Here is a 144,179-nt window from a genome sequence, read left to right on the forward strand (position 1 = left end):
AAACAGACTATGCCTGTGCTCCACATGAGCCTCGTCCCACTCCTCTTCATCTAACCTTATCAGCATATCCTTCTATTCATTTCTCCCTCATGTGCTTATCTAGCTTCCCCTTAAATGCATTTATGCTATTCGTTTCAACTACTCCTTGTGGTAGCAAGTTCTGCTTTCAAACCACAATTTTGAATTGAGAAAAACTTCATACTTGAATTGTGAAAATGGGAATTGGTTTACTGTTATTTAAACAATTTAGGCACCGTGACTACAAGTAACAATTCAGCCACATTTTATTACTGCCAGCAGTGTCCAGGTTACACATTTGATTTTTAAAAAATGACTGTGCAATATAAAATCTTTAAGCCTCCGATACATTCTTGATGATTATGCCATACAAATGATTTCCAGCATGATCGTGTTGTCCTCCAATGTGCAACAAGCCATGGCCCCTTCACATTTATACATTGAATAAAGAAACATGATGAGTGGGTGCAAAAAGTGTGACAAGAACATCGTAGAAACTAAAAGCTGCGCACAGAAAGTCGAGTTGGCACCAGACTGCAGGTTCTTTATCTTAACCAGGCTTCCTCAAATAGCAATTTCTGGAGTCTGTGATGTGAGGCCTGAGGATACATGGGGACTCGGAGTCTGAGTATATGAAGGTATATATTCAGGCCCCACATTACTTTCTTGAGGTACATGGATACCTGGTTTGATGCCTGTAATAATAAATTCTCCATATACAAGAGCATTGCCACACTGGCCTTCCCCCCTGAGACAGTGGGACTGTTGTGTTAAGTTTCCAATTGACATGGCAAGTGAGATTGGTTTATAAAAACCGAAGCTTGACGTGATTTAATTCGACCATCTCTTTCCCTCTTGGCTGGCTCTGGGCCTTTCAACTGTTATATTCAAATTTTAAAAGGTTTGACTTTGGCGCTGGTTATTGATGAGTCAAAACCAAACTGATTGTGGGATTTTCTGACGTCTGGAGGAAACCAGAAGCTTGATGACTAATTCTTGCCATAAACACAATCTGACAAATTTACATCAGCTAGCTCTCAGTACCCTGAAAAAAAATCTGGCCTGTTTTGTAAATTTTTTTTTAACTTTATCAATTAGTTTTAAGAATTTGTAAGCAAATTAAACCAATTCTCTACCATAGCCCAATCCAGTCAACTGGTTCAAACACCAAACATGCTAAGTCATCCATTCAATGACTTCATGTGACTAGAAGCTAAAGGCCTGCTGCCCCATCTGTCGCTGCTCTCACTTCCCCCAGCCACTTATTTTCTTACTTTCAGTAGCTGCAGTTTAGCAGATGCTGTGACTTTCACTCTTGGGCCGCCCTCAAAATGTTCTATTTGCTCTTGTGCATGTACAGCAGGTGCATTACTGTCCCCCCAAAGGAAAGGCAGTATCACTCTTCCAAAATGGGCAATGTCCTCAGTCTCCATTGTACTACCTACCCCCCTGCCACTGCACAAAGCAAGGGGTCGTAAGCAGGAGGTTGTCAGATTGATTGGCAACCATCTTATTCTCGAGGCAGACTCCGGTGTACTGGAAGGTGGCGTGGCACTTGGAATGTGGAATGTTCTTCAGCTGAATGTCTAATTATATTTGGAATTGTTTTAATGTGATATTTTCACCAATCTGACTTCCCATCACGGGTGTGTGGTCACAAGAGATTCTCCTAAAAAAAAATACATCAAACAACCGATTAAAGACACAGACCACAAGAAATTCCAGTCAAATTTTCTAGCTAAATCTTGGATAGTCCCATATCTGTTTCTATTCTGTTCCTCCCATGACAAACAGGATTCAGCCCCATTTCCCTCTAATTGTGGAGTAGGAATTAAGTTTAACTTGCGTGCTCAGTCAGCTATGATGGTGCAACCTGCACTTCACAGGGTGTAACTTGGCCTTATCAAGGGTTGGAAATTCTATTTACTGCTAATCAGAGACGAGCCGCATGCCACTTTAGGATCGGCAGAAAGCAGAACAATTCTCCAGCACTCCACCATGTTTCAGCCTCTGTGTCTCCAAAACTTACCCTTCACCCTCCCAGGTGTTCTCAGGCCATTCCATCTCCAATTTCACCATCTCCCGAGGTGGGTTTCAGCCCCTCCATCTCTAACCCTTCATTGCATTATTCCAGATACAATCCCTAGTGCAGTCACGATGCCTGGCTCGAATTTGCTGTTCTCTGCTTATTTTGCAGAATCTACAGGACTCCAGATACTTGGAAAATCATGGACATTTACAGCAGAGCAGAGCAATCACAAACTAATCCCACTGCCCTGCTCGCTCCCCATAGCCCAGTATCAACCTAAAACTAATCCCAGTCCCGCTCGCTCCCCATAGCCCAGTATCAACCTAAAACTAATCCCAGTATCAACCTAAAACTAATCCCAGTCCCGCTCGCTCCCCATAGCCCAGTATCAACCTAAAACTAATCCCACTGCCCTGCTCGCTCCCCATAGCCCAGTATCAACCTAAAACTAATCCCAGTCCTGCTCTCTCCCCATAGCCCAGTATCAACCTAAAACTAATCCCAGTCCCGCTCGCTCCCCATAGCCCAGTATCAACCTAAAACTAATCCCAGTCCCGCTCTCTCCCCATAGCCCAGTATCAACCTAAAACTAATCCCAGTCCCGCTCTCTCCCCATAGCCCAGTATCAACCTAAAACTAATCACAGTCCTGCTCTCTCCCCATAGCCCAGTATCAACCTAAAACTAATCCCAGCCCCGCTCGCTCCCCATAGCCCAGTATCAACCTAAAACTAATCCCACTGCCCTGCTCGCTCCCCATAGCCCAGTATCAACCTAAAACTAATCCCAGTCCCGCTCTCTCCCCATAGCCCAGTATCAACCTAAAACTAATCCCAGTCCTGCTCTCTCCCCATAGCCCAGTATCAACCTAAAACTGATCCCAGTCCTGCTCGCTCCCCATAGCCCAGTATCAACCTAAAACTAATCCCAGTCCTGCTCTCTCCCCATAGCCCAGTATCAACCTAAAACTGATCCCAGTCCTGCTCGCTCCCCATAGCCCAGTATCAACCTAAAACTAATCCCAGTCCCGCTCTCTCCCCATAGCCCAGTATCAACCTAAAACTAATCCCAGTCCCACTCTCTCCCCATAGCCCAGTATCAACCTAAAACTAATCCCAGCCCCGCTCTCTCCCCATAGCCCAGTATCAACCTAAAACTGATCCCAGTCCTGCTCGCTCCCCATAGCCCAGTATCAACCTAAAACTAATCCCAGCCCCGCTCTCTCCCCATAGCCCAGTATCAACCTAAAACTAATCCCAGTCCCGCTCTCTCCCCATAGCCCAGTATCAACCTAAAACTAATCCCAGCCCCGCTCTCTCCCCATAGCCCAGTATCAATCTAAAACTAATCCCAGTCCCGCTCTCCCCATAGCCCAGTATCAACCGAAAACTAATCCCAGCCCCGCTCGCTCCCCATAGCCCAGTATCAACCTAAAACTAATCCCAGTCCCGCTCGCTCCCCATAGCCCAGTATCAATCTAATAACTAATCCCATTGCCCTGCTGTCTCCCCATAGCATTCTTGTCCAATCAGTTGGTCGAGTGAGTTCGAGAATGACTGACCCTTGGATTTCAGTGCCAATCCCTGATGCTTTTCTCCTCTAGTTCTACTCCCTCTTTCTAAAGTCACTGCCTCTTGCTGGGGTGCACTCTATAGCTGCTGGATATCTTCAGATACCTCATCCAAGCAACCATTCTTACTGTGTGAGGCCAAACACTGAGCGTCGACAGGCTAGTCAACCATGGGGCCATCACAGCTGAGCCGATCTTGTCTGCTATCCACTCACCCACTCCTGGAATGAAATCAGGAGTGAGCACCTTGTCTGACTTTTTTTCTCCCTCTGCCCTAGCCCAGGGACATTGAAGCCAATTGTAGCATCTTTTATTGCCATCTGAGTTTACCTAATGCAGCATAGACTGGGACCGCCTCGTTTATATGGCTGTTGTTACAAGCTGCCTATACTAACCAATGCATTAGTAGAACTTGTCCCCGTTTAAAAGCAGCTACACGTTAACTGGTTCTGTAACTGATGGCAGCTGTACCTTCGATTCCACCCAATAAGTCAGGACCTAGGACAACCTCAGGACGTCCCAAAGCACTTCACAGCCAATTACTTACTTTGAAGTGCAGTCACTGTTGTAGGGAAATGCAGCAGCCAATTTGCGCACAGCAAGATCACACAAACATGACTAGTTGATCTGTTTTAGTGATGTTGGCTGAGCGTTAAACATTGGTCAGGACAGCAGGAGAACTCCCCTGCTTTTATTCGAATAGTGCCATAGGATCTTTTAACGTCTTATCTGAAAGACGGCACCTCTGACAGTGCAGCGCTACCTCAGTACTGCACTGAAGTGTCGGCCTAGATTATGATTATGTGCTCAAGGCTCTGGAGCGGTACTTGAACCACTCAGCCAAAGCTGATACCCAAGTAGGTTTCTGATAAGCTAAAAGGGTCAGGCACAAAAGGAGGAAACACTTTTGTGTTTAAATTGCTTTCCTACAAAAATCCTCCCTTTAAAAAGTAACCCCCACACCAGCCTCATTGTATTGGGTTGGACACTGTACTTACCCATCCTCCTGAACGTTGAACCCAGCTCAGCAGTCTTGTATTGATGAAGTCTGCCATGGTAACCTTGACCGTAGGAAGCAGACTAGGCACTTCCTTAGCAATCTGTATTCCCAGAACGACAGCAATTCTCAGGAGGTTCATCTCGGGACCCAGCTGTTGCATGTGTGTCTGCAGTTCAGGATTGCTGCTCAATTGAGTCACCATGCCAGAAAATACTTCCAAACCCTTGAGAGAACATTAGAAATTGCTTTTAAAGAGTTATCAAAACAAACAGTGGAACTCCGCACAGCTAAATCCATCCTGGATATGACGAGATATCTATAGAGTAATTTCTTGATCATCTTTAATCAGCTATTCTATTTCTGAAAGGTAAACTCGCTTTTATCCTAACTTTTATAGTTATTTTGCCCTTTTTTTTCCTATTGCGCTGACTTGTGTTTTTGTTTTGCTTTCCCATCAAAATAAAACGTAAATTTGGAGTAAATACTCTACTAAATCATCCTTCCTGGGCAATGAGAACAGAATGGATGCACGGAAGACCATTTATACAGAGGGAGGAAATGGGGAAAGTTTCAGAAAAGAGCTCGAGAGAGAGAGAGAGAGAGAGAGAGACAGACAGGGGCCGAGGCAGCGTGCATTCTGGGAATGGGGCATGAGTAGCGTGTGTGCAAGTAAGCATCATTAGGCTGTAGAAGACTTGGGTTTTACTTGTATTGCCTGAACTGAATTTTGTTAACTTAAAATGTTCTTGTAATGTTAAATACAACATTCTTTGACAACACTGTGGTAAGCAGAGATGGAGTCCAGACTTGTTGCCATAGTAACTTGAAATGTTAATGGAGAAACAAAAGGAAGATCATTGTGTACATTCTCAAGCATTTCACACCATGATGATAGAATGGTTTCTGGGCGTGGCCGGCAGCAGACAACTCATTTATGTAAATTTCTGGTCATTCTGAAACACTGGAAAGACTCCAGCCTTTTCAGCTTTATTCAGCAATGAAGGATATGTCATTTCCCACAGTTCTAAGGGTGAATCAAATTTGGAACAGATTAACAGACCAACCCCTAAACCCACCCCCACCAACCACACACGCACTTAAGAATGGGTTCAGAGGAGTCAGTCATAACAGCACAGAAGGAGGCCATTCGGCCCATTGAGTCCGTGCCGGCTCTCTGCAGAGTAATCCAGTCAGTCCCATTCCCCTGCTCTGTCCCCGTAGCCCTGCAAGTTTCTTTCCCTCAAATGCCTATCCAGTCTCCGCTTCCACCACTTCAGTCGGCAGCGAGTTCCAGGTCCTCACCACTCGCTGCGTAAAAATGTTTTTCCTCACATCCCCCGTATCTCTTGCCCACAACCTTAAATCTGTGTCCCCTAGTCCTCTATTTATGAAGCCCAAGATCCCGTATGCTTTGCTAACCACTCTCTCAATATGTCCTGCCACCTTCAGGGACCTAGGCACATTAACTCCCAGGTCCCTCTGACCCTGCACACAGTCTTTAAAACTGTGCTATTAAGTGTATATTGCCTCTCCCTGTTCCTTCTGCCAAAATGCATCACCTCACACTTCTGTGTTAAATTCCTTCTGCCACTTGTCTGCCCATTCTGCTAGCCTTTCGATGTCCACTCTCTCACAGACACCAGCTGGAGTGAATCCAGGGAGTGTCAGTTACCTTTGAAATAGCTAGCTTTTAGCTAGACTATCAGTAGAGTTACAGCGTTGTTATTTTTTCATGAAAGAAGGAGTATCAGAAAGTGCTGGATCTCACAGAAAACTGTACTCTGTTCATTCATGTATTTTATGTAAAATAAACCAGTCTGTTGGTATGCAGTTGTGTCTCGTCTGTGCGACGAGCAACAAATTTGTGGTACAGCGTCTCTGGGAAAATCCAAATGGTACTGTTTTTCAGTCCGCCTTTTATAAAGACCAGAGAATGCACATGGTAGGACGTGCAAGATTACATTAGCCAGCATATGCGGCACGGGTTCTCTGTTAAAATCCCTGGGTCATGCTAACGTTTGACTAGATACTGGGCAGTAAAAGTGCACTCCGGACCACTGAAGCGACCAAATATGAGAGAATATCTGACTCGAAGACCTGAACATCTGTAACAATGAGGGAGGTTAATGTTCCACAGTCTACTGCACAGTGTTACAACAGACTGATCCCCTTCCTCTCGCCCACTGTACAGTGTTACAACAGACTGATCCCCTTCCTCTCGCCCACTGTACAGTGTTACAACAGACTGATCCCCTTCCTCTCGCCCACTGTACAGTGTTACAACAGACTGATCCCCTTCCTCTCGCCCACTGTACAGGGTTACAACAGACTGATCCCCTCCCCTCTCGCCCACTGTAGTGTTACAACAGACTGATCCCCTTCCTCTCGCCCACTGTACAGTGTTACAACAGACTGATCCCCTTCCTCTCGCCCACTGTACAGTGTTACAACAGACTGATCCTCTCCCCTCGCCCCCTGTACAGTGTTACAACAGACTGATCCCCTCCCCTCGCCCCCTGTAGTGTTACAACAGACTGATCCCCTCCCCTCGCCCCCTGTACAGTGTTACAACAGACTGATCCTCTCCCCTCTCGCCCACTGTACAGTGTTACAACAGACTGATCCCCTTCCTCTCGCCCACTATAGTGTTACAACAGACTGATCCTCTCCCCTCGCCCCCTGTACAATGTTACAACACTGATCCCCTTCCTCTCGCCAACTGTACAGTGTTACAACAGACTGATCCCCTTCCTCTCGCCCACTGTACAGTGTTACAACAGACTGATCCCCTTCCTCTCGCCCACTGTACAATGTTACAACAGACTGATCCCCTTCCTCTCGCCCACTGTACAATGTTACAACAGACTGATCCCCTTCCTCTCGCCCACTGTAGTGTTACAACAGACTGATCCCCTTCCTCTCGCCCACTGTACAATGTTACAACAGACTGATCCCCTTCCTCTCGCCAACTGTACAGTGTTACAACAGACTGATCCCCTTCCTCTCGCCCACTGTACAGTGTTACAACAGACTGATCCCCTTCCTCTCGCCCACTGTACAGTGTTACAACAGACTGATCCCCTTCCTCTCGCCCACTGTACAATGTTACAACAGACTGATCCCCTTCCTCTCGCCCACTGTAGTGTTACAACAGACTGATCCCCTTCCTCTCGTCCCCACTGTACAGTGTTACAACAGACTGATCCCCTTCCTCTCGCCCACTGTACAGTGTTACAACACTGATCCCCTTCCTCTCGCCCACTATACAGTGTTACAACAGACTGAACCCCTTCCTCTCGTCCCCTGTACAGTGTTACAACAGACTGATCCCCTTCCTCTCGTCCCCACTGTACAGTGTTACAACAGACTGATCCCCTTCCTCTCACCCACTGTACAGTGTTACAACAGACTGATCCCCTTCCTATCGTCCCCAGTACAGTGTTACAACAGACTGATCCTCTTGCCCGCCCCCCCCTTTCCCGGGATGGAATGAAGTAGTTAAACCCTATTATATGTAGCACAGTTTGAAAACTCAGCTCCATAATATTGAGTAAGTCCTGAAGATGATGAAATGCCACTCTCTGAGCAATAACAAATCACTTGCCCTAAGTATGGGATGAAGGAGTGATGGGGTCGTACCTCCTATAACTGCCTTACCCAGTAACAATTACACAGCATTTGTGGTACACTGTCTCTGGGAAATTCTAAATGGTCCTGTTTTTTAAAATTAAAATCTTTTAATTGCAAAGAATGAAAATACTTAAAGTAAACCATAATGTGTCAATTTTAAATGTACAAATGTAATTTCTTTTGACGGAGCATGTCCCTGGACACCACCCGCCCCCCCCCCGGAAATGCACCACCAATTTTGTGTATTCAACATCTGGATTTCCCCTTTAGGTTTTCACGTTCTTATGTTGCTTTTTCCTCCAATAAGTGAAGCAATGTCGACTACTTAATTAGTTACACAAGCTTTGCAATCTGCTTACACACATGGCAGGTTTATAATTGGGCCCATCTTGAGGTGTCAGTTTTATTAAAACTATTAGTTAGCTTTTGCGAGTTGGCCTGTATGATTTATTCATGTAGAAAGGAAGGGGAAGCAACACCAAGTTAACACTGATGAGCTGGCAGGCAGATGACCTACCAGCCCAGCAACCAAGATACTGTTGAGCTGTGATCAAACTGCAGTAATAGCTGCTTGTTCCTGTGTGTGCAAAACACATCAAAACTTGCTGCATCTACCAAGGCTCCACATGTAGCTCTAAAGATGCCCTACATACCTGATCCTTTACCAGCTCATGTAACTTTGGCTTAAGTTCCTTCATGTGTGGCTGAATCAATTCATTGTACTCATCCCCCAGCTTCCGCAGACAGCGAGCTACATTGAGGATTGCCTCATCCTCTGGAATGCAAAAACACAAAATGTGTTATAAATGAACCAGGAACACAATGAAATCCTCTCCTCACTTCTGTCCCAATAGGATGGATTTCTGGCCCAATAGAAACAACTCTGGTAATGGAATATTGGGTTTTATGGTCAGAACATTGTGTTGTTCGCTAGGGCAGGTCCTATCTTAAGTCTCACACTTGAGAGTCTTGAGCCACTTACTACAGAAGAGTAGCTGAGGTGGTTTCTTCTTGTCTTCCTCACAGTGTTTATCTTTGGAGTACCTTTGCCTGGAAGGGTTGCAACCAAGGCCAAAGAGCCCCATCTACCCTTACAATGGGATTGTGCTGGGCGGAGGGGGACACACCCGCACCCATCGGATTAAGTACCCCCACTGAACATCAATTAAATATTGAGAGCCGGTCTCCGTTTACTGGGGCCCGAACCCAACCCACTGAGCCAGTGGTCACTCCGTCCAGACACGAGCATCCCATGGGATGTCAACCCAGTATTTAGAGACCATATTCTAGTCTCCACTCGCTGGGGCTCAAACCTTTCACCACAGACCATGTCAACATTTAAGAATAGGTTAGATAGGTGGATGAAGGAAAGGGGGGGATAAAGGGATCTGGGAGCAGGTTGACACATGGGGTTCATACAATTGTCTGCCGTAAGTTCTGGGAAAACCCTGGAGAAACGTCATAAACGGTCTGTACACCAGGGATCAGTCTTGTCTCTCTCGCCTGTACCTCATCGAGCACAAGTCTGTCTTTTTGTGGCATGCTGACCAAAAGTGAAGACCATGTTCTTTAATAAAAACAGAAAAAGCTGGAGAAATTCAGCAGGTTGTGAGGCTCTTCTCTTTTTGTACTATGTTCTTTAAGGTGGGAATAGTGAGAATAAGTCATTCATCTAGTTTAACTATGTGCGGGGGGAAGAGAGTGATACGTGCTCAATATAAATTTTTTAAAAACCATTCCACCCAAGGAAAACAGATACCTGCCTCAGTGAAGCACTCCCAACTGATGTCAGCTGCTGCCCCAACTCAGCACAGTGGGGATTTAGATCGTGTACACGGGTAAACACAGTAATTGTATTAATGGGGAGCATTAGACACGGGTACACGCAGTAATTGTGTTAATGGGGAGCATGAGACACGGACACACGCAGTAATTGTATTAATGGGGAGCATTAGACACGGGTAAACACAGTAATTGTATTAATGGGGAGCATTAGACATGGGTACACACAGTAATTGTATTAATGGGGAGCATTAGACACGGGTACACGCAGTAATTGTATTAATGGGGAGCATTAGACACGGGTACACGCAGTAATTGTATTAATGGGGAGCATTAGACACGGGTACACACAGTAATTGTATTAATGGGGAGCATTAGACACGGGTACACGCAGTAATTGTATTAATGGGGAGCATTAGACACGGGTACACGCAGTAATTGTGTTAATGGGGAGCATTAGACACGGGTACACGCAGTAATTGTATTAATGGGGAGCATTAGACACGGGTACACACAGTAATTGTATTGATGGGGAGCATTAGACACGGGTACACGCAGTAATTGTATTAATGGGGAGCATTAGACACGGGTACACGCAGTAATTGTATTAATGGGGAGCATTAGACACGGGTACACGCAGTAATTGTATTAATGGGGAGCATTAGACACGGGTACACGCAGTAATTGTATTAATGGGGAGCATTAGACACGGGTACACACAGTAATTGTATTAATTAATGGGGAGCATTAGACACGGGTACATGCAGTAATTGTATTAATGGGGAGCATTAGACACAGGTACACGCAGTAATTGTATTGATGGGGAGCATTAGACACGGGTACACGCAGTAATTGTATTAATTAATGGGGAGCATTAGACACGGGTACACGCAGTAATTGTGTTAATGGGGAGCATTAGACACGGGTACACGCAGTAATTGTGTTAATGGGGAGCATTAGACACGGGTACACGCAGTAATTGTATTGATGGGGAGCATTAGACACAGGTACACGCAGTAACTGTATTAATTAATGGGGAGCATTAGACACGGGTACACGCAGTAATTGTATTAATGGGGAGCATTAGACACGGGTACACGCAGTAATTGTATTAATGGGGAGCATTAGACACGGGTACACGCAGTAATTGTATTAATGGGGAGCATTAGACACGGGTACACGCAGTAATTGTATTAATTAATGGGGAGCATTAGACACGGGTACACGCAGTAATTGTATTGATGGGGAGCATTAGACACGGGTACACGCAGTAATTGTATTGATGGGGAGCATTAGACACGGGTACACGCAGTAATTGTATTAATTAATGGGGAGCATTAGACACGGGTACACGCAGTAATTGTATTGATGGGGAGCATTAGACACAGGTACACGCAGTAATTGTATTAATGGGGAGCATTAGACACGGGTACACGCAGTAATTGTATTAATGGGGAGCATTAGACACGGGTACACGCAGTAATTGTATTGATGGGGAGAATTAGACACAGGTACACGCAGTAATTGTATTAATGGGGAGCATTAGACACGGGTACACGCAGTAATTGTATTGATGGGGAGCATTAGACACGGGTACACGCAGTAATTGTATTAATTAATGGGGAGCATTAGACACGGGTACACACAGTAATTGTATTAATGGGGAGCATTAGACACGGGTACACGCAGTAATTGTATTGATGGGGAGCATTAGACACGGGTACACGCAGTAATTGTATTAATGGGGAGCATTAGACACGGGTACACGCAGTAATTGTATTAATGGGGAGCATTAGACACGGGTACACACAGTAATTGTATTAATGGGGAGCATTAGACACGGGTACACGCAGTAATTGTATTGATGGGGAGCATTAGACACGGGTACACGCAGTAATTGTATTAATGGGGAGCATTAGACACGGGTACACGCAGTAATTGTATTAATGGGGAGCATTAGACACGGGTACACGCAGTAATTGTATTAATGGGGAGCATTAGACACGGGTACACGCAGTAATTGTATTGATGGGGAGCATTAGACACGGGTACACGCAGTAATTGTATTAATGGGGAGCATTAGACACGGGTACACGCAGTAATTGTATTAATGGGGAGCATTAGATACGGGTACACGCAGTAATTGTATTAATGGGGAGCATTAGACACGGGTACACGCAGTAATTGTATTGATGGGGAGCATTAGACACGGGTACACGCAGTAATTGTATACATGGGGAGCATTAGACACGGGTACACGCAGTAATTGTATTAATGGGGAGCATTAGACACGGGTACACGCAGTAATTGTATTAATGGGGAGCATTAGACACGGGTACACGCAGTAATTGTATTAATGGGGAGCATTAGACACGGGTACACGCAGTAATTGTATTAATGGGGAGCATTAGACACGGGTACACGCAGTAATTGTATTAATGGGGAGAATTAGACACGGGTACACGCAGTAATTGTATTAATGGGGAGCATTAGACACGGGTACACGCAGTAATTGTATTAATGGGGAGAATTAGACACGGGTACACGCAGTAATTGTATTAATGGGGAGCATTAGACACGGGTACACGCAGTAATTGTATTAATGGGGAGCATTAGACACGGGTACACACAGTAATTGTATTAATGGGGAGCATTAGACACGGGTACATGCAGTAATTGTATTAATGGGGAGCATTAGACACGGGTACACGCAGTAATTGTATTAATGGGGAGCATTAGACACGGGTACACACAGTAATTGTATTAATGGGGAGCATTAGACACGGGTACACACAGTAATTGTATTAATGGGGAGCATTAGACACGGGTACATGCAGTAATTGTATTAATGGGGAGCATTAGACACGGGTACACACAGTAATTGTATTGATGGGGAGCATTAGACACGGGTACACACAGTAATTGCGTTAATGGGGAGCATTAGACACGGGTACACGCAGTAATTGTGTTAATGGGGAGCATTAGACACGGGTACACGCAGTAATTGTATTAATGGGGAGCATTAGACACGGGTACACACAGTAATTGTGTTAATGGGGAGCATTAGACACGGGTACACACAGTAATTGTGTTAATGGGGAGCATTAGACACGGGTACACGCAGTAATTGTATTAATGGGGAGCATTAGACACGGGTACACACAGTAATTGTGTTAATGGGGAGCATTAGACACGGGTACACGCAGTAATTGTATTAATGGGGAGCATTAGACACGGGTACACACAGTAATTGTATTAATGGGGAGCATTAGACACGGGTACACGCAGTAATTGTATTAATTAATGGGGAGCATTAGACACGGGTACACACAGTAATTGTATTAATGGGGAGCATTAGACACAGGTACACGCAGTAATTGTATTAATTAATGGGGAGCATTAGACACGGGTACACGCAGTAATTGTATTAATTAATGGGGAGCATTAGACACGGGTACACGCAGTAATTGTATTAATTAATGGGGAGCATTAGACACGGGTACACGCAGTAATTGTATTAATGGGGAGCATTAGACACGGGTACACACAGTAATTGTATTAATGGGGAGCATTAGACACGGGTACACACAGTAATTGTATTAATGGGGAGCATTAGACACGGGTACACACAGTAATTGTATTAATGGGGAGCATTAGACACGGGTACACACAGTAATTGTATTAATTAATGGGGAGCATTAGACACGGGTACACGCAGTAATTGTATTAATTAATGGGGAGCATTAGACACGGGTACACGCAGTAATTGTATTAATGGGGAGCATTAGACACGGGTACACAGTAATTGTATTAATGGGGAGCATTAGACACAGGTACACACAGTAATTGTATTAATGGGGAGCATTAGACACAGGTACACACAGTAATTGTATTAATGGGGAGCATTAGACACGGGTACACACAGTAATTGTATTAATGGGGAGCATTAGACACGGGTACACGCAGTAATTGTATTAATTAATGGGGAGCATTAGACACGGGTACACGCAGTAATTGTATTAATGGGGAGCATTAGACACGGGTACACAGTAATTGTATTAATTAATGGGGAGCATTAGACACGGGTACACGCAGTAATTGTATTAATGGGGAGCATTAGACACGGGTACACGCAGTAATTGTATTAATTAATGGGGAGCATTAGACACGGGTACACGCAGTAATTGTATTAATGGGGAGCATTAGACACGGGTACACGCAGTAATTGTATTAATGGGGAGCATTAGACACAGGTACACGCAGTAATTGTATTAATTAATGGGGAGCATTAGACACAGGTACACGCAGTAATTGTATTAATGGGGAGCATTAGACACAGGTACACGCAGTAATTGTATACATGGGGAGCATTAGACACGGGTACACGCAGTAATTGTATTAATGGGGAGCATTAGACACGGGTACACGCAGTAATTGTATTAATTAATGGGGAGCATTAGACACGGGTACATGCAGTAATTGTATTAATGGGGAGCATTAGACACGGGTACACACAGTAATTGTATTAATGGGGAGCATTAGACACGGGTACACGCAGTAATTGTATTAATGGGGAGCATTAGACACGGGTACACGCAGTAATTGTATTAATGGGGAGCATTAGACACGGGTACACGCAGTAATTGTATTAATGGGGAGCATTAGACACAGGTACACGCAGTAATTGTATTAATTAATGGGGAGCATTAGACACGGGTACACGCAGTAATTGTATTAATGGGGAGCATTAGACACGGGTACACGCAGTAATTGTATTAATGGGGAGCATTAGACACGGGTACACGCAGTAATTGTATTAATGGGGAGCATTAGACACGGGTACACGCAGTAATTGTATTAATGGGGAGCATTAGACACGGGTACATGCAGTAATTGTATTAATTAATGGGGAGCATTAGACACAGGTACACACAGTAATTGTATTAATGGGGAGCATTAGACACAGGTACACACAGTAATTGTATTAATGGGGAGCATTAGACACGGGTACACAGTAATTGTATACATGGGGAGCATTAGACACAGGTACACGCAGTAATTGTATACATGGGGAGCATTAGACACGGGTACACGCAGTAATTGTATACATGGGGAGCATTAGACACGGGTACACACAGTAATTATATTAATGGGGAGCATTAGACACGGGTACACGCAGTAATTGTATTAATTAATGGGGAGCATTAGACACGGGTACACGCAGTAATTGTATTAATGGGGAGCATTAGACACAGGTACACGCAGTAATTGTATACATGGGGAGCATTAGACACGGGTACACACAGTAATTGTATTAATGGGGAGCATTAGACACGGGTACACAGTAATTGTATACATGGGGAGCATTAGACACGGGTACACACAGTAATTGTATTAATGGGGAGCATTAGACACAGGTACACACAGTAATTGTATACATGGGGAGCATTAGACACAGGTACACACAGTAATTGTATTAATGGGGAGCATTAGACACGGGTACATGCAGTAATTGTATTAATGGGGAGCATTAGACACGGGTACACGCAGTAATTGTATTGATGGGGAGCATTAGACACGGGTACATGCAGTAATTGTATTAATGGGGAGCATTAGACACGGGTACACGCAGTAATTGTATTAATGGGGAGCATTAGACACGGGTACACACAGTAATTGTATACATGGGGAGCATTAGACACAGGTACACACAGTAATTGTATTAATGGGGAGCATTAGACACGGGTACATGCAGTAATTGTATTAATGGGGAGCATTAGACACGGGTACACGCAGTAATTGTATTGATGGGGAGCATTAGACACGGGTACATGCAGTAATTGTATTAATGGGGAGCATTAGACACGGGTACACACAGTAATTGTATACATGGGGAGCATTAGACACAGGTACACACAGTAATTGTATTAATGGGGAGCATTAGACACGGGTACACGCAGTAATTGTATTAATGGGGAGCATTAGACACGGGTACACGCAGTAATTGTATTAATGGGGAGCATTAGACACGGGTACACGCAGTAATTGTATTAATGGGGAGCATTAGACACGGGTACACAGTAATTGTATTAATGGGGAGCATTAGACACGGGTACATGCAGTAATTGTATTAATGGGGAGCATTAGACACGGGTACACGCAGTAATTGTATTAATTAATGGGGAGCATTAGACACGGGTACACACAGTAATTGTATTAATTAATGGGGAGCATTAGACACGGGTACACACAGTAATTGTATTAATGGGGAGCATTAGACACGGGTACACGCAGTAATTGTATTAATGGGGAGCATTAGACACGGGTACACGCAGTAATTGTATTGATGGGGAGCATTAGACACGGGTACACGCAGTAATTGTATTAATTAATGGGGAGCATTAGACACAGGTACACGCAGTAATTGTATTAATGGGGAGCATTAGACACGGGTACATGCAGTAATTGTATTAATGGGGAGCATTAGACACGGGTACATGCAGTAATTGTATTAATGGGGAGCATTAGACACGGGTACACACAGTAATTGTATTAATGGGGAGCATTAGACACGGGTACACGCAGTAATTGTATTAATGGGGAGCATTAGACACGGGTACACGCAGTAATTGTATTAATGGGGAGCATTAGACACGGGTACATGCAGTAATTGTATTAATGGGGAGCATTAGACACGGGTACACGCAGTAATTGTATTGATGGGGAGCATTAGACACGGGTACACGCAGTAATTGTATTAATGGGGAGCATTAGACACGGGTACACGCAGTAATTGTATTAATGGGGAGCATTAGACACGGGTACACGCAGTAATTGTATTGATGGGGAGCATTAGACACGGGTACACGCAGTAATTGTATTGATGGGGAGCATTAGACACGGGTACACGCAGTAATTGTATTAATTAATGGGGAGCATTAGACACGGGTACATGCAGTAATTGTATTAATGGGGAGCATTAGACACAGGTACACGCAGTAATTGTATTAATGGGGAGCATTAGACACGGGTACATGCAGTAATTGTATTGATGGGGAGCATTAGACACGGGTACACGCAGTAATTGTATTAATGGGGAGGATTAGACACGGGTACACGCAGTAATTGTATTAATGGGGAGCATTAGACACGGGTACACGCAGTAATTGTATTAATGGGGAGCATTAGACACGGGTACACGCAGTAATTGTATTAATTAATGGGGAGCATTAGACACGGGTACACGCAGTAATTGTATTAATGGGGAGCATTAGACACGGGTACACGCAGTAATTGTATTAATGGGGAGCATTAGACACGGGTACACAGTAATTGTATTAATGGGGAGCATTAGACACGGGTACACGCAGTAATTGTATTAATGGGGAGCATTAGACACGGGTACACAGTAATTGTATTAATGGGGAGCATTAGACACGGGTACACGCAGTAATTGTATTAATGGGGAGCATTAGACACGGGTACACGCAGTAATTGTATTAATGGGGAGCATTAGACACGGGTACACAGTAATTGTATTAATGGGGAGCATTAGACACGGGTACACGCAGTAATTGTATTAATGGGGAGCATTAGACACGGGTACACGCAGTAATTGTATTAATGGGGAGCATTAGACACGGGTACACGCAGTAATTGTATTAATGGGGAGCATTAGACACGGGTACACGCAGTAATTGTATTAATGGGGAGCATTAGACACGGGTACACGCAGTAATTGTATTAATGGGGAGAATTAGACACGGGTACACGCAGTAATTGTATTAATGGGGAGCATTAGACACGGGTACACGCAGTAATTGTATTAATGGGGAGCATTAGACACGGGTACACACAGTAATTGTATTAATGGGGAGCATTAGACACGGGTACACGCAGTAATTGTATTAATGGGGAGCATTAGACACGGGTACACGCAGTAATTGTATTAATGGGGAGCATTAGACACGGGTACACGCAGTAATTGTATTAATGGGGAGCATTAGACACGGGTACACGCAGTAATTGTATTAATGGGGAGCATTAGACACGGGTACACGCAGTAATTGTATTAATGGGGAGCATTAGACACAGGTACACGCAGTAATTGTATACATGGGGAGCATTAGACACGGGTACACGCAGTAATTGTATTAATGGGGAGCATTAGACACGGGTACACGCAGTAATTGTATTAATGGGGAGCATTAGACACGGGTACACGCAGTAATTGTATTAATGGGGAGCATTAGACACGGGTACACGCAGTAATTGTATTAATGGGGAGCATTAGACACGGGTACACGCAGTAATTGTATTAATGGGGAGCATTAGACACGGGTACACACAGTAATTGTATTAATGGGGAGCATTAGACACGGGTACACAGTAATTGTATTAATGGGGAGCATTAGACACGGGTACACGCAGTAATTATATTAATGGGGAGCATTAGACACGGGTACACAGTAATTGTATTAATGGGGAGCATTAGACACGGGTACACGCAGTAATTGTATTAATGGGGAGCATTAGACACGGGTACACGCAGTAATTGTATTAATGGGGAGCATTAGACACGGGTACACGCAGTAATTGTATTAATGGGGAGCATTAGACACGGGTACACGCAGTAATTGTATTAATGGGGAGCATTAGACACGGGTACACGCAGTAATTGTATTGATGGGGAGCATTAGACACGGGTACACACAGTAATTGTATTAATGGGGAGCATTAGACACGGGTACACGCAGTAATTGTATTAATGGGGAGCATTAGACACGGGTACACACAGTAATTGTATTAATGGGGAGCATTAGACACGGGTACACGCAGTAATTGTATTAATGGGGAGCATTAGACACGGGTACACGCAGTAATTGTATTAATGGGGAGCATTAGACACGGGTACACGCAGTAATTGTATTGATGGGGAGCATTAGACACGGGTACACACAGTAATTGTATTAATGGGGAGCATTAGACACAGGTACACGCAGTAATTGTATTAATGGGGAGCATTAGACACGGGTACACGCAGTAATTGTATTAATGGGGAGCATTAGACACGGGTACACGCAGTAATTGTATTAATGGGGAGCATTAGACACAGGTACACGCAGTAATTGTATTAATGGGGAGCATTAGACACGGGTACACACAGTAATTGTATTAATGGGGAGCATTAGACACGGGTACACACAGTAATTGTATTAATGGGGAGCATTAGACACGGGTACACGCAGTAATTGTATTAATGGGGAGCATTAGACACAGGTACACACAGTAATTGTATTAATGGGGAGCATTAGACACGGGTACACACAGTAATTGTATTAATGGGGAGCATTAGACACGGGTACACGCAGTAATTGTATTAATGGGGAGCATTAGACACGGGTACACGCAGTAATTGTATTAATGGGGAGCATTAGACACGGGTACACGCAGTAATTGTATTAATGGGGAGCATTAGACACGGGTACACGCAGTAATTGTATTAATGGGGAGCATTAGACACGGGTACACGCAGTAATTGTATTAATGGGGAGCATTAGACACGGGTACACGCAGTAATTGTATTAATGGGGAGCATTAGACACGGGTACACACAGTAATTGTATTAATGGGGAGCATTAGACACGGGTACACGCAGTAATTGTATTAATGGGGAGCATTAGACACGGGTACACGCAGTAATTGTATTAATGGGGAGCATTAGACACGGGTACACGCAGTAATTGTATTAATGGGGAGCATTAGACACAGGTACACACAGTAATTGTATTAATGGGGAGCATTAGACACGGGTACACGCAGTAATTGTATTAATGGGGAGCATTAGACACGGGTACACGCAGTAATTGTATTAATGGGGAGCATTAGACACGGGTACACGCAGTAATTGTATTAATGGGGAGCATTAGACACGGGTACACGCAGTAATTGTATTGATGGGGAGCATTAGACACGGGTACACGCAGTAATTGTATTGATGGGGAGCATTAGACACGGGTACACGCAGTAATTGTATTGATGGGGAGCATTAGACACGGGTACACGCAGTAATTGTATTAATGGGGAGCATTAGACACGGGTACACGCAGTAATTGTATTAATGGGGAGCATTAGACACGGGTACACACAGTAATTGTATTAATGGGGAGCATTAGACACGGGTACACACAGTAATTGTATTAATGGGGAGCATTAGACACGGGTACACGCAGTAATTGTATTAATGGGGAGCATTAGACACGGGTACACGCAGTAATTGTATTAATGGGGAGCATTAGACACGGGTACACGCAGTAATTGTATTAATGGGGAGCATTAGACACGGGTACATGCAGTAATTGTATTAATGGGGAGCATTAGACACGGGTACACGCAGTAATTGTATTAATGGGGAGCATTAGACACGGGTACACGCAGTAATTGTATTAATGGGGAGCATTAGACACGGGTACACGCAGTAATTGTATTAATGGGGAGCATTAGACACGGGTACACGCAGTAATTGTATTAATGGGGAGCATTAGACACGGGTACACGCAGTAATTGTATTAATGGGGAGCATTAGACACGGGTACACGCAGTAATTGTATTAATGGGGAGCATTAGACACGGGTACACGCAGTAATTGTATTAATGGGGAGCATTAGACACGGGTACACGCAGTAATTGTATTAATGGGGAGCAGTAGACACGGGTACACGCAGTAATTGTATTAATGGGGAGCATTAGACACAGGTACACACAGTAATTGTATTAATGGGGAGCATTAGACACGGGTACACGCAGTAATTGTATTAATGGGGAGCATTAGACACGGGTACACGCAGTAATTGTATTAATGGGGAGCATTAGACACAGGTACACGCAGTAATTGTATTAATGGGGAGCATTAGACACGGGTACACACAGTAATTGTATTAATGGGGAGCATTAGACACGGGTACACGCAGTAATTGTATTAATGGGGAGCATTAGACACAGGTACACACAGTAATTGTATTAATGGGGAGCATTAGACACGGGTACACGCAGTAATTGTATTGATGGGGAGCATTAGACACGGGTACACGCAGTAATTGTATTAATGGGAGCATTAGACACGGGTACACGCAGTAATTGTATTAATTAATGGGGAGCATTAGACACGGGTACACGCAGTAATTGTATTAATGGGGAGCATTAGACACAGGTACACACAGTAATTGTATTAATGGGGAGCATTAGACACGGGTACACGCAGTAATTGTATTAATGGGGAGCATTAGACACGGGTACATGCAGTAATTGTATTAATGGGGAGCATTAGACACAGGTACACACAGTAATTGTATTAATGGGGAGCATTAGACATGGGTACACGCAGTAATTGTATTAATGGGGAGCATTAGACACGGGTACATGCAGTAATTGTATTAATGGGGAGCATTAGACACAGGTACACACAGTAATTGTATTAATGGGGAGCATTAGACATGGGTACACGCAGTAATTGTATTAATGGGGAGCATTAGACACGGGTACACACAGTAATTGTATTAATGGGGAGCATTAGACACGGGTACACGCAGTAATTGTATTAATGGGGAGCATTAGACACGGGTACACGCAGTAATTGTATTAATGGGGAGCATTAGACACGGGTACACGCAGTAATTATATTAATGGGGAGCATTAGACACAGGTACACGCAGTAATTGTATTAATGGGGAGCATTAGACACGGGTACACGCAGTAATTATATTAATGGGGAGCATTAGACACGGGTACACGCAGTAATTATATTAATGGGGAGCATTAGACACGGGTACACGCAGTAATTGTATACATGGGCGCCTGTGCACTGTACCATGTGCATACTGTCCCCATGTTCCTTGTGTAGTCAATCATGAATTATATTAAGTGCACCTTTTGATCATTTTGTCCTAACAAGATGATTTTTTTAATACTTTTTTTTTAACTATTTCAAAATTAATTCTGAGTAGTGATATCACATTATATTCGAATGCCTTAAAAAGTAATTTCTGTCTGTTTCCAACAATCTCTGTAAAAGGCCCTGGTGCCCAAATCAAGCTCTTTCTCATAAAATGCTGCCTTGTAAATCTTGTGTCTTTCCCACAAAGTGGTGTTACCCAAGATGATCTTTCCACTGCTATGCATGACCACCTCAGTCACTCCTCATCTCTCACTCTTGTATCTTATATTCTTATTAGATTTTTGGACTCTTAAGGGCAAATAAGGATATTGGGATCGGGCGGGAAAGTGGAGTTCAAGTCGAAGATCAGCCTTGATCTTACAGAATGGCGGAGCAGGCTCGTGGGGCCGTATGGCCTACTCCTATTTCTTATGTATCCTTTCCATTCCACCTCAAATCCCTTGTAATTTCCGGCTCCAGATTGATATACAATGTATTTCTGGTTTGTGTGTGAATGGATGAAGAGGAAAGCCAGACACTGGATGCCCAGACTTCGATCTCCAAAATAATTGCCAGGCAACCAAGCCCAAAACCAGACTGCCCATTTTGAAAGCAGGTGGGTCGGCACTTGACGGGGGATTTCATCCATTCAGCTGATTCACCAAAAGGGGTCCTGGAGATTTTAAGATCTCAACTAGGCTCGTCCCATGCAGAAATAGAATCCATAGAAGCAGATAGATTGAAGGAAAATGGCAGGGTGAGTAAGAAGAATATAGACTCTCGCAGGGCTGTCAGCGTCACCGAGACACAGGAATTTGAGTCCTTTAATCCGATATCTAAATGCGCGAAGCATTCGCAACAAAATAGATGAATTAATAGCGCAGATAAAAATCAACATGTTAGATCTAATAACCATAACGGAGACGAGGTTGCAAAGTGGCCAAGGTTGGGAACTAAATATTTCAGGATACTTAACTTTTAGAAGAGATAGGCAAAATGGAAAAGGAGGAGGGGTAGCCCTGATAATAAAGGATGGGATAAAGACAGTCGAGAGAAAGGATCTTAGCTCCGAAAATCAAGAAGTAGAATCAGTTTGCGTGGAGCTAAAAAACAGCAAGGGGCAGAAAACATTGGTGGGAGTTGTTTATAGGCCACCAAACAGTAATTGTAATGTAGGGCAGAGTATAAATCAGGAAATTAGAAGCGCATGTAACAATGGTAGTACAGTAATCATGGGGGACTTTAATCTACATATAGACTGGGCAAACCAAATTTGCATTCATAGACGCTCCCCGAGCGGGAGGTTTGGAGACGCTCCCTATTATGGGGAGGTTTGGAGACCCCGAGCGAGCGAGCGAGCGGCGGGGGTGGGCGGTTTGGAGACGCTCCTCAGGCCCAGACTCACCCAAAGGGAAAAGCAGCGAGAGGGCGCCGGCCGGGAACCTCCAGCAGGAGGTTCACCAGCGATGCGACCCGACCCCGGGGCCCCGTCGCTCCCCGCCTCGGCCCTCAGGCCGCCAGTACCTGAGGTGGTGCCGTCGGTCTCCAGCGAGTTTTGCGAATCATCCTCCTCGTCCTCGAACAGCCACTCCACAATAGCCACGGTCTTCTCCTTCAGGTTCCGCATGGTGTAGGCTGAAGCTGGAGCCTCACTTGCCGAGAGCCGCTCTCTGCACCGCGCCCTCCCAGCACAACTGAAACCTCCACCGCCTTCCCGGAACTCGACGTCAGGCCGCACCCCGGCTGAGCCTTTAGGCACCGGTCAAAGCCCGCCCACTAACAGGGCCCCGGGTCTCCACACTGCCCGGGGTCAGGGGGGTCTCCACACTGCCCGGGGTCAGGGGTCTCCACACTGCCCGGGGTCTCCACACTGTCCGGGGTCAGGGGTCTCTGCATTACTTGGGGTCAGGGGTCTCTGCATTACCTGGGGTCAGGGGTCTCCACACTGCCCGGGGTCAGGGGACTCCACACTGCCTGGGGTCAGGGGTCTCCACATCACCCGGGGTCAGGGGTCTCCACATCACCTGGGGTCAGGGGTCTCCACATCTCCCGGGGTCAGGGGTCTCCACATCTCCCGGGGTCAGGGGTCTCCACATCGTCAGGGGTCTCCACATCTCCCGAGGTCAGGGGTCTCCACATCACCCGGGGTCAGTGGTCTCCACATCTCCCGGGGTCAGGAGTCTCCACATCTCCCGGGGTCAGGGGTCTCCGCATCTCCTGGGGTCAGGGGTCTCCACATCTCCCGGGGTCAGGAGTCTCCACATCTCCTGGGGCCTCCACATTACCTGGGGTCAGGGGTCTCCGCATCTCCCGGGGTCAGGGGTCTCCACATCGCCTGGGGTCTCTGCACTTCCTGGGGTCTTGGATCTCCACACCCCCAACACATTATCTGGGGTCTGCATAGACTCTCAGCCCAGGGTCTGGGGTCGGCACACCTACTGTATACCAACTGAGGAGTCACATTCAGGACTATCAAGCTGGGAGGGTGAATTTCTCTGGCTCCAATATGTAATCATACATCAAATGTGTTTAGATACGAGACCTTAAGCAACAAATCTAGAATTGCCACACTCCTTCCAAATGCTGCCCTTCTCCCTCCCAGCACCCCCACGTTAAAAAAAATCGATATAAATGCAAGTTTTTGTTGTTCCCACCAGGCAACATTGATCCCGATTCAAGGAAGCCACATTGTCAGGTACAAACTGCATCTGGGGTGAGCAGTAAGGAGAACATCAGTGACTGGAGCACAGTGAGTTCCTGGTCAGAGCCTTTGGGGCAGCATAACAAACAGCTGGTTGAAGACACAGAATAGGCAGCTTCTCGTCAGGGTGACTGCACATGCCCGTCAGTTTAACATCAGTGGTGGGTAAAGTTTTAGAAACAATAGTCAAGGAAAAAATTAACGGGCACTTGGAGAGGTTTAAGCTAATTAAGGAGAGCCAACACTGATTTGTAAAAGACAGATCATGTTTGACGAATCTAATTGAATTTTTTGATGAAGTAACAGAGAGGATTGATGAAGGGAATGCAATGGATGTTTTCTACATGGATTTTCGGAAGGCATTTGACAAAGTACCACATAGAAGGCTGGTTAATAAAATTGAGGCTCATGGAATAGGTGGGTCAGTGGCAGCTTGAATAAGGAATTGGCTTAAGGACAGAAAACAGCGAGTTGTGGTAAATGGCTGCTTTTCAGACTGGAGGATGGTAGACAATGGTGTTCCTCAAGGGTCAGTGCTGGGGCCACTGCTTTTTTTGATATATATAAATGACCTGGATATTAGAATACAGAATAGAATTTCTAAATTTGCCGATGACACCAAACTTGGAGCTGTGGCAAACAGTGAGGATGATACCAATTGACTACAACAGGACATAGAAAGGCTAGCAGAATGGGCAGACAAGTGGCAGATGGAATTTAATACAGAGAAGTGTGAGGTGATGCATTTTGGCAGAAGGAACAGGGAGAGGCAATATACACTTAATGGCACTGTTTTAAAGAGTGTGCAGGGACAGAGGGACCTGGGAGTTAATGTGTATAGGTCCCTGAAGGTGGCAGGACATATTGAGAGAGTGGTTAGCAAAGCATATGGGATCTTGGGCTTCATAAATAGAGGTATTGAGTACAAAAGTAGAGAAGTTATGCTGAACCTTTATAAAGCGCTGGTTAGTACACAAGTGGAGTATCAAACCCAGCACTAAGCTCATGGTCTACAGAGCAGCAGTGATACCCGCCCTGCTGTATGCCTCAGAGACATGGACCATGTACAGCAGGCACCTCAAAGCACTGGAGAGGTACCACCAACGCTGCCTCCGCAAGATCCTGCAAATCCATTGGCAGGATAGGCGCACCAACGTCAGTGTTCTTGCTCAGGCCAACATCCCCAGCATCGAAGCTTTGACCACGCTCAATCAGCTCTGATGGACGGGTCACATTGTCCGCATGCCCGATACGAGGCTCCCAAAACAAGCGCTCTACTCGGAGCTCTGGCACGGCAAGAGAGCCCCAGGTGGGCAGAGGAAACGCTTCAAGGACACCCTCGAAGCCTCCTTGAAAAAGTGTAACATTCTCATCGATACCTGGGAATCCCTGGCCCAAGACCGCACAAAGTGGAGGAGAAGCATCTGGGAAGGCGCCGAACACCTCGAGTCTCTTTGCCGGGTGTGGTAAACCACTGTTATCGTTTTCATTGTTGTTCACTACTGTTATCGTTATTACACATTGTTACCTCTTGCTACTCACTGTGTACCAATGCATGCCTCAGCTGGCTCCACCCATGGCTCCGCCTACATGACCTGGTATAAAGGTGGCTGCTCGGCAACCCACTTCCTTCCTGGAACCAGTCATCCACGAGAGGCATGCTCTGTTCTTTAGTTAATAAAAACCTTTTCATTACCATCCTAATTCATCGCTTTTTATGGATTAATTGATAAGCGTATCAATTTTATTAACTAAATTAAAATGTCGGGACCTGAGCAGCAGCAACAGCAACAACAGCAGGTGTTGCTGCGAGCCCTTAGACCAGCATGCCTGGACCTCGACCCTCAAGCGGCGGGTTCAGCTACCAATTTCGAACACTGGCTGAGCTGTTTTGAATCCTTCCTAGAAGCCTCCGCCGTGATATCGGAGGAGAACAAATTAAAAGTTCTGACCGCCCAGGTGAGCCCTCAAGTATATACACTCATCCGGGACGCTACTACGTACATGGCGGCTCTCGACCTGCTAAAAGGGCAATACACGCGCCCAGTGAATACGATTTACGCCAGACACCTCCTGGGATCCCGCAGGCAGCAACCGGGGGAATCGGTAGAGGCATTTTTACGGGCGTTACAGACACTCTGCAGGGACTGCGACTGTAAGGCGGTATTGGCTGCGGCGCACGCTGAGGGACTTATCTGTGATGCCTTCGTTAAAGGCCTCCAGTCCGACTACTCCCGGCAGAGACTGCTCGAAAGCAAGGAGCTCGACCTGAAGACGGCCGTAGCCCTCGCACTCTCATTAGATGCGGCCCACCGAAACCTCGAAGCATACTCACGTAACGGCGCCGCGCCATGGTCATCGCGACCTTGGGACATGGGACCGCCGCCCCCGGTACCAACTACTGCAGCGATGTCCCGAAATCAACTGGGACTGCCGCCCCCGGTACCAACTACTGCAGCGATGTCCCGTAACTAGGCCCAAAAATGCTATTTCTGTGGCCAGTTAAAACACCCTAGAGCGCGCTGCCCGGCGAAGACCGCTACCTGCTCTGGCTGCGGGAAGAAAGGCCATTACGCCAACGCCTGCAGAGGGAAACCCGCGAACGCCAGCAGCGCCGCGTGTGAACCGTGGGGGCAGCCATCTTATCCGCCATTTTGTGCACCTCCGGCCGCGTGGGGATCGGAATCATGGCCGCCGCCATTTTGCCCGCCGCACTCAACCGCCATTTTGTCTCCGGACTCGACCACCGTCTCGTCTGACGACCACATCGGCTCACTCAGCCATACACTGGCCTCCGTTACGCTGGATCAAGCTCTCCCTCATCATCTGTCCAGGTCCATGATGGACATTACGGTAAACGGCCGCGCCACTACTTGCCTGTTTGACAGCGGGAGCACGGAGAGTTTTATTCACCCCGACACGGTGCGTAGCCACTCCCTCACGGTCCTGCCAACGCGCCATCGGATTTCTATGGCGTCCAAGTCCCATTCAACGGACGTCGGCGGCTACTGTGTGGTGACCCTTTCGGTTAGGGGCACGGAATATAAAATTTTTAAACTTCTTGTCTTGCCCCGTCTTTGCGCTGCCGTTCTGCTAGGGTTGGATTTTCAGTGCCACCTTAAAAGTGTCACATTGGCATACGGTGGACCCCTCCCCCCACTCACAGTCTGCAACCAACAGCTTTTAAATCGCCCGCCGCGCACCATTTGCAGTCTTTCCACACTCAAAGTCTCCCCCCCCCCTTGCTCGCTAACCTCACCCGCGACTGTAAACCCATCGCTACCAAGAGCAGGCGGTACAGCGCCGGGGACAGAGCTTTTATTAGCTCTGAGGTGGAGCGGCTCCTGAAGGAGGGCATTATCGAAGGGAGCACCAGCCCCTGGCGAGCCCAGGTTGTAGTCGTTAAGACCGGCAATAAAAACCGCCTGGTCATTGACTACAGCCAAACCATAAACCGGTACACTCAGCTGGATGCGTACCCCCTTCCCCGCATATCTGATATGGTCAATCAGATTGTGCAATACAGGGTATTCTCCACCATTGACCTTAAGTCAGCATACCACCAACTCCCTATCCGCCCTGAGGACCGCCAGTATACTGCCTTTGAGGCAAACGGCCGCCTCTACCACTTCCTTAGGGTTCCCTTCGGCGTCACCAACGGGGTTTCGGTCTTCCAAAGGGAGATGGACCGGATGGTTGACCAGAACGCGCTGCAGGCCACCTTTCCCTATCTGGATAACGTCACCATCTGCGGCCACGACCAGCAGGACCATGACGTTAATCTAGAGAAATTCCTCCGTATGGCCCAGCGGCTGAATTTAACTTACAATAAGGAGAAATGTATGTTTCGCACCACGCGCCTTGCCATTCTCGGCTGCGTAGTGGAGAACGGAGTCATCGGCCCCGACCCCGACAGAATGCGCCCCCTTATGGAGCTCCCCCTCCCCCACTGCCAAAAAGCACTGAAGAGATGCCTGGGGTTTTTCTCTTACTATGCTCAGTGGGTGCCCAACTATGCGGACAAAGCCAGACCCCTCATCAAGTCCACCTCCTTCCCCCTGACATCTGAGGCGTGTGCAGCCTTCACTCTTATTAAGAGTGATATTGCGAAGGCCACAATGCACGCAGTGGATGAGTCCATCCCTTTCCAAGTGGAGAGCGACGCATCCGACTTCGCCCTAGCTGCAACCCTTAACCAGGCGGGGAGACCCGTGGCCTTTTTCTTAAGGACCCTCCAGGGCCCTGAGATTCGACACTCCTCTGTCGAAAAGGAGGCCCAGGCTATTGTGGAAGCGGTGCGACACTGGAGGCATTACCTGGCCGGAAAACGATTTACCCTTCTCACTGACCAGCGTTCAGTTGCTTTTATGTTCAATAATAAGCAGAGGGGCAAAATCAAGAACGACAAGATCTTGAGGTGGAGAATTGAACTCTCCACCTACAAGTACGATATCTTGTACCGGCCCGGGAAACTCAATGAACCCCCAGATGCTCTATCACGAGGTACATGCGCCAACGCGCAAGTTGATAGACTGCAGACCCTCCACAATGACCTCTGCCACCCCGGGGTCACCAGATTCTGCCATTTCATTAAGGCCCGCAACCTGCCCTACTCCATCGAGGAGGTCAGGACTATGACCAGGAACTGCCAAATCTGTGCCGAATGCAAACCGCATTTTTATAGGCCAGACAGAGCATGCCTGATCAAGGCCCACTCGCCCTTTTGAGCGCTTGAGCATCGACTTTAAGGGGCCTCTCCCTTCCTCTGACCGCAACGTGTACTTCCTCAACATAGTTGATGAGTACTCCCGTTTCCCTTTTGCCATCCCTTGCCCAGACATGACCAGTACCACGGTCATCAAATGTCTGAATGACTTCTTCGCCTTGTTCGGGTTCCCTAGCTATATACATAGCGACCGGGGCTCATCTTTCATGAGCGACGAACTTCGTCAGTACCTGCTCGCGAGAGGTATTGCTACAAGCAGGACCACCAGCTACAACCCCCGGGGGAACGGCCAGGTGGAAAGAGAGAATGCGACGGTTTGGAAGGCCGTCCTCTTAGCCTTAAAATCTAAGGGCCTTCCGACCTCTCGCTGGCAGGAGGTCCTCCCTGCGGCGCTCCACTCCATCCGGTCACTGCTTTGTACTGCCACTAATGCCACCCCTCATGAGCAAATGTTCGTTTTCCCCAGGAAGTCCACATCGGGAACCTTGCTACCGACATGGCTGACTTCTCCTGGGCCCGTCCTACTGTGGAGGCACGTGAGGACCCATAAAACGGACCCCCTGGTCGAGAGGGTGAACCTCCTACATGCCAACCCCCAGTATGCCTACGTGGCATACCCAGACGGGCGGGAGGACACGGTCTCCATACGAGACCTCGCACCCTCGGGCGGCCCTGAATCTCCACCGTTATTCTCCACCACTACTCCCAACCCAACCCCTGTAGATGGCATGCCGGAGCCCCAGGACCCTTCGTTGACCACTCAGGCACCAGATTCGACGTTGGATACTGCACCACCGCCGCCGCTGCTACGACGATCAGGACGGCATACAAGGCCTCCTGATAGACTTACCTACACGAACTTTTAGTACACTTCACCCCGCCAGACTCAATTTTAAACAAGGGGTGAATGTGGTAAACCACTGTTATCGTTTTCATTGTTGTTCACTGTTGTTCACTACTGTTATCGTTATTACACATTGTTACCTCTTGCTACTCACTGTGTACCAATGCATGCCTCAGCTGGCTCCACCCATGGCTCCGCCTACATGACCTGGTATAAAGGTGGCTGCTCGGCAACCCACTTCCTTCCTGGAACCAGTCATCCACGAGAGGCATGCTCTGGTCTTTAGTTAATAAAAACCTTTTCATTACCATCCTAATTCATCGCTTTTTATGGATTAATTGATAAGCGTATCACCGGGCGCAAGCGGAAGCCAAGCGCAGACAGCGCAAGGAGCGCACGTCAACCCAAGCACCCCACCCACCCGCCCCTTCAACCACCGTCTGCCCCACCTGTGACAGAGACTGTAGGTCCCGCATTGGACTCATCAGTCACCTGCGAACTCATTTTTAATGTGGAGCAAGTCATCCTCGGTTCCGAGGGACTGCCTAAGATTATATCCAGTTCTGATCACCACACTTTAGGAAGGATGTGAAGGCACTTGAGAGGGTGCAGAGCAGATTTACCAGAATGGTTCCGGGGATGGGGGATCTTAGCTACAAGGACAGGTTGGAGAAGCTGGATTTGTTTTCATTAGAGCAAAGGAGGTTGAGGGGTGATTTGATAGACGTGTAGCGGTTCGTGTAGATCGCCACTAAATAAGAGAGTTTGACTTCGACGAACTATTAACAAGTTGTTTATTTACAGGAACAGACTAATTACATCAGGTAAGATGGCTGACTGTAGGAGCACCGTGGTGTAGGTCTTGTCCCAGCGGGGACTCCACGAGGACTGAGTTTGCAGTCCTGTGGGGAGCGTGATGATGTCATCGCGTTTGTGTTGTGACGTCATCACGTTCGCGTTTCCCGCGCTTAGGGCGTCACGTGATGCGCGTCGTTGCGTCGCTGGCAGTTGAGGCCGAGGTCGCGAGGCCGGGCTGTGCCGGTGCTTGCCGCGGGAGCGGAAGATCGCGTCGCTCCCGTCAGCTGGTCGTTGAGGCCGAAGACGCTGGGCCGGGCTGTGCCGGCGCACGCACATCACGTCGTACGTGACGTGACGTCAGCACGCTAGGGCGCGTCTTAAAGGGGCAATGGCCCCAACAGGTAAGTTAAAAGGGCAACGGCCCCAAAAGGTAAGTTAAAGGGAATTATGTGTCTTTATGTAAGGTACAACTGGTGGTACCGCCACATGGGCCCCCCCCAGAATTTGCTTTAACGAAAGTCCAAGGATGAGATGGTCTGATGAGCTGGTGGTCACGGCGGTCGTGCTGTCTCGACTTGGTAGGCGAGGTATGAAGATGCTGCTCGTGAGCGGATCCTTACGCACGTCGTGGCGAATAAAACGTATCGGACAGGCGAAGGACCGTGGAGACGTGCGAAACAGCAGGCCTTGTCAGAGTGACGGGCAGGTTGGGCGGACGCGGGCGATGTCTCCGTTGATGTTGAAACAAGTCCTTGTTCCGACGAACTCTGCAGGAACGCCAAGCGAGCGATCCAGAAGGACTTGACAGGCGAGGTCGGTGAACTCGCCGACAGGTGAGCGAAACCTTCGGGAGGCTGGAACGCACGGAACGGTGTGTGCCATAGTGCTACGATGATAACACAACGGAGGGTGAAGAGTTGCTGCGTTGATCAGTGATCGGTGAGGCCAGCAACTTTCACGTGGCTGATCGCGGCCGCAGGATGCCCTTTGGACCCGTCCTCGATGTGTGCAGCTTCAGTAGACGTTTGCGTTTGCTAAAGGGAAAACTGGATAAAGGGCAGCAACGGTCCAGGTTGTTGTTGCTTTCGGGCGGGGTAAACTCTGCCTGGAGGGCGGCAACAATTGAAACTCTTGTAGATTTAGGAGAAAACAGCCGGGAGGGCGGCACGCTTTTGTTCACGCCGAATCGTGTAGTAGGTAACACAACCAGCAGGCTGAAGGGCTGGTGCGTCATCGGCGGAGAAGGAGTCGTCGTATTTCATGAGGGATGGGTCCTCGTGGTTCGCGAGGGATGGGTCCTCGTGTTTCACGGGGGTGAGTCCTCGTGGTATCCCCGCGGGGCGCGCTCTGATCTTGTGGGCCCGAACATGCTGTACCCCGCGCTTGGAGAGATGTATACTTGCTGTTGCTTTGGACGTAGAGGCGGACGATCCGTGTGGCGGTAGAAGAGTCGAATACGGAGACCGTGAGCACGTGCATGGTCTGTGCCGCATCGATATTCTCGGCGAACAGGGCTTCTACCTTCATAAAGCATGAGGGAGACCATGGCTCCCTGGATTGCGGTAGCGACAGCGGAACGGCTGATGTTTCCATAGCGTGCTTCATTTGTGAAAGACGTTCACAAACCCACCAATTGTAGCGCTGGTGGACGACAGTTGCCGTTGGTCGTGCTCTACCTCTGTGAGATCGTTCGTGAAAAACGGGCTCACCTCCAAGCTGCGCTTCCGTTGCGAATACGTACGCAAAGACGGGGTCGCTTTTGGTGGAATCGATGTTAGGCGGTTGCTGTTCCGTGGTTGTTCGTCGGTTGTGCGTTGGTCGTCTTGAGGGAAGACGAGGTTCAGGCGCGCGTTGCTACCGTGAAAATCATTCACGGATACGGGTTCACCAATTGTAGCGTTGGAATTGATGAGCTCCCGTACTCACGTCGTTGGGTCACCAATGTAGCAGTTCGTGTAGATCGCCACTAAATAAGAGAGTTTGACTTCGACGAACTATTAACAAGTTGTTTATTTACAGGAACAGACTAATTACATCAGGTAAGATGGCAGGTAAGATGGCTGACTGTAGGAGCACCGTGGTATAGGTCTTGTCCCAGTGGGGACTCCACGAGGACTGAGTTCGCAGTCCTGTGGGGAGCGTGATGACGTCATCGCGTTTGTGTTGTGACGTCATCACGTTCGCGTTTCCCGCGCTTAGGGCGTCACGTGATGCGCGTCGTTGCGTCGCTGGCCGTTGAGGCCGAGGTTGCGAGGCCGGGCTGTGCCAGTGCTTGCCGCGGGAGCGGAAGAACGCGTCGCTCCCGTCGGCTGGCCGTTGAGGCCGAAGACGCTGGGCCGGGCTGTGCCGGCGCACGCACATCACGTCATACGCGACGTGACGTCAGCGCACTAGGGCGCATTTTAAAGGGGCAATGGCCCCAACAGGTAAGTTAAAAGGGCAACGGCCCCAAAAGGTAAGTTAAAGGGAATTATGTGTCTTTATGTAAGGTACAACCGGTGGTACCGCCACAGACGTGTACAAGATTATGACGGGTTTGGATAGGCTAGACGGGGAAAGGCTGTTCCCACTAGTTGATGGTACAAGGACTAGGGGACACAGATCTAAGTTTTTGGGCAAGAGATACGGAGGGATGTGAGGGAAAGCTTTTTTATGCAGCGAGTGGTGATGACCTGGAACTCGCTGCCGACGTAAGTGGTGGAAGCGCAGACACTCAATGTTTTCAAGGGGAGACTAGATAGGCACTTGAGGGAAATAAACTTGCAGTGCTACGGGGATAGAGTGGGAGAATGGGACTGACTGGATTGCCGGCATGGACTTGATGGGCTGAATGGCCTACTTCTGTGCCGTTATGACTGTATGACATCTGCCCAACCCAGCCCACACCCTGAAAGGAGCGGAGTGCCAGTTAGTGGGCAGGCACTGGCAGCCACTGTCTTCTCAGATGTGGTTCCAGCTGTGAACAGGGTCACCTCAATGGCCCTGCACCCAGAGGTACTTGGCCAACTCAACAGCCGCAGCCTGGCACCACTTTGGTTCCTCCCACTCAGCGAGCACTTGGATGTTGTAGGCCAGGCTATAGATGATGCACACTCGATAGGGTCAGCAAGAGAAAGCAGACTGGGAGGCAATGGAATCACACCATTATGTAAACATCACCAAACAAATCCACAGCACTTTATTTCTCCTTGGAGTGGATTGCTTTTGTTGGGGAGGCTCCAATTGATTGGCAGTTAAATAAATGTTATTTCTGGGGACGCTGGTGTTTCAATCACCTGCAATAGTTGTGCAGGGGCCGGATCTGGGAATAACTGGAAGTAGTCATCATTGAGAGGCACTGAATTTCTTGGTTGCACCTCTGCATCCTCTAGTTCCCCCTCTGTTAATGCTAAACCATGGGCTTCCTCTTTGTGTTGCTTCATTGACACTTTCAGTTGCCATGCAGCAGATGCGATTACTTCGAATACCTTTGCTGTCAATAGAACGGCACCCAGGCAATCGAAAATGGACAATCTTCATAGGATTCCAGTGGTGTGCTCTATAGGAGTTGTGGTTCAGGCCTCAATATTTTTATTCTGCTGCAATTCAGAGGTTTTTTCTGATGGTCATCAACTGGAGCTGTGGACCATTGTTCTCAAACTTTCTTAGTTGAGGGACCCTTTTCAAATCGATTAGTAATCACAGACCCCCAAAGGACCCCTTTTCAAATCGATTAGTAATCACAGACCCTCGAAGGACCCCTTTTCAAATCGATTGTTAATCACAGACCCCCAAAGGACCCCTTTTCAAATCAATTATTAATCACAGACCCCCGAAGGACCCCTTTTCAAATCGATTAGTAATCACAGACCCCCGAAGGACCCCTTTTCAAATCGATTAGTAATCACAGACCCCTGAAGGACCCCTTTTCAAATCGATTAGTAATCACGGACCCCCCCAATCTAAACTATACTATGGTATAATATTCATAATTTGAAAGTGCTGCATGTAAAGGGTGTTTTAACAATGCTTTTAATAAAACAGGTATTTACTTCCAGATATCAGGTGTGTCTGCTTCTCACACCAATTCTGGGCACTCCGCAGGAACAGATGGCCACTATTAGCCACTTAGTGCTAGACAGTTTTTAAAGCCGTCAGCAGGCTGGCCAAGGTGAGCGAGGGCACGAGCACCCGTGCACATGCTGGGACGATGCTGTAAGCGTGACTCACCGCCGCACTGCCCCACTGGCGTGTTTGTGTGAACACGTTCAGGCATGTGATTGAAGGGCCCCGCAGGCGCTCTGATAACATGTGGAGATCAGACGGGAAAGTGGAGTTGAGGTCGAGGATCAGCCATGATCTTATTGAATGGCGGAGCAAGCTCGAGGGGCCATATGGTGGAGCAGGCTCGAGGGGCCGTATGGCAGAGCAGGCTCGAGGGGCCATGTGGCGGAGCAGGCTCGAGGGGCCATGTGGCGGAGCAGGCTCGAGGGGCCATGTGGCGGAGCAGGCTCGAGGGGCCATGTGGCGGAGCAGGCTCGAGGGGCCGTATGGCAGAGCAGGCTCGAGGGGCCATGTGGCGGAGCAGGCTCGAGGGGCCGTATGGCAGAGCAGGCTCGAGGGGCCATGTGGCGGAGCAGGCTCGAGGGGCCATGTGGCGGAGCAGGCTTGAGGGGCTGTATGGCCTACTCCTGCTCCTATTTCTTATGTCCTTATATCCTCTATTCCTTTCTCCCTCGTGTGCTTATCTAGCTTCTCCGTAAATGCATCTACACTGTTCGCCTCAACCACTCCATGTAGTAGCGAGTTCCACATTCTAACCACCCTCTGGGTAAAGAAGTTTCTCCTGAATTCGCTATTGGATTTATTAGTGACTATCTTATATTTATGGCCCCTAGTTCTGGTCTCCCCCACAAGTTGGAACATCTCTTAAAGACCTCTATCAGGTCACCCCTCAGACTTCTCTTTGCTAGAGAAAAGAGCCCCAGTCTATTCAATCTTTCCAGATTGGTATAACCTCTCAGTTTTGGTAACATCCTAGTAAATATTTTTTCCACCTTCACCAGTGCCTCTATATCCTTCTTGTAATGTGGAGACCAGAACTGTGCACAGTACTACAATAATTACTTCAGTAGCCGTCGAGGGCGTTATGATTGTTTTCCCTTGTCTGCTTCCAAATAAGCTGCATCACAAATGGGAGGAGTCACCACTGAAAGGGGCTTCCATCACCAAGTGTTGAATACTGACAGCATTCCGCAGCAAGTGCTGAAGCAGCAAAATCATTCTTTATTCAAAGACAAAGAGCTGTATTGACAGTGCCAGTCTGTCCCTCGAGACTAATAGCGGCTACACGGCAGCTGAGGAATGCATTAGGTTTTTATTGGCACAGCTTGCCCCGATCTCCACCTATGGTGATTCGAGGGAATGTGCGTGCAGACATTGATTTGCATGAAATTTACGATGCTACACAGTCAGGTACAGACACCAGTAAAAAACAGAGGAAGTTAGTGTGCAGTGCTATTCAGGTGCAGAATGGGAGCAAAGGATCAGCCCATTCTTTCTCTTAAGTATTATTTTGATGCAGGGCAGAGGAAAATCAGCCCTTTTATATTTTTCACACTTTTCATTTTCATGTTTTTCCAATTGTCAACCACCCATGGCTTCTCCTCACTGCCTCTCACCACCTCAAACTCCTCCTCCTTATCTTCATGAGCCAACTGCTCTTCTTTTGCCTCTGACCAGCTTTAGGCCCCAATGCTTGTTCTTCACCCGCTGTTACTTTTCTCGCCTGCTTCCTCACTGCCTACTCACCCTGACTGCCTGTGCTCCCCACTGTCCCTGCTGCCCGTTCTTTCCGCTACCGATTCTCCCACTGCCCGTCCTCTCCACTGCTGATTCTGGCTGACTGCATTTGGTCCCTTTGTTTTTAGTGTCTCACCTGATTTATCTTTGATAATATCATAGCCTGTGATGTCTGGTAACAGCTCAGGATGAAACAGAGTCCCCTGCTTTGAGCCGGACATCATAGAGCTGCTGCTGCAGGAAGTCCAGCAGATGGCTGTGCTCTTTCCTTACCATGGTTTTATGGTGCCCAAGACTGTAGGTAAAAGGGTCTGGCAAGAGATGGTGGACAGAATAGATTCCGTCAGCACTGCCTAGGTCATGGTCGCAGTGCCAAAATCTTTTTAAATGACCTCACCAGGACGGGCAAAGTAGCAGCTTTCCAGACCACTCTTCTATACCCAGTGACAGTCATAGAATCCTCACAGTACAGATAGAGGCCATTTCGGCCCATCGAGCCTGCACCAACACATATCCCACCCGATCCCCGTAACCCCTACACCAACACATATCCCACCCTATCCCCACGTATTTAATCCCCCTAACACTAAGGGTCAATTTTTATCATAGCCAATCAACCTAGAATGACAAAATTGCAAAAATTGTTTATACCAATCTGGCATAAAAGGAAATCTAAAAAGGTGACTCAACCGTGGATAACAGGGGAAATTAGAGACAGCATAAAATCCAAAGATAGGGCGTATAAAATAGCCAAAAAAAGCGCCAGAGCGGAAGATTGGGAACAGTTTAAGATAGAGCAAAGGAGGGCAAAGGGCATAATCAAGAGGGGCAAAATAGCTTACGAAAACAAGCTGGCGGAAAATATAAAAACTAACTCCAAAAGCTTTTATAAGTATATCAAAAGGAAAAGACTGGTGAAAACCAAAGTTGGTCCATTGCAGTCAGATACGGGGGAATATATAATGGGAAATAAGGAAATGGCAGATCAACTAAATGCATACTTTGGGTCAGTCTTTACGAAGGAAGACACAAAAAACCTCCCTGGGATATCGGGAAAAATAGGGACATTGGCAAAGGAGGAACTGACGCAAATCAATATCTCTAAGGATATGGTGTTAAGGAAGCTAAAGGGATTGAAGGTGGACAAATCCCCAGGGCCTGATAACATGCATCCTAGGGTACTGAAGGAGGTGGCCCTAGAGATAGCGGATGCACTAAGGATGATTTTTCAGAATTCATTAGACTCGGGAACAGTGCCGATGGATTGGAGGGTAGCTAACGTTACCCCACTATTCAAAAAGGGGGGTAGGGAAAAAGCAGGTAATTACAGACCTGTAAGCCTTACATCAGTTGTGGGCAAAATGCTGGAGTCCATCATTAAGGATGAAATAGCGGAGCACTTAGCAAATGGGGACAGGATAGGACAGAGTCAACATGGATTTACAAAGGGTAAATCGTGCTTGACTAATCTATTGGAATTTTTTGAGGGAGTAACTGGTAGAATAGATGGGGGAGAGCCAGTAGATGTGGTGTACCTGGACTTCCAAAAGGCCTTCGATAAGGTCCCACATAAAAGATTAGCATGGAAAATTGAGGCTCATGGGATAAAGGGGAAAGTTTTGGCGTGGATAGGGAACTGGCTGTCAGATAGAAAACAGAGAGTTGGAATAAACGGCTCATTTTCTGAATGGCAGGCAGTAACAAGTGGGGTACCACAGGGATCTGTCCTGGGCCCCCAGCTGTTCACAATTTACATTAATGACCTGGATCAGGGAGTCGGATGCAGCATTTCCAAATTTGCAGACGACACTAAACTAGGAGGGGGGGTGGGCTCAGAGGAAGAGACCAGGAAGCTCCAGAGCGATTTGGACAGACTGGGCGATTGGGCGGATAAATGGCAGATGCACTATAATGTGGACAAGTGCGAAGTTATCCACCTTGGGTGCAGGAACGGGAGGGCAAATTATTATTTAAATGGCAATAGATTGGGAGAGGGGGAAGTACAGAGAGACCTGGGTGTTCTTGTACACCAGTCACTGAAGGCGAGCATGCAGGTGCAACAGGCGGTCAAGAAGGCAAACGGTATGCTGGCCTTCATAGCAAAAGGGTTAGAATACAGGAACAGGGATACCTTGCTGCAGCTGTACAGGGCACTGGTGAGACCACACCTCGAGTACTGTGTACAGTTTTGGTCGCCTCATCTGAGGAAGGATGTTCTTGCCATGGAGGGGGTGCAGCGGCGATTCACCAGGCTGATACCAGGAATGGCGGGAATGACCTATGAGGAGAGACTATGTAGTTTAGGGATGTACACACTGGAGTTTAGAAGATTGAGAGGGGACCTCATAGAAGTGTATAAAATTCTGACAGGTCTAGACAGACTGGATGCAGAAGGAATGTTTCCCTTGGCGGGTGAGAACAGAACTAGAGGACATAATTTAAGGATAAGGGCTAAACCATTTAGGACAGAGATGAGGGGGAATTTCTTCACTCAGAGAGTGGTGAACCTGTGGAACTCATTGCCACAGAGGGCAGTGTACGCCAGCTCATTAAATATATTTAAGAGGGAATTAGATATATTTCTACGGGCAAAAGGGGTTAAGGGTTACGGAGAGAAGGCGGGGACGGGATACTGAATTAAAAGATCAGCCATGATCTCATCGAATGGCGGAGCAGGCACGAAGGGCCGAATGGCCTACTCCTGCTCCTATCTTCTATGTATCTATGTATCTATGTAACCCGCACATCTTTGGACTGTGGGAGGAAACCGGAGCACCCGGAGAAAACCCACGCAAACACGGGGAGAATGTGCAAACTCCACACAGACAGTCACCCGAGGCCGGATTCGAACCCGGGTCCCTGGCGCTGTGAGGCAACAGTGCTTCATACCTAAGCATTCCTGCACATCTGTCCTTCCCATTGTCCAGGAATCTGACGCACTGTTGTGCACTTTGCATCACTTCCCCTGCCCATCACTTCTATTTTCAGCACAAGCATGGACAGGTGAGGCCTCTGACATACCTTTCCTGGCCACCGCCAACATACTGCACATTCACACCTAGGGCAGGTAAATTCCTTGCACACTTCAAACTTCCCGATCCCTGTTTCTTCTTTTGTATCAGAAGGCAGCATGAAACAGAAGGGACCACAATTGGAGGGGATCAAGCTTCCATCCACGAATTGGCCCATTTGAGGAGTGGGCGCTGCAAATTCAGGCCCGGGACTTGCTGGAGATAGGGAAGCAGGAGGCCAGGCCCCAGCTTAGGGTTTGACTGACACCAATGCTCCCACAAGCTCTGCAGCAGCACATCGGATGCTTCCTGAGTACAGCACCATTGCCACTCGTCTGCTGCCTTCTAATGGTTTCCTCTTTCAGTCTCAAAAACAATGGCAGAAGCAGCAGTGGGCCCTTTCTAAGAGAGGTCACCCAGCCCCTCACCCCCTCCACCCATCACCCCCTCATTCCCTCACCCCATCATTCCATCGCAGTTTGGCAAGAACCAGCACAAAGCCATCCAACCCCCAGGAGATTTTAGACAATCAGTTGGAAGGGAGCACAGTTGGTAATGCAGACAGATGGAAGCAGAGGCAGATGGATGTAAAGGAAGGGAAGCAGGAAGCGTTTCCCTTGAGGGTGAAAGAAATGGCATTGGTACGCTTCTTCAGATAAGACCCCTGCCAGTCATAGTGAATGAAAACTCTATCATCAGGATACAAACAGTCACAAATGACATCCTTTGTGACTGTGACAAAGGTAAACTATTCCTCCTCGTCCTTCTTGACTTGTCTGCAGCCTTTGACATGGTTGACCACTCCATCCTTCTCCAACGTCTCTCCACCATCGTCCAGCTGAGAGGGACTGCACTCGCCTGGTTCTATTCTTATCTCTCTAATTGTAGCCAAAGAATCGCCTGCAATGGCTTCTCTTCCCGCTCCCGCATCGTTACCTCTGGTGTCCCCCAAGGATCTATCCTTGGCCCCCTCCTATTTCTCATCTACATGTTGCCCCTTGGCGACATCATCCAAAAATACAGCGTCAGTTTCCACATGTATGCCGACGACACCCAGCTTTACCTCATGACCACTTCTCTCGACCCTTCCAGGGTGTCTAAATTGTCAGACTGCTTGTCCGACATCCAATTCTGGATGGGCAGAAATTTTCTCCAATTAAACATTGGGAAGACTGCCACAAACTCCGTTACCGAGCCACTGACTCTATCCCTCTCCCTAACATCTGTCTGAGGCTGAACCACACTGTTCACAACCCTGGTGTCATATTTGACCCTGAAATGAGCTTCCAGCCACAGATCCGCAGCATAACTAAGACTGCCTATTTCCACCTCCGTAACATCGCCCGTCTCCGCCCTTGCCTCAGCTCATCCGCTGCTGAAACTCTCATCCATGTCTTTGTTACCTCTAGACTTGACTATTCCAACACACTCCTGGCTGGCCTCCCACATGCTACCCTACGTAAACTTGAGGTGATCCAAAACTCGACTGCCCGTGTCCTAGCTCGCACCAAGTCCCGTTCACCCATCATCCCTGTGCTTGCTGACCTTCATTGGCTCCCGGTTAAGCAACACCTCAATTTCAAAATTCTCATCCTTGTTTTTGAAATCCCTCCATGGTCTCGCCTGTCCCTATCTGCGCTCCTCTAATTCTGCCCTCTTGAGCATCCCTGATTATAATCGCTCAACCTTTGGTGGCAGTGCCTTCTGTTACCTAGGCCTTAAGCTCTGGAATTCCCTGCCTAAACATCTCCGCCTCGCTACCTCTCTTTCCTCCTATAAGACACTCCTTAAAACCTACCTCTTTGACCAAGGTTTTGGTCGTCTGCCCTAATTTCTCATTATGTGGCTCGGTGTCAACATTTTTGTGTTTTAATACTCCTGTGAAGTGCCTTGGGACGTTTTACTACATTAAAAGCGCTATATAAATACAAGTTATTGTTGTTGATCTGGGATATGTTCAATGCTGACACACTATGCAAAAGTACACAATTTAATGGCTACCTCATTTCCCCTCGGGACAACTGATTAACATTTCCAACCATCCATTGTACAGTGACTACAGACTTTTAAATGTTAGGTCAAAAAAGAACACTGCAACTCTGGGAATTAACCCCTTATAAGCTGAAACTAACTTCATATCAACAAACATAATATAAATTAACATCCCTTGCAGGGCAAATGGGTAAAAGTCTCAATGTTACAGTGGGAGAAGTGTTAATCTGCACATGTACAGTGCTTACACAAGGCATCAAAGGTATGCAGTCTTGGAATTCCTGGGTTATCTGCAGTGCAGCCCCACATGGCAGTGGCTGTTACCAAGTTGTTGTCTCTCTTCTGAATGTTCAGACTGCTGCCATACAGACCTTGGGCTGCAATCTTACCTCCTCCTTGGACAGGATGTCTGCCTGGCTTGGCTGAATGAGAGTTATAGAAAAGGGCTTCAACAATGTTACTACTGCGGGTCTGTTCATCTACAGATCAGAAGGCAGTAACATGGAGCTTTCAACAGGGGCCAGCTGGAACTGCCTAGGAATTATGTTGTCTCTCCTGATGACAACACTCCCCACCCACCCAAACCACCACCCCCCCCCCCCGTGCTCCTGCTGCGACCCCCTCTGAGAACCTTGTGGGAGCCAGAAGGCAGGCTCACCCTACGCCAGAGTAAGTGCAGCATCGCAAAACAGGTCTCTAGGAAATACATGCTGACGAGAGCAAGGACCTCCTCGAACCTAGATACACAGCTGCCAGCCACCACACTGGCTCCTGCCACTAAGAAACACAAGAATAGGTAGGTAAGCACGGTATTCACCAAGTGTTAGAAAGGGAAAGCACCATGGTAGCAGTCACTAGCCACCACAGAGGCACCTTGGAGATCTGGGTAATAAGTGACTTTCTGCAGCAGTTGTGTAATGTAGGCTGCAACATCTGGTGGCAAGAAGTCCTCTTGAGAAAATGGAAGGTGTTTCTGTGAGCAAAATTGAGGCTGGTGTTTGATATTTACGACAGGGTAAAGAAAAGTTGTTTTGGAGTGGGGAGTCAAGGGTTGTGTTTTATCTCAAACAAAGGTTTCTCTCGTCAGGCACTCCCCCGAATTTCTCTGGCAACAGCCAAGATACCTACGGGGCTATGTCCTCTACCTTCTGATCAGTGTCCTCCTACATCTCTTCCTTGGTCTCTAGCTGCTGCTGATCCCTTTTCCAGGCCAATGTTGTACAAGAAGTAGCAAACCACTAGAATCTGGAAGGCTGACACTGGAGGACACCCCCAGCCAGTCCAGGCGCCATAAGCACCGCTTGAGATTGTCTATGGTGCTCTCTGCAATTTGTGGCATGGGAACCGTTATATCTGCTTTCTGCTGGTGTGCTAGGATGGCACAGAGCAGTCACCAGCTAATGCCAGTATTGGGCAGTCATGATTCCCAAGAAGCCAGCCCATCACTCACTGCCAATCTGCAAAATGTGGTGAAATCAATGACTGTTGCAGAATTAACTAATCACGATTGCTGCCTGGGTATTTGGCAGCAATGCTCCCTCTAAAATGTTGTTGTACGCGGCCAGTTTTTTCCAGGCGCGGTACCTTTAAGTTTTAGCAGCCGCGCACACGCGGTATTTGGGAGCTTGTGAGTGGCCTGCGCAGTACCTTCAAGATGCGTGCAGATTAAAGGGAACATTGCTTGGCAGTCGCTTGCATGATGTGGTAACAATTGGCACAGTCAAGCTGCACATGCAGTCATAGAGTCATAACGACACAGAAGGAGGCCATTCGGCCCATCGAGTTCATGCTGGCTCTGTAGAGAATCCAGTCAGTCCCAATCCCCCGCTCTATCCCCGTAGCCCTGCAAGTTTATTTCCTTCAAGTGCCTATCCAGTCTCCCCTTGAAAACATTGAGTGTCTCCGCTTCCACCACTTCCGTCGGCAGCGACTTCCAGGTCCTCACCACTCGCTACATAAAGAAGTTTTTCCTCACATCCTCCCTGTATCTCTTGCCCAAAACCTTAAATCTGTGTCCTCTAGTCCTTGTACCATCAACTAGTGGGAACAGCCTTTCCCCGTCTAGTTTATCCAAACCAGTCATAATCTTGTACACTTCTATCAAATCACCCCACAACCTCCTTTGCTCTAATGAAAACAAATCCCAAAAATGAGGGAGTAATAGCCCTTACTATTCATATATGAGGCAGTCCTGCCAGGAGGGGCTCATGGACATACCATCTATTACCCCATGCATTTTAGAAATCTGACAATAGGAAAAAGCCCAGTATTCAGGCCTGTCCCTCCCTGGGCTCCATGGGGAACGTTATATAGCTAATAGCTCGAGCATACACGGATCCATCACTTGCTCTATGTACCTTTGCACTGCTGACTGACTAATATGACAAATATCTCCAGTGCCACCCTGGAATGATTCGGAACAAAGTCATTCAATGCACTGGTCAGCTTAGCAGCTATAAAGAGCGGCATGCCTTCCTAGAGTGCGATCGAAGGGCTACCAACAATTGCAAAGCTTCAATACCACCCCCTTGGTGAACCATGGCCATCAAAGACACAGCTCTACTGAAAAGGTTGGGAATATTCTTCATGGCTGACCTAGTCTAATGGCTGCTACGTTGCTTCCTATTTCTGTGATGCCAGATCTCCCTGGCATCCAAAATAACTGCCTGTACATCCTCTTTTTTAAAAAGATCTATTCTCAGGATGTGGGCGATGCAGACAAGGGCACATTTATTTCCTTTCTCCTTGCCCTGAGAAGGTGGCAGTGCACCATCTCCTTCAACTGTTGCGGTTCTTATGCTGAATGGTGCACCCACAATGGCGTTATGTATGGAGTTCCAGGATATTGACTCAAGATTGATGAAAGAACAGTGATATATATCCAAGTCAGGATGGTGTGTGACTTGGAGGTGAACTTGGAATTGATGGTGCTCCTAGGACATTGCTGGCTGTTGTCCTTCTCAGCGGTAGAGGTCGCAGGGGAGGGAGATGCTGTCGAAGTAACATTGGTGAGTTTCTGCACTGCATCCTATAAATCGTACATACTGCAGCCACAGTGCACCATGATGGAGAGGGGCAGCAATGGACAAAACTGCTCTGTCCTAGGAAACGTTGAACTTCGGGTGTTGTTGCGGTTGCACTCATCCAGGCGAGTGCTGAGTGTTTCATCAAACTCCTTACTTTGAGCCTTGCAGATTGTGGAGTAGTCAGGAGCAGAACCACTCATCACAGCCTCTGCCCTGCTCTTGTAACCTCGGTGTGGATAATGGCTAGTCTAGTTCAGCTTTTGGTCAATGGTGACCTCAAAGATGTTGATGCTGGGTGATGATAGTGCTGATGAAAGTCAAGGGGAGATGGCTGCACTTTCTCTTGTTCGAGATGGTCATTACCTGGAATTTATATGGTGCGAATGTTACCTACCACTTGTCAGCCCAGGCCTGGATGTTATCCAGATCCTGCTGTAGGATGGCATGGACTGCTTCATTATTGGAGGAGTTCTGAATGGAGCTGAATACTGTGAAATGGTCAGCAAACAGCCTGACTTTATGACAGAGGGAAGGCCACTGATTAATAAGCAGAAGATGTTTAGGCCAAGGACATTTACCTGAGGAACAGATGCTCTGATGTCATGGGACTGTGATGACTGGCCTTCGAATAGAAAAGGATACCAAATAGATTCTTATTGTAGGAATACATAGAAGTTACAAGAAGGAAATAGGCCAGGACACCGGGAGAACCCCCTGCTGTTCTTCAAATAATGCAACAGGCAAGCAGGGCTTCGGTTTAACACCCAAGAGACACTACAGCACCCTGCCAGTACGTCCCAATGCATTAGTTGCTCCTGTACAATCCCAGCAGAGAATGAGTGGCCCCAAAAAGCGGAGCCTGAATTCAGGCAGGGTCAGGGAGGAAAGTCTAGCCTATAGTCTTTCTACAGGAAAAGAGGCGAACTAGGAGTGCTGGTGACTGGGATGATGAAGGAGGTCCCTACCCTCCAGTGATGGTGGTGAATGTAGCCACAGTGAATGAAGTAACTACTAACACTACTAACAATAACCAGCCCCAGGACAGTGACAGCGTAACACAAAGAATTCGACCCAACACAATCGTCGCTAAGCAAAAGGAAAAATATCTGTCATATTGGGCAGAAACAACAAAAACCCAAAACAAACTCAATTGCTACTTGGCCCTAAACAGACAATACAACATGGCTGATTACCTGACCATGGTAAAGGACAGCAAACTGAGAAAAACCTTGACAATGTACAGACTTAGTGAACATAGCCTGGCGATCGAAAAAGGTAGACACAGGCAGACCCGGCTACCAAGATAGGACAGGATATGCTCTCACTGCAGTCAGGGAGTGGTGGAGACAGAGGTGCACTTCCTCACAGCTTGTAGAAAATACCAGGGCATAAGGGAGAACTTCTACCCAAAATTCACAAAAATATGCCCGGAATTCAGAAATTTGAAGGACGACCAAAAACTCCCATACCTACTAGGAGAAGAGAGAAATTGTGTAACACTAGTGGCACACTATGTTACAGCTTGCCATAAACAGAGGGACAACCACTAAATATAAGAAAAGAGTATATATAAATTATATGAAAGTATACTTATACACTCAGGGATATATCTGTTTATACACTGTATGGATAGATCTGTATTTTTGTGTACAAACATGAATGTTTTTCGATGCTTTGGCAACATAAGATGTAACTTGTCATGCCAATAAAGCGATTTGAATTGAATTGAATTGAATTGAATTGAATGGAGGAACTAGTGTCTCTCACACTTTAATAGTGGGACCTGCTGAAAAACATGAACGAGAATGTAAACAGGATTTTGTAAAACACCAGACGCCAACAAAATAAAGTAGATCTCCTGTAGGTTTGCCAAAGAACTTGTTAAACATAAAAACAATGAAAAGTCACAGCAACATTACACAAAAATTAAAGTTCACAGACGACCACATCCACCGACAACACCGTTACAGCAATTACAAACCCTTTCCTAATGGGCTGGTCTGTGAGAAGAGCATGACATGATCATAGAGCCGCAAGAGCGCAGGTCTGCTGAGAATTGGGACATTCTATTCGGACCCTTCTAAACTCAAATATGATGCTTTCCTCAATCCAACTTAATCCTTCTACAAATTTGATTTAATTACAGTATGAATAGTTCGAATTGCAAATCCTATTAGTGTAAATGACATACAATAGCTGTTATCCTGTGTGGTTTTGACCCTGCATATACCTACATCTCACTCACCCACACCTACCCACCCCCACAACCACCCACTCATACCCACACAAGCATATCCATTAACTCAGAACCATCCATTCACACCTAACCATACATCACAACTCACACCCAGCCACCCATTCAAACTCACAGACCGTCCCAAAAATCCATACTGACAGATACCAACTCACACATGCTCGGACACACAGACTCACACCCACCCGCACACACACACACTCACACACACCCACACCCACACTCACACACACCCACACACACTCACAGCCACCCGCACACAGACTCATGCCCACCCGCACACACTCACACCCGCACACACACACTCAAACCCATCCGCTCACACAGACTCACACACACTCACACACACTCTCACACCCACCCACACACAGACTCACATCCACACTCACACCTGCACACACACACTCACACCCACCCGCACACACTCACACCCTCAAACCCATCTGCTCACACACACTCACACCCACCCACACACACACACTCACACACACACACACTCAAACCCATCTGCTCACACAGACTCACACCCACCCGCACACACACACTCACACACACACACACTCAAACCCATCTGCTCACACAGACTCACACCCACCCGCACACACACACTCACACCCACCCAGCAATGTTCGCTGTAATTAATAACCAATGTTATCCCCGGTGTCCTGGCCAATATTTATCCCTCAATCAACATCATTAAAACAGATTATCTGGTCATTTTCACATTGCTGTTTGTGGGAGCTTGCTGTGGGCATATTTTGGCTGCCGCGTTCCCCACATTACAACAGTAACTACACTTCAGAAAGGTACTTCATTGGCTGTAAAGCACTTTGGGACATCCGGTGGTCGTGGAAGGCGCTATATAAATGCAAGCCTTCTTTCTTTCTTTCACCCATTCACACATACATACCCTCACACCAACCTCCTCACACCAACCCCCTCACACCAACCCCTCACACACACACCCCCTCACACACACACACCCTCACACACACATACCCTCACACCAACCCCCTCACACCAACCCCCTCACACCAACCCCCTCACACACACACCCCCTCACACACACACACTCTCACACCAACCCCTCACACACACACACCCTCACACCAACCCCCTCACACCAACCCCCTCACACACACACACACACACACCAACCCTCACACACCAACCCCTCACACACACACACTCTCACACCAACCCCTCACACACACACACCCACACACCAACCCCCTCACACCAACCCCCTCACACCAACCCCTCACACACACACCCCCTCACACACACACACTCTCACACCAACCCCTCACACACACACACACACACACCAACCCCCTCACACCAACCCCTCACACACACACACCCACACACCAACCCCCTCACACACACACACCCACACACCAACCCCCTCACACCAACCCCCTCACACACCCCCTCACACACACACACCCTCACACCAACCCCTCACACACACACACCCACACACCAACCCCCTCACACCAACCCCCTCACACACACCCACACACCAACCCCCTCACACACACACACCCACACACCAACCCCCTCACACCAACCCCCTCACACACCCCCTCACACACACACACCCTCACACCAACCTCCTCACACCAACCCCCTCACACACACCCACACACCAACCCCCTCACACACACACACCCTCACACCAACCCCCTCACACCAACCCCTCACACACACACACCCACACACCAACCCCCTCACACACACACACCCACACACCAACCCCCTCACACACACACACCCACACACCAACCCCCTCACACACACACACCCACACACCAACCCCCTCACACACACACACCCACACACCAACCCCCTCACACACACACACCCACACACCAACCCCCTCACACCAACCCCCTCACACACACACACCCACACACCAACCCCCTCACACACACACACCCACACACCAACCCCCTCACACCAACCCCCTCACACACACACACCCTCACACCAACCCCCTCACACACACACACCCTCACACCCTCACACACACACACCCTCACACACACACACCCACACACCAACCCCCTCACACCAACCCCCTCACACACACACACCCTCACACCCTCACACACACACACCCTCACACCAACCCCCTCACACCAACCCCCTCACACACACACACCCTCACACCAACCCCCTCACACCAACCCCCTCACACACACACACCCTCACACACACCCTCACACCAACCCCCTCACACACACACACCCTCACACCACCCCCTCACAGACCAACCCCTTCACACACACACACCTTCACACCAACCCCTCGCAGACCAACCCCTTCACACACACACACCCTCACACCAACCCCTCACACACGCACACCCTAACACCAACCCCTCACACGCCCACCCCCTCACACACACATACCCTCACACTAACACGTTTACCCTTACATCCACCCACTTAAATCCATTCACCCACTCACCTACATTGCTGCACACACACACATACCCATCAACACAGCCACTCAACCACCCAAGTCTCACTTAGAGTGTATAATGTTCAGAGTGCAGAGATTATGAGGCATTTACAACCCATGCTATGGGATTTAACAACTTGGAGGTGTCCCTGGTTACGAGTGAATACAGTGGCTGGGGATGTGTGTATGACCACACACTGGCCAGTATCTACAGAAACAGTCAGTCCAATGTGAAAAAGCAGAGAGTTGTGATCAAAAGGCAGCTCGACGGAGGTAACACTCCACTTTGCCTGAATATTCTCCACGTTCCTAGGCACGGCACCTACTCATGCTCACATACAAGCTGTGACTTCACATCATTTCTGTGTAACAACCTTTCATTTTTGCTGGCCATGTTCTCAGCACTGGTAGAAAGCTGCTGAGTGAGTGCAGTACAGGAATGTATCGAAGCGTCTCAATCAATATCAATGTTTGCCTAAAGAAAAGGAAACAAGGTTAATCTGAAGAGACATTGGGGGAGAAATTCGGTGGGCTGCACCACCAGTTAGCGCCTAAAGAGGGCACTCAGTGGCTTTAGCGCCGCTAGCCACGCCTCCCGCGATATTTAGCTGGGGCACTAATGGCGGCGTTAGCCTATTGCGCTGCGCCGCCACCGATGACGTCATCGGTGTGTGCAACGCCCCCCTACCGCCCCGATCGCGATATTTGGCTGCGACCACCTCTGTAGCGCCGCTCGCTACTCGCGCCTGGTTCACGGGGCCTACCTGTGGTGGCAGTGGCGCAAATTAAGGTGGAATTGCGGGGCGGCCGTTTTTTTCGGCGGCCGCCTGCCAGCAACTCCGTCCCCGGCCTCCTGTTCTCCCCCCGCGGCATTGCCGGCTGTTTTCCGAGAGCCCAGCACTTCTCCTCGGTGCCGGGCTCTTTTGCCGGCACTCGCGATCGCTCATCGCGCTGGTACAGGCCCCTCCCCCTGCAGTACCGCAGCGCGCCGTGCCGCAGCGTGTGGTGCTGCGGCACGTTGCGCTGCGATATTCAGTTTCAGGGCCCTAAGAGGGACGCGGAGCGCCTTGAGCCTCGCCCCGTGTCCCTCTTGGGGCGCTCAAGCTGAATTTCCGGCGATCGCTGCTGCTCCAATCACAGCGCTAAATCTGGCGCCCAGGCGAGCTTGGCGCCCGGTTTGCGGCTCCACCCAATTTCTCCCCCATTGACTGCAGCCGCCTTTCCATGTACACTCCTCATGTACACTCCTCATGTACACTCCTCATGTACACTCCTCATGTACACTCCTCATGTACACTCCTCATGTACACTCCTCATGTACACTCCTCATGTACACCCCTCATGTACACTCCTCATGTACACTCCTCATGTACACTCCTCATGTACACTCCTCATGTACACCCCTCATGTACACTCCTCATGTACACCCCTCATGTACACCCCTCATGTACACTCCTCATGTACACCCCTCATGTACACTCCTCATGTACACCCCTCATGTACACACCTCATGTACACCCCTCATGTACACCCCTCATGTGCACTCCTCATGTACACCCCTCATGTACACTCCTCATGTACACCCCTCATGTACACTCCTCATGTACACCCCTCATGTACACTCCTCATGTACACCCCTCATGTACACTCCTCATGTACACCCCTCATGTACACCCCTCATGTACACTCCTCATGTACACCCCTCATGTACACTCCTCATGTACACCCCTCATGTACACACCTCATGTACACCCCTCATGTACACCCCTCATGTGCACTCCTCATGTACACCCCTCATGTACACTCCTCATGTACACCCCTCATGTACACTCCTCATGTACACCCCTCATGTACACTCCTCATGTACACTCCTCATGTACACTCCTCATGTACACTCCTCATGTACACTCCTCATGTACACCCCTCATGTACACTCCCTCCCATGTACACTCCTCATGTACACCCCTCATGTACACTCCTCATGTACACCCCTCATGTACACTCCTCATGTACACTCCTCATGTACACCCCTCATGTACACTCCTCATGTACACCCCTCATGTACACTCCTCATGTACACTCCTCATGTACACCCCTCATGTACACTCCTCATGTACACCCCTCATGTACACTCCTCATGTACACCCCTCATGTACACTCCTCATGTACACTCCTCATGTACACCCCTCATGTACACTCCTCATGTACACTCCTCATGTACACCCCTCATGTACACTCCTCATGTACACTCCTCATGTACACTCCTCATGTACACCCCTCATGTACACTCCTCATGTACACTCCTCATGTACACTCCTCATGTACACTCCTCATGTACACTCCTCATGTACACCCCTCATGTACACCCCTCATGTACACCCCTCATGTACACTCCTCATGTACACTCCTCATGTACACTCCTCATGTACACTCCTCATGTACACCCCTCATGTACACTCCTCATGTACACCCCTCATGTACACTCCTCATGTACACCCCTCATGTACACTCCTCATGTACACTCCTCATGTACACTCCTCATGTACACTCCTCATGTACACTCCCTCCCATGTACACTCCTCATGTACACTCCCTCCTCATGTACACTCCTCATGTACACTCCTCATGTACACTCCCTCCCATGTACATGCCTCATGTACACTCCTCATGTACACTCCCTCCCAGGTACACTCCTCATGTACACTCCTCATGTACACTCCTCATGTACACTCCCTCCCATGTACATGCCTCATGTACACTCCTCATGTACACTCCTCATGTACACTCCCTCCCAGGTACACTCCTCATGTACACTCCTCATGTACACTCCATCCCAGGTGCACTCCTCATGTACACTCCTCATGTACACTCCTCATGTACACTCCTTCCCAGGTACACTCCTCATGTACACTCCTTCCCAGGTACACTCCTCATGTACACCCCTCATGTACACTCCATCCCAGGTGCACTCCTCATGTACACTCCTCATGTACACTCCTCATGTACACTCCCTCCCAGGTACACTCCTTGATGCGCTATCAATTACTCATAAAAGACTGAGAGTTAGAAGAGTAACCAAAGGCTTTTATTAACAAAAGAATGGAGGTCTGCCTCGAGTGGTCGACCGGTCCAGGATACAAAGGGCTGGGGAGCAGTCACCTTTATACTAGGACCTGTGGGAGGAGTCAGCCGAGGCATGTCCAGGCATGGACACAGTGGAATACAAACAGGACAAACAGGAATACAAACAGTGGTTTACCACACTCCTCATGTACACTCCCTCCCAGGTACACTCCTTCCCATGACTACCTAATTAGACTCCTACCCATTTAGACTCCTACTCATGCACACTCCTCCTCATGTACACACCTACTCATGTATCTAAGAAATTAAGAACATAAGAAGTAAGAGCAGGAGTTGGCCATATGGCCATTCGAACCTGCTCCGCCATTCAATGAGATCATGGCTGATCATCGCTCAACTCCACTTTCCCGCCCAATCACCAATCTCTTGATTCCGCTAGAGACCAAAAATCTATCTCAGCCTTGAATATACTCAAAGACTCAGCATTCACATCCCTCTGGGGCACAGAATTCCAAAGATTCACAACCCACTGAGTGAAGAAATTCTTCCTCATCTCAGTCTTCAATGGCCAACCCCTTATCCTGAGACTATGTACACTCCTACTCATGTACACTCCTTCCCAAATATACTCCATCCCATGTACACTCCTTCCCATGCACACTCCTTCCCATGTACACTCCTCCCCAAGTACACTCCTTCCCATGTACACTTCTTCTCATGTACACTCCTTCCCAGGTACCCTCATGTACACTCCTTCCCATGTTCACTCCTCCCCATGTCCACTCCTCCCCATGTACACTCCTTCCCATGTATACTACTTCCCATGTACACACCTTCCCATGTCCACTCATGTACACTCCTTCCCATGTTCACTCCTCCCCATGTCCACTCCTCCCCATGTCCACTCCTTCCCATGTATACTACTTCCCATGTACACACCTTCCCATGTACACTCATGTACACTCCTTCCCATGTTCAATCCTCCCCATGTATAATCCTCCCCATGTACATTCCTACTCCTGTACACTCCTTCCCATGTACACTCCTTCCCATGTAAACTCCTTCCCATGTACACTCCTCCCCATGTATACTCATGTTCACTCTTTCCCATGTACACTCCTTCCCATGTAAACTCCTTCCCATGTACACTCCTCCCCATGTATACTCATGTTCACTCCTTCCCATGTACACTCCTTCCCATGTACACTTCTCCCCATGTATACTCATGTACTCTCCTTCCCATGTACACGCCTTCCCATGTACTCTCTTTCCCATGTACACTCATGCTTTTGTACACTCCGTCCTATGTACACCCCTCACCGTGTACACTTATGTACAGTCCTTCCCATGTACACTCCTACTCATGTAAACTCCTTCCCATGTACACTCTTTTCCATTTACACTCCTTCCCATGTACACTCCTTCCCATTTACACTCCCTCCCAGGTACACGCCTTCACATGTACACTCCTATTCACGTACACTCCTTCCCACGTACACTCCTATTCATGTACACTCCTTCTCTTGTACATTCCATTTTATGTACACCCCTCCCCATGTACAGCACTTCCGATGTACACTCCTTTCCATGTATGCTCCTTCCCATGTACGCCCCTCCCCATGTATAGAAACATAGAAACATAGAAGATAAGAGCAGGAGTTGGCCATTCAGCCCCTCGAGCCTGCTCCGCCATTCAATGAGATCATGGCTGATCATCCAAATTCAGTACCCTGTCCCTGCCTTCTCCCCATATCCCTTGATCCCTTTAGCCTTAAGAATATATTTAATGAATTGGCCTCTACTGCCTTCTGTGGTAGAGAATTCCACAGGTTCACCACTCTCTGGGTGAAGAAATTCCTCCTCATCTCTGTCCTAAATGGCTTACCCCTTATTTTTAGACTGTGACCCCTGGTTCTGGACTCCCCGCCATCAGGAACATCCTTCCTGCATCTAGTCTGTCCAGTCCTGTTAGAATTTTATAAGTTTCAATGAGATCCCCTCTCATTCTTCTAAACTCCAGCGAGTACAAGCCCAATTGACCCAATCTCTCCTCATACGTCATTCCTGCCATCCCAGGTATCAGTCTGGTGAATCTTCGCTGCACTCCCTCCATGACAAGAACATCCTTCCTCAGATAAGGTGACCAAAACTGCACACAATACTCAAGGTGTGGTCTCACCAAGGCCCTGTACAACTGCAGCAAGACATCCTTGTTCCTGTACTCGAACCCTCTCGCTACAAAGGCCAACATACCATTTGCCTTCTTAACCGCCTGCTGCACCTGCATGCTTACCTTCAGCGACTGGTGCACAAGGACACCCAGGTCTCGTTGCACTTCCCCTTCTCCCAATCTATTGCCATTCAGACAATAATCTGCCTTCTTGTTTTTGGCACCAAAGTGGATAACCTCGCATTTATCCACATTATACTGCATCTGCCATGCTTCTGCCCAATCACCCAACCTGTCCAAATCATACTGGAGTTTCTCAGCATCCTCCTCACAGCACACACTCCCACCCAGTTTTGTGTCGACTGCAAACTTGGAGATATTACATCTAGTTCCCTCGTCTAGATCATTTATATATATTGTGAATAGCTGGGGTCCTAGGACCGATTCCTGCGGTACCCCACTAGTCACTGCCTGCCACTCGGAAAAAGAGCCGTTTATTCCAACACTTTGCTTCCTGTCTGCCAACTAGTTCTTTATCCAAGTCAGTACCTTGCCCCCAATCCCATGTGCCTTAACTTTACATGCTAATCTCTTATGTGGGACCTTATCGAAAGCCTTCTGAAAGTCCAAATACACCACATCCACTGGTTCTCCCTTATCTATTCTACCAGTTACATCCTCAAAAAATTCCAGTAGTTTAGTCAAGCACGATTTACCTTTTGTAAATCCATGTTGACTTTGTCTGATCCTGTCACTGTTTTCCAAGTGCCCTGCTATTACATCTTTTATAATGGACTCTAGCATTTTCCCCACTACCAATGTCAGGCTTACCAGTCTAAAATTCGCCATTTTCTCTCTACCACCTTTTTTGAACATTAGCTACCCTCCAATCCATGGGAACTGTTCCAGAGTCTATCAAATTTTGGAAGATGACCAGCAATGCATCTACTATTTCTAGGGCCACTTCCTTAAGTACCCTAGGATGTAGATTATCAGGCCCTATGGATTTATCGGCCTTCAATCCCGTCAATTTCCCTAACACCATTTCCCTACAAATACTGATTTCTTTCAGTTCCTCCCTCTCATTAGACCTTATGTTCCCCGACATCTCTGGGAGGTTATTTGTGTCCTCCTTTGTGAAGACAGAACCAAAGTATGTATTTAATTGGTCAGTCATTTCTTTGTTCTCCATTATAAATTCCCCTGATTCTGACTGCAAGGGACCTATGCTTGACTTCACCAATCTTTTTCTCTTCACATATCTATAAAAGCTTTTACAGTCAGTTTTTATGTTTCCTGCAAGCTTACTCTCATACTCTATTTTCTGCCTCTTAATTAATCCCTTTGTCCTCCTTTGTTGAATCCTAAACTACTCCCAATCCTCAGGTTTACTGCTTTTTCTGGCCAATTTATATGTCCTCTCCTTGGATCTTATGCTATCCCTAATTTCCCTTGTTAGCCACAGTTGAGTCACCTTTTTTGTTTTATTTTTATGCCAAACAGGGATGAACAAATTCTGTAGTTCATCCATGCGATCTTTGAATGTTTGCCATTGCCTATCCACCATCAACCCTTTGAGTAACATTCCCCAATCAATCCTACCCAACTCGCGCCTCATACCATCGTAGTTTCCTTTATTTAAATTCAGGACCCTAGTCTCTGAGTCAACTACTTCACTCTCCATCTTAATGAAGAATTCTATCATATTATGATCGCTCTGACCCAAGGGGCCTCGCACAACATGATTGCTAATTAATCCTTTCTCATTACATAATACCCAGTCTGAGATGGCCTGATCTCTGGTTGGTTCCTCGACATATTGGTCCAGGAAACCATCCTGTATACACTCCAGGAATTCCTCCTCCACAGTATTGTTACTAATTTGGTTAGCCCAATCTATATGTAGATTAAAGTCACCCATGATAATTGCTGTACCCTTATTGCACGCGTCTCTAATTTCCAATTTAGTGCCATCCCCAACCTCCGCATTACTGTTTGGAGGTCTGTAGACCACTCCCACTAGCGTTTTCTGCCCCTTGGTATTTCTCAGTTCTACCCATACAGATTCCACATCATCAGAGCTAATATCCTTCCTTTGAATTGTGTTAATCCCCTCTTTAACCAGCAATGCTACCCACCTCTACTTTTCCTTTTTGCCTATCTTTCCTGAATATTGAATACCCCTGGATGTTGAGTTCCCAGCCTTGGTCACCCTGGAGCCATGTTTCCATCATCCCAGTCATATCATATCCGTTTACCTATATTTCATCCACCTTATTACGAATGCTCCTCACATTAAGACGCAAGGGCCTAGAAATTCGGTGGGCTGCGCCACCAGTTAGCGCCTAAAGAGGGCACTCAGTGGCTTTAGTGCCACTGGCCATGCCTCCTGCGATATTTAGCGGGGCACTAATGGCGGCATTAGCCTGTAGCGCTGCGCCGCCACCGATGACGTCATCGGCGTGCGCAGCGCCCGGTTCACAGGGCCTACCTGTGGCGGTAGTGGCGCAAATTAAGGTGGAGGTGCGGGGCAGCCATTTTTTTTGGTGGGCGACTGTCAGCACCTCCGTCCCCGGCCTCCTGATCTCCCCCCCCCGGGCAGTGCCGGCTGTGTCCCGAGAGCCCGGCACTTCTCCTCGGTGCCGGGCTCTTTTGCCAGCACTCGCGATCGGTCATCGCGCTGGTGCAGGCCCCTCCCCCTTAAGACGGGGAGGAAGGCCTGCAGTACCGCAGCGCGCTGTGCCGCAGCGTGTGGCGCTGCGGCATGTTGTGCTGCGATATTCAGTTTCAGCGCCCCAAGAGGGATGCGGGGCGCCTTGAGCAGCGCCCCGCGTCCCTCTTGGGGCGCTCAAGCTGAATTTCCGGCGGGCGCAACTGCCCCGTTCGCAGTGGTAATTCCAGCGCCCAGGCAAGCTTGGCGCCCCGTTTGGGCCTCCACCGAATTTCTAGGCCAAGGACATCAGGCTTGTTTTTGTAACACTCTTACACCTTTTAGAATTATTATTTACTGTGGCCATATTTGATTTAAACCCTTGATTTCTCTGACTGCCACCTTTGTTTTTCTCCTTCCTGTCTTTTGCTTCTATCCTTGTTTCCCTTTCCTCTGTCTCCCCGCTCAGGTTCCCAACCCCCTGCCATTTTAGTTTAATCCCTCCCCCAGAGCAGTTGCAAACACTTCCCCTAGGACATCAGTCCCAGTCCTGCCCAGGTGCAAACCGTCCAGTTTGTACTGGTCCCACCTCCCCCAGAACCGGTTCCAATATCCCAGGAATTTGAATACCTCCCCCTTGCACCATTCCTCTAGCCACGTATTCATCTGAAATATCCTTCTATTTCTACTCTACAATCCTTCCCAGGTACACTACTTCCCATGTACATTCCTTCCCATATACACTCATGTGCACTCCTACACAGGTACACACCCTCCCTTGTACACTCCTTCCCACGTACACCACTTCCCATGTGCACTCCTTCCCATAGACACTCCTTCCCTGTACACTCCTTCCCATGTACACTTATGTACACTCCTTCCCATGTACACTCCTTCCCATGTACATTCCTCCCCATGTACACTCCTCCCCATGTACATTCCTCCCCATGCACACTCCTTCCCATGTACACTCATGTACACTCCTCCCCATGTACACTCATGTATTCTCCTTCCAATGTACACCCCTCCCCATGTACATTCCTCCCCATGTACACTCCTCCCCATGTACACTCCTTCCCATGTATACTCATGCACACTCCTTCCCATGTATACTCCTTCCCATGTACACTCATGTACACTCCTCTCCATGTACACGCCTTCCCATGTACACTCATGTACACTCATTTCCATGGATACTCATGCACACTCCTCTACATGTACACTCCTCCCCATGTACACTCCTCCCCATGTACACTCATATACACTCCTTCCCATGTACACTCCTCCCCATGTACACTCCTCCCCATGTACACTCATGTACACTCCTTCCCATGTACACTCCTTCCCATGTACACTCCTCCCCATGTACACTCCTACCCATGTACACTCCTTCCCATGTATACACATGCAAAATCCTTCCCATGTACACTCCTCCCCATGTACACTCCTCTGCATGTACACTCCTCTCCATGTACACTCCTTCCCATGTATAATCATGCACACTCCACTCCATGTACACTACTCATGTAATCGCCCCCCCGTTTGCCCCCTCCCATGCACTCCACCTCCTGTACACTCCCCCTCCCGTACACTCCCGCCCGTACACTGCCCCTCCCGTACACTCCCCCTCCCGTACACTCCCCCTCCCGTACACACCCCCTCCCATACACTCTCCCTCCAGTACACTCTCCCTCCCGTACACTCCCCCTCCCATACACTCCCCCTCCTGTACACTCCCCCTCCCGTACACTCCCCCTCCGGTACACTCCCCCTCCCGTACACTCCCTCCTGTACACTCCCCCTCCTGTACACTCCCCCACCTGTACATTTCCCCTCCCGTACACTCCCCCTCCCGTACAGTCCCCCTCCCGTACACTCCCCCTCCAGTACACTCCCCCTCCCGTACACTCCCCCTCCTGTACACTCCCCCCCCGTACACTCCCCCTCCCGTACACTCCCCCTCCCGTACACTCCCCCTCCTGTACACTCCCGCTCCCGTACACTCCCTCCTGTACACTCCCCCTTCCATACACTCCCCCTCCTGTACACTCCCCCTCCTGTACACTCCCCCTCCCATACACTCCCCCTCCAGTACACTCCCCCTCCCATACACTCCCCCTCCCGTACACTCCCCTCCCGTACACTCCCCCTCCCGTACACTCCCCTTCCTGTACACTTCCCCTCCCGTACACTCCCTCCTGTACACTCCCCCTCCCGTACACTCCCCCTCCTGTACACTCCCCCTCCTGTACACTCCCCCTCCCATACACTCCCCCTCCAGTACACTCCCCCTCCCATACACTCCCCCTCACGTACACTCCCCCTCCTGTACACTCCCCCTCCCGTACACTCCCCCGCCTGTACACTCCCCCTCCTGTACACTCCCCCTCCAGTACACTCCCCCTCCCGTACACTCCCCCTCCCGTACACTCCCCCTCCTGTACACTCCCCCTCCCGTACACTCCCTCCTGTACACTCCCCCTCCTGTACACTCCCCCGCCTGTACACTCCCCCTCCTGTACACTCCCCCTCCAGTACACTCCCCCTCCCATACACTCCCCCTCCAGTACACTCCCCCTCCCGTACACTCCCCCTCACGTACACTCCCCTCCCGTACACTCCCCCTCCCGTACACTCCCTCCCGTACACTCCGCCTCCCGTAAACTCCCCCTCCAGTACACTCCCCCTCCCGTACACTCCCCCTCCTGTACACTCCCCCTCCCATACACTCCCCCTCCAGTACACTCCCCCTCCCGTACACTCCCCCTCCTGTACACTCCCCCTCCCTTACGCTCCCCCTCCTGTACACTTCCCCTCCTGTACACGCCAACCCCCGTACACTCCCTCCTGTACACTCCCCCTCCTGTACACTCCCCCTCCCGTACACTCGCCCTCCCGTACACTCGCCCTCCCGTACACTCCCCCGCCCGTACACTCCCCCTCCCGTACACTCCCCCTCCCGTACACTCCCTCCTGTACACTCCCCCTCCCGTACACTCCCCCTCCCGTACACTCCCCCTCCCGTACACCCCCCTCCCGTACACTCCACCTCCTGTACACTCCCCCTCCCGTACACTCCCCCTCCCGTACACTCCCTCCTGTACACTCCCCCTCCTATACACTCCCCCTCCTGTACACTCCCCCTCCCGTACGCTCCCCCTCCCGTACACTCGCCCTCCTGTACACTCCCCCTCCCGTACACTCCCCCTCCCGTACACTCCCCCTCCTGTACACTACCCCTCCCATACACTCCCCCTCCCGCACACTCCCCCTCCTGTACACTCCCCCCCTGTACACTCCCCCTCCCATACACTCCCCTTCCAGTACACTCCCCCTCCCGTACACTCCCCCTCACGTATACTCCCCCTCCTGTACACTCCCCCTCCCGTACACTCCCCCTCCCATACACTCCGCCTCCTGTACACTCCCCCTCCCGTACACTCCCTCCTGTACACTCCCCCTCCTGTACACTCCCCCACCTGTACATTTCCCCTCCCGTACACTCCCCCTCCCGTACAGTCCCCCTCCCGTACACTCCCCCTCCTGTACACGCTCCCTCCCGTACACTCCCCCTCCTGTACACTCCCCTTCCCGTACACTCCCCCTCCCATACACTCCCCCTCCCGTACACTCCCCCTCCTGTACACTCCCCCTCCCGTACACTCCCTCCTGTACACTCCCCCTCCCATACACTCCCCCTCCTGTACACTCCCCCTCCTGTACACTCCCCCTCCCATACACTCCCCCTCCAGTACACTCCCCCTCCCGTACACTCCCCCTCACGTACACTCCCCTCCCGTACACTCCCCCTCCCGTACACTCCCCCTCCTGTACACTTCCCCTCCCGTACACTCCCCCTCCCATGCACTCCCCCTCCAGTACACTCCCCCTCCCGTACACTCCCCCTCACGTACAATCCCCCTCCTGTACACTCCCCCTCCCGTACACTCCCCCGCCTGTACACTCCCCCTCCTGTACACTCCCCCTCCAGTACACTCCCCCTCCCGTACACGCCCCCTCCCGTACACTCCCCCTCCCGTACACTCCCCCTCCTGTACACTCCGCCTCCCGTACACTCCCCCTCCTGTACACTCCCCCTCCTGTACACTCCCACTCCCGTACACTCCCCCTCCTCTACATTCCCCCTCCCGTACACTCCCCCTCCCGTACGCTCCCCCTCCCGTACACTCCCCCTCCCATACACTCCCCCTCCTGTACACTCCCCCTCCTGTACACTCCCCCTCCCGTACACTCCCCCTCCCGTACACTCCCTCCCGTACACTCCGCCTCCCGTACACTCCCCCTCCAGTACACTCCCCCTCCCGTACACTCCCCCTCCTGTACACTCCCCCTCCCATACACTCCCCCTCCTGTACACTCCCCCTCTCGTACACTCCCCCTCCTGTACACTTCCGCTCCTGTACACTCCCCCTCCCTTACACTCCCCCTCCTGTACACTTCCCCTCCTGTACACTCCAACCCCCGTACACTCCCTCCTGTACACTCCCCCTCCTGTACACTCCCCCTCCCGTACACTCCCCCTCCCGTACACTTGCCCTCCCCGTACACTCCCCCGCCCGTACACTCCCCCTCCCGTACACTCCCCCTCCCGTACACTCCCCCTCCCGTACACTCCCCCTCCCGTACGCTCCCTCCTGTACACTCCCCCTCCCGTACACTCCCCCTCCCGTACACTCCCCCTCCTGTACACTCCCCCTCCCGTACACTCCCCCTCCCGTACACTCCCTCCTGTACACTCCCGCTCCTATACACTCCCCCTCCTGTACACTCCCCCTCCCGTAAGCTCCCCCTCCCGTACACTCGCCCTCCCCGTACACTCGCCCTCCCGTACACTCCCCCTCCTGTACACTCCCCCTCCTGTACACTCCCCCTCCCATACACTCCCCCTCCCGTACACTCCCTCCTGTACACTCCCCCTCCCATACACTCCCCCTCCCGTACACTCCCTCCTGTACACTCCCCCTCCTATACACTCCCCCTGCCGTACACTCCCCCTCCCGTACACTCCCCCTCCTGTACACTCCCCCTCCCGTACACTCCCCCTCCTGTACACTCCCCCTCCTGTACACTCCCCCTCCCGTACACTCGCCCTCCCGTACACTCCCCCTCCCGTACACTCCCCCTCCTCTATGCTCCCTCTCATGCTCTCTCATCAAGTATTTGAAGCAGAGAGAACAGTAGAGTTTGCTGAATTTTTCCCAAGGTCAGTGGACTAAGTGAGCACTTACCATCAGGAGGTTCAACGCACAACTTCAACTGGTGTACTAATGTATTGGAGACTAATGACTAAAGGTAGCCAGTGTCCACCTGGTGGCTGTCAATGAACTGGGAAAGCCCAGTGCATCCAATAACAAAAGAGGAGGGCCCACTCTCTGAACTCTTCCTGCTTTCATCACTTACCCATCCCCCAGAGCCAGTCAGCCAGCTTTTCAGTCTGGTATCGATGAAGCTTTTCATGACTCTCCCAATCTCTTCAGCTAGATTTGGCATCTCCTTAGCAACTTGCATTCCCAATGAAACGCTGATCTTCAGCAGATTCTGCTCAACTTTGAGCTCCTTCCCAATGGTCCACTCTTTGAAGATATTGTGCACCGTATCGGAAAAACATTTACACGCCTTAACAGAGAGAGAGAAAAAAAGTTATTTGAACAGTGCTCCCAGTGCTCTTATTCTCCTTTTTCAGCTCCATTCACCTCTACGCCCCCTCCACCCTCAGCCAGCTCTGTTCACTAGAACGCACGCAGCCTTCCTGTGTAAGAGAGCCCACCTTGAATTTTTCCTCAATGAAATTCTGCTTCCCTGCCCTAGATCCCCTGCCCCCTCGTGGGACCCACCACTGCCCAGCTGGAGGCCAACCCAGCTCACCTCACACAGTGTGCTGGCCTCCAGTCCTACGCCGGGTCCCGATTGGAGCGGGGAAGCGGCGATGGCCAGGTTAGGAAGACCCGGTCCCTAGCTCCTCTCCCCTTGGTGCCAGTGCCTCTTGTGAGAGGTGAGTGGAGGTTTCGCCTTGGAACATCCTGGAAACGTTGGAGCCCCGACACAGCTGGGTTTCCGCCCTTTCATGGTGGGTTCTCCAAACTACCTCCTGCGTTACGGCACCACTGCGGTGGAGTTTTGGGGCCATGCTGTCTTGCAAGCAGAGCAGGTCTGTGTTAAACCAAAACGTTCCCCTTAATAGCGCCTCGAGGAGGAGCTGGCGAAGTCGGCATAAGGTGTGAACATATTCTAACAGTAAAGGGTTAATTCACATTTCCCTGTAACATGAGATGTATTATAATATAAATAGGGGGGATGGGTTTCTGCAGAGTACTGCACAGTTCCATACAGTTCCCTGCCTCGTTGTCTCCGAGTTGATTACATGAGATAATTAAATAAATTTGTTTAAAATGAGTTTGAATTTGCACAATAAGAACCACGAATGTTAAAAAGAGTTCAAGGATAGTTTGGGTACATTCACTCTGGATATGGTCGTGTAGTGGTTACACTGCTGAACTAACAATCAGAAGAACATCAGATCAAATCCCACCATAGCAGTTTAAAAAACAACTGGTTCACTAATGTCCTTTAGTGGAAGGAAACTTGTCACCCTTACCTGATCTCACTACCACCATCTCGGGGCGACTATGGATGGGCAATAAATGCTGCCCGTGCCAATGTCACCCACATCCTGAGAATGAATAAAAAACTTATCTATATATATAAAAGGATATGTCTCTCTGTCTGTCTCTGTCTGTCTCTCTGTCTGTCTCTCTGTCTGTCTCTCTGTCTGTCTCTCTGTCCGGCTATACAATCAAAAGTTATAGAGCGTACCTACACATATGTTATATCAAAAGAAAGCTCATCATTAGGGGACTCTTGTAGGTGTATTTACTTTTTGCTTGGACAAAAATTGTGCCGACGGTCGGACAAAAATTGTGCCGACGGTATCCAAAAAATGTTCAAAATTCCGGCTCATTTGCATCGAGTGGGGGCGGGTTCATTGTGTGTGCGGGCGGGCCATCCTACAGTTGAGTGATGTGATGATTGACCAATCCTACAGTTCAGTGACCTGACGATTGACCAATCGTGCGTGTGTGGGCGGCCTTATCATTCTGAACCGAGGTGAGTGGCCGCCATCTTGATTCCAAACTGTTCATTTCTTTTTCCCACTTTCTGCGTGTTTCTTTTCAAATCTACATTTCCAGCAAAAAAAAAGTTGCTTTTAAAACACAAATTGTTTTTAAAAAAAGTTAATTAATTTGTAAATCTTTTCTCTAACATCTAGAATTTTCCTACCTTTCACCGTTTTTCCAGGCCTGTAAGCCTGGGCCCTCTGTTGCCCAGCCACGCCCGAGCTAGGCACCTTCCCGTCGCGCTGAAGAAGCGGCTCGCGATCGCCGCCATCTTTGTGAAGGCTGGAGGGGGCGGGCCTGAGTCGAGCGTCGCCACCCAGCCACCATCTTAGTAAAGGCAGGTGGGGCAGGAGTCAGCGCGCGCGACTTGAGTCCGGCCGGCCTCACGCGGTAGGTTGCACGGCGGCATCTCTCTCTCTGATCTTGAAGCCGGCTCGTGCGGGGGGCTGGGCTCGGGAGATCGGGGTTCGGCAGATCGGGGCTCGGGGGGGGGGCGGTGGGGCTCGGGAGATCAGGCCTTGGGAGATGGGGGGGCGGGGCTCGAGAGATCGGGGGGGCGGGGCTCGGAAGATCGGGGGAGGGGCTCGGGAGGGGCGGGGAGTGGGGCTCTGGAGATCGGGGCTCGGTTGATCGGGGGGTGGGAGATCGGGCCTCGGGAGGGCGGGGGGGCGGGGCTCGGGAGATCGGGGGCGGGGCTCGGGGAGGTGGGGGGCGGGGCTCGGGGGGCGGGGCGCTCCCCTCCCCCCCTCATTCCCCCCTCCCCCCTTCTTCCCCCTCCCCCTCCTTCCCCCCTCCCCCTTCTTCACCCCTCCCCCTTCTTCCCCCCCTCCTCCCCCTCCCCCCTCCTCCCCCTTCTTCCCCCTTCTTCCCCCCCTCCTCCCCCTTCTTCCCCCCTCCTCCCCATTCTTCTCCCCCTTCTTCCCCCCTTCTTCGCCCCCTCCCCTTCTTCCCCCCTCCCCCTCCCCCTCCCCCCCTTCTTCCCCCTCCCCCTCCCCCTTCTTCCCCCCTCCCCCCTCCCCCTTTCCTCCCCTCCCCCTTTCCTCCCCTCCCCCTTTCCTCCCCCTCCCCCTTTCCTCTCCCCCTCCTCCTTTCCTCCCCTGCCTCCCCCTTCCCCCTTCCCACCGTCGCTCTCTCTCTTCCCCCCAGTCGCTCTCTTCTCTTCCCCCAGTCGCTCTCTCTCTTCCCCCCAGTCGCTCTCTCTCTTCCCCCCCAGTCTCTCGCTCTCTCTCTTCCCCCCAGTCACTCTCTCTCTTCCCCCCAGTCACTCTCTCTCTTCCCCCCAGTCGCTCCCTCTCTTCCCCCAGTCGCTCTCTCTCTTCCCCCCCAGTCGCTCTCTCTCTTCCCCCCAGTCGCTCTCTCTCTTCCCCCCAGTCGCTCTCTCTCTTCCCCCCAGTCGCTCTCTCTCTTCCCCCCCAGTCTCTCGCTCTCTCTCTTCCCCCAGTCACTCTCTCTCTTCCCCCAGTCACTCTCTCTCTTCCCCTAGTCGCTCCCTCTCTTCCCCCCAGTCACTCTCTCTCTTCCCCCAGTCACTCTCTCTCTTCCCCCCAGTCACTCTCTCTCTTCCCCCCAGTCGCTCCCTCTCTTCCCCCAGTCGCTCTCTCTCTTCCCCCCAGTCGCACTCTCTCTTCCCCCCAGTCGCTCTCTCTCTTCCCCCCAGTCGCTCTCTCTCTTCCCCCAGTCGCTCTCTCTCTTCCCCCCCGGTCTCTCGCTCTCTCTCTTCCCCCCAGTCACTCTCTCTCTTCCCCCCAGTCACTCTCTCTCTTCCCCTAGTCGCTCCCTCTCTTCCCCCAGTCACTCTCTCTCTTCCCCCCAGTCACTCTCTCTCTTCCCCCAGTCACTCTCTCTCTCCTTCCCCCCAGTCGCTCCCTCTCTTCCCCCCAGTCGCTCTCTCTCTTCCCCCCAGTCGCTCTCTCTCTTCCCCAGTCGCTCTCTCTCTCTCTTACAACCACAACATGCCCTCAAAAGACCCTCGGCACCGCCGGGCCACTTCAGCTAGCCTCTTTATAAAAGAGAATAAAGAGCTATTTGTTAATATTAAAGCTGTGTTATTTCATTGTGTTAGGGACCGATCCACGACACGAACAAGTGGGTTATTACATTCTCAGAGGCTCCTTGTTTAACTATACAAACATGCTGAATAATTAACTGACTACGATAAAACAGCGCATAACAGGCCTGGCCTCAGAGCCTGCTGTAATTCAGCGACTGCATTGCCCTGAAATGTCACAACAAGTGGTTTTCAAAAGTAAAAAAAAAAAATTCAGATGAAATGCTGAGCATTTAAAAAAATAATTAGAAATTGTTAACGAAGCGGAAGAGCTCATGTATGTGAGAAAAGGAAAAACCAAGGCTCCAAACATAGGAATATAGGAGCTGGAGGAGGCCATTCAGCCCCTCGAGCCTGCTCCGCCATTCAATGGGGTCATGGCTGATCTGTATCCTAACTCCATCCACCCACCTTGGCTCCATATCCTTTAATACCTTGTCTAGCAATAATCTATCAATCTCAGAGTTAAAATTATTAATTGAGCTGGCTAGCATCTACTGCTTTTTGTGGGACAGAGTTCCACACTTCTACCATCCTTTATGTGTAGACGTTTCCTAACTTCTCTCCTGGACATGGCCTGGCTCTGATTTTAAGGTCATGTCCCCTTGTCCGAGACTCCCCCACCAGCAGAAACTGTTTCTCTCCATCTACCCTATCAATTCCTTTCAAAACCCTAAAAAATTAAATCACCCTATTGTAGGAATGGCTAGATTCCTAACTAAAGGACTGAGGTCGAGTCAGTCTATCAAACAAACAATGTTTAATACTAATCAACAGAGTTTAAAACGAAAACACAGGAGAACTACATTACAGGTCTGTACTCTTTGCTGGCTCCACGAGGACTGGCTAGGGCGGCTCCCCAGCCTGACGTCATGACGTCATCACGTTTTCCCGCCTCTGGAGGATCACGTGATCAACGTGATGACGTCATCGCGTTTGGTCTCATTCTTAAAGGGACCGCGCTATGTACATGCAATGATATGAACAAAGATACAGATTCATTCTGTAGCTAATAATTTGTTAAAGATAATTATGTACATTAGATCAGAATCCCCCTGGTGGCTCCGCCACATGCGCCCCCCCAGAATTGTCTTTAACAGTAAAAGTCAATCGACTAGGAGGTCTGACAAGTCTGTCAGAGCGACTCCTGTATTCTTGGAGTGGACGTTGTTGAACAGCAGGCGGGCTGGCGGACGGAAGCCTTCGGTCTGGCGTGGATGCAGTGGGAGGTCGACCACGTCGTGGTGGCTGTGCAGTCTCTACTGGCCGGTCGATGTCCAGGTGTGCCGGTTTGAGACGGTCAATGGATATGTGGTCGGGTTTACCACCGATGTCTACAGAGAAACTCTTGTCGCCTGTCTCCAGTACACGAAAAGGGCCTGTGTAAGGGGCCTTGAGCGGATCCCTATGGGCATCATGACGAATGAATACAAATTCAGCATTCTTCAGGTCCGCTGGTACGTGTGCAGATGGAAGGCCGTGATGCGAAGTTGGGATAGGCGCAAAAGCCCTGGCTGTTTCCCGGTGGCTGCTGAGTTGTTCGGCTGCGGACCATGGCTCAGTTGGAAGCGGCAGGAAATCTCCCGGTACGCGGAGTGGCTGGCCGTACACGAGCTCCGTGGCGGACGATTGCAGGTCCTCTTTGGGTGCCGTGCAGAGACCCAACATGACCCACGGAAGCTTATCCACCCATCCGGCGCCTTGGAGGCTGGCCCTCAGCGATGCCTTTAACGATCTGTGGAAACGTTCGCACAAACCGTTTGCCTGCGGGTGATAGGCCATGGTGCGGTGAAGCTTGGTGCCGAGACCCTGGGCTACAGCGTTCCAGAGCTCGGAAGAGAACTGTGGACTGCGGTCTGTCGAAATGTCCGCCGGAACACCGAAACGTGCGACCCACGAGGAGAGGAATGCTCTGGCGACATCAGCGGATGTAGTAGATGCCAGAGGAACTGCCTCTGGCCATCTAGTAGTATGATCGACCGTGGTGAGGATGTGTGTGAACCCCTGCAACGGTGGAAGCGGCCCGACGAGGTCCACATTGACATGGTCGAATCGACGTTCTGGTACTGCAAACGTGGCCAATGGGACCTTAACGTGACGTTGCACCTTAGACGTTTGACAGACGACGCAGGTGTTAGCCCAGTCGCTGATATCCTTACGCATTCCTCTCCAGACGAACTTAGCCGACATTAATTTTTGAGATGCCTTCACGCCAGGATGCGAAAGCCCATGTATGGCGTCGAAAACTTTGCGGCGCCAGGCGACTGGAACGATCGGGTGGGAATCTCCCATGGAGACATCGCAGAGTAACGAGGTGCCTGCAGCGTGGAATTGCACATCGGTCGGTTGGAGGCTAGAGGTGTCGATGCGATACGCCTTTGTTTCAGGGTCGGATGCCTGATCGGTAGCCATGAGGGCATAATCGATGCCCAGCTGGACCGCCCGTACGGTCGCGCGAGAAAGGCAATCAGCTACCAAGTTGTCCTTGCCAGCTACGTGTTGGACGTCTGTCATGAATTCTGAAATGAAAGTTAGCTGTCGCTGCTGTCGAGCCGACCACGGTTCGGCGGTCTTGGCCATGGCGAAGGTCAGTGGTTTGTGATCTACAAACGCAGTGAAGGGACGTCCTTCTAACAAAAAATGGAAATGGCAGATAGCCAGGAACAGCGCCAGCAACTCCCGGTTGAAAGTGCTATATTTGCGTTCGTTGCGCCGGAGTTGGCGGCTGAAAAATGCCAGTGGTTGCCACATCCCGTTGACCCACTGTTCCTGCACAGCGCCTATGGCATAGTCGGAAGCGTCGGTGGTAAGGGCGATGGTGGCACCTGGCAGAGGGTGCGCCAACATAGTTGCATTGGCTAGAGCGGTTTTTGTATTGTCGAAAGCGTTGTCCATTTCGACCGTCCAGGCTATTGTATCCTTTCCGGCCTTGCCTTTGAGGGCCTCGTAGAGGGGCTGCATGAGTCGTGCTGCCTTGGGCACAAAGCGGTGGTAGAAATTCACCATGCCCAGGAATTCTTGAAGAGCCTTGGTGGACTGCGGCCTTGGGAATGCCGTAATTGCTTCGACCTTTGACTGCAGCGGAATTGCGCCCTCCGAAGTAATGCGGTGGCCCAAGAAGTCAGTCTGTTGTAGGCCGAACTGACACTTGGCCGGGTTGATTATGAGGCCATGTTGGCTGAGGCGCCGAAAGAGGGTGCGGAGATGGCAGACGTGTTCCTCTTTGGTAGAGCTGCCTATCAGGATGTCGCCAAGGTAGACAAATAAAAAGGGAAGATCCCGTAGGACCGAGTCCATTAGTCGTTGAAAAGCCTGTGCGGCGTTCTTGAGCCCAAATGGCATCCGTAGAAACTCGAACAGTCCAAAGGGAGTGATGACAGCCGTTTTCTGGACGTCCTGCAGGTGTACGGGAACTTGGTGGTAGCCACGGACGAGGTCGACCTTGGAGAAGATTGAGTTTCCCGCCAAATGGATGGAGAAATCCTGCATATGCGGAATCGGGTACCGATCGGGAATAGTGGCGTCATTAAGGCGTCGGTAGTCCCCGCATGGCCGCCATCCACCGCCGGGCTTTGGGACGATGTGGAGAGGCGAGGACCAGGGACTATTCGACCGGCGAATAATCCCCAGCCGTTCCATCGTGGCAAACTCTGCCTTCGCAGCCGCGAGCTTGCCGGGTTCCAGGCGCCGAGCTCGCACGTAAACCGGGGAGCCAGTCGTAGTAATGTGGTGTTCGACACCATGCGTAGTGGCCGAGGAGGAGAAAGTGGGCTTAGTCAGCTCCGGGAATTCACCTAATAGGCGAGTGAACTCGTCCGGCGAGGGCAACGCGCAGGAGACAGTCTGCGGCGTTGCGGAAGCAAGGGATGGAGTGGAAGGTGGCCGCGTTGACCAATCGACGATTTCTTACATCCACCAAGAAGCTGTTGGCACATAAGAAATCCGTGCCGAGGATGGCTTGCGAAACCTTGGCTGTAATAAATTCCCACTGAAACCGTTGCCCGCCGAAGCACACCTGGACCCGCCGTTTGCCAAAGGAACGAATGGCCCCGCCATTAGCTGCCACGAGGGAGGGGCCGTGCATCCCAAACTGAATATCGAGTGCTGAGGCAGGAAGGATGCTACACTGCGCCCCGGTGTCGCATAAAAAGCGTCGGCCTGAGAGGGAATCTGTAATGTAGAGGAGCATCCCGGAATTTCCAATCGCCATCGCGGCCGCGGAACGTTCCTCAGACTCGGTCCTCTTTTTCTTTTTTTTAGGCGCGAAACTGCAGGGAGGGCGGCAGCCTCTGGCTTTCGCGCCGAAACGGGCGTGGTAACAACACAAGCCGGGGGATGGCGGCATCGGGGCGGCGTTCGCGGGGGAGGGGTGCCTCGTGGCGGCGCAGGTTTGCTGCGTGACCGCATAAATCGTATCTGCTTCTGCAGCCAGTGCTGCGCAATCTGTGGCTTCCGATCTGGCGAGATTTCCTCTCAGGCCGGCGTTTTTTATGCAACATCAGGGCACAGTGTAGCATCCTTCCTGCCTCAGCACTCGATATTCAGTTTGGAATGCACGGCCCCTCCCTCATGGCAGCTAATGGCGGGGCCATTCGTTCCTTTGGCAAACGGCGGGTCCAGGTGTGCTTTGGCGGGCAACGGTTTCAGTGGGAATTTATTACAGCCAAGGTTTCGCATGCCATCCTCGGCACGGATTTCTTATGCGCCAACAGCTTCTTGGTGGATGTAAGAAATCGTCGATTGGTCAACGCGGCCACCTTCCACTCCATCCCTTGCTAACGCAGTTCCGCAACATCGCACACTGTCTCCTGCGCATTGCCCTCGCCGGACGAGTTCACTTGCCTATTAGGTGAATTCCTGAACCTGCTCGGGTAGTTGACTCAGGAATAACTCCCGAAAGAGGAAACATTGTGGTTCTGAGCCAAGGAGCGTGAGCATCTGGCTCATTAACTCAGATGGCTTGGAATCGCCAAGCCCGGGCAAAGCGAGTAGCCGGCGGGCACGCTCCGCCTTCGTGAGCCCGAAGACCTGTATTAACCGCGCTTTAAGAGTATTATACTTGCTGTCAACCGGGGGGTTTTCGAGCAGGCTGATGATCCGTGAGGCCGTGGATCTGTCGAGTGCGGAGACCACGTAAAGGTAACGGGTCTGATCCGCAACGATGTTTCGGAGATCGAATTGTGCTTCTGCTTGGACGAACCAGGAGGCCGCCTGTTGTTCCCAAAACTGTGGGAGCTTCAAAGCCACGGAGTTCGCTTCCATGTTTCGTCGCGCTTCGCTTCTTCCGCGAAAATTGTTCACGAAAATTCGGGGTCACCACTGTAGGAATGGCTAGATTCCTAACTAAAGGACTGAGGTTGAGTCAGTCTATCAAAAAAACGATGTTTAATACTAATCAACAGAGTTTAAAACGAAAACACAGGAGACCTACATTACAGGTCTGTACTCTTTGCTGGCGCCACGAGGACTGGCTAGGGCAGCTCCCCAGCCTGACGTCATGACGTCATCACGTTTTCCCGCCGCTGGAGGATCACGTGATCAACGTGATGACGTCATCGCGTTTGGTCTCATTCTTAAAGGGACCGCGCTATGTACATGCAATGATATGAACAAAGATATAGATTCATTCTGTAGCTAATAATTTGTTAAAGATAATTATGTACATTAGATCAGAGTCCCCCTGGTGGCTCCGCCACACTATAACACTTTCTATTGCAGGGAATACAAGCCCAGTTGTTGTAATTTCTCCTTGTAATCTAACCCTTGGAGCCCTGGGAACATTCTGGTGAAGTTGTGCTGTGCTGCGCTCCCTCCGAGGCCAGTATGTCCTTCCTAAGGTGCGGTGCCCAGAGCTGTACACAGTGCTCCAGACGTGGTCTAACCAGGCCTTTGTGTAGCTGTAGCAAAACTGCTGCCCTTTTATATTCCAGCCCTCTAGTTATAAAGGTGAACATTCCATTAGCCTTTTGGATTTTGTTTTGTGCCTGACTACTACATTTTAGTGATCTGTGTACTTGGACCGGTAAATCTCTTTGGACCTCCACTGTTCCGAGCTTTTCACCATTTAAAAATACTCAGACCTCTCCTTTTTTGGTTCAAAATAGATGACCTCACTCTGATCAAATATATGCCTTCATCAGCCCTTGTGTTTTACCTGCTTTGTATTGTGTGTACCGCCCCCTTTTTCCTATTGTGTGTATTGGCTACGCCCCTGCCTTTTGTCATATAAAGGTCTCAAGAGCTGTATGAGTCATTCTATCAGACGAACCTGATGTGGAAAGACCTGCAATGTTCTTAGTGATTAAAAGCCTTTAGTTGAATCCTTTAAACTCCTTGGCCTAGAAATTCAGTTTGGGGCGGCCAGCTGGCTAGCGCCCAAAAGTTAGCGCTGGGCGCGGAGCCACTTGCGACCGTCAGATATTCGTCTTCTGCGCCCCAATCCGGAACCGGGCGCTATTCCAGGGTGTGCCCGCCTCCGCTTGGGGCGCTGAAAGTGAATTTCAGCGCTCTTGGTGCCGTTGCGCCAGCCGCTGCGGAGCGGCAGGCTGCGGTACTGCAGGCCTCCTCCTTCTTTTAAGGGGGAGCTGCCTGCAATGGGGAGATCGCCGCTGGAGAGTGCCGGCAAATGAGCCCGGCACCTCGGAGAAGTGCCGGGTTAGCGGAAAGCAGCCGGCAATGCCGCGGGGGGGGGGGGGGAGGAGGCCGGGGAAGGAGGTGCGGGCAGGTGGCCGCCGAAAAAGCGGCCGGCCGCACCTCCACCTTAAAGCGCCCCACTAAGGCTACAGTACGGCCCCGATGTCTGGTCGCTGTTTGCGGCCGCTGCGGAAGAGGCGGCCGCAACTAAATATGGGGATCGGGCCGGTTTCGGGGCGGAACCGGGGCACTGCGCACACCGATGACGTCATCGGTGCCGACGCAGCGCTAACGGCTACCGCCGCCAATACCGCTGCGCTGAATATCAGCGCAAACTCATTTTTGGCGCAGAAGCCCTCTTTAGGCGGTAACTGGCCGCAAAGCTGGCGGGGCCTTACTGAATTTCTAGGCCCTTGTCTTTGAGTTATTGATGGCACATCACTCACACTTACCAGCGTTGAAATCCATCTGCCACAGCTTTGCCCACTCACTTAAGCAATCAATCTCTCTTTGTAATTTGATGCTCCCGTCTACACTACTTACTATGCCACCAATCTTTGTGGCATCGTTAAACCTGGATAGATGGCTCGCTATTGTGTTACCCAATTCATTAATAAAAATAGTGAATAGTTGGTGCCCCAACTACTACAGGAGTGATAACTTGACAGGACATGCTCATCAGGCCTGGTTAGACCACGTCTGGAGCACTGTGTACAGCTCTGGGCACCACACCTTAGGAAGGACATACTGGCCTCGGAGGGAGCGCAGCGCAGCACAGCATAACTTCACCAGAATGTTCCCAGTGCTCCAAGGGTTAGATTACAAGGAGAAATTATATGTGCAGATAGTTTTATAAAAAGCCCCTTTTGATAATATGGTTATTTCTACACAATCGAACACCAACAGAGTGGTTCCCTTTTCTGCCATATCACAAAGAGAAAGAACAAAAACACTTGCATCTCCACAATGCCTTTCCCAACCTCAGTATGTAAAGCGCTTTATAGCTTTGTGAAGTGTAGTCACTGTTGTGATGTAGGAAATGCAGCAGTCAATTGGCACACAGCAATGTGATAATGCCCATTTTTGCTGATGTTGATTGAGGAATAAGTATTGGCCAGGACACCGGGGAGAACTCCCCCCTGCTCTTCTTCGAACAGTGCCATGGGATCTTTAGCCTCCGCCTGCGAGGGCAGACAGTTTAATGTCAGCACCTCCGACAGTGCAGCACTGCACTGAAGTGTTAGCCTGGATTATGGCTGAAGTCCCTGGCATGGGACTTGAACTCACTGCATTCTGACTCAAAGGCCAGCGTGCTACCAATGAGCCACAGCTGACACCTGCCAATGAAAGAATTGGCCTTTGTCTTATCTCCGGACGCTCAAAAGCATTTCACAGGCTGGAAAATACTTTTCACGTGTTGTCATTGTCGCTTTGTGGACAAATATGGCAGGGCAATTTGTGCACAGCAAGAGCTCAGAAAAAAGCAACGAGTTAAATGACCAGTTAATTTGGTTGCGGGATGAAAGAAGATTGAGGGATTGATGTTGGCGAGGAGACTTTGACACCTCCTTTGCTCTTCCTCAAATTTTACATCCGCCAGAACAGACAAACTCGGGTTAACATCTCACCTGAAAAACGGCACCTTCGACAGAGCAGCACTCCCTCAGTGCTGCACTGGAGTGTCTGCCTAGATTATGTGCTCAAGTCTCTGGGGTGGGGGCTTGACCCCACGATCTACTGGCGCAGAGATGACCCTCACTGAGCCAAACTGACAATACGGCTAGAATTTTTCACCACTGTGGTGCCCAGTCCGTCATTTTCTGCCCATTTATTTTAATGGAAAACTGTGGCCTGGGTAGCACAGAAGCAGAAATGTTGGCCAATATATCATTGACAGGGTGATGGGGATTGGAAGGATATGTCCACTTTTGGTTACCAATAACAATGTAACATCTCTGTTAGGATTCAGCTCAGCCGTGGCTATATTCTCAGACTCAGTGGCATTCCTGTAAGCTTACAGGAGTTGCCTCACACTGCCCTATATCTACTTGTATGATGATAGCGGGACCCAGCGAGTAACAAAATGACCTTGTTGTTGTGTATGTACCTTTAAGGGAATAACTGGTCTTAGACTGCAGTACCGGCAGTGACCACCCCTGTATAAAAGGCCCTAGCAGGCTTCTGTAGTTTCAGTTTCAAGCTGCCTCTTGTTCAGTAAAGTACCTGTTAAACTGTTCTCCTGAAGTCCGTGTATTATTGAGGCGCGGACTTTACAGTGGCGACGAGTAAGTTCGAACTCACCTGCAGTGTGGCATCATCTCACGGGGATCTCGCCTGAAAGGAAGGTCCTGGAAGGTCGTAGTCTGAGCAATGGGCGTCGACCGAGGGCAACTGCCCAAAGAATCCATCGGTGTTCGGAGAATTGCGAGAGAGACTGTGGTTCCAGCGAATCGTGCTGGTAGCAGGTAGCGCGCTGACCCTTCCGGACTGCGGCGGGCTCAAGCTCGATCGAGCGGCTCTACAAATCGGGCCGCGCAGCGTTGCCGGGAAAAGAAAACAAGAGAGAGAGGGTGGAGTGCACAGGGCGCAGTCGGTGCTCGAGAACAGGACATCGGAGAGAAACTAAACGGGGGGGAAGGAAAGCGAGACGCGCCGAAGCTGCGGGTCGCCGCCATTACCCCGTAGCACGCTAGGAGCAGCGTGGCAGTAAGGGGAAGAAGCAAAAGCGCGTAGGCGCCATTTTATCCCGTTGGGGAAGAAGCAAAAGCGCGGGAGGTGCCATTTTATTCCATTGGGGAAGAAGCAAAAGCGCGGGAGGCGCCATTTTAAATCGCCCAAGATGCCGAAAAGTGGCAGTATCACTGCTTTCGACAATGAGGTAGAAGACTGGACCACGTATGTGGAAAGAATTGAAGTGTACTGCAAGGCAAATGAGGTGGCTGATGGAAAGAGGGCGTCGGTATTATTAAATCTGATGGGTGCGAGTACGTACGGCCTATTGCGGAATTTAATTACCCCAGCTAAACCAATGGAGAAAAGTTTTGAGGAGATTGTTCATATCTTACAGGAACACCTAAGCCCTACACCACTGCTGATAGCAGAAAGATTCAAGTTCCATGAAAGAAACCAGCACAAAGATGAGAGCAATGCTGACTATCTTACGGAACTACGCAAGTTATCGAAGCACTGCCAGTTCGGAGCAGGACTGGCAGACACCTTACGGGATAAGTTTGTCTGTGGGCTCCAGAGTGAAGGAACCCAGAAATGACTACTTTCAAAAAAGGACCTGACGCTAGAACAGGCTTTCAGCGTGGCAGTATCCTACGAAGCAGCAGCACGGGGAGCTGCGGAAATACAACAGAAACCACAAGAATACAGCGCTAACGAAATGGCGTATGGAGCCGAAAAGTGCTATCGCTGCGGCAGAACAACCCATGAGCAGAAGGACTGCTGGTTTAAAGACAAAATATGCAGGCAATGTGGGAAAATGGGACATATAGCAAGAGTCTGCAGGTCGGGAAAGAAGACCAACACGACAAGAACTACTAAGGAACAGTACAGGAAAGTAAAGAAACTGACAGATAGTAGTTCAGAAGATCAGGAGAGTGATAAGGACTCCGGGAGCAGGCGACTAAGTTGTTTAAAGTTACACAACGTGATTGCAAAAGAAGATCACCGAACCATTTGGGTCACCCTCATGGTAGCAGGGTCCCCAGTGAAGATGGAATTGGACACAGGATCAGCCCTAACTGTCATGAATCGACGAGACTATGAGCGGCTATTCTCACACATACCCTTAAAGGACACGTCCATTGTATTGAAGACATACACGGGGCAAAAGGTCTACCCCAGAGGAAAAATAAGGGTGCCAGTTGAATATAATGGAAAGGAAACACAGAAACTATACATGTATATACTACGAGATGGAGGACCACCATTATTGGGACGTGAATGGATCCGAAGACTACAATTGGATTGGCATTCCATTCTGGCACTAATTGTGACTGACAAAAAAGATGATGACGTCGCACCTGGACGTCTGTCACAAATTCTATCTGACGCGGAAGAGGTGTTCCAACAAGGACTTGGGACTCTAAAAGGAGTAAAGGCAACCATAAAGATTGAGGATAACGCAACCCCAAAATTTTTCAAGGCCAGACCGGTGCCATACGCGATACGCCCAGCTGTGGAAGCTGAACTGGAGAGTCTGGAGCGTTCGGGGGTGCTGTCTAAGGTGGACTGGAGCGAGTGGGCCACACCCATCGTTCCTGTAATGAAGAAAGCATTGAGCAGCACGCCTGGGGAGCCAAGGAAGGTTCGCATCTGTGGGGACTTCAAGGTGACTGTGAACCCAGTCCTGCACACAGTACAGTATCCGCTTCCACGGATAGAAGATATTTTCGCCTCACTATCTGGAGGGAAACGTTTTACAAAGATTGACCTGGCTCAAGCGTATCTACAAACGGAGGTGGAAGAAGCATCGAGGAAATACCTCACGATAAACACTCACAAAGGCCTTTACCAGTACAATCGACTGGTATTTGGGGTAGCATCGGCCCCGGCTATGTGGCAGAGGGCAATGGAACAATTCCTGCAAGGGATCCTGGGGACCCAGTGTTATTTGGACGACATCCTGGTTACGGGTGAAAATGACAATGAACACCTTGCCAACCTGGAACAGGTGCTCACGAGATTGCAGGAATATGGGCTACGAGCCAACCGTCCCAAATGCGAGTTCTTCAGGAGACAAATCTCGTATTGTGGCCACATGATTGATGAGGAAGGGTTGCATAAGTCGCCGGGCAAGATTGAGGCTGTAGTCAAGGCTCCAGCACCAGAAAATGTGTCGCAACTGAGTTCGTTCCTCGGGTTGGTGAACTACTACCATAAGTTCTTGCCGAATTTATCTACAATTCTGCACCCACTGAACGCCCTCCTTCAAACTGGTGTAACATGGAAATGGAGTGATGAGTGTAAGCGTGCCTTTCAGGAATGTAAATGCCAAATCACTTCAAAAGAAGCATTGGCCCACTACAACCCAACACTACCGACTCGGTTGGCATGTGATGCGTCACCTTACGGCATTGGAGCGGTGCTGTCACACAAATTCTGTGACGGTTCAGAGAGGCCAATAGCCTTTTCATCACGCTCGCTAACCTCAGCCGAGCGTAACTACACCCAGATTGACAGGGAGGCCCTCAGCCTGGTGTGGGGGGTGAAGAAGTTCAATCACTATCTGCACGGGCAGAAATTCACCCTACTGACTGATCATCAACCCCTGGTTTCAATTTTTAACCCAAAGAAGGGCGTTCCGGTGATGACGGCGCAACAGCTGCAAAGATGGTCACTTTTTCTAGGGGCACATCAGTATGACATAGAGTACAAAGGTACGAAACAACATTTAAACGCTGATGGGCTGTCGCGCCTACCGTTGCCTATGGCGGAAGAAGCACCTGCAGTGGACCCTGTGGAGCTATTCCATGCGACCATAGTCGAATGTTTGCCTGTTACAAACGCAAGTATTGAGAAGGAAACCCGAAATGACCCGACACTCTCTCGGGTCTATGATTTGACGGTGAAGTGATGGCCAGCATATGGCGACTCACTGTTGCCAGCATTCTCGCCAAGGAGGGAACAGCTGTCAGTGTGCCGGGGAACCTTGATGTGTGGATCCCGAGTGGTAATTCCACCCAAGTTGAGAGATAGAGTACTCAATGAGCTTCACAAGGGTCATCTGGGAGGGGTAAAAATGAAGAGCCTAGCCAGGGCGTTTGTGTGGTGGCCGGGAATCGATAAAGAAATCGAGGATATGACCAAGAGATGCACAGGATGCCAGAAGGTCCAAAACGCTCCACCACAGGCCCCGCTACATCCATGGGAGTGTCCCTCATCACCATGGCAACGGGTACACATTGATTTCGCTGGTCCATTTATGGACTCAAAGTTTCTAATCGCTGTGGACGCCCATTCGAAATGGCCAGAGGTCATTAAAATGTCCTCCACCACCACGGAAAAAACTATTGCAGTCCTAAGGACCATCTTCGCCAGGAATGGGTTGCCAGAACAGATCTGTTCCAACAATGGCCCACAGTTTGTGTCTGAGGATTTCCGGAGGTTCCTGAAGAATAATGGGGTGAAACATTACACATCTGCCCCATATCATCCAGCCACAAATGGATTGGCTGAGAGGTTTGTTCAGACCTTTAAAAAGGCCATAAAGGCAATGTATAATGACGACATACCACTGCAACACAAGGTGGATAACTTCCTGTTTGCTTACCGGAATGCGACACATGCAGTAACCAACCAAACTCCAGCCGTACTGTTTTTCAACCGGAGACTAAGATGTCGCTTGGATTTGCTCAAACCAAACATAAGACGAGATGTTGAGGATAAGCAGTTCCAGCACATAAATGAGAAGCCAACCAGGAGCTTCAAGATAGGGCAACCAGTCTTGGCCCGCGACTACCGAACAGAAAAATGGCAGCCAGGCACGATATGCACACAGCAGGGACCACTAATGTACACAGTGGATGTTGGAGAGAGCATCGTGAGATGCCATGCTGACCAGATTCTAGAGTCACAGGAACAAGCCAAACCTGTACCACAAGCATGTGCACCTGGTAATGAGCCCGAAGTACAGATTGCATCTACCTCAGAAGCAGGGGTATTGGAAGCTGACGAACCAACCAATGACAATGAGCCAGAATTGACTCCACCGCCAGAACAGGATACTCGAGAAAGGCGCTATCCAGTCCGGATCAGGAAGCCTCCTCAAAGACTGAACTTATAAATGATTATTTCAGTTGATGTATATATTACTGAGAAAATTGTAATTGTAATTAGTTATTATTTAGTTGTTAAATGAATGTTATGTACTGTTTATCTAAAAGGGGAGGAATTGTTGTGTATGTACCTTTAAGGGAATAACTGGTCTTAGACTGCAGTACCGGCAGTGACCACCCCTGTATAAAAGGCCCTAGCAGGCTTCTGTAGTTTCAGTTTCAAGCTGCCTCTTGTTCAGTAAAGTACCTGTTAAACTGTTCTCCCGAAGTCCGTGTATTGTTGAGGCGCGGACTTTACACTTGTGACTTGAACTGGATATTTGTGTCTGTTGCACGTGTACTTCTTCAATCTATCAGCAATCATTAAGCTGCTTTATTTCACAGCACGCGAACATAGAGAGCAACAGCAATGGTCAGATTCACTTATTCCAATGACTACATCCGGTCTCTGCATAACAATACAAAATAACAAAGATGCTACACTTCTCTTACTTGTCGTAGACAGAATAACTTCTCTGCATTCTAGCCTTCAGCCCAGTTTGAACCTCTTCGCCCTGCAATCTGCAGTCTTTTCTTCTCACAAGCTGACTTCAGTGTCAGCTTTTAGTCAAACTGACGATTCCTCCCCATCCAAGAGTGGAATGCACCAGGCCTTTATCTGGCAATGACCCCGACTGAGTTTAAATGAATAGAGTTTTCACAGATGAAATTAGTTTGAACTACCACTAGAATGTTAAACTATCTTTCATTGTCTGCAACATACTCGTTCGGGTATCCCGTCTGCAACATAATGTAATTTTTCCAGCCCTACAATTCTGTAAGTTTAAATAACTGAGAGCTAAGTTTAGCTGAATCGTAGTATTTTTTGACATAAATTACATCCTGGTCACCCCATGGCAGCACAGTGCTAGAGCCAGTGTTTGAGAGGAGGGCTTAACTTGGCTGGTGGATGAGGTCCTTCACATACCTGGTCCACTGCCTGCTGCGCTGCCAGTTTCTGGAAGTCGCCTGTGAAGGAATCCAAATGCTCCTTGTCTATCAGATCTCCGAGCTCCCGCAGACGACGGCCCAAGGCGCTGATCGCTTGCTTTTCTAGAATACAGAACAATCACTGCAGTTAACAAACTGAATTACATGACGTGTGTGGAGAAGTGAGACTTCATATCGACTGCGGAAGCTGAGACTTCACCAGCAGGAATTCTCAGGTATTTCAACCAAACTTTTGACAGATGATGACCCATGGATATGCCCAGTACTTTACCCTGTGGATATGCCCAGTACTTTGCCCTGTGGATATGCCCAGTAATCTACCCTGTGGATATGCCCAGTACTTTACCCTGTTGGTATGCCCAGTACTCTACCCTGTGGATATGCCTGGTACTTTACCGTGTTGATATGCCCAGTACTTTCCCCTGTGGATATGCCCAGTACTTCCCCCTGTGGGTATGCCCAGTACTTCCCCCTGTGGATACGCCCAGTACTTTCCCCTGTGGATATGCCCAGTACTTTCCCCTGTGGATATGCCCAGTACTTTACCCTGTGGATATGCCCAATACTTTATCCTGTGGATATGCCCAGTACTTTCCCCTGTGGATATGATCAGTATTTTACCCTGTGGATATGCCTAGTACTTTACCCTGTGGATATGCCCAGTACTTTACCCTGTGGATATGCCCAGTACTTTACCCTGTGGATGTGCCCAGTACTTTACCCTGTGGATATGCCCAGTACTTTACTTTGTGGATATGCCCAGTACTTTGCCCTGTGGATAGGCCCAGTACTTTACCCTGAGGATAGGCCCAGTACTTTACCCTGTGGATACGCCCAGTACTTTCCCCTGTGGATATGCCCAGTACTTTACCCTGTGGATATGCCCAGTACTTTCCCCTGTGGATATGCCCAGTACTTTACCCTGTGGATAGGCCCAGTACTTTCCCCTGTGGATACGCCCAATACTTTCCCCTGTGGATATGCCCAGTACTTTACCCTGTGGATACGCCCAGTACTTTCCCCTGTGGATATGCCCAGTACTTTCCCCTGTGGATATGCCCAGTACTTTACCCTGTGGATGTGCCCAATATGTTACCCTGTGGTTCTGCCCAGTACTTTACCCTGTGGAAATGCCAAGTCCCTTACCCTGTTAATATGCCCAGTACCTTACCCTGTTAATATGCCCAGTACTCTATCTTGTGGATATGCCCTGTACTTTCCCCTGTGGATATGCCCAGTACTCTACCCTCTGGATGTGCCCAGTGCTTTACCCTGAGGATATGCCCAGTACTTTGCCTTGTGGATATGCCAAGTAGTTTACCATGTGGATATGCCCAGTACTTTACCCTGTGGATGTGCCCAGTTCTTTACCCTGTCGATATGCCCAGTACTTAACCCTGAGGATATGCCCTGTACTTTACCCTGTTGATATGCCCAGTACTTTACCCTGTGGATATGCCCAGTACTTTGCCCTGTGGATATGCCCAGTACTTTACCCTGTTGATATGCCCAGTACTTTACCCTGTGGATGTGCCCAGTGCTTTACCCTGTGGATGTGTGGAGTTTGCACATTCTCCCCGTGTTTGCGTGGGTTTTCTCCGGGTGCTCCGGTTTCCTCCCACACTCCAAAAATGTGCGGGTTAGGTTGATTGGCTATGATTAATTGACCCTTAGTATTAGGGGGATTAAATACGTGGGGTTACAGGGATAGGGTGGGATATGTGTTGGTGTAGGGGTTACGGGGATCGGGTGAGATATGTGTCGGTGCAGGCTCGATGGGCCGAAATGGCCTCTATCTGCACTGTGGGGTTTCTGTGATTCTGTGTGATTCTGTGATGTGCCCAGTACTTTACCCTGTGGATGTGCCCAGTGCTTTACCCTGTGGATGTGCCCAGTACTTTACCCTGTGGATATGCCCAGTACTTTACCCTGTGGATATGCCCAGTGCTTTACCCTGTGGATGTGCCCAGTGCTTTACCCTGTGGATATGCCCAGTACTTTACCCTGTGGATATGCCCAGTACTTTGCCCTGTGGATATGCCCAGTACTCTACCCTGTTGATATGCCCAGTACTTTACCCTGTGTATATGATCAGTATTTTACCCTGTGGATATGCCCAGTACTCTACCCTGTGACTATGCTCAGTGCTTTACACTGTTAATATGTTCAGTACTTTACCCTGTGGATATGCCCAGTACTTTACTCTGTGGATATGCCCAGTACTTTACCCTGTGGATATGCCCAGTACTCTACCCTCTGGATATGCCCAGTACTTTACCCTGTGGATATGCCCAGTACTTTCCCCTGTTGATATGCCCAGTACTTTACCCTGTGGATATGCCCAGTACTTTACCCTGTGGTTATGCCCAGTACTTTACCCTGTGGATATGCCCAGTACTCTACCCTGTGATTATGCCCAGTACTTTACCCTTTGGATATGCCCAATACTTTTCCCTGTGGATACGCCGAGTACTTTCCCCTGTGGATATGCCCAGTACTTTCTCCTGTGGATATGCCCATTCCTTCCCCTGTGGATATGCCCAGTACTTTCTCCTGTGGATATGCCCAGTACTTAACCCTGTGGATGTGCCCAATATTTTACCCTGTGGTTCTGCCCAGTACTTTACCCTGTGGAAATGCCAAGTACCTTATCCTGTTAATATGCCCAGTACCTTACCCTGTTAATATGCCCAGTACTCTATCTTGTGGATATGCCCTGTACTTTCCCCTGTGGATATGCCCAGTACTTTACCCTGTGGATGTGCCCAATATTGTACCCTGTGGTTCTGCCCAGTAATCTACTTTGCGGATATACCCAGTACTTTACCCTGTGGATATGCCCAGTACTTTACCCTGTGGATATGCCCAGTAATCTACCCTGTGGATATGCCCAGTACTGAACCCTGTTGATATGCCCAGTACTCTACCCTATGGATATGCCTGATACTTTACCCTGTTGATATGCCCAGTACTTTACCCTGTTGATGTGCCCAATACTTTACCCTGTGGATATGCCCAGTACTTTCCCCTGTGGATATGATCAGTACTTTACCCTGTGGATATTCCCAGTACTTTACCCTGTGGATATGCCCAGTACTTTACCCTGTGGATGTGCCCAGTACTTTACCCTGTGGATATGCCCAGTACTTTACTTTGTAGATATGCCCAGTACTTTACCCTGAGGATATGCCCAGTACTTTGCCCTGTGGATAGGCCCAGTACTTTACCCTGAGGATATGCCCAGTACTTTACCCTGTGGATAGGCCCAGTACTTTACCCTGTGGATTGGCCCAGTACTTTCCCCTGTGGATATGCCCAGTACTTTACCCTGTGGATATGCCTAGTACTTTACCCTGTGGATACGCCCAGTACTTTCCCCTGTGGATATGCCCAGTACTTTCCCCTGTGGATATGCCCAGTACTTTACCCTGTGGATGTGCCCAATATTTTACCCTGTGGTTCTGCCCAGTACTTTACCCTGTGGAAATGCCAAGTACCTTACCCTGTTAATATGCCCAGTACCTTATCCTGTTAATATGCCCAGTACTCTAGCTTGTGAATATGCCCTGTACTTTCCCCTGTGGATATGCCCAGTACTCTACCCTCTGGATGTGCCCAGTGCTTTACCCTGAGGATATGCCCAGCACTTTACCCTGTGGATATGCCCAATAGTTTACCATGTGGATATGCCCAGTACTTTACCCTGTGGATGTGCCCAGTGCTTTACCCTGTGGATATGCCCAGTACTTTACCCTGAGGATATGCCCTGTACTTTACCCTGTTGATATGCCCAGTACTTTACCCTGTGGATATGCCCAGTACTTTGCCCTGTGGATATGCCCAGTACTTTACCCTGTTGATATGCCCAGTACTTTACCCTGTGGATATGCCCAGTGCTTTACCCTGTCGATGTGCCCAGTACTTTACCCTGTGGATGTGCCCAGTACTTTACCCTGTGGATATGCCCAGTACTTTACCCTGTGGATCTGCCCAGTGCTTTACCCTGTGTATATGCCCAGTGCTTTACCCTGTGGATGTGCCCAGTGCTTTACCCTGTGGATATGCCCAGTACTTTACCCTGTGGATATGCCCAGTACTTTACCCTGTGGATATGCCCAGTACTTTGCTCTGTGGATATGCCCAGTACTCTACCCTGTTGATATGCCCAGTACTTTAGCCTGTGTATATGATCAGTATTTTACCCTGTGGATATGCCCAGTACTCTATCCTGTGACTATGCTCAGTGCTTTACCCTATTAATATGTTCAGTACTTTACCCTGTGGATATGCCCAGTACTCTACCCTCTGGATATGCCCAGTACTTTACTCTGTGGATATGCCCAATACTTTACCCTGTGGATATGCCCAGTACTCTACCCTCTGGATATGCCCAGTACTTTACCCTGTGGTTATGCCCAGTACTCTACCCTGTGGATACGCCCAGTACTTTCCCCTGTGGATATGCCCAGTGCTTTCCCCTGTGGATATGCCCAGTACTTTACCCTGTGGATGTGCCCAATATTTTACCCTGTGGTTCTGCCCAGTACTTTACCCTGTGGAAATGCCAAGTACCTTACCCTGTTAATATGCCCAGTACTCTATCTTGTGGATATGCCCTGTACTTTCCCCTGTGGATATGCCCAGTACTCTACCCTCTGGATATGCCCAGTACTTTACCCTTTGACTATGCCCAGTACTTTACCCTGAAGTAAGATATTAAAAATTGGACATAAAAGGGCAAGACAAACAGGATTCACCTGCAGAAAAGCATGTTTATAACAGGCAAAGCCACAGAATGTTCGAAGATGAAGTATACTAATCACCCATATGTTTGACTTGCAGAAATGAAGCCTGCCAGTTCAGAGGAAAATGAAACTTACAGAGGCAAGACTGGCATGACTCATTTCCAGGAAATTGAAACTTACAGAGGCAAGAGAGGCATGACTCATTTCCAGGAAAATGAGCAGGCCAGGCATGACTCATTTACAGGGAAATGAAACTTATACTATGTGTTAACTCTGTATGAACAGCCACTCCCGGATAGTGATTAATATGTAAACTTTTAAATTGATTGGATCTCCGAGGAGGTATGGCTGGCAAAATGTGTATAACTATGTGGATCTTTGAAAGGCTTGTTGGAGTTTGGACTCGTGTAGGGACGTGAGAAGTTCTCCCCAGGCCTGAATAAACTGTGGTGACTTCAATTATTGGGTCTGTCTTTCTTGCAACAAGCCGGTGACGTCGACCTTGTATATCACTTGGTCCGCACTTTGGGGGCTTACATCTATTGGCGACGAGGATGGGATACGCGATCTGAACAAAACTCTCGGACAACGATAACCTAAGACGGGTGAGTATGTTTAAATTACCACTTGTAAAATTAGAGGTTAATCGCTGGCGAGACGTCAAGTAAGATCGATATAGAAAAAGAACTATAAAAAGAAAGACACCTTTAATTGAAGGCGGTTAAAACTGCCAGACTGCGGTACCGGAAAATGGGTTTAGAAACCTGGTAGGCCCACGAGGTGCGGCTCTTAAAAGAAGTAGTTAAACAGGTTGTTTTAACACTTGGTGAAGGACGAGTCCTTCTAACTAAAAAAGTAAACTGACAGGGGCGGTAAGTCCCCTAAGCCGGGAGGCGGGAAATCCTTATAAGCCGAGAGGCGCCGAAACCTCAGTAAATGAATGAATGATTGTACAATCGTGAGTAAATGAAATAACTCAATAGTCACAAAGAGGTTAAAATGGACAAGTGTGAGGCCTGTCCCAAACGCCTAGCCTGAGCCGGAATTAAGAGGACATCCCACGTGATGGCCAGGATCAAGTAGGACGTAGGGAGACACAGACCCCACAGTATCAGAACCTCGTGACTAAAGGGTTGGTGTGTGTGGAATGAAATGGAGTGATTGCCAGGAAGTAAGAAACTAATTAAGGTAACGCTATAGTGGCGAACAACATAGCGTACAAACCTAATTTACCAACAACGTGAATTAAATATTAGATATATAAAGTGAGACGAGTGAATTTAGAATCATGAAAAAAAAAAGGAGATGGAAAGGAGGATTCCCCACTGTAGGGGGACCTGGATTCTATAACCCAATTCCTGGTAGATAAAAAAATAAAAAAAGACGGTGCAGAGAGCCAAAGGGCTTGGTGGAGGGGACAAACCAACAATGAAGAGGGAAAAGGGGGAATGGTAATCTTAGCTTGTTACCAGAAACAATGTAAGGAATCGAAACAGAAGGGAGAGATAAAGAAGGAAAAAGATCTAATTTGCAGGCTAAACAATTCGAAAACTCAGCAAAGGAAGGAAAAAAGCAACGGGGATTTGGAAAGCCAGGGAAAGCTACTGAGTCACCAATTTAAAAAGGAAAAAAAAAAGATAAACTTAAAGCTTTACCAACATGGAAGTTATTAACATCGGTACCGAGACAAATGAAACACAGGGGCCTAGAAATTCAGTTGTTAGCGCCAGCCGCTAGCGCCTTAGGAGGAGGAGAAGTGGGGCACTAAGTGGCTAGCGCCCGGGCGCGGCGTGATCTGCGCCTCTCGCGAACTTCACTCAAGATTTAGCGGTGGCGCAAAACCGCAGCGCCTGCTCAGCTGCGCGTGCAGATCCTGACATCATTTCATGGTGCAACGCCCTTGGTGCGCCCTGAACCGGAACTTCAGTGGCGCTGCCCCTCTTTGTGTCTGGTGCCCCCAGCAACTGGTAGAGGGGAACGGTTCCCAGTCGCTGCGGGGTGCGGGGGGCGCTATTTAAAGGGGACTCCTCCTGCATTATAAGTGGCAGCCATTTTGTGCCAATCCTTCTGTGTGAGAGACGGATATTTGGAGAGAGCCAAAGGCAGAGAGCTTTCTGCTTTGACTCAGCGCTCGCACAGGTACTTCTGGCTTCAGGCCAGAGCTTTGCACTTGGATTTAACTTTCAGTGCCATAGCCTTGAGTTGCCACATATAATGGGGGCTGCAATGGGTGGAAACGTTGGGCTTCTCCATTGCATTCAAAGGGCTCAGAGACGCCATGAGAGAGTGCCAGTCATGGCCAGATGGAGAACGGCCAACAGGCGTCGGCACAGGAGGCCTTACCCACCCAGGGTATACCGCCAACAGTTCTCATATCTGAACATGTCTGAGGAGCAGTGTGTTCGAAGGCTGCGATTCAGAAGGGAGGTGGTCACTGAGATCTGCCACCTGCTTCACAGAGATCTGCAGCCACAGCTGAGGAGCAGGACGTCTCTGTCGGTGGCAGTGAAGGTGACGGTGGCTCTCAACTTCTATGCCACCGGCTCCTTCCAATCCGCTACTGGGGACATTGCCAACGTCTCCCAGTTCGCGGTACATTGCTGCAGCCACCAGGTGACCAATGCCCTGTTCAGAAGGAGACGTCAGTACATCTCCTTCCCCATGACCCTGGACAAGCAGCAAGAGTGTGCAATGGGATTTGGAAGAATAGCGGGCTTCTGCATGGTCCTGGGCGTAGAACTGATGAACCAGCAATTTTCAGGCCTTGCTTCAGGGCTGCAGTGTGCAGGGCGTGCCAGCCAAAAAATTGACCCTCCCCATTTAAGAGCTGACCGGCGCCAGCGTGTCTGCCTTCATTCAGAAACTCGCCGCACCTGTGCTGCGCCCGTCCTCGGTGTTAGCACCTCGGCTCGCCGGCTTAGCGCCTTATGATAGTCGTGCATCGCCTGCTTTGGCGCAGCAGCAACCTCTTGGGGCGATGCAACTCAATTTCGGCGAAGGTGGCGCTAAGTTGCGCCGGGTGCTAAATTTAGCAAACGCCCAGCTGTAGCGCCCCAAACGTGGCTATACTGAATTTCTAGGCCATACAGATAGTCGGTATGCCTTTGGGGTGGTGCCTGATTACATGGTAGCCTGGAGTAGGCGAGGATATATGACATCAGGAGGAGGACCCATAAGACACGAGAATATAATCAAGGAATTAGTAGGAGCCTCTCTCCTACCCAAAGATTGCGCAATAATAAATTAAAGCACACAAGAAGATTACTGACCGACACCAACAGGGCAATGCATGGGCAGACGAGGCAGCTAAGCGGGCAGCTGAGAAAGGGAATCTGACCAATGAAGCCCAAGTGTTCATGTTTAGTTAAAGTGTGAAAACACAACTGTCTTTTTCGATCAGGAATGTTTTTTTAAGTTACGTGAAGTGACGCAATAATGTTTTGCTCCACCTTCAAAAGCCTACAAAGGAGTTAACCCTTTCCACTGACAGCTGTTTAAGTCCACCAAGCAACAACTTCAGTATTACTGAATAAAATTTAAAGATATTGGATATTATTAAATTTAAGTTTCTTAATGTTAAGTTAATATTTCCCCACAGTGATAGAAGGAAAATTATGATTTGATCCTTTTGAGGAGAGTGAGGAGTATGCTAGAAGGTATAAAGAATGGGAAGGGGAGTTACTACATATATCAATGATGATAGGGCTGTGTATGATGATAATGTTATATGCCATAGTTTGCATCTTCAGGTATGTCTGGAGACAGAGCCACAGAACAAGAAATGAACCAGACGTACAGTATTTTGAACTGATAGAACGGATAAGAGTAGAATAATTCTAACTGGCTGGTGACGACCAGCCCCCCTTTTTGTAATTACAGGAACATTGGACGTCCGGAATGGGGTGGAACGTCCTCACCTTGATCCTTGGGATGAACATAAGTATTGCCGTTGTCGGGGGGGATTAGTAATAAGGAAAACACAGGATGAGGTGTATTTTAGTGTGGCATATAGAGGGAAAATCTATCTTACAAAGATGTAAGAAACGGGGAGTATTGGAAATGGCCGGAGCAGGGTATGCGGCCGGGTTAGCAACAGTTAATAGCTTGGACATAGAAGGAGTAAACGAAGGAGTAGAAGAACTACAAGCAAAAATAGAGAAGTTACTAAAACAAGCTACCGGAAATAGGCAGCAATTGGCACCGGCAGGAAACCAAACAATAATGCAATTGTTGGGGGTGGAAGAGATAATAGCCCCCCATGCAGAAACAATCAATACCATTATTGATCAACTTAATAATGCTTCTCGCCAAACCCATAAGGAACTAATATGTGCCATGTATGGCTCATGGCTATTGTCGAATGCTCAGCATAACATGAGGCAAATAAATAATGGACAGATCCCTGATTGGATTACTAATGAGGATCTGGAAACTTGGATTGACACAAATAAAAGCCTATGTAAGGGGCGTAAAATGGGACAAATATGCCGGGCAGGCAATTGTCTGACCCCATGGACTAAGATGATTGGCTTTGTACTAGCCATCCCACAACTCCCAGAAGAGGGACAGCCCCTATACGACGTGATTAATATAGGAGAGGTACAAAGGGAGAGTTGGGTTAAATATCATGATGTCCCTACCAAGGCACTTTGGGAAAGGGATGAAGATAATAACCAGAAGAATGGAACCTTAAGGGGGGTGGTAATGGATGGGTGCCACCACAAGGGAAGGACATGGGTGTGCACACACCCCCCCACCGAGGGAGACACATCCGAGTGCGGATTTACAAAAACCACCAATTGCACCCTTGAGGTACACCCAAGGGGGAAACCCAAGGGTAGCACCAAGGAACAACGGGACATTTTGTGTCACCACAACTGAACAGAAATATGAATATCAAGATATGACTTGTCCCATTCCCCAACCAAACTTTTGTTTTGATCTAAAGATACCTACACAGATAGGACACTAATATATACACCCACCAAGACCACAGGTAAAGAAAACCTGGTCACTTGATAATATGGGACTTAATAAAGAGGTTGAAACTTATGTCATACCAGAGCCCAAGGCAATTCCTAAGTTAGAGGAAGAGGAAGCTTGGAAGAAATTACAGCAGGAAATGAAGGAAATGTTAAATATTATCATAAAATAGGAGAAGACTTAAAGAAACAACAAAAAGACATTAGTACAACATTAGCGGAAATTCCCCCATCTCTTCCTATTTTGGTAATTGGGGATCAGGATGGTTGGGGACGTTGGGTGCCTCAGTGGTACAAGGCATAATGATATTCCTCGTGATTGTTATTACAATACACTGTGTATTTTTGCTGCTCAAGTGCCTCTGCACCAGAGTGAGTAAAGCCGAAATTGGTGCCGTGACAGAAGCCAAAACTAAAGGGAGGGAGGTTGAGAAGTTAATTATGGAAAACTCCTCCACCTCTCCAAGGCAAATGGTGTAGGACTTGATCTGAAGCCCTGAAATTACAAGGGATTAATTGGGCATGGTAATTAATGACCGGGCCGGACAACCGTAAGATGAAGGTGGCAGAAGGAGGAGTGGTGAATGAGGATTGGTGAGTGATGACAGTCTCGAATGGGCACATCACACACCCGACGCGGGAATGAGGGACAAGCTTGAACAGAAAGCCTAAACCATTAATGCAGGGTCTAAGGGGCCCCGGGAATGGTTACACCAGAATGAATGCATAAAGGAAAGACCACCATACCGCGTGGGGGGAAGTCGGCCTCCAGATTGATAGCATATATACACATGTATAACCTAAACTGGTAGAAGGCCAGAGAGTGCACGCTCAGGCAGACACCAGGAAGTGGAAATACATGTTGACCTGTATTGGAACAATTGTCCAAAAGGTCAAAAGGGGGGACTGAAGTAAGATATTAAAAATTGGACATAAAAGGGCAAGACAAACAGGATTCACCTGCAGAAAAGCAGGTTTATAACAGGCAAAGCCACAGAATGTTCGAGGATGAAGTATACTAATCACCCATATGTTTGACTTGCAGAAATGAAGCCTGCCAGTTCAGAGGAAAATGAAACTTACAGAGGCAAGACTGGCATGATTAATTTCCAGGAAATTGAACCTTACAGAGGCAAGAGAGGCATGACTCATTTTCGGGGAAATGAAACTTACAGAGGCAAGAGAGGCATGACTCATTTCCAGGAAAATAGCAGGCCAGGCATGACTCATTTACAGGGAAACAAAACTTATACTACCTGTTAACTCTGTATGAGCAGCCACTCCTGGATAGTGATTAATGTGTAAACTTTTAAATTGATTGGATCTCCAAGGAGGTATGGCTAGCAAAATGTGTATAACTATGTGGATCTTTGAAAGGCTCGTTGGAGTTTGGACTCACGTAGGGATGTGAGAAGTTCTCCCCAGGCCTGAATAAACCGTTGTTACTTCAATTATTGGGCCTGTCTTTCTTGCAACAAGCCGGTGACGTCGACCTTGTATATCACTTGGTCCGCACTTTGGGGGCTTACATCAACCCTTTGGATATGCCCAGTCTCTACCCTCTGGATATGCCCAGTACTTTACCCTGTGACTATGCCCAGTACTTTACTCTGTGATATGCCCAGTACTTTATCCTATGTAGATATGCCCAGCACTCTAACCTGTGGATTTGACCAATACTTTACCCTGTCGATATGCCCAGTACTTTACCCTGTGGATATGCCGAGTACTTTACCCTGTGGAAATGCCAAGTACCTTGCCCTGTTAATATGCCCAGTACCTTACCCTGTTAATATGATCAGTACTTTACCCTGTGGATATGCCCAGTACTTTACCCTGTGGATATGCCCAGTACTTTATCCTATGTGGATATGCCCAGCATTTTACCCTATGGATATGCCCAGTACTTTACCCTGTGGATATGCCCAGTACTTTATCCTATGTGGATATACCCAGTACTTTACCCTGTGGATATGCCCAGTACTTTACCCTGTGGATATGCCCAGCATTTTACCCTATGGATATGCCCAGTACTTTACCCTGTGGATATGCCAAGCACTTTACCCTATGGATATGCCCAGTATTTTACCCAGTGGATATGCCCAGTACTTTCCCCTGCGGATATGCGCAGTACTTTCCCCTGTGGATATGCCCAGTACTTTACCCTGTTGATATGCCCAGTACTTTACCCTGTGGGTTTGCCCAATACTTTACCCTGTGGATATGCCCAGTACTTTACCCAGTGGATATGTGCAATACTTTTCCCTGTGACTATGCCCAGTACTTTACCCTGTGGATATTCCCAGTACTTTACCCTGTGGATATGCGCAGTACTTTACCCTGTGGATATGATCAGTATTTTACCCTGTGGAAATGCCCAGTACTCCACCTTGTGGATATGCCCAGTGCCTAACCCTCTGGATATGCCCAGTACTTTACCCTGTGGTTACATCCAGTACTTTACCCCGTGACTATGCCCAGTACTCTACCCTGTGGATATGCCCAGCACTCTCAGCAAAGATATATTCGAGTGAGAAAGAAAGACTCCAAGAGAAGGATGAACCATCCGTGGCTAACTAAGGGAGTAAAGGATGGTATCAAATGTAAAACAAAAGTATACAATTTTGCGAAGAATAGTGAAAGGCCAGAAGATTGGGAAGTTTTTAAAAAGCAGCGAAGGACGTCTAAAAAAATAATAGAGAGAGGAGATAGCTTATGAGAGTAAGCTAGCAAGAAATATAATACAGAGATTAAGAGCTTCTACAGGTATATAAAAAGGAAGAGAGTAACTAAAGTAAACATTGGTCCCCTAGAGGATAAGTCTGGGGAATTAATAATGTGAAACAGGGAAATGGCAGAGTCCTTGAACAAATATTTTGTATCAGTCTTCATGGTAGAAGACACTAAAAGCATCACAATAATGGATAATCAAGGGGCTATTGGGGTGGGGGGGGAACTTAAAACAATCACGATCACTAGAGAGAAAGTACTAGGCAAACTAATGGAACTAAAGGTGGACAAGTCTCCTGGACCCGATGGTGTGCATCCTAGGGGGAGAAATTCGGTTGGCAGCGCCTCCAATTAGCGCCTAAAGAGGCCGAGAAGTGGGGCGTTAGCCAATTTTCGGCCGGGCGCAGTGAACCCAGCGCCTCCTCCCATATTGAGTGGGCATTTTGCGTCGGCGCTAAATCTTAGCGCCCGCTTGCGGGCGCAGGCAGATCATGACATCATTTCAGTGTGCAACGCCTTTTGGGCGCCCTGGACCAGAAATTCAGTGTTGCGCCCCTCCGTTCCACCTGGTGCTAATAAGGACTGCTTACCTGGAACGTTCTCCAGTCGCTCTCGGGCTAGGGGGGCGCTCTTTAAAGGGGACTGCACTGGTATAAAAGCGGCAGCCATTTTGGGAGCACAACTTCCTCGAGACTTTCACAGAGTTGCTGAGCTGCACTCTGAGAGCCATATCACTAGTGAGCCAGCGCTGGCCAGAGGAACTTCAGCCTTCTGACCATCACCTTGCTGCTGGTGAGCATTTACAACATTTACAATTTCTTGTGCGCTATTATTATGGGGGCTGCATTGGAGGGGAACGTCCTGCTGCTGAACCATCTGGAAAGGGCACAGAGACGCAGGGAGAGAGGGGCAGGAATGGCCAGACGGAGGAGGGCCAACAGACGTCGCCACACCAGACCTTACGCTGCCAGGGTTTTCCGACAGCAGTTCTCTTATTTGAACATGTCAGAAGAGCAGTGTCTTAGAAGGCTGCGCTTCAGAAAGGAGGTGGTGACTGAGCTGTGCCACCTGCTTCAGCCAGATCTGCAGCCTCAAATAAGGTGCAGGACCTCTCTGTCGGTGGCTGTCAAGATGACTGTTGCCCTGAATTTCTATGCGAGCGGCTCCTTCCAGGCCGCAACTGGGGACATCGCTAACATATCGCAGTTTGCGGTGCATTGCTGCATCCGTCAAGTAACAGATGCCCTATTTAAAAGGAGGTGGCAGTACATCTCCTTCCCTGTGGCACTGGAGAAGCAGCGGGAGCGCGCAGAGGGCTTCGCAGCAATAGTGGACTTCCCCATGGTGCAGGGCGCCATTGACTGCACGCACGTGGCTTTGCGGGCGCCTGTTTTGAATCCGGAGGAGTTCTGCAACCACAAGGGGTTCCATTCCTTGAATCTTCAGCTGGTCTGTGACCACCGACAGCTGATCCTCGCAGTCAATGCACAGTTCCCTGGGAGCAGCCACGACGCCTTCATCCTGCGCCAGACTTCAGTTGCAGACCTATTCGAGGCCCCGGCTCACCCAGGAGGCTGGCTTCTCGATGACAAGGGCTATCCTCTGTGCCCATGGCTGATGATGCCGCTCCGTTCGCCCAGCACTCCTGCTGAAGAGCGCTTCAATGCGAGCCATCAGGCGACGAGGAACATTGTGGAGCACACAATCGGTGTGCTGAAGCAACGGTTCCGCTGTCTGGACCATTCCGGAGGTGCCTTGCAGTACTCACCAGAGCGAGTCTCCCACTTCGTCATAGTCTGTTGCATGCTGCATAACCTCGCCATCCTACGCACCCAGCCAATGCCACCAGCCATTGAAGCACCAGCGGAGGAGGAGGAGGAGGAGGAGGAGGACCAAGATGGGAGGGAGGTTCAAACTGGAAGGGCCGTCCGTCAGAGGCTGATAACAAGCCGCTTCTAGGGCCCTCTGACGGAATGCTTGGTGCCATTCGATGAGGAGGAATGGAACCGTCCGGATAACCCAAAGCCTATGACGGGCAGTGAATGTAAATGTCAGACATGGCCAATGTAAATTTAAAAAGTTGTTTATTTTGATAAATGTGCTTCCTTCCAACATGACAAAGCAATGGCAACAGAAAGCAAAATGAACACAGTAACACATAAGTGACTCGCACACCCGGGAGACTATCCAAAACATTACTAACATGCAGACCAGCATTCACGGCCTTGATTTCTACAAATAAGATGTCTCAGCTGCACCTTCTACTCTTTCCCCCTTGATGGTGATCTACTTCTCTTGCGAGATCGGCCCCTTCCCTCCCTGCAGCTCCTCCGTAATGGGACCCCAGTGGCTGCATCAAGGCTGGGGGAGGCCTGCTGGCTGTCCGAAAGTGCAAATGCCCCTGAGGGACGTCCTGGACGACCTCTGGCCTTAGAGGGCCTGGATGCTGACTGCTCCAACTGTGCATGGGTGGAAGCCCTGGACAGTCCTTTCCAGTGCTTCACTGAAGGCCAGGACAATCCTTTCCACTGCTTCGGTCAAGCCCTGGACAGTCCTTTCCAGTGCTGCCCCGAAGCCGTGGACAGTCCTTTCCAGTGATGCCCCAAAGTCCTGCGCACTCCTTGCCTGTGCTGCCCCGAAGTCCTGCGCACTCCTTGCCTGTGCTGCCCCGAAGTCCTGTGCACTCCTTGCCTGTGCTGCCCCGAAGCCTTGGACGCTCCTTGCGAGTGTCTCGATGGATTCAGGCATCCTTGCCACTGCAGCCATGTGCTCAGTGTGCCTGAGCCGAGCCTGGGCGCTCATTTCTGCGAGGGAACGCACCTCTTCTGCGCTCTGTGCAGCAGTACTCGCGGCCTGACTTGCCCTCCGGGGAGACGGCCCCCGAGCTTCCCTACCCCCCTTGCATTGCTGCAGCCCGCTGGTTCCTGGAACTGCTTCCTCCTCAGAGCATTCCCCCCCGCTCCCCTCCAGGGAAGCACTGTCCCCAGTCTGCAGAGGGGCTGGCTCGCCTGAGGGTGGCAGGGATGGTCCAGCTTCCTCCTGCTCATCGCCTCCGGAGTCAGTGGCAGTGGCAGCTTGAGGGCCCGGCTCCCGAGCTGGCGATGCAGCATCTGAAAGCAGGAAGGTTGAAGAGTGGCTTTAGCGAAAGGACAGGGTGGCAGCAAGGGATGCAAGAGTGCTGCAATGCTCTGACATGGGTCCAGAGTGAAAAAGCATGCTGGTGGGGGGAAGAAGTGGAAGGAGAGAGTTCAAAAAGGTGATGAGCTTACCATCGCTGTGCACAATGGGGTCGGCAGCTCCAGTGGTGACAGGACCAGTCATCCGGCCTCCAACAATCTGGTGGACTCATTCCTCCAGGTCCGTCAGTGTCTGCAGTTGAGGAGGGCCTCCTCCGGTGCGAAGCTGCTCCCTCCGGTTCCTGGCCAGCTTGGCCTGCAGGAGAAAGGACGGGAAGTGATGAAACATGCTGGCCTGAGCTGACATCACATGCCCCCATGGTAGAATAGGCCTTCCATTATGCATTGAGCTGACATCACATGCCCCCCATGGTAGAATAGCCAAAGATGTGCAGGTTAGGTTGATTTGGCTATGATAAATTGACCCTTAGTGTTAGGGGATTAAATACGTGGGGTTACGGGGATAGGGTGGGATATGTGTCGGTGCAGGCTCGATGGGCCGAAATGGCCTCTATCTGCACTGTAGATTCTGTGATTCTGTGATTCTGTGAATAGCCCTTCCATTATGCATTGGGCTGACATCACATGCCCCCCATGGTAGAATAGCCCTTCCATTATGCATTGAGCTGACATCACATGCCCCCCATGGTAGAATAGCCCTTCCATTATGCATTGAGCTGAATGTGCGTGTGTGTTTCCAGAAAGGGCCATGGGTGCTGGCTGACAGATGGCCATTGGGGCTTCGCGCACCCTCTGGCCATAATGTCAGGTGCAGATGGAGGGATGAAGAAGATTGCGAAAAAGGCACTCACCCTAACGACCCGAGTGAGGTCGATGAACTTCTTCCTGCATTGCACAGGAGTCCTGGCCACCACGCTGCTTGAGGTGACTCTTTGACAAACTTCCCTCCAAGCCCTGTGGTACTCGCTCTGATGAGGCCTCCTGCCATTGTCAGGGTACAGCACTGCTCGCCGGCGCTCCACTTCGCCACCCAAAGCATCCAATGCCCCATCGGTAAAGCGCTCCGCTCTCTGCCTCACCCTCTCCATATGCTCAAAGTTTGGAACGCCACAGAAAGCACAGCGCCGATTTTGAGGCCTACAAGGCGCAGAGTGTGGCTGCTGCTCCTAATTGACCCGCCCCTTTAAGAGCTGGCCGGCGCCAGCATGTCTCGGGGTAATCGATTATTGACAGCACCTGCGCTGCGCCCGGCCGCCGACATATTGAGTAGCGCCACCAGGTTAGCGCCTTAAGACTCCCGTGCAGCGCCTGAATCAACGCCGCAATCACCTTTAGGGGCGCAGCAACCCAATATCGCTCGAGGTGGCGATACGTTGCGCCTGGCAATAAAATTTGCGCAGCGCCAATTCTAACGCCCCAAACGGGGCTATACCCAATTTCTCCCCCCTAGAGTCTTAAAAGAGGTGGCTGCAGAGATAGTGGATGCATTGGTTGTAATCTACCAAATTCCCTGGATTCTGGAGAGGTCCCAGCGGACTGGAAAGCTGCAAATGTCGCGCCCCTATTTAAGAAAGGAGGGAGACAGAAAGCAGGCAACTGTCGACCAGTTAGCCTAACATCTGTCATTGGGAAAATGCTGGAGTCCATCATTAACGAAGTGATAGCAGGACATTTAGAAAATCATAATATAGTCAAGCAGAGTCAACATGGTTTTATGAAAGGGAAATCATGTTTGACAAATTTGCTGGAGTTCTTTGAGGATGTAACAAGCAGGGTGGATAAAGGGGAACCAGTAGATGTCATGTATTTGGATTTCCAGAAGGCATTCGATAAGGTGCCACATAAAAGGTTATTACACAAGATAAGAGCTCACGGGGTTGGGGGTAATATATTAGCATGGATAGCGGATTGGCGAACTAACAGGAAACAGAGAGTCGGGATAAATGGGTCATTTTCAGGTTGGCAAACTGTAACTAGTGGGGTGCCACAGGGATCAGTGCTGGGGCCTCAACTATTTACAATCTATATTAATGACTTGGATGAAGGGACCGAGTGTAATGTGGCCAAATTTGCTGATGATACAAAGATGGGTGGGAAAACAAATTGTGTGGAGGATGTAAAGTATCTCCAAAAAGATATAGATAGACTAAGTGAGTGGGCAAAAATCTGGCAGATGGAGTGTAATGTGGGAAAATGCGAGGTTATCTACTTTGTTAGACAAAATAAAAAAGCAAATTATTATTTAAATGGGGAGCAATTACAAAATGCTGAGGTACAGAGGGATCTGGGGGTCCTTGTACATGAATCAGAAAAAGTTAGCATGCAGATACAGCGAGTAATGAGGAAGGCAAATGGAATGTTGGCCTTTATTGCAAAGGGAATGGAGTATAAATGTAGGGAAGTCCTGTTACAACTGTACAGGGCGTTGGTGAGACCACACCTGGAGTAATGTGTATAATTTTGGTCTCCTTATTTAAGGAGGGATATACTTGCATTGGAGGCAGTTCAGAGAAGGTTCACGAGGTTGATTCCGGAGATGAAGGGGTTGTCTTATGAAGAAAGGTTGAGCAGGTTGGGCCTATACTCACTGGAGTTTAGAAGAATGAGAGGGGATCTTATTGAAATATATAAGATTCTGAAGAGGCTTGACAGAGTAGAGGCAGAGAGGATGTTTCCCCTCGTGGGGGAATCTAGAACTAGGGGGCATAGTTTCAGAGTAAGGGGGCACGCATTTAAAACAGAAATGAGGAGGAATTTCTTCTCAGAAGGTCCTGAATCTTTGGAATTCTCTTCCCCACAGAGTTGTGGAGGCTGGGTCATAGAATATATTCAGCTATGATCTTATTGAATGGTGGAGCAGGCTCGAGGAGCCAAATGACCTCCTCCTGCTCCTACATCTTATTATGTTATCATTATATTCTTATTACTCTACCCTGTGGTTATGCCCAATACTTTACCCTGTGGTTATGCCCAATACTTTACCCTGTGGATATGCCCAGTACTCTACCCTGTGGATATGCCCAATACTTTACCCTGTGGATATGATGCCCAGCACTTTACCCTATGGATATGCCCAGTACTTTAACCTGTGGAAATGCTCAGTACTCTATCCTGTGGATATGCCCAGTACTTTACTCTGTGGATATGCCCAGTACTGTATCCTGTGGATATGCCCAATACTTTACCCTGTGGATATGCCCAGCACTTTACCCTGTGGATATGCCCAGTACTCTACCCTGTGGATATGCCCAATACTTTACCCTGTGGATATGCCCAGTACTTTACCCTGCAGATATGCCCAGTACTCTACCCTGTGGATATTCCCAATACTTTACCCTGTGGATATGCCCAGTACTTTACCCTGTGGATATGCCCAGTACTTTACCCTGTGTATATGCCCAGTACTTTACCCTGTGGATATGCCCAGTACTTTATCCTGTGGATATGCCCAGTACTTTGTCCTGTGGATATGCCCAGTACTTTACCCTGCGGATATGCCCAGTACTTTACCCTGTGTATATGCCCAGTACTTTACCCTGTGGATATGCCCAGTACTTTACCCTGTGGATATGCCCAGTACTCTATCCTGTGGATATGCCCAGTACTCTATCCTGTGGATATGCCCAGTACTTTATCCTGTGGATATGCCCAGTACTCTATCCTGTGGATATGCCCAGTACTTTATCCTGTGGATATGCCCAGTACTCTATCCTGTGGATATGCCCAGTACTTTATCCTGTGGATATGCCCAGTACTCTATCCTGTGGATATGCCCAGTACTTTATCCTGTGGATATGCCCAGTACTCTATCCTGTGGATATGCCCAGTACTTTACCCTATGTGGATATGCCCAGTACTCTACCCTGTGGATATGCCCAATACTTTACCCTGTGGATATGCCCAGTACTTTACCCTGTGGATATGCCCAGTACTTTACCCTGTGGATATGCCCAGTACTCTATCCTGTGGATATGCCCAGTACTCTATCCTGTGGATATGCCCAGTACTTTATCCTGTGGATATGCCCAGTACTCTATCCTGTGGATATGCCCAGTACTTTATCCTGTGGATATGCCCAGTACTCTATCCTGTGGATATGCCCAGTACTTTACCCTATGTGGATATGCCCAGTACTCTACCCTATGCGGACATGCCAGTGTTCTGGTGAGTCGTATAACTTCGGCGGTAGAGGGGGCTTTAAACTAAATAGTGGGGGCAAGGGATCAAATTTGGGAAGATGTGGTAAATCAAAGAGTAGAGACAAGGCAAGAGAGAAAGGTATTAATATGGGAAATGATAAACAGACCGTGACAGGACGGGATAGAGAGGACAAGTCTAAGAGTAAATCAACAGTTAAGGCTAGAGGTTACAAAAGTAATAAAAGGACAAAACTAAAGGCTCTGCATCTGAATGCACGTAACATTCGAAACAAAACAGATGAACTGATAGCGCAAATAGTAATAAATAAGTACAATCTGATAGTCATTGCAGAAACATGGTTGCAGGATGACATAGATTGGGACCTGAATATTGAAGGGTACATGACATTTAGGAAGGACAGGAAGCTAGGAAAAGGTGGAGGGGTGGCTCTGTTAATTAATGATGGTATTAGCACAATAGAGAGGGATGACCTAAGTTCAGGAAACCAGGATGTAGAAGTGGTTTGTGTAGAGATGAGAAATAATAAAGGCAGGAAGTCACTTGTGGCAGTGGTGTGTAGGCCCCCTAGCAGTAACCACACTGTAGGATGGAGTATAAAGGAAGAAATAATGGGAGCTTGTCAGAATAATCATGGGGAATTTTAATCTACATATAGACTGGAAAAATCAGATTGGCAAAGGTAGTCTAGATGACGAGTTCATAGAATGTTTTCGGGATAGTTTCTTAGAACAGCATGTTTTGGAGCCATCCAGAGAGCAGGCTATACTAGACCTGATTAATTAATGACCTCATAGTGAAGGCGCCCCTAGGTAGCAGCGATCATAATATGATTGAATTTTACATTCAGTTTGAGAGAGAGAAGATTGGGTCCAAGACTAGTATTTTAAACTTAAATAAGGGCAATTATGAGGGCATGAAAGCAGAGCTAGCTAAAGTGAACTGGCAAATTGGTTAAGGGATAGGTTAATAGAGTTGCAATGGCAGACATTTAAGAGGATATTTCAGAAAACACAGAATATATACATTCCAACGAGAAAGAAAAAATCCAAGGGGAGGACCCACCATCCGTGGTTAACTAAAAAAGTTAAAGGTAGTATCAAACTTAAAGAAAAAGCATTAAATTACACAAAGATGGGTGGCAGCTCAGAAGATTGTACAGAATATAAAAAACAGCAAAGAATGACTAAAAGATTAATAAGGAGAGAAAAATTAGAGTACGAGAGAAAGCTAGCTAGAAATATAAAAACAGATAATAAGAGTTTCTATAGATTGTGGCATACCGATCACAGAAAGGACACAATCCGCTTACCGGTCCATAGACTATAAATCAGGCGTCATGCCTTTAAGAAGGATCACACCTTTAAGAAACTCGATCTGCAACATAGTTAAGCCCAGAGCGGGGGAGGAGCAGTCGAAGCTGTGCACTGATGAAAGGCAGTCGTACTTTGTGTAGTCTCTGACTCCATTATGTGTTCAGCATGCAGCCTCAACAATTAAACTTTTTCTGTTGAACCTCTCCGAGTTCAGTATTTTTTGCTAGGAGTACGTAGACTCCTACATTGGTGACCCCGACGTGGTCTCCGTAACATACAGCACCACGCCATCACCCCCGACCTGGCCTCCGCAGCATCGGCGCGCGCTCCACCCTCTATCGCACGGCCACACAGCTCGGCCACGAGGCTCCCCAGGCCCTCACGTCCCCCAAGCCCTCCGACCCAGGGCTACTGCTACTTCCATATCCGGTTTGGCGCACGGGCACGCTGCTGCAGCCATCCCTGCACGTTTCCAACTGCCCCCACACCGGCCTACACGATGGCCATGGGGCAAGCAGGCGCGCTGCTGTACGTTACGGACAGCGCCTCCGGACGCCGTTTCCTATGCAACATGGGCGCGCAGCGCAGCATCATCCCTGCGTCCGCCCTCGAGATCCAGAGAGGCGGCCACAGCCCTGCGCTGGCTGCCGCCAACGGCACCGACATCTGGACGTACGGCACCCGCACCGTCACCATCGACCTCGCAGGCCGCCGCTACCACTGGGAGTTTATCACCGCCAAGGTGCTCTCCCCGCTCCTCGGTGCGGATTTCCTGTGCGCCCACGGCCTGTTGGTCGACATGCCTCAGCGCCGCCTCGTGGACATGAACACCATGTCACCGATCCCGGGTGCCATGGCCCCCCCCAACCCGCCGAAATGGCGTGGCAGTGCCGCGCCCGCTCAACGGACGACTACTCAGCACTCCTGGCTGAGTTCCCAGCCCTCACCAACCCGACCTTCTCCGCGACGGTTGCTAAGCACAGGGTAGAACATTTCATCCCCACCACAGGCCCACCGGTGTATGCCCACGCCCGCAGGCTGGACCCGGCCAAGCTGGAGATCGCGCGGGCCGAGTTCGCCACAATGGAACAGCCCGGCATCATCCGCCGCTCCAACAGCCCCTGGGCCTCCCCACTCCACATCGTCACCAAACCCGACGGGGAATGGCGCCCCTGTGGGGACTACCGGCACCTAAACGACGCCACCACGCCGGATCGGTACCCCATACCGCACATTCAAGACTTCTCGGCTAGACTGGCCGGCCGCTCATTCTTCTCCAAAGTCGACCTGGTGCGCGGTTACCATCAGGTGCCAGTCCACCCCACGGACATTACCAAGACAGCCATAATCACCCCGTTTGGGCTATTCGAGTTCCTCCGAATGCCCTTCGGCCTCAAAAACGCGGCCCAGGCCTTCCAGCGGCTCATGGACTCAGTCCTCCGGGACCTGAAGTTCCTCTTTGTCTACCTGGATGACAACCTGGTAGCTAGTTCCTCCAAGCAGGAACACATCGAGCACCTCCGCACCCTGTTCCAGCGGCTCAGTGAGCACGGGCTCATCATCAGCCCAGCCAAGCGCCAATTCGGCCTCAGCAGGATCGATTCCTCGGCCACCACATCACGCAGGACGGAGCCATTCCCCTGCCCGCCAAGGTGCAAGCCGTCCAGCAGTTCCCCCGGCCTACCACCATCAAAGGCCTCCAGGAGTTCTTGGGGATGATCAACTTTTACAACCGCTTCATTCCCGGAGCGGCCTCCCTCATGCGGCCCCTATACGAAGCCCTCCGGGGTAAGAAAGACAGAATGGCGATCGAGTGGTCGGTGGACATGTTGACCGCTTTCAACTCGACCAAAAAGGCGCTCGCCGACGCCACCATGCTCGCTCACCCACAGCCCAATGCCAGGGTGGCCCTCACCACGGACGCCTCCGACCACACGGTCGGCGCCGTGTACGAACAGTGGGTCGACAGGGCCTGGCAACCGCTGGCCTTTTTCAGCCGCCAACTGCGCCCCCTGGAGGCCAAATACAGCACCGTTGACCGCGAGCTCCTCGCACTGTACCTGGCAGTCCGCCATTTTAGATTTCTTCTGGAGGGCCGCCCCTTCACCGCGTTTGTCGACCACAAACCCCTGACATTCGCGATGGCGAAATCTGCGGACCCATGGTCAGCCAGGCAACAACACCAGCTCGCCGCGGTGTCCGAATTCACCACGGACATCCGGCACATCTCCGGTCGAGACAACGTGGTGGCCGACTGCCTATCCCGCCCCGCCGCCCACGGCACCCACCTGGCAGTGGACTATGCTCAACTGGCAGCGGAGCAATGCACCGACCCCGATCTGCTCTCCGCGCCCACAACCCTCCCAGGGCTGCGACTGACCGACGTCGCCTGCGGCCCGTCCGCCGTCACAGTCAAATGCGACACCTCCTTGGTGCAACCCCGCCCCGTAGTCCCGGCGTCCTGGCAAAAACGGGTGTTCGACATCGTTCACGGCCTCTCACACCCCGGCACCCGCGCGTCCATTAGACTGGTGGCCAACCGATTTGTCTGGCGCAGCCTGCGCAAAGATGTGCGCATCTGGTCCAGATCCTGCATAGCTTGCCAGCATGCCAAAATCCACCAGCACGTCAAAGCCCCACTCGAGGAGTTCACCGTGCCAGAAAGAAGGTTTGACCACATCCACATCAACCTCGTCGGCCCCCTGCTGCCATCACAAGGTCACACGCACCTGCTGACAATCGTGGACCGTACCACTCGCTGGCCCGAGGCCATTCCACTGACGTCCACCACCACCGCTGACATCGCGAGGGCATTCATCGGTACCTGGGTCGCTCGGTTCGGCGTCCCCTCCGACATGACGTCGGATAGAGGCCCGCAGTTCACCACTGATCTGTGGGTCGCCATCACCCGAAACCTTGGGGTGGCCATTCACCGCACCACGGCTTACCACCCCCAAGCCAACGGACTGTGCGAGCGATTCCACAGGTCCATGAAGGCATCCCTCCGCGCCAGCCTCGAGGACGAGGCTTGGATCGACCGCCTCCCGTGGGTGCTACTCGGCCTACGCTCCACGGTCAAAGAAGACCTGCAAGCCTCAGCGGCGGAACTCGTGTACAGCCAGCTGCTGCGCGTACCCGGAGAGTTCCTGCCCACCGCCACGACCCCCTGGTCGGCTGACCAGCAACACTGCGCTTTCGCCAACCGAGCACAACAGTTCGCTCCGGTACCCACCGGCCGGCACGGCGAACCAGCAACCCGTGTACCACCTAGCCTGCACATGGCCAAATTTGTTTTTGTGCGCCATGACGCCCACCGAGGACCTCTATGGCCCCCATACGATGGACCCTACAAGGTACTCCAGACGGGGAACAAGTTCTTCCTCCTCGAAGTGGGCGGCAGAACTGACAAGGTGTCGGTCGACCGGCTCAAGCTGGCACACCTAGAGCCCGATGAACCCGTTCAAGTGGGCCAACCCCCACCGCGGGGCAGACCGCCTAAGAGCCCGACGCGTCCAACCGCCCCGCTCCCAACACCAACCGCCAAGAGCCGTTCCGGCCGTGCCATCAAGCCGCCACGCCGGTTCGTACACTCCCTACTAACGGATTCTGGGGGGAGCTGTGTGGCGTACCGATCATAGAAAGGACACAATACGCTTTCCGGTCCGTAGACTATAAATCAGGCGTCATGCCTTTAAGAAGGATCACACCTTTAAGAAACTCGATCTGCAACATAGTTAAGCCCAGAGCGGGGGAGGAGCAGTCGAAGCTGTGCACTGATGAAAGACAGTCGTACTTTGTGTAGTCTCTGACTCCATTTTGTGTTCAGCATGCAGCCTCAACAATTAAACCTTTTCTGTTGAACCTCTCCGAGTTCAGTATTTTTTGCTAGGAGTACGTAGACTCCTACAAGATATTTAAAAAAGAAAAGAGTTAACAAAGTGAGAGTTGGTCCTATAAAAAGTGAGTCTGGGGAATTAATAATGGAAAATAAGGAGATGGCAGTTGAATTGAACAGGTATTTTGCATCGGTCTTCACTATAGAGGATACAAGTAACATCCCAGAAATAGCTGTAAATCAGGAAATGGGAGGGAGGGAGGAACTCAAGAAAATTACAATCACCAGAGAAGTGGTACTGAGCAAATTGTTGGAGTTGCGGGCTGACAAGTCCCCAGTCCTAATGGACTTCATCCTAGGGTGTTGAAAGAAATGGCTAGTGAGATAGTTGATGCGTTGGTTTTAATTTTCCAAAATTCCCTGAATTCAGGGAAGGTTCCATTAGATTGGAAAATAGCGAATGTAACTCTTTTATTCAAAAAGGGAGGGAGACAGAAAGCAGGAAACTGCAGACCAGTTAGCTTAACATCTGTCATAGGGAAGATGTTAGAAGCTATTATTAAAGACGTTATAGCAGGGCACTTAGAAAAGTTCAAAGCAATCAGGCATAGTCAACATGGTTTTGTGCAAGGGAAGTCATGTTTAACCAATTTATTGGAGTTCTTTAAGTAACATGTGTTGTGGATAAAGGGGAACCGGTGGACGTTAGATTTCCAGAAGCCATTTGATAAGGTGCCACATCAAAGGTTATTGCGGAAAATAAAAGCTCATGGTGTAGGGGGTAACATATAGGCATGCTTAGAAGATTGGCTAGCTAACAGGAAACAGAGAGTAGGCATAAATGGGTCATTTTCTGGTTGGCAAGATGTAACGAGTGGTGTGCCACAGGGATCAGTGCTGGGGCCTCAACTTTTTACAATTTATATAAATGACTTGGATGAAGGGACTGAAGGTATGGTTGCTAAATTTTCTGATGATACAAAGATAGGTAGGAAAGTAAATTGTGAAGAGGGCATAAGGAGGCTACAAAGGGATATAGATAGGTTAAGTGAGTGGGCAAAGATCAGGCAAATATGGTTACTATGAAGGTACAGCAAGTAATTGGGAAAGCTAATAGAATGTTATCGCTTATTGCGAGGGGAATTGAATACAAAAGTAGGGAGGTTATGCTTCAGTTATACAGGGCATTGGGGAGACCACATCTGGAGTACTGTGTACAGTATTGGTCTTATTTAAGGAAGGATTTAAATGCGCTGAAAGCAGTTCAGAGAAGGTTTACTCGACTAATACCTGGAATGGGCGGGTTGTCTTATGAGGAAAGGTTGGACAGGCTAGGCTTGTATCCGCTGGAGTTTAGAAGAGTAAGAGGTGACTTGATTGAAACATATAAGATCCTCAGGGGTCTGGACAGGGTGGATGTGGAGAGGATGTTTCCTCTTGTGGGAGAATCTAGAACTAGGGGTCACTGTTTAAAAATAAGGGGTTGCCCATTTGAGACAGAGATGGGGAGAATTTCTTTCTCACAGAGGGTTGTCAGTCTTTGGAACTCTCTTCCTCAGAGGGCGGTGGAAGCAGAGTCTTTGAATATTTTTAAGGCAGAGGTAGATAGATTCTTGATAAGCAAGAGGGTGAAAGGTTATCGAGGGTAGGCTGGAATGTGGAGTAATCGGATCAGCCATGATCTTATTGAATGGCGGAGCAGGCTTGAGGGGCCGAGTGGCCTACTCCTGCTCCTAATTCGTATGTCCGTATGTTCGTATCTATTCTACCCTGTGGATATGCCCCGTACTTTACCCTGTGGATATGCCCAGTACTTTACCCTATGGATATGCCCAGTACTTTACCCTGTGGATATGCCCAGTATTACCCTATGGATATGCCCAGTACTTTACCCTGTGGTTATGTCCAGTACTTTACCCTGTAGATATGCCCAATACTTTACCCTGTGGATATGCCCAGTACTTTACCCTGTGGATATGCCCAGTACTCTACCCTGTGGATATACCCAGTACTTTACCCTGTGGATATACTCAGTACTCTATCCTGTGGATATGCCCAGTACTCTATCCTGTGGCTATGCCCAGTACTTTACCCTGTTGATATGCCCAGTACTTTACCCTGTGGATATGCCCAGTACTCTATCCTGTGGATATGCCCAGTACTCTATCCTGTGTATATGCCCAGTACTTTACCCTGTGGATATGCCCAGTACTCTATCCTGTGGATATGCCCAGTACTTTACCCTGTTGATATGCCCAGTACTTTACCCTGTTGATATGCCCAGTACTTTACCCTGTGGATATGCCCAGTACTTTACCCTGTGGATATGCCCAGTACTTTACCCTGTGGATATGCCCAGTACTCTATCCTGTGGATATGCCCAGTACTTTACCCTGTGGATATGCCCAGTACTCTACCCTGTGGATATGACAAGTACTTTTCCCTGTTGATATGCCCAGTACTTTACCCTGTGGATATGCCCAGTACTTTACCCTGTGGATATGCCCAGTACTCTACCCTGTGGATATGACAAGTACTTTTCTCTGTTGATATGCCCAGTAGTTTACCCTGTGGATATGCCCAGTACTTTACCCTGTGGATATGCCCAGTACTTTACCCTGTGGATATGCCCAGTACTCTACCCTGTGAATATGACAAGTACTTTTCCCTGTTGATATGCCCAGTACTTTTCCCTGTGGATATGCCCAGTACTTTACCCTGTGGATATGCCCAGTACTCTACCCTGTGGATATCCCCAGTACTCTACCCTGTGGATATGACAAGTACTTTACTCTGTGGATATGCCCAGTACTTTACCCTATGTGGATATATCCAGTACTTTACCTGATGGGTATACCCAGTGTCTGAACCTGAAGTATTTATTTTTCCTTGAACACTATTCTGGACTTTGCTTTCATTCCTTTTTCAGATCTTTGGGCCATTTTCACTTTAATATTTATTTCTGCCTGAGCCCTCCACTTCCACCCCTTTATTGGTTTAAAGTCCTTTCTACAGCTCTAATGATCCTTTCCGCTGGGACCTTGGTCCCAGCCTGGCTCGGGGCAGCCCATTCCAGCAGTACAGTACTGAACTGGACCCCCTCTTTCACACACTAATCCATCAGACACGTGCTTACTCACCTAATACTCCCTCAGCAGGACCTCCTCCCTATTCTTTCCCATGTTTTTTGTCCTGACATGGACCACAACAACTGAATCTTTCCCCTCTCTTCCGAGGTTCTATTCTAGTTGTTTTGAGATATCCCTGACCTTGGCACCAGGTGGGCAACTCGCCCTTCGAGAGTCTTGAACATGATTCCGGAGGATGCTATCTATGTGCTTGGTCGACACCAGTTTGGTAACAAACTGCCGAAGCCTTGCTAGCATTGCTCCCAGCTTGCTATTGTGATGGCCTAACACTTGGAATAATGACACTAGTGCATCAGCACCCTAACTAGCAATACTGACATTAGTGCATCAGCACTCTAACTAGTAATAATGACACGAGTGCATCAGCACTCTAACTAGTAATAATGACACTTACATCAGAACTCTAACTAGTAATAATGACACCAGTGCATCAGCACTCGAACTAGCAATAATGACACTGGTACAGCAGCACTCTAACTAGTAATAATGACACTGGTACATCAGCACTCTAACTAGTAATAATGACACTAGTGCATCAGCACTCTAACTAGTAATAATGACACTGGTACATCTGCATTCTAACAAGTAATAATGACACTGGTACATCAGCACTCTAACTAGCAATAATGACACTGGTACATCAGCACTCGAACTAGTAATAATGACACTGGTACATCAGCACCCTAACTAGTAATAATGACACTGGTACATCAGCACCCTAACTAGTAATAATGTCACTAGTGCACCAGCACTCTAACTAGCAATAATGACACTGGTACATCAGCACCCTAACTAGTAATAATAACACTGGTACATCAGCACTCTAACTAGTAATAATGACACTGGTACATCAGCACCCTAACTAGTAATAATGACACTGCTACATCAGCACTCTAACTAGTAATAATGACACTGGTACATCAGCACTCGAACTAGTAATAATGACACTGGTACATCAGCATTCTAACTAGTAATAAAGACACTGGTACATCAGCACTCTAACTAGCAATAATGACACTGGTATATCAGCACTCTAACTAGTAATAATGACAATGGTACATCAGCACTCTAACTAGTAATAATGACACTGGTTCATCAGGACTCTAACTAGTAATAATGACACTAGTGCATCAGCACTCTAACTAGTAAAAATGACACTAGTGCTTCAGGGCTCTAACTAGCAATAATGACACAGGTACATAGGCACTCTAACTAGTAATAATGACACTGGTACAGCAGCAATCTAACTAGTAATAATGACACTGGTACATCAGCACTCTAACTAGCAATAATGACACTGGTCCATCAGCATTCTAACTAGTAATAATGTCACTAGTGCATCGGCACTCTAACTAGCAATAATGACGCTAGTGCATCAGCACTCTAACTAGTAATAATAACACTGGTACATTAGCACTCTAACTAGCAATAATGACACTAGTGCATCAGGACTCTAACTAGTAATAATGACACTGGTACATCAGCACTCCAACTAGTAATAATGACACTGGTACATCAGCACTCTAACTAGTAATAATGTCAGAGGTACATCAGCACTCTAACTAGCAATAATGACACTGGTACATCAGCATTCTAACTAGCAATAATGACACTGGTACATCAGCAATCTAACTAGCAATAATGACACTGGTACATCAGCACTCTAACTAGTCATAATGTCAGTGGTACATCAGCACTCTAACAAGTAATAATGACACTGGTACATCAGCACTCTAACTAGCAATAATGACACTAGTGCATCAGGACTCTAACTAGTAATAATGACACTGGTACATCAGCACTCTAACTAGTAATAATGACACTGGTACATCAGCACTCTAACTAGTAATAATGTCAGAGGTACATCAGCACTCTAACTAGCAATAATGACACTGGTACATCAGCATTCTAACTAGCAATAATGACACTGGTACATCAGCATTCTAACTAGCAATAATGACACTGGTACATCAGCAATCTAACTAGCAATAATGACACTGGTACATCAGCACTCTAACTAGTCATAATGTCAGAGGTACATCAGCACTCTAACTAGCAATAATGACACTGGTACATCAGCATTCTAACTAGCAATAATGACACTGGTGCATCAGCACTCTAACTAGCAATAATGACACTGGTACATCAGCACTCTAACTAGTAATAATGACACTGGTACATCAGCACTCTAACAAGTAATAATGACACTGGTACATCAGCACTCTAACTAGTAATAATGACACTGGTACATCAGCACTCTAACAAGTAATAATGACACTGGTACATCAGCACTCTAACTAGTAATAATGACACTGGTACATCAGCACTCTATCTAGCTATAATGACACTAGTGCATCAGGACTCTAACTGGTAATAATGACACTGGTATATCAACACTCTAGCTAGTAATAATGACACTGGGAGATCAGCACTCTAGCTAGTAATAATGGCACTGGTACATCAGCACTCTAACTAGCAATAATGACACTGGTACATCAGCAATCTAACTAGCAATAATGACACTGGTACATCAGCACTCTAACTAGCAATAATGACACTGGTACATCAGCACTCTAACTAGCAATAATGACACTGGTACATCAGCACTCTAACTAGTGATAATGACACTGGATTCTGGATGATCAGACGCGTCATCATGTTGACACCTCTGGGTTTCCAAGCATCAGGGCCTGCACAGGACACAGTACAAATACCTGGCTGTCTGAACTGGTCTTGACTATACCAAAATAGTAATTTACTTTCATCAGGCTCCGCCCTGGTCCCCATGGTTCGAAAGCCGAGTTCAGGTTCATCGTCTTCATCCTCTTTTCCCAGCAGAAAATCCACCAGGTACTCAGTCTGTTGCTTAAACGAGTCTGATACTGCCATTATAGCCAGAAATGAAGTGAAGTTGCTGTGAATGCCACTTCCTCTCTACAGCTCACCCTGTCGCTCTGCGATATAAACGAACAATTATTCACACTCCTCCTCTTTCAGCGGGCTCACTCGGCCTCTTTCACTTTCAGTGTGGGTGGGCCAGGCCACTATATCAGGGAAGTAGTGGGATATCATTTTACTGTTAAACAGATTGGAGCAATGCTTGAACTTTACGCTGTTACTACACATACAGACTGTGTATGTTTCAGTGCCATTTCCTGTAAACCTGACAGTGTACGCTGGGCTCGACCTGGATTCCTGACAGGGCTCCAGTTCCTGTAACTCTCTCTTGTGATCAGTAAAGGGGACCTTCCCTCCTCCTCCACACAGCACCTTTGGTATAAAGCCCTTGGCACCACATGGGCAACCCAGGGCCCTGTTTCTCTTTAATTGGCCCCTTTCATTGACACCTGCTGTAATCGCAGTCCGCTCTCTTCAGCTCTATTTCCACTGATGTTTTGATTCCCGGGCTGCACAGAATTTTACACGAAACTGTCTTCCCAACTAAATCGCGCGCAGGCAAACCAAAGGGTGGAGCTGGTAGCGAGGTCTGTCCCACCTGGCCCACCCTCACTAGGGTTGCCAACCCTGGTTGGGCGTATTCCTGGAGGTTCCATCACATGATCTCCCGCCTCCAAGAGCCCCGCACAACCAAGCAGGCTTTTCTCGCCACCTCCAATATTTTTATAAATAATTAATGAAGTGTTCAAAGAAAATGAGAAAAAACCCACTATTTTCAATGGCTGGATGATTTTTCTCCGGGTTGCTGGCAGCAGTGTCCAGGAGATTATTCTTCAATTCCTGGAGATTCCAGGGCTATCCAGGAGGGTTGGCAACCGAGACCCCCTAACCAGAAGGATGCTGCATCCCCCTTATCACAGTATTCAGCTGCCTCTTAAAACCAGTCTCTGGTTCTCTTCGAGGTGTCATCTGTGGCTCAGTAGGTGTCACTTTCAGCTCTGAGTCAGAAGGTTGTGGGTTGAAGCCCCACTCCAGAGACTCGAGGACAAATCCTAGGCTGACCCTCCTGGTGCAGTGTGGTAAAACCACCAATGAACTCCTGTACAAATGAATAACTGTCTTTAAAGCAATGTTACAGCACCTATGTCCGTTTGCTGAGTGTAAACAAGCTTTCTGTAAAAACCCTGAAACAACGCGATGACGTCATCACGTTGGTCACGTGGTGCCCCGAGTGGCGGGAAACGTCATGACGTTAGAGGTGGGAGGTTCTGAGTTCAGACCTCGTGGAACAAGCTACTGTAGAAACCTGTTTGCTGTTGCTCCTGCATGTTTTTGTTTTGTTCACCAGTTTAATTAAATTCGGTTAATTTACTGAACTGACTCGACCTCAGTGATTTAGATAGGAATCCGTTGATTCCTACATTGGTGACCCCGAAGCTTCGCGGACGATTTTTGCGGAGGCAAGCTCGAGAACAAGATGGATGTAAATGCAGGGAGTTTGAAGCTCCCTCAATTTTGGGAACAACAGGCAGCCTCCTGGTTCGTTCAAGCGGAGGCTCAGTTCCAACTGCGAAACATAGTGCTGGATCAGACCCATTACCTTTATGTGGTCTCCGCACTGGACAGCTCGACGACTTCCCGCATTATCAGCCTGCTGGAGACCCCGCCCGTGGAGAACAAGTACGAAACGCTCAAGGTGTGCCTCATGCAAGTATTCGGTCTCACAAAGGCGGAGCGCGCACGACGCTTGCTCGCACTCCCTGGGTTAGGCGATGCTAAGCCTTCCGAGTTGATGAGCCACATGTTCACCCTCCTCGGGTCTGAGCCACAGTGTTTTATATTTCATGAACTGTTCCTGAGCCAGCTCCCTGAGCAGGTACAAGCAGCCCTGGCCAGGTTGACGGCTACGGACGGTGTGGCGCTCGCGGCCGAAGCCGACACCATTTACGCGGTGATGCAACAGTATTGCGCCACCTCGACGCGCCCCGCCTCCAAGAACCCCGCCTCGGCACCTCCACAGACCGGCCTTTGCTACTACCACGCCCATTTCGGTCAGAAAGTCAGATGCTGCCGACCCCCGTGTAAATTCGTGCTGCCGGCACCGAGAAAGCAGCAACACCGATTGCGCGACCGGAAGTGAAGCCCCGAGGTCGGTTTCGCCTCCACAATGACAGTTGGTGATTCCGGGAAATTGTTCTACATCGCCGACTCCATTTCGGGCCGGCGTTTCTTATGTGACACGGGCGCTCAGTGCAGCATCCTCCCCGCTTCGGTTCTCGACGTCCGATCTGGGCGGCGCGGTCCTCCACTACAGGCCACCAATGGCAGCGCCATCCATACATACGGGAAGCGGCGTATCCGATTGTGTCTCGGCAGCCAACTCTTCCACTGGGAGTTTATCACCACCACGATACCACTGGCAATCCTCGGTGCCGATTTTTTCTGCACGCATGACCTACTGGTCGACATACATAATCGCCGCCTGATCCATGCCGCCTCACGAGCACCCATCCCCTGTTTTCGGGGCTCCGGCCCGACCCACACGGTTGCCCGCACCGAGTTGCCGCCCGACAAGTTCGCCCGCCTGCTCAAGGAATTTCCGGAGCTCGCTCGACCCACTTTCTCTGCGATGACCACCAAACACGGTGTTGAACACCACATCGCGACGACCGGCCCCCCGGTTTACGCCCGGGCTCGGCGATTAGAGGCCAGTAAACTCGAGGCCGCGAAGGTGGAATTCGCCACTATGGAGCGGTTGGGCATCGTTCGCCGATCTGATAGTCCCTGGTCGTCTCCGCTACACATCGTGCCAAAGCCCGGCGGTGGGTGGTGGCCCTGTGGTGATTATCGGCGCCTCAACGAGGTCACAACTCCAGACCGTATATTCAAGATTTTTCCGCCCATTTGGCCGGCACGTCATGGTTCTCCAAAATCGACCTCGTCCGCGGATACCACCAGGTGCCTGTCCACCCTCAGGACGTCCAGAAAACGGCGGTCATTACCCCATTTGGCCTTTTTGAATTTTTACGGATGCCTTTCGGGCTTAAAAATGCGGCGCAGGCGTTCCAACGCCTCATGGATTCGGTGCTCTCAGATCTCAAATATGGATTCGGTGCTCTGGGATCTCAAATTCCTCTTCGTATACCTCGATGACATCCTCGTCGCCAGCGCGTCAAAGGAAGAACACCTACATCACATGCGCGTCCTTTTCCGCCATCTCCAGGAGCATGGCCTTATAGTTAACCCAAATAAGTGCCAATTTGGACTGAGGCAGATCGATTTTCTGGGCCACCGCATCACCGCGGAAGGGGCACTGCCACTCAGGGCGAAAGTGGCAGCCGTCGCGGCGTTCCCACGGCCGCAATCTGTCAAGGCGCTCCAAGAATTACTCGGCATGGTAAACTTTTACCATCGCTTTGTCCCCCGGGCCGCCCAGCTCATGCGGCCGCTCTACGAGGCACTCCGAGGGAAACCGGGGAAAGAACCGGTGATCTGGTCGTCGATCATGGACCGCGCATTTGGGGACACGAAGGAGGGCCTCGCCAATGCGACGATGTTAGCGCACCCGCTGCCCGGCGCCACCATCGTGCTCACGACAGATGCGTCGGACTACGCCGTCGGCGCCGTGCAAGAGCAATGGGTCGACGGGGCATGGCAACCGCTGGTGTTTTTTAGCCGCCAGTTACGTAGTAACGAACGTAGCTATAGCACATTTGACCGAGAGCTGTTGGCGTTGTTCCTGGCCATCCGCCACTTTCGTTTTTAATTGGAAGGACGCCAATTCGTCGCTTTCGTGGATCACAAGCCCCTGACGTTTGCCATGGCCAAGACGACTGAGCCGTGGTCGGCCCGACAGCAATGGCAACTCACTTTCATCTTTGAGTTTACCACCGACATCCGTCATGTGGCCGGCAAGGACAACGTGGTTGCCGACTGCCTTTTGCGTGCGGCCGTCCAGGCCGTCCAACTGGGGCTCGACTATTCACTAATGGCGGTCGATCAAGCGGCTGACCCGGAGACGCACGCTTTCCGTTCCGATTCGTCTGGTCTGCGGCCAGTGGACATACTTTTCCACTCAGACGGCACATCCTTGCTCTGCGATGTCTCCCTGGGAGACCCACGCCCGATCGTTCCGTCATCCTGGCGCAGGAAAGTCTTCGATATCATGCACAACCTCGCCCACCCAGGTGTGCGGGCTTCACAGAAGTTGTTAGCATCCAAGTTTGTCTGGAGGGGAATGCGAAAAGATGTGCGCGACTGGGCCAACACCTGTGTCGTGTGCCAGAGAGCGAAGGTGCAGCGCCACGTTAAAGCTCCTGTCGCCGTTTTCGAGGTACCGGACCGGCGATTCGATCATGTTCATATCGACCTCGTGGGCCCACTACCACCGTCACAAGGGTTCACGTATCTGCTGACAATCGTCGACCGTACCATCAGATGGCCGGAGGCCATTCCATTGACGTCCACCACCTCCGCGGATGTCGCCCGGGCTTTTCTTTCATCCTGCATTGCCCGTTTCGGCGTGCCGTCGGACATTTCATCGGACCGCGGGCCGCAGTTCTCCTCTGCTTTGTGGAACGCCGTGGCTTCAGAATTGGGCGCCAAGCTCCATCGCACCACGGCTCACCACCCGCAGGCCAATGGGTTATGCGAACGCTTCCATCGTTCTCTGAAGGCATCGCTGTAGGCTACCCTCCAAGGGACTGCGTGGATGGATAAGTTGCCATGGGTAATGCTCGGGTTGCGCACGGCGCCTAAAGAGGACCTGCAGGCGTCGGCCGCCGAACTGGTCTACGGCCAGCCGCTCAGGGTCCCCGGCGAGTTTCTCCCGTCACCGACGCGTCCGTGGTCCGCCACTGAACAACTGGAGGCTCACCGAGCCGCGGCGCATGCTTTCCGGCCCATTCCGACTTCACAGCATGGACTGCCTGCGTCACATGTTCCGCCAACGCTCATGAGGGCTAAATTCGTTTTTGTATGGCACGATGCCCACCGTAGTCCCCTCATGCCTCCATACACGGGCCCCTTCCGGGTACTGAAGGCGGGTGCCAAGGGTTTTCTGGTAGACGTCGGCGGGACGCCCGACTACATTTCCGTGGATCGCCTCAAGGCTGCACACCTGGACCTCGGCCAGCCAGTCGAAACAGCGCAGCCGCAGCGTCATGGGCGACCGCCAGCGGCCGCTACGCCTGGCTCATCGGCCCCGTGGCCCAGCTCCTCTCCTGCACCATCCATTCCTCTCCGGGAATATCGGAGTCGTTCCGACAGGATTGTCCGACCTCCTCTGCGATTGACTTTGATGATTAAAAACACTTCTGGGGTGGCGCATGTGGTAAAACCACCAATGAACTCCTGTACAAATGAATAACTGTCTTTAAAGCAATGTTACAGCACCTATGTCCGTTTGCTGAGTGTAAACAAGCTTTCTGTAAAAACCCTGAAACAACGCGATGACGTCATCACGTTGGTCACGTGGTGCCCTGAGTGGCGGGAAACGTGATGACGTCATGACGTCAGAGGTGGGAGGTTCTGAGTTCAGACCTCGTGGAACAAGCTACTGTATAGACCTGTTTGCTGTTGCTCCTGCATGTTTTAGTTTTGTTCACCAGTTTAATTAAATTCGGTTAATTTACTGAACTGACTCGACCTCAGTGATTTAGATAGGAATCCGCTGATTCCTACAGCAGTACTGAGGGAGTGCGATTTCGAAGACGAGCAGGGGCACTCACCCCAGTGTCCTGGCCAATATTTGTCGCTCACCCAGCATCACTAAAAACAAACTATCTGGCCATTACCACATTGCTGTTTGTGGGATCTTGCTGTGCACAAATTGGCTGCCGTGTTTCCCACATTACAACAGTGACTACATTTCAAAAGTATTACATTCTTTGTAAAGCACCTTGAGACCTCCTGACATCCTGAGGTGGTGAAAGGTGCTATAGAAATGTAAGTCTTTCTTTCCTCCCCACTGCCCTACCCAGCAGTCCATTTCAAGGCCTTAAATGCTGGTGGGTCCTGTAGCGAATTCCCTGGTGTAAATCGTCCGGGACCTGGGGACGCATTGTTCCGGTGCAAGTACCAACTTTTCACCAGAGCCTTGTTAAACCCCAGAAAACATGCCCCCCACCCCTCCCGACATCAGAGGCAACCGTGGGACCTCCCCCCACCCCTCCCGACATCAGAGGCAGACATGGGACCTCCCCCCACCCCTCCCGACATCAGAGGCAGACATGGGACCTCCCCCCACCCCTCCCGACATCAGAGGCAGGCGTGGGACCTCCCCCCACCCCTCCCGACATCAGAGGGGGGCATGGGACCCGCCCCCCACCCCTCCCGATATCAGAGGGGGGCATGGGACCCGCCCCCACCCCCCCCGATATCAGAGGGGGGCATGGGACCTCCCCCCACCCCTCCCGACATCAGAGGCAGGCGTGGGACCTCCCCCCGCCCCTCCCGACATCAGAGGCAGGCGTGGGACCTCACCCCACCCCTCCCGACATCAGAGGGAGGCATGGGACCCGCCCCCCCCACCCCTCCCGATATCAGAGGGGGGCATGGGACCTCCCCCCACCCCTCCCGACATCAGAGGCAGGCATGGGACCTCCCCCCACCCTTCCCGACATCAGAGGCAGGCGTGGGACCTCCCCCCACCCCTCCCGACATCAGAGGCAGGAACGAGACCTCCCCCCACCCCTCCCGACATCAGAGGCAGGCGTGGGACCTCCCCCCACCCCTCCCGACATCAGAGGCAGGCGTGGGACCTCCCCCCACCCCTCCCGACATCAGAGGCAGGCGTGGGACCTCCCCCCACCCCTCCCGACATCAGAGGCAGGCGTGGGACCTCCCCCCACCCCTCCCGACATCAGAGGCAGACATGGGACCTCCCCCCACCCCTCCCGACATCAGAGGCAGACATGGGACCTCCCCCCACCCCTCCCGACATCAGAGGCAGACATGGGACCTCCCCCCACCCCTCCCGACATCAGAGGCAGACATGGGACCTCTCCCCACCACTCCCGACATCAGAGGCAGACATGGGACCTCCCCCCACCCCTCCCGACATCAGAGGCAGACATGGGACCTCCCCCCACCCCTCCCGACATCAGAGGCAGACATGGGACCTTCCCCCACCCCTCCCGACATCAGAGGCAGGCGTGGGACCTCACCCCACCCCTCCCGACATCAGAGGGGGGCATGGAACCCGCCCCCCACCCCTCCCGATATCAGAGGGGGGCATGGGACCCGCCCCCACCCCCCCGATATCAGAGGGGGGCATGGGACCTCCCCCCACCCCTCCCGACATCAGAGGCAGGCGTGGGACCTCCCCCCGCCCCTCCCGACATCAGAGGCAGGCGTGGGACCTCACCCCACCCCTCCCGACATCAGAGGGAGGCATGGGACCCGCCCCCCCACCCCTCCCGATATCAGAGGGGGGCATGGGACCTCCCCCCACCCCTCCCGACATCAGAGGCGGGAATGAGACCTCCCCCCACCCCTCCCGACATCAGAGGGGGGCATGGGACCTCCCCCCACCCCTCCCGACATCAGAGGCAGGCGTGGGACCTCCCCCCACCCCTCCCGACATCAGAGGCAGACATGGGACCTCCCCCCACCCCTCCCGACATCAGAGGCAGGCGTGGGACCTCCCCCCACCCCTCCCGACATCAGAGGCAGACATGGGACCTCCCCCCACCCCTCCCGACATCAGAGGGAGGCGTGGGACCTCCCCCCACCCCTCCCGACATCAGAGGCAGACATGGGACCTCCCCCCACCCCTCCCGACATCAGAGGCAGACATGGGACCTCCCCCCACCCCTCCCGACATCAGAGGCAGGCGTGGGACCTCCCCCCACCCCTCCCGACATCAGAGGCAGACATGGGACCTCCCCCCACCCCTCCCGACATCAGAGGGAGGCATGGGACCTCCCCCCACCCCTCCCGACATCAGAGGCAGGCATGGGACCTCCCCCCACCCCTCCCGACATCAGAGGCAGGCGTGGGACCTCCCCCCACCCCTCCCGACATCAGAGGCAGACATGGGACCTCCCCCCACCCCTCCCGACATCAGAGGCAGGCATGGGACCTCCCCCCACCCCTCCCGACATCAGAGGCAGGCGTGGGACCTCCCCCCACCCCTCCCGACATCAGAGGCAGACATGGGACCTCCCCCCACCCCTCCCGACATCAGAGGCAGACATGGGACCTCCCCCCACCCCTCCCGACATCAGAGGCAGGCGTGGGACCTCCCCCCACCCCTCCCGACATCAGAGGCAGACATGGGACCTCCCCCCACCCCTCCCGACATCAGAGGGAGGCATGGGACCTCCCCCCACCCCTCCCGACATCAGAGGCAGGCATGGGACCTCCCCCCACCCCTCCCGACATCAGAGGCAGGCGTGGGACCTCCCCCCACCCCTCCCGACATCAGAGGCAGACATGGGACCTCCCCCCACCCCTCCCGACATCAGAGGCAGGCATGGGACCTCACCCCACCCCTCCCGACATCAGAGGGAGGCATGGGACCTCACCCCACCCCTCCCAACATCAGAGGCAGGCATGGGACCTCCCCCCACCCCTCCCGACATCAGAGGCAGGCGTGGGACCTCCCCCCACCCCTCCCGACATCAGAGGCAGACATGGGACCTCCCCCCACCCCTCCCGACATCAGAGGCAGGCGTGGGACCTCCCCCCACCCCTCCCGACATCAGAGGCAGACATGGGACCTCCCCCCACCCCTCCCGACATCAGAGGCAGGCGTGGGACCTCCCCCCACCCCTCCCGACATCAGAGGCAGGCGTGGGACCTCACCCCACCCCTCCCGACATCAGAGGCAGGCGTGGGACCTCACCCCACCCCTCCCAACATCAGAGGCAGGCGTGGGACTGAGTGAAGGGAATTTCTACACCCGGGCTCAAACCTCTCTTCCGGTGCCTGGACAGGTCGAGGGGTGTTCTACAGTCGGCCCCGGGTAAAGTGGTGAAGGTTGTGTTGGCCTGCAGGGGTGGTCACTATTTCAGCCTGCAGGAAGGGCTCACACTCACTTGGCAGGTGAGATGGACGTGGAACTAAAGGACCCCGACCCACATATTCCTCGGCCCACGGGCGGTGGTCTCCTGGAGGAAGGCTGGTGGCAGCAGCCAGAGAATAGCTGGCGGTCCAGGTGTTTGACTGACAACCAAAAACTCCCATTCCTACTGGGGGAGGAGAGAAGCTGTGTAACACTGGCGGCACACTATGTTACAGCTTGCCATGAACAGAGGGACAACCAGTAAACTAAGACAAGAGTATATATAAACAAGGCGAATGTATATTTATAAACTCAGGGATATACCTGTTTATACACTGTATGAATGGAACCGCGTTTATGTGTTCAACCATAAATGTATTTTGATGCTTTGGCAACATAAGATGTACCTTATCATGCCAATAAAGCGATTTGTATTGTATTGTTTGGACCATGATAAACTGCCCTCACCCACCACACCCCCCTGACATTTCAGCAGCAGAATGGAGGTGGATCAGGAAGTCTGGAACAATATCTCAGTGGAATGAATCCCCACGGTGACGTGAACACAATGAAGCACAGGCAAGCTTTAAACAATAGGACTTTCATTCAGTGCAGCCATGTAATAACCAGCAGTCAGCAAACAACTTCAGTGGAAAAGCAGATGAGAACAAATAGTTTTATGAATAGTGCAGCCATTTTTCAGTAACAAGACTCTGTCAGACTCAGATTGTGGTGTCTCTCCCATCTCACAGGCCCCGATGTTGCAGCTTTGCAGCTGCCTGTGAGCGGGGAGGTGGGTGTTAAGTCTGTGAATTATTTAGTTAATTAAAACAGACTAATGAGTAACAATAAAAACAGGTCTTTACTGGTTGGAGGTAGGGACTATACTGAATACAAGATTACTGCACAGTGCTTATATACCGGTGTGTTCACCCCCGGTATTACGTCTACAGCAGCCTAAGAAAGTAGTACATCTCTTAAGGTGGAACAGCTTACATACACAACAGTGGGTGCATCTGGTTCAGAGTCGGAGGGGCCAGGAGATGTTGAGGAGCTTGGGCTCCCAGGAGGCAGGAGGGTTGTGAATAATTTGTCCATGGTCGAGTGTCCTCCCACATCATGGTGCGGCATGGGGACAAGAGTGCTGACGCCGGGGCATGGAGCCTCCTCCTCTTCCTCCCGCTCAGTCTCCGCCTCATTGCCCTCTACAGCCTTCGGTTCCTCCTGTCGGTGTGGAGCTGCGGGAAGGAACAATAAAAAGTTATAATGGAGCAGCATGTTCAATCATCAGATCACATAGTCAGCTTTACATTGAAAGCACAACTTGGAGAAAGGCGATTGGCCCCACATTATCTAGGCCGGTGTTCACACATTGGAGGGAATTTTAACCCAAAAAACGGCTGGGTTAGGGTTGCGTGGAAAGTTAAAAGTGTTAAAAGTCTGAATCCCAAACCCCTCTTGCCTTCAACCCGCCTACTTCTTGTTTTAATGGAGGTGGGACAGGGGACGGGTAGCCAACCCGCTCCAAGGAGGCGGGTCGTCTATTTAAATATTATAATGAGGCTGAAAGCCTCTGATTTAACCTCCATTTTGAATTTAACTTTAGCTATTCGGGTTTTTCATGCCTAGTGAAATCCACCAGCTAATGCAAGGCAAGGACTGCTGGGCCAAGGAGGTAAGAGCCTTTACACTCACCTCCTGGATCCATCGTCCCTACCTAACCCACCCCTGCGATCGGACACCTCCACAGGTGGGCTTCAATCCTCCCCGCCCCCATGCCTCCGATTCTCCCCCCTAGCCTCCGACTCCCCTCCCCCAGGTCTCCGATCCCCCCTACGAGGCCTCCCTTCTGCTCCTCTGGCCTCCGAACGTCACCCAACCACCCCCCCCCCACCCCGGTCCTGGTTCCACCCTTGCCACAGAACCGAAACGGCTCTCATCAAAGTCACAAATGACATCCTTTGTAACTGTGACATTGGTAAACTATCCCTCCTCGTCCTTCTTGACTTGTCTGCAGCCTTTGACACAGTTGACCACTCCATCCTTCTTCAACACCTCTCCACCATCGTCCAGCTGGGTGGGACTGCACTTACCTGGTTCTATTCTTATCTATCTAATCGTAACCAGAGAATCACCTGCAATGGCTTATTTTTCCACTCCCACATCGTTACCTCTGGTGTCCCCCAAGGATCTATCCTTGGCCTCCTCCTATTTCTCATCTACATGTTGCCCCTTGGCGACGTCATTCGAAAATACAGCGTCAGTTTCCACATGTACGCTGACGACACCCAGCTCTACCTCACTACCTCTTCTCTCGACCCCTCCACGGTGTCTAAATTGTCAGACTGCTTGTCCGACATCGAGTTCTGGATGAACAAAAGTTTTCTCCAATTAAATATTGGGAAGACCGAAGCCATTGTTTTCGGTCCTCGTCACAAACTCCGTTCCCTAGCCACTGACTCCGTCCCTCTCCCTAACATCTGTCTGAGGCTGAACCACACTGTTCGCAACCTTGGTGTCATATTTGACCCTGAAATGAGTTTCCGACCACATACCCGCAGCATAACTAAGACCGCCTATTTCCACCTCCGTAACATCGCCTGTCACCGCCCTTGCCTCAGCTCATCCGCTGCTGAAACTCTCATCCATGCCTTTGTTACCTCTAGACTTGACTATTCCAATGCACTCCTGGCCGGCCTCCCACATTCCACCCTACGTAAACTTGAATTGATCCAAAACTCGGCTGCCCGTGTCCTAACTCGCACCAAGTCCCGTTCGCCCATCACCCCTGTGCTCGCTGACCTACATTAGCTCCTGGTTAAACAGCGCCCCGATTTTAAAATGCTCATCTCTCCATGGTCTCACCTTTCCCTATCTCTGTAACCTCCTCCAGCCCCACAACCCTCCTGAGATCTCTGCGCTCCTCCAATTCTGGCCTCTTGCGCATACTCAATTTCCATTGCTCTACCATTAGCGGCCGTGCCTTCAGCTGCCTGGGCCCTACACTCTGGAATTCCCTCCCTGAACCTCTCCGCCTCTCTACCTCGCTCCTCCTTTAAGTCAGGCCTGAAAACCGGCCTCTTTGACCGAGCTTTTAGTCACTTGTCCGAATATCTCCTTTTGTGGCTTGGTGTCAAATGTTTTCTAATAACGCTCCTGCGAAGCACCCTGGGGCTTTCAGTACGTGAAAGGTGCTGTATAAATGTTGTTATTGTTGTTGAAACAGGTTCTCCATCTGCAGCCTGTAGAAACCCGTGCGTAATTTGAGAAATCTCAAATGGCCCTCCTCTTCACTCGCAGTGAGCTCCCTTCAGTCTCATCCTCGGGTGAATCACTGACTAGGAGACAAAGCAAGAGGGTGAAAAACACACGCCAGCACCGCGCCAACCTCGGACCGCCCCACAGGCACGACACGGTGGAACCTTTGCAGCTGCCGGGCACTGTCCTCGCCATGGGGCCACTCTGAGTGCACTTGCGTCTATTTTGCGCCAAGCTTGCCCAGCAGGGAGAGACGAGAGAGAAGCTTACATGGATTGCTTAGTGTGAGGGACAGGTGTGATAGGCTTCTATTCAGGCATTGGAATCTGTTTCCCAGCATAGACATGAAGCTGTCAATGTAATTAACTGCTCGCTCTGAATAGGCTGTCTCCCATGACAACAGAATTTAATGACTCATGCATTTGGACTCTGCCTTTAGCAAACAAACAAATTCAATATCGAAAACATATAACCGTCCCCCGCTCTACAAACACCGAATTAGAAGGACAACTTTCCTCTCCAGCTGAAGACAGCCTTTCACTAAACAATACACAACTTTTGTACTTATGATAAAATTCTGAGTTCTGAATTGAAGCTCTGAGAATGCTTATCTTGCCTGGCCTGGTCAGGTCGTTGTATTTTTTGGGACACTGGTCAGCGCTTCACCCACAGTCCCTAGTTTCTCACCATTTAGAAAATACTCCGATTTATCTTTCTTCTATCTAAAGTGGATGACCTCATACTTGCCCACGTTGAACTCCATCTGCCACAGTTTTGCCCATTTACTTAATCTGTCAGGTCCCTTTCCAACTTCCTGCTCCCATCTGCACTACTTCCTGTTCCTCCTAACTTGGTGCTCCAGTGAATAGAGTCCATGGGGGATTTCAATTGCCAGCTGGTTTCTGGTAATCGCTGTTTTTTTTTAGATTCACTCCCACCTGCGGCAGAATGAGGGCACGGCCATTCTAACCGTCGGGCCTCATTAACATCCTGCTGGCGGAAAGTGGCTGTCGGCTTTTAGAAATTCAGGCAGGCCTTGGCACTCAAGCAAGTGGGCGAGGGGGGGCGGATGGGGTCTTGTAATATGGAAGGTGGGGGAGTCCAGGGCAGGGAGACCTGAACTTCCCTTTGGGGCCCAGAGGAGCATTACTGCTCCACCTGACCCAACATAGGAAAGTAAAAACCTTACCTCGAATGGCTGTTTCTGCTTCTGATGCTCTTCACCATTGACTTTAGCCGGCAGGAAAGCCACAACCGTACAGGTCAGAGTTAAAATCGCGGTGGGGCCTGATGATGTCATCGGACCCCGATCTGCATATTTACCGGTCTTCGGGCAGGTGCCCCTGCAGCTCGCTCAGAAGAGGAGGTTGAAGTGCAAGATGGCGGGAGCCAGATGGGGCGTCGGTGGGTAAGTCACCCGGCTGATTTCAACTGCCGGGCGGGTAGGGGTTTAATCGACCTTTTTCATGGCTGTTGTCAGAACTGTATCCTCTCATCACTGGTATCGTCCGAAAGAATCCCTGTTCTACCTATTTTTATTCCAAATGTCTTCCATGTCCTCCCGTTCAGGCACTGACTCCTTGCTGGGCCCCAGTTCCTTCAGCTCCCAAGTCTCCATTCTTCATGTTTGAGCCTAGGCACTGAGTGACGGCAGGTTATCTGTGGCATGCAATATCACAGCTGAGCCCAATCCTGTTTTTGTTTGATGTCCACACAAATAACCTTCCCAGTAGAGGTCACTGGATTGTGATTAGAAGGGGGAACCCTGGCTGAAATTTCCTTTCTCGTAGACCAGGATTGCTGTGGCCAATTACATCACCCCTGACTGTCACCCTGGGGGTGATCAACTAGCTCATCGTGGACTGGGAATCGCACTTGGTGTCTCACTGGTTGTGCCTTTACCCACAGCACCATCAGGAAGCCCGGGACTGAATGCAATCAAAGCCCATTTGCTTTGCGTACAGATCCTTAATCTATCAGTGACTGGGTTGTCTGATTGTACCTCTTTCATAGATCTTGCTGCAGTTTATATGAGGTTACAGAATCCTAGAATCTTACAGCGCAGAAGGAGACCATTCGGCCCATCGTGCCTGTGCCGGCTCTTTGAAGGAGCTCCCCAATTAGTCCCATTCCCCTGCTCTTTCCCCATAGCCCTGCAAGTGTTTCCTTTTCAAGTATTTCTCTAATTCCCTTTTGAAAGTTACTATTGAATCTGCTTCCACCGCCCTTTCAGGCAGCGCATTCCAGATCACAACAACTCACTGCGTGAAAAAATTCTCTGCATTCTCGCCTCTGGTTCTTTTGCCAGTTACCTTAAATCTGTGTCCTCTGGTTACCGACCTTCCTGCCAGTGGAAACAGTTTTTCCTGATTTACTCTATTAAAACCCCTCTTAATTTTGAACACCCCTAGTAAATTTCCCCTTAAACTTCTTTGCTCGAAGGAGAACAATCCCAGCTTCTTTCAATAGTACTGAAAGCCCTCATCTAGTAAATCCCTATCATTCTAGTAAATTTCCTCCTCACCCTCTCCAAGGCCTTGACATTGTTCCAAAAGTGATGTGCCCAGAATTGGCCACAATATGCCAGCTGGGGCCTAGCCAGTGTTATATAAAGGAGCAGCATTACTTCTTTGCTTTTGTACTCTATGCCTCTATGAATAAAGCCAAGGATCCCATGTGCTTTTTAACAGCCTTCTCAACTTGTTTTTACCTGACGATATCTCATCAATAGATATTGCTGTAGCTTATATAAGGTTGTGTCTGCGTATAGTTTAAAACCAGGTGGTTTTGACATGCATTATCTCAGTAATTGGTTACCAGAACTCGATAGACTCTGGAACAGTACCCATGGATTGGAGGGTAGCTAATGTTACCCCACTATTCAAAAAAGGTGGTCGAGAAAAAGCGGGGAATTATAGACCGGTAAGCCTGACATCGGTAGTGGGGAAAATGCTAGAATCTATTATAAAAGATGTAACAGCAGAGCACTTGGTAAGCAGTGACAGGATCGGACAAAGTCAACATGGATTTACAAAAGGTAAATCATGCTTGACTAATCTACTGGAATTTTTTGAGGATGTAACTGGTAAAATAGATAAGGGAGAACCAGTGGATGTGGTGTATTTGGACTTTCAGAAGGCTTTCGATAAGGTCCCACATAAGAGATTAGTGTGCAAAATTAAGGCACATGGGATTGGCGGCAAGGTATTGACTTGGATAGAGAACTGGTTGGCGGACAGAAAGCAAAGAGTTGGAATAAACGGGTCGTTTTCCGAGTGGCAGGCAGTGACTAGTGGGGTACCGCAAGGATCGGTCCTAGGACCCCAGCTGTTCACAATATATATTAATGATCTGGACGAGGGAATTGGATGTAATATCTCCAAATTTGCAGACGACACAAAGCTGGGTGGGAGGGTAAGCTGTGAGGAGGATGTCGTGAAACTCCAGTACGATTTGGGCAGATTGGGTGATTGGGCAGAACTATGGCAAATGCACTATAATGTGGAGAAATGTGAGGTTATCCACTTTGGTGGCAAAAACAGGAAGGCAGATTATTATTTGAATGGCAATAGATTGGGAGAAGGGGAAGTGCAAAGAGACCTGGGTGTCCTTGTGCACCAGTCGCTGAAGGTAAGCATGCAGGTGCAGCAGACGGTTAAGAAGGCAAATGGTATGTTGGCCTTCGTAGCAAGAGGGTTTGAGTACAGGAACAAGGATGTCTTGCTACAGTTGCACAGGGCCTTGGTGAGACCGCACCTTGAGTACTGTGTGTAGTTTTGGTCGCCTTACCTGAGGAAGGACGTTCTTGCCATGGAAGGAGTGCAGCGAAGATTCACCAGGCTGATACCTGGGATGGCAGGAATGACGTATGATGAGAGATTGGGTCGATTGGGTTTATACTCACTGGAGTTTAGAAGATTTAGAGGGGATCTCATCGAAACTTATAAAATTCTGTGAGGCCTGGACAGACTAGATGCAGGAAGGATGTTTATGATGGCCGGGGAGTCCAGAACCAGGGGTCATAGTCTAAGGATAAGGGGTAAGCCATTTAGGACTGAAATGAGGAGGAATTTCTTCACCCAGAGAGTGGTGAACCTGTGGAATTCTCTGCCACAGAGGGCGGTGGAGGCCAGTTCATTAAATATATTCAAAAAAGAGTTGGATATATTTCTTAAGGCTAAAGGGATCAAGGGATATGGGGAGAAGGCAGGAACAGGGTACTGAATTTGGATGATCAGCCATGATCTCATTGAATGGCGGAGCAGGCTCGAAGGGCCGAATGGCCTACGCCTGCTCCTATCTTCTATGTTTCTATGAAAGGAGATTCCTGTCACCAGAACTACTGATAAGAGTTTTATTTCTTTAGGTAAATGAAAGCCTTTCCTTATAAGAATCGGCGCCGATCTGCTTGCGAAAACATGTCCCTTCTGGAAAGTTCCAGGTAGAAAGCACACCTGTGTCTGTAAGCTCTGAATCACAAAGTTCAAAGGGTATTGTTAAAAGTGCTTTATTATACCTATATACGGTAATAGACTGAAGACAATAACACTACCACACCAAGGGAGGGTGGGGGAGGGGGACGGGGGAATAGAGGGAGAGGACGAGGGTGAATATCATCAATCTATCAACATGCTGAATTCCTCCGCTGCCTTTTGGATGAGATGTTAAATCGAGGCCCCCTCTACTCTCTCAGGTGGACGTAAAAGATTCCGTGGTATTATTCGAAGAAGAGCAGAGGAGTTCTCCTGAGCGTCCTGCCAATATTTATCCCTCAACTAACACCTAAAACAAATGATCTGGTCATTCTCATGTTGCTATTTGTGGGAGCTTGCTGTGCACAAATTGGCTGCTGTGTTTCCCACATTACAACAGTGAGTACACGTCTGAAATACTTCATTGGCTGGAAAGTCCTGAGCTTGTGTTCCCAGATAAACAGAGTTGGGAAATTCATGTCAGGTGATTTACAGGAGAATGAGAGCAATGCAAATCTGAACAGCTGATTAAAAGTAATTCAACCTTTACCTGATTACGTGCCTCCTCCCTCTGGCTAAGCCAAGCGAGTCCATTTAAGGGTGCAGTGCGATCGCACATTGGCAGGTATGCACTTCCTTGTAATCTGAATGCAACTCGAGGTACATATACATCGTAAACAGCCCGAGCCCACTGATACAACCCAGGGCAGGAGGGATTGGTCTGCAGCCCTTCACTGGCACAGGTAAGCTTCAGGCATTGAATTTGTTGCAAGGGTTTTCTCTGCGGTTGGCACAGTTTCTCCAGTGATGGTGCCATCTGGGGCAGCTTCCCGGCCCACTCAGTAAACCTAGCAATATTTGCCATGTTTGCACCTCCTATGGCACTGCTCACCCCTCTGGTAACTCAGCCAATGGGCCTTTATTCATATCTGAGCCTTGAGTACAAGTGGACTATTCCACAATGGAAGGCAGGATCATTTTACTTATCGAAATGGCACTCATTCACAATTACCGGCCGGATTCACTGGATAGTAATCAGCAACAGGGAATGCTGACTGCTCTTTCTCATCCTTAGACTGGGGACCCTATAACAGAGAGGGGCAGCAAGGAAGGGGATTGTATAACAGAGCGGGGCAGTGAGGAAGGGGATTCTATACAGAGAGGGGCAGTGAGGAAGGGGATTCTATGAGAGAGGGGCAGCAAGGAAGGGGATTCTATACAGAGAGGGGCAGTGAGGAAGGGGATTCTATAACAGAGCGGGGCAGTGAGGAAGGGGATTCTATGAGAGAGGGGCAGTGAGGAAGGGGATTCTATAACAGAGCGGGGCAGTGAGGAAGGGGATTCTATACAGAGAGGGGCAGTGAGGAAGGGGATTCTATACAGAGAGGGGCAGTGAGGAAGGGGATTCTATGAGAGAGGGGCAGTGAGGAAGGGGATTCTATACAGAGAGGGGCAGTGAGGAAGGGGATTCTATACAGAGAGGGGCAGTGAGGAAGGGGATTCTATAACAGAGCGGGGCAGTGAGGAAGGGGATTCTATACAGAGAGGGGCAGTGAGGAAGGGGATTGTATACAGAGAGGGGCAGTGAGGAAGGGGATTGTATACAGAGAGGGGCAGTGAGGAAGGGGATTGTATACAGAGAGGGGCAGTGAGGAAGGGGATTCTATACAGAGAGGGGCAGTGAGGAAGGGGATTGTATAACAGAGCGGGGCAGTGAGGAAGGGGATTCTATACAGAGAGGGGCAGTGAGGAAGGGGATTGTATAACAGAGCGGGGCAGTGAGGAAGGGGATTCTATACAGAGAGGGGCAGTGAGGAAGGGGATTGTATACAGAGAGGGGCAGTGAGGAAGGGGATTCTATACAGAGAGGGGCAGTGAGGAAGGGGATTCTATACAGAGAGGGGCAGTGAGGAAGGGGATTCTATACAGAGAGGGGCAGTGAGGAAGGGGATTCTATACAGAGAGGGGCAGTGAGGAAGGGGATTCTATACAGAGAGGGGCAGCAAGGAAGGGGATTCTATACAGAGAGGGGCAGTGAGGAAGGGGATTCTATACAGAGAGGGGCAGTGAGGAAGGGGATTCTATACAGAGAGGGGCAGTGAGGAAGGGGATTCTATGAGAGAGGGGCAGTGAGGAAGGGGATTCTATACAGAGAGGGGCAGTGAGGAAGGGGATTCTATACAGAGAGGGGCAGTGAGGAAGGGGATTCTATAACAGAGAGGGGCAGTGAGGAAAGGGACCCTATAACAGAGCGGGGCAGTGAGGAAGGGGATTCTATGAGAGAGGGGCAGTGAGGAAGGGGATTCTATGAGAGAGGGGCAGTGAGGAAGGGGATTCTATACAGAGAGGGGCAGTGAGGAAGGGGATTCTATACAGAGAGGGGCAGTGAGGAAGGGGATTCTATGAGAGAGGGGCAGTGAGGAAGGGGATTCTATAACAGAGCGGGGCAGTGAGGAAGGGGACCCTATAACAGCGAGGGGCAGTGAGGAAGGGGATTCTATACAGAGAGGGGCAGTGAGGAAGGGGATTCTATGAGAGAGGGGCAGTGAGGAAGGGGATTCTATGAGAGAGGGGCAGTGAGGAAGGGGATTCTATACAGAGAGGGGCAGTGAGGAAGGGGATTCTATGAGAGAGGGGCAGTGAGGAAGGGGATTCTATACAGAGAGGGGCAGTGAGGAAGGGGATTCTATACAGAGCGGGGCAGTGAGGAAGGGGATTCTATAACAGAGAGGGGCAGTGAGGAAGGGGATTCTATAACAGAGCGGGGCAGTGAGGAAGGGGATTCTATACAGAGCGGGGCAGTGAGGAAGGGGATTCTATAACAGAGAGGGGCAGTGAGGAAAGGGACCCTATAACAGCGAGGGGCAGTGAGGAAGGGGATTCTATACAGAGAGGGGCAGTGAGGAAGGGGATTCTATGAGAGAGGGGCAGTGAGGAAGGGGATTCTATACAGAGCGGGGCAGTGAGGAAGGGGATTCTATAACAGCGAGGGGCAGTGAGGAAGGGGATTCTATACAGAGAGGGGCAGTGAGGAAGGGGATTCTATGAGAGAGGGGCAGTGAGGAAGGGGATTCTATAACAGAGAGGGGCAGTGAGGAAAGGGACCCTATAACAGCGAGGGGCAGTGAGGAAGGGGATTCTATACAGAGAGGGGCAGTGAGGAAGGGGATTCTATGAGAGAGGGGCAGTGAGGAAGGGGATTCTATACAGAGAGGGGCAGTGAGGAAGGGGATTCTATACAGAGCGGGGCAGTGAGGAAGGGGATTCTATAACAGAGAGGGGCAGTGAGGAAGGGGATTCTATAACAGAGCGGGGCAGTGAGGAAAGGGACCCTATAACAGCGAGGGGCAGTGAGGAAGGGGATTCTATACAGAGAGGGGCAGTGAGGAAGGGGATTCTATGAGAGAGGGGCAGTGAGGAAGGGGATTCTATAACAGAGCGGGGCAGTGAGGAAGGGGATTCTATACAGAGAGGGGCAGTGAGGAAGGGGATTCTATACAGAGAGGGGCAGTGAGGAAGGGGATTCTATGAGCGAGGGGCAGTGAGGAAGGGGATTCTATGAGAGAGGGGCAGTGAGCAAGGGGATCCTAGAACAGAGAGGGGCAGCAAGGAAGGGGGTTCTATAACAAGGGCGAGAGGCAACAATAAAAACAACAATTTGTATTTATATAACTTCATAAAACGTCCCAAGGCGCTTCACCAGTTTGCTTTAAGACAAAAATTTGGCACCGAGCCAGATCAGGAGAAATTAGGGCAGATGACCAAAAACTTGGACAAAGATGTGGATTTTCAGGAGTGTCTTAAAGGAACAGAGAGGTAGAGAGGTGGAGAGGTTTAGGGAGGGCATTCCAGAGCTTAGGGCCTAGGCAATAGAAGGCATGACCACCAAAGGTTGAGCGATTATAATCAGGGATGCTTAAGAGGGCAGAATTAGAGGAGCGCAGATATCTCGGAGGGTTGTGGGGCTGAAGGAGATTACAGAGATAGGGAGGGGCGAGGCAATGGAAGGATTTGAAAACCAGGATGAGACTTCTAAAATTGAGGCATTGCTTAACCGGGAGCTAATGTAGGTCCGTGAGCACAGGGGTGATGGTTGAACGGGACTTGGTGCGAGTTAGGACACGGGCTGCCGAGCTTTGGATGACCTCAAGTTTACGTAGGGTTGAATGTGGGAGGCCTGCCAGGAGTGCAGTATGATAGAGGACCTATAACATGGAGAGGGACAGTAAGGAACGGGATCTTATAACAGAGCGAGGGGCTCGTCCTTCTTTATTCTTACATACTGCTTTAAACTGTCTCCAAAATAACCGCCCGGATTTTGAGTTGCGAATAACAGTGAGGCTGTCAGTGCTCACCGTTATTATGCAATAAATCGGACAGCAACTTCCGGAGTCCGTACATGCGCAGTTAAACGTGGAAATCCGCACACTGTCAGCTTGATGAACAGCGAGCGTTGTTCCTTCGCCGCTGACTGCAAAATCTGGGCCTCTGTGTCCAAACTCTCTGAGTCCTTCACAGAAACCTTTTAACCAAGGCTATGATGAAATCTTTTACCTGATTGATGCTCAGGACATAGACAGGTTAGTCGACGGTGGGACAGAGAGGGGGAAATTTAATGGCCTGGAGTTTTGACGAGGTTGTGCTGGTTTGTTCAGTGCAACTCACCCGAAATCAGCCAAACCAGCGCGAAAGCTCGAGCAATTTCAAGGGCAAATTACGACCAGCGCAAATCCTGTTTCCACCATCTTTTGTGCTAGTTTTAAAAAAATCATGCTGGAATCTGTTCCCGCCCACAAAACTGGCCAAGTCTCATCCTTGTTTTCAACATTGCCAGTTTCCGCGAATTGCGTCCGTTTGCGAGGAGGCTCTTAAAATTAAGCATTTTTTTTAGGCACTAATAAGCACGCTTTAAAAACTTTTAAATATTAAAAACGTTTTCATTTGCTAAGAAACTGATGACAGTACCCCAATTAATACCCCTAGTAAATGGTTATTTAAAATCGGGTCACTCATAGCTGGTGGACTAGACGCTCTGACGAAAAATGCTTATTATTTGTGGTAAGCCCATTTTCAGCTGTATTAATAAAACTGCACCACATTACCACTCTTAAATATATCAAGCAATATTTTCTAATGTAAAAAAAGACTTTCTAAAATGTTGCCCAATATGGTTTATGGAAGATTTAACATTAGTGATTATGCAAATGAGTTTGAGAAGAAACATGGGCAAAAAACACACTTCTGAAAATCAGCGAAAGTTTGAGCGCAGAATGCACCCGGATCGCCGAAACTCTACCCCAATGTGTAAAACTATGAGGCAACACATTTTGTGAGGATAAGTAAGGAGAGGACAATTATACTAAATGGTAAATCTTTAAAACGAGTAGAGGAGCAGAGAGATTTAGTTTAGCATTTTGCATCTAATTTTGGGGGCCCTCTGCTAGAAAGGATGTGAAGGCCATGGAGAGGGTACAGAAGAGATTTACTTGGATGATACCAGGAATGAGCGGCTTTAGTTATCAGGAGAGATTAGAGAAAGTGGAACAGAAAAGGTTGGAGCAGGTCTAATGGAGATTTTGAAATTTATGAGGTGGCTTTGATACTCTTGTGCATCCCCAATTTTAATCGCTCCACCATTGGCTACTGTGCTTTCAGCTGCCTAGGCCCTAGGCTCCAGAATTCCCTCCCCAAACCTCTCCGCCTCTCCACCTCCCTCTCTTCTCCTTTAAGACACTCCTTAAAACCTACCTCTTTGACCACCTGCCCTAATATCTCCTTATATGGCTTGGTGTCAAATATTTGTTTGATAACGCTCCTGTGAAGCGCCTTGGGATGTTTTAGTAATTAAAGGCGCTACATAAATACAAGTGGTTGTTGTTGGTAAATCAGGAAAACCTGTTTCCACTGGTGAGTGAGTTGGTAACTAAAGGGAACAAAGATCATTTTGGGAATAAGCAAGAGAGAGGTTAGGAGCAGCGTTCCCTATAAGGTGTGCGGCCGCAACTGGCTTTTTCAGTGTAAAGTTTCACGCAGGCATAGAACTGCGAATGGGCCGCACAGCCCCTTAAAGGGACCGCGCACCCAAAAAGGTAAGAGGCAACCTTAGTTAGGAGAATTTTTCTTTTACTCCGTAGAATGTTAGGGCCTGGGATCCCCTACCAGAAATAGTTGTAGAAACAGAATACATAATAGATTTCAAAAAGGACATGGATAAATATTTGATATACGGGGAATTTAAAAGGGAATGGGGACGGTAAGGGGAATGGGACTAAATGAATAGTCTTTCAGAAAGTTGGCACAAGTATGATGGGCTGAATGGCCTCCTTCTGTGCTTTAAATTCCATGACTGAATGTTCTCAGAAACTGTGCTTTTTTTTTACAGAAAGGATCTCTGATACTAAAATAATGGAGTCGCTGCCTGAAGCTTGTGTCGCGGGCAGCCTTGGTCCCACAGAGAATGTTCTCAGTGTGAACATGAGCAGACTGAAGCCCAGAAGAGTGGTCGAAGTCTACGTCAAGCGCAGCTTAAGTCTAAGGGAAGGTGGTGTCATGGACAAGGAGCTGAAGCGGAGATCTCTTCCAACAATGGTCCCACAAAGACGCACGAGCCGCAGAGAAAGACCTGGGCTGAGCGCGCCGGGGATACATGGCAGAGCTAGAGGAAGAGAACAAAATGAGAGAGAGAGACAAACGCATGGAGATGATACCGTGCCTCCAGTTAGCAACTCTTTGAGCGTTGAGCCAGGGGTGGAGAAGGAAGCCAACAAAGGAAGAAGCAAGGATGGGAAAAAAGGGAAAAAGTCTCAAACATTCTTCGGAAAAGTTGCCAGTTTCCTGTGGAGAAGGAAAGGTGATGAGAAGAAAGATGAAGGACGTAAAAGAACGAAGGAGCCTGGTCTTCCTCAGGCAGAACATCCTCCTGAACAGAATGGAGAGCAGCCCCTTGCTGCCAGCCAGGACCCACCCGAAGAGCCGGTCCCCACTCACAAACCCAAGGGCCTCAAGAAGAAAAGCAGTCTCAGGAGAGTTTTCTCTTTTAAGAAAAATAATTCTGAAGTTAAAGGGCTTGGATCTGGCGGTACAGGAGCCAACAAGAATAAAGCAGTCAGGCCTAGCCAGCTGGATCTCAGAGATGTCTGCAGGCCCAGGTGTGGTAAAACAGGTAGGACCTGTTTGAATGGCTTTCCAGCATGATAAATGGGAAAAAATTCGGAGCGAATCACATCTGAAACCACTTCGATCAATAAACCCTTCCCTTTTTGATAGTCTCCCCTCACAACCTGAACTGTCTTCCCTGGTAAATCATTCTATTGCCCTTCATGCATAAACATTCAACCTAATTTCCCTTGTTACTCCTACTATTGTAATTTTATCTCGTGCCCCTTGGCACTCAGACATCTCACCATAATGAGCAATTTGACTGGATCAGCTATTTTTAGTTCCTTATAATCCTGAAAAGTTCAATTTGGTCTTAACAGGAGGCCCTTCAGCCCCTCGATCCTGCTCCGCCATTCAATTAGATCACGGATAATCTGTTCAGACCCCAGGTATTCACCTTCAGTACTGAAGTACTGGTCCCATGATGTGAAAAGGCACGGGTTAGAAATAGTGAGTAAATATATTGAATATAATCTGTAAATGAGGCCTTGTGTCCATGTCTGAAAGAGACTAGCATCAGTAATCTGTAACCTTTAAGGCAGCAGTAATCTTGCACTGACCTGTCCTGCAACTACAAATCCTGCATCCCCAAGTCTTTTCAGTCACGTGAAAAGCCAAAGGAAAGTTAATGGGCCGGATATTCCGATCCCTACGGGTGTGTACGGGCTGTGTACCCACCCGTAGGGACATCGGAAATGCCAGTTTCAGGCATGCACAGCGCATGTGCTGGAAACCGGCATTTCCGATCCGTCAAGAATGGTCTTGACAGATCCTCCGGCTGTCCTGGAGAAGGGCCTCTGCGGGCGGATAATTCCGCTTTTTGGAGACCCTCCGCCCGCAGAAAACCCTTACAATTCTTACACCTGCTTTTACCAGGATAAAAGTTGAAAAAAGTAAAAAACAAAATTTTTTTCCATTGATTTATCATTTAAAATACTTAAAAAAGGTAAGTTTATTTTTAGCCCCGTAAAAACTTTGTGATTTAAAAAAATTATTTAAAGTTTTACTATGTTTTGGAGTGATCTCCATTCATATATTTGACAGGTCTTCCTGTCAAATGTATGAAGGGAGATTCCATTCTTTGATTGGCTCCCCATGGCCCATGTGATCCCAGGGACGCTGTGAATTACATGTGCCTCTGGGATACATGGGCCCTGCGCACCGGCAGTTTGGAGAGGCCCAGCACCGGAATTGTGCGCCTCCCGGGAGCCCCCAGGTAAGGGCACAGATTTTTCCAGATCGCAGTCCTCCGCCCGCGGGAGGCCTGTGATCGGAATATCTGGGCCATTGAAACTAATGTGTGATCTTTGTGTCTTCCAGACCGAGACTCAGAGTACCTGTATGAGCAGGTGTCCGAGGAAGTGAAACGGTTTGTTCGGACATTGGAGTCCAGTGAGGGAAATGAGAATAACATGAAGGACAGAAGTTTAGTAGAAGAATTAGAAACACAGAGGCCGAGAGAATCCGGTGAGTGTGTGACACGTTGACGACCATCACCAATGAGCTAGTGGCCAAATTTCGCCCCTGACCTCCACCCACTGGTCGATGATTCATTCAGTTGAGTGAACATCTTGGGGAAAGGCTTCCTCTTATGATTTTTATGTAACAGAATCGTAAGTAGCTTCTTTATAAATGGGCTTACAATTCAGTTACACGAAGCACCCCCAGTCTCCTGACTAAAATACAGTGACATTGCAAAGACAGGCTGGCCAGTCACCAAGCATTTGTTGATTAAGGCAGTGACACTAACAAAGAAGCCTCATTGTCATTGAAAATGTGGACTGCTCTGGTCAGTTTTCTGTATTGACCGCTCTCCTGGTAGAGGCACTTCCTTAAAAAATATATCCAACTGAAATCCACCTTTAATTCACATTTAGCCGAGTTAAAGTCATAACAATTGAATGGAGAACTCTTTCTCTTTTGCCACAATGTCTTCAATTCACCAGTGACGCCTCTGCCAACAATCTGCAACGTTTCCATGCATTTGAGGAAGTGTAAGAGGGACCTCTGAGTAGCGTGTGAGTGGATGAAAGGCTTTCATGCACCAGATTTGGATGAAATACTTTGGTGATTCTCCTGAGAAGATCCTGGCCTGGATCGGTGACCACCTCTGCCGAGCGTGTACCTATGTGACACTTGTTTGAGGTGAAATCTTTAGGTCTAAAATTATTTGTTGTTTTTGTTTTCTGACAATTGCCTCCTCTGTCCTGAGGATCTACACTCTGTGCTGGGGGTACGGGTTGTCCTCTGATATCTCAGCCAGGTCAGTGTCGGCACCCATGGGCTCATCACTGCCAAGCCCCCTCTCCTCCCGCCCACTCCAATGCCCACACGTGCACACAGCCAGCAGAGTTCACTGCTTGGTCTAACCCAGGGGCTCTGAGGCCAGTTGTACTTCCTCTATTGCTCCCTCCACTGAGATGGGTGAATAGAACCGACTGGGCATCGAGCCTGGGGCACTCAGTGTCTGCATGGCTCTGCTGTTAATGAGGTACTGGAGGCGGGGGTGGGGCTTCTACAAACTGGAAAAAACCTACCATGCACCCAATCTCCAGTCCCTACCAATATATATTAATCAATATGGCCGGTTTTCATCCAGCACAGAGTAGGTTTCAGGATCAGCTGATCCCATATTCGGTTCCCTCATGTCTCTCACAATGACGGGTCTCCTAGCTGCTGGCCAATTCCAATCTGAGTTATGTTTGTTGTTAACCATCAACAAGCAGCATGTAAAGCAGCTGTTGGCTATATAGGTGTTTCAGCCATGGCTCAATGGTACCACCCTCGCCTCTGAGTTAGATGCTTGTGGGCTCAGGTCCCACTCCAGAGACTTGACCGTATAATCTAGGCTGATGCACCCAGTGCAGTACTGAGGGAGTGCTGCACTGTCGGAGGTGCCGGCTTTCAGATGAGACGTTAAACTGAGGGCCCGTCTTCCCTCTCAGGTAGATGTAAAAGATCCCATGGCGCTATTTGAGGAAGAACAGGAAAGTCCTCCCTAGTGTCCTGGTCAATATTTATCCCTCAACCAACATCACTAAAACAGATTATTGGCCATTATCGCATTGCTGCTTGTTGGAACTTGTTCTGCGTAGTTTGCCAGCCACATTCCCTACATTACAACAGTGACCACACCAGCACTTCATTGACTGTAAAGAGCTTTGGAATGTCCGGAGGCCATGAAAGGTGCTCGATAATTGCAAGTTCTTTCTTTACTGCATCGGTCACATTTATCAGATTCTAACCTTCATCAGCACAGCAAGCTGTGTGATCAATATTTCAATCTTGGGACTTTCTTGCACCAAGAAATTTGATCCTTCACAGCCTTTAAATGAGATCATTTATACAAAGAGAACAGGAGGCCCTGAGATTGGGAAGCTTCTCTATTTGTCATTTGATGGTCCAGCCCACAAAATGAATACCGCACATGATAGGGTGAATGGTTCTGGGTTTCTGATCCAGTCCTAATCTCTTTACACTGGATTCCTCCTGGATGCCACCAATGACATCCTGCTTTCTTTTCCCAATAGTGGACGACACCGTTTGGAAAATCGTTGCACTGCTCCAAAAAGTTGGTGATCGCGTTGATACAGAGGTAAGATGTGTGAAATGTTTTTTTGTTCATTATCTGGAAATGAGCATTGCTGGCTTTTTTATATAATGTTAAACAGAGGCCCCGTCTGCTCTCTCAGGTGGATGTAATAGATCCACGGCACTATTTCAAAGAAGAGCAGGGGAGTTATCCCTGATGTCCTGGCTAATATTTATCCCTCAATCAACATAACAGAAACAAATATCTCGTCATTATCACGTTACTGTTTGTGGGAACTTGCTGTGCACAAATTTGCTGCCGCGTTTCCTACATTACAAAAGTGACTACGTTTCAAAAGTACTTCATTGACTGTAAAGTGCTTTGAGACATCCTGAGGTCATGAAAGGCGCTATATAAATGCAAGTCTCTCTTTCTTTATCTAGTTTCCTTTGAGAAAGTGGTGGTGGGCCTTATTGTTGAACCGCTGCAGTCCATGTGTTGAAGGTGCTCCCACAGTGTTGTTAGATAGAGAGTTCCAGAACTTTGAGGCAGTGACGATAAAGGAAAGGCGATGTATGCCCAAGCCTGGATGGTGTGTGATTTGGAGGGGATGGTGTTTCCATGCACTTGCTGCCGGTGGTGGAGGTCATGGGATTGGGGCTGCTGCTGAAGAAGCCATCCATCAGTATCGGCCGGATACACAGAAACTGATGAATCCTGGAGGATCCCTGGGTTGAAAGGAGATTCTTCCCTTTGAAGATCAAGCAACTCCTTTGAAGTTGGAGCCATTATAGTGTGACATGTTTACATAGGCAGTTTCCATTATAAATGTAGATGTAAGAATTTGGGGAGAAAAATGATACAAAAGTGTGACAAAGACACGAGAACAGGAAGTAAAGCTTCATGGATGGGAAATGCGTGCAGTAACAATGTTTTTTAATAAGATATAGATATATACATACAAGATACACATGTTTAATAGGACAAAAATTCTATATTTGCACCCAGTCTTTTGAACACGTATAATTCAATAATGACTTAGTTTACATTAACTTATTAAACCTACACTTTCTATACTAACATACAACTTCAGTTTTAGTCACTTCTTGAATGCACCATCTAGATCACCAGATGTATTGACTTGACAGCAATTGGTGACTATTCATAAAGCCTCATTGTGTTGCACTGATTCCTGATTTTAGTTTGCATTTGTCTCTGGCAGCTCCAAGGGAATTCGCTGCTTTCCACCTTCTTCACGGACATCAGCTACAATTCCTTCAAGGAACTGGCAGACCAATACATTGAAAAAGAAGTGAGGAGCAAGGTGACGCAGGAGAACCCCGATCTCGTCAAGTTTGCTTTTACACTTGATTTTACTGCGAAGGTCGCAGGGATCTGTAACCATCAGATCAAACGGATCACCGGCTTCGGGAGCCAGTACCTCCAAGACACGTACTGGCAGCTGCCCAGCTTCAGTGGCCAGGTGGGTGCAAACTCCATCGCGCACACCCAGCAATCTGGAAGAGTGCATGGCCAATGAGTGGGAATAAATTCAGAACTGTTGGTGTGACATCAGAAAGATCATAATATATCCAGCACAAAATTACATAGAATTATCTACAGCACAGAAACAGGCCATTTGGCCCAACTGGTCTGTGGCGGTGTTTCTACTCCACATGAGCCTCCTCCTACTCTCATGAGCTCTTCCCACTTGGCTCTTGTATCTTTCTATTCCCTAATCCCTCAAGTATGCATCTAGCTTCCCTTAAATGCATCCAATACTATCTGTTTCAACCACTCACTGTGTAAATAAATCCTGCTAAATTCTTTAATTGCTCTGTTAGTGAGCATCTTATATTTATGCCCCATTGCTCTGGACTCACTCACCAGTGGAAACGGTTTCTCTCCATCCACCCTATTGAACACCTTCATAATTTTAAAGACCCCTACCAGGTCCTCTCTTTTTCAGAGGAAAGAGCCTCGGTCTACTCAATCTTTCCTGTTAGTTGCATCCTCTCATTGCCTTGTAAATCTTTCCTACACTTTCTCAGTGCTTCAATATCCTTTTTGTAGTGTGGAGACCAGAACCACATAATACTCCAAGTGTGGTCTAACCAAGGTTCTATATGAATTTAATACTACCTCCCTGCTTTTGTATTCTATTCCTCTAGAAATGAACCCCAGTATTTTATTTGCACTCTTTGTGGCCTTATCAACTTGTGTAGCTGCTGTTAGTGATTTATGTATCTGTATTCCCAGATCTCTTTGCGCCGCTACCCCGTTTAATTTCTTACCTTCCAAGGAATAAGTGGTCTCCATATTCCTCCTACCGAAACGAATTACTGCTATATTGAATTTTATTTGCCATTTCTCCACCCACTCTACAAGCCTTTTTAAGCTTTCCTGTATTTTGGTGCAGTCCTCCACATTATTAGCCAGAGCCCCGAATTTGGTATCATCTACAAATTTGGACCCCATACCTCCAATTTCTGAGTCATCAGTGCAAGAAACTTTCCTTAACTCCTACCCTTTGTTTTCTGTTTTGTAGCCATCTTTTAATCCATGCTGCGACATGACCCCCTGACACCACATGCCCTAACCTTTGTCATAGGTCTCATGTGTGGCAACTTATCAAAGACTTTCTGAAAGTCCACGTATGCCAGATCCACTGCATTGCCCTTGTCTACTCTTCCTGCTGTTTTGCCAAAGAAATCAGTACTATTCATTAAACATGACCTTCCTTTTAGAAATCCATGCTAATTTTTATTATTATATTCTTTCTCTAGATGTTTTGTTATCTAATTTTTTAGCAAAGATTCTAGTATCTTTCCCACCACTGACATTAATCTAACTGGTCTATAGTTCCCTGGCTTATGTCAGAACCATCCTCCAGAAACATGCCAAAACCAAGTATAGTGTAATATATATTATTAATAAATAAGATTCGATATGGATTGTGTGAAATGCCCTTTATTTCTTCACCTCTGTCCATTATGGCCATTGTATAGCCACACAATGGGTGAATAAAGAACAAACACATGATTTTTCTTACCTCCTTGTAATAATAGGGCTTATTGCATCACATCAGAGAGACAGTCCTGCTGAACAGATCTGTTTCCTAGTTAGAGTGCCGGGGTGCTATGTCAGATATGGTACATGTGTCTGTCCTTCAGTAGACTCTCCAATGTGTTTCAGCACACACCTCGATGAAACACCCATCACTGTACCACTGCAGTCATCCCTTTCCCAGTCCAGAACATCAGGAGCATGAGTTTCACCTGAGCGACATCTTGCCCAAGTCAAGACTTTGTTTTACCACCATCTTGTTAATAGAAAAAACCCAAGAGGAGATGTATTTGAAACAGTATCCCTTTCAGCCAAAGGATTTTCCTAGTTTAAGGGTATGATTGTTTTTTTCCCTTCTTTATTCATTCTTGGAATGTGAGCATCGCTGGCAAGGCTGGCATTTACTGTCCATCTGTATTTGCCCCGAGAAGGTGGTGGTCGGCCTTCTTCTTGAACCGCCGATAATGGTTTTGACACAACTGCACGGTTTGTTAGATCACTTCAGAGGGGCAGTTCAGAATAAACCATGTTGGGGTGGGACTGGAGTCACGCATAGGCCAGACTGGGTGAGGACGGCAGGTTTCCTTCCCTAAAGGACATTCGTGAACCAGCTGGGTTTTTACAACAATCCGACATCTTCACGGTCACTTTTACTGAGACCAGCTTTTTATTTCCAGATTTTTAAAGCTGAATTCGAGTTCTCAAACTGCCAGAACCACATAACATAACACATAACATAAAATAACTACTGTGCCCATTTTATGTAATATTCTCTCTATCTTTTCAGCAAGAAACAGAAAATAACACAGAGAAAATTCCAAGTCCAGACTGAAGATGGAGGCTGAAGGGATGGTTACCTTTAATATTACTGTCTGGAGATGGCTGTCACTTGCTGAACCTGTAGAATGACTCAGTGCTATTTGTTTGGATAAAGCCATCAGTCTTTTACTCTTATGACAGGAAGCAGGATCACCAGTCGACTGAGAAAATGACTGTAAGAGGTGCCACAGTTACCTCCATTACTTGATCTTACTTGAGCAGGACATGTGAGGGTATTCCAGACTCTGTATTAACTCCGTGTGATAGACAACGTGACCACAGCCGAGGCCAAGTAGACATCGGCTCCAGACTTTACTGCACAGCTGCTCTGAGAATGACACTGGGATTGTTTTGTTCCCCTTTCGAATGGGTCATGTGTTGGGGGCCTCTCCCCACCTGGCATGGAGCCTCCCTAGACTGGAGCACGGGTTGGGTTGCAGGATGGGCCCTGTAGCTTTATAATCCCATCTCCTACCCATGCTGTCTTCTAGAGATGCTCTGTCACTGGAGTCTTACCTTAAACAATTGCTCTGTAGCGGTTATGGTGGGTTGCCCGTCTGCTCAAGGTATCGGCTGAACAGTCCCGTTTTACTGATAGCTTAGAGTTTCCTGTAACCAGCTATCCACCCACTTAACAGGCCACAGGGAGTCAACTGAAGAGATAGCAAAATACTGCGGATGCTGGAAATCCGAAATAACAACAGAAAACACTGGAAAAACTCAGCAGGCCAGGCAACATCCGTGGAGAGAGAAACAGAGTCAATGTTTCAGGTTGATGACCTTTCATCAGTCAACTGAAGAGCCTGCTGTCTGTTCAGCTGCTAGGGTGGGAGGGTCAGCTTTTGCTGTGACACCATCAC

General features: G+C 49.4%; 4 protein-coding genes and 2 long non-coding RNA genes across 6 annotated transcripts in view; 2 read left to right on the top strand and 4 right to left on the bottom strand.

Annotated features, from left to right (window-relative positions):
• Window positions 1-266: 266 nt before the first annotated feature.
• LOC147105358 (apoptosis regulator BAX-like) lies at window positions 267-23,710 on the bottom strand. Its single transcript, XM_086011650.1, has 4 exons — window positions 23,485-23,710; window positions 8,900-9,021; window positions 4,615-4,839; window positions 267-1,687 (listed from the first exon to the last, which is right to left on the bottom strand). The coding sequence occupies exons 1-4, from the start codon at window positions 23,585-23,587 to the stop codon at window positions 1,673-1,675; spliced, it is 465 nt and encodes a 154-aa protein (XP_085867776.1). The 5' UTR covers window positions 23,588-23,710; the 3' UTR covers window positions 267-1,672.
• Window positions 23,711-49,470: 25,760 nt separating this feature from the next.
• Window positions 49,471-112,062, bottom strand: LOC147105359 (uncharacterized). Its single transcript, XM_086011653.1, has 4 exons — window positions 111,869-112,062; window positions 81,035-81,159; window positions 62,888-63,103; window positions 49,471-50,037 (listed from the first exon to the last, which is right to left on the bottom strand). The coding sequence occupies exons 1-4, from the start codon at window positions 111,996-111,998 to the stop codon at window positions 50,017-50,019; spliced, it is 492 nt and encodes a 163-aa protein (XP_085867779.1). The 5' UTR covers window positions 111,999-112,062; the 3' UTR covers window positions 49,471-50,016.
• Window positions 81,058-92,235, top strand: LOC147105360 (uncharacterized). The gene is made up of 3 exons (XR_015081743.1): window positions 81,058-81,272; window positions 85,900-86,407; window positions 91,830-92,235. It is a non-coding gene; the product is annotated as an uncharacterized LOC147105360 (long non-coding RNA).
• On the bottom strand, window positions 95,554-100,169 carry LOC147105361 (uncharacterized). Its single transcript, XM_086011651.1, has 2 exons — window positions 96,784-100,169; window positions 95,554-96,624 (listed from the first exon to the last, which is right to left on the bottom strand). The coding sequence occupies exons 1-2, from the start codon at window positions 96,833-96,835 to the stop codon at window positions 95,945-95,947; spliced, it is 732 nt and encodes a 243-aa protein (XP_085867777.1). The 5' UTR covers window positions 96,836-100,169; the 3' UTR covers window positions 95,554-95,944.
• A 9,795-nt stretch (window positions 112,063-121,857) lies between the features above and the next one.
• LOC147105362 (uncharacterized) lies at window positions 121,858-124,952 on the bottom strand. The gene is made up of 2 exons (XR_015081744.1): window positions 124,403-124,952; window positions 121,858-122,252 (listed from the first exon to the last, which is right to left on the bottom strand). It is a non-coding gene; the product is annotated as an uncharacterized LOC147105362 (long non-coding RNA).
• A 4,389-nt stretch (window positions 124,953-129,341) lies between these two features.
• The window catches only part of LOC147105363 (uncharacterized), a 15,576-nt gene continuing 738 nt past the window's right edge, over window positions 129,342-144,179 (top strand). The window contains exons 1-6 of the mRNA XM_086011655.1: window positions 129,342-129,487; window positions 135,127-135,906; window positions 137,223-137,369; window positions 139,433-139,497; window positions 140,657-140,917; window positions 143,288-144,179. The exon at window positions 143,288-144,179 is cut by the window's right edge and continues 738 nt beyond it. Of these exons, the coding sequence (XP_085867781.1) occupies window positions 135,150-135,906; window positions 137,223-137,369; window positions 139,433-139,497; window positions 140,657-140,917; window positions 143,288-143,332 (1,275 nt within the window). The 5' untranslated portion in view covers window positions 129,342-129,487; window positions 135,127-135,149 and the 3' untranslated portion in view covers window positions 143,333-144,179. The remainder of the gene's footprint in view (window positions 129,488-135,126; window positions 135,907-137,222; window positions 137,370-139,432; window positions 139,498-140,656; window positions 140,918-143,287) is intronic.

This window comes from Somniosus microcephalus, chromosome 18 (assembly GCF_052327205.1).
Source record: "Somniosus microcephalus isolate GS21.2 chromosome 18, FLI_Smic_1.0, whole genome shotgun sequence".
NCBI classification, from domain to species: Eukaryota; Metazoa; Chordata; class Chondrichthyes; order Squaliformes; family Somniosidae; genus Somniosus; species Somniosus microcephalus.

Coding starts and splice junctions, on each gene's coding strand:
- LOC147105359 (XM_086011653.1), bottom strand. CDS start 111,998: ATGGCAGTATCAGACTCGTTTAAGCAACAGACTGAGTACCTGGTGGAT. Junction 63,104..81,034: donor CGCAGCAGGCAGTGGACCAG/GTATGTGAAGGA, acceptor CTCTCTGTTAAG/GCGTGTAAATGTTTTTCCGA. Junction 50,038..62,887: donor TGACTGGCTCTGGGGGATGG/GTAAGTGATGAA, acceptor CCTTTTCTTTAG/GCAAACATTGATATTGATTG.
- LOC147105361 (XM_086011651.1), bottom strand. CDS start 96,835: ATGACTGGTCCTGTCACCACTGGAGCTGCCGACCCCATTGTGCACAGC. Junction 96,625..96,783: donor CCCCATTGTGCACAGCGATG/GTAAGCTCATCA, acceptor TCCTGCTTTCAG/ATGCTGCATCGCCAGCTCGG.
- LOC147105358 (XM_086011650.1), bottom strand. CDS start 23,587: ATGCGGAACCTGAAGGAGAAGACCGTGGCTATTGTGGAGTGGCTGTTC. Junction 9,022..23,484: donor GACCGACGGCACCACCTCAG/GTACTGGCGGCC, acceptor TTTGCATTCCAG/AGGATGAGGCAATCCTCAAT. Junction 4,840..8,899: donor ATGAGCTGGTAAAGGATCAG/GTATGTAGGGCA, acceptor TGTTCTCTCAAG/GGTTTGGAAGTATTTTCTGG.